The sequence below is a fragment of the Balearica regulorum genome, chromosome 3 (assembly GCF_011004875.1).
Source record: "Balearica regulorum gibbericeps isolate bBalReg1 chromosome 3, bBalReg1.pri, whole genome shotgun sequence".
Lineage (NCBI taxonomy): Eukaryota > Metazoa > Chordata > Aves > Gruiformes > Gruidae > Balearica > Balearica regulorum.
The window spans coordinates 104,670,804-104,814,982 of NC_046186.1; the positions used below are offsets into that span (position 1 = coordinate 104,670,804).

The following is a 144,179-nucleotide window of genomic DNA, read 5'->3' on the forward strand; positions in this document are numbered from 1 at the left end:
GTCACTCCCCATTGCCCTCTGCCAGCTTGGAAACCGGCCGCCGAGAAGCTGCATCTCATTAGTGCTGCTGGACAGGCTGAGCCGTGTTTGCGTACAGTGATTAATTCAATGAATTTGGCGTGCAGAAATGTCTCAAAATTGCATTATTCCAGTGAAAACACCTGGATACCCTTAGGAAACAAATATAACAACACTAGTATTGAGAAAAAGGAATCACTAGGAATTTTAAAAGGGGGAAATAATTTGAAGTCACAGCTTTTATGCATCAGAACCCACTTGGTAAAACAGATCCTTTTGTAGTGTTATCAAATGCTCTGGCACACGCATGACATACAAAGTGCAGGTTTCCCATTCTGCTAAAACACTGGGGCAGGTCTTCATTCACTGAAGGCTTTGCTTTAATATTAAAAACTTTGATAGGTGTTTTCTATGCGGCTACGAAACAAAACCATATCAAAAAGAGTTATATCTGTATGCCCCATAAACTAGATCAAAATCTACAATTTTGACTCACAGTCAGTAATGTGAGGATCTCCTTCCACCCCCAGCTTTTTTACAAGAGAAAGCACTGGAGAATTTGAGCATTACTAAGTTTCCTTGGTTCTCCCTTAATAAAATATAGTAAAATTGAAAGCTTTAGTAAACCCACACACCCCATCCTCACGTATCAAAAGGCTGAAAGGTACTAGTAAAACTCAGAAGTCAGGGTGTCTAATCCAGTAACTCTTCTACATCATTATCACAAAGGCTGTGATTAAACAACTTCAGCTGATTCAAAAGTGTCATAGTGGCCTGGATTTTTGAAGCCTTTCTAAAACTGAAGTTCAGAATTACAAACGGTCATACAATGCAAGAATCAGCAAAAAAACTTTGCCTAACAAACAGTCCCATTTAGTATTTCAAATAGTTACTACACAGAATGGCAGTGACCAGGACAAAGAGTAGAAGAGAAGTGCACTTCAAAATCTATTCAATAAGATTTGTTGTTTTAATTAAAAAGAATAAAACTCCACATTCCTAAGCATTGGCACCAGATACATAACAATTGCATGTACTCTGAGATTTCTACTGTATATCTCTCAGTTACCGATTTGAGGACAATACAACCTAATTTCCGTTCTCTGAGCTAATCAAACTGGGGTGAGAGGGGCAAATGTTTCCAGTATTTTTCTATGGAAATCTCTTGTGGCCCATTCTATTTAAAAAAAATAAATAAGTGAAATTCCTTTTAAATCTATACTTTTTGTATTCAGTTAGAACTAAGTTCATATATGACCCCATGGAACAAAAGAAAGGGAATGTGATGATGTGACAAAGGTATTTATTTTCCATGTTCCATTGCTATGAAGTGCTATCTTCTCAAGCTCTCTGCCTATAACATCAATTTAAATGAGATATAACAGGACAATTAATTCCCATTCTGCAGCTGTCACCTGGTTTGCAAAATCCTTTCAGTAGTTACAATCCCTTATTTACTTTTCTGACTATTTTTTCAATTCACTGGTGTGAAGAGAAGAGCATCTTCTTCACACCAATCGTCTCTAGACAACTTCTCCACAATCATAAATTAATTACGACCAACCATCTTCAATAAAAATACAAGGGTTCAAAATGACAGTGTTTCTTTAACTGAAGGACAAGAACAATTTGTGCTTACAGTCACTGTGACAGCATACCCAAAGCTGTTATGTGTGCATATACAATACACCAGAACCTGAGTTGCACCAGTCTTGCCTACACAATTGTACCTACGTGTATAGATGATAAATGCTTGCACGATGTTACGGACCTCTGGACTTTTTCATTCTCTGTATCAGAATTGCAAAACATATGAGATAAAAGTCATATCATGACCAGCAATCGAAGCTAAGCTCAAATCCTTGCACACTCAAACTGCTGTTTGAGCACTTGTAAATTAGTATTTGCTTGTTCAAGATCTTACTGCAATATTTTGGATGAGACTCTTCAGTATAAAATACGGATTTTGTTCGTTATCAAAAAAAAAAAAAGACAGAAATCTCTTGCCTGATCCTCCATGGAACTTTTGCTTAACTTAAACAAAACTTAGACAGCAGCCACTTTTGCTTCCACAGTATCTCTAATAAATAAATATACTCATTCGAAAAAACTTCACCCCAAGTTCGTCTTGGTCCTCTTCTTAAAAAAAAGGCGTATTTTTTCTTCCTGACCTCTCTCCTAGCAAAGACAGATAGATTGTGTGCAGAGTTTATTACGAGATCGATCAAGATAATTGAGGTATAATTTTCCCAGCTATTTCTGTCATCATTTTTAAAGGCAGAGATGATTATGCTTCCCTTTCACCCATCTGGGAAAACACACTGTGTTCTCATGTAATTTGAATGTTTCAGCAAGGATGTGAGACCATCTTTTTGGATGTAGCTAATAGCTCTGCCATTAGGACATCCTCTCTTGAGACTTCATTTTTCTTATTAATAATTGTCAACACTATCTCTTTTTCAGAAACAACCAACCACACCTAAGTCTTCTCTTCCTTTCTGGCACAACACCAGCCAATATTAAGTCCAAAATGTGGCTATGGTTCTGAAGATCCTTAAAGATTCACTTGCTCCTTATGAAAATCTTCCTTGACAATACCTTTTCTATAGCACACTTTTTCTTTTTAAGAATGATTATTGAACATTTATGTGAAAATACGCTTTTTTTTTTTTTTTTTTTGAAGTCACCTCAAAATTAAACTCTAAGTCTCATATTTTTGCTGGAGTAACCGTATGCAAAACTCTCTTCTCATTTATGCCAATCTTCCAGTGCCGTAATTTAAGTGAATTATTCTTAATTGCATCTAACCTTTCAGAGAACAAGATCCTGACCGTCTGCTTTGTTATTTTTCACTCAATTCTTTTTTTCCCTCTGTGCTATTCTGTTTCTGATAACTGTGATATCAGTTACCACAAGAAGCATTCCTGTTCTGAAATACATGCGGTTTGATCCAATACTAGATAATTTTCGGATCTGCCATGATATCTGAATAATGCTCTGTTTTACAATGATCACTTACATTTCAATCTATTTTAACCACCAGTTTTCTACCCAGGAATTTTCTATGTCACCTCCAGCCCTTAATGCGTGAAAAGTTTAAGACTTCAAGTCAAAGTTTTTGCCTCTGCTTACTGTTAAGGTAAAACTGAGACATCAAATAGGTCAACAACACATGCATGAGTGGATATTATTGTATATATAGTTTGTATTAGTAGTTTGAACCCTGACTTTGTTATTTTTCTAGAACTGGCAGCGATAAAACGTTCCTACTGGTTTTAAAACCAGTGATTTCCAAGAGTGTTCGTGACATCAGCATATCTAAGCTTCAGTGTCCACACCATATCTAAGCATCTGTATCCACATTAAACATTCTCGTTTATATATATATATACACACATGCATAATCTTTGATGTACCTTGTGCACCAAATCCAGTCATTCTAGAAACACAAATACAGCTGCTTGCTCTGCATTTGACTTAGAGTAAGAATATTAATAAATTTATACTGTTCCGGCTTACTCTTCAACAAGTTTTTTTCTCTACTACCAAAAATAAGGCATTTGAACTAAATTGTTTTCTGAAAATAATTACAACACTGAAAAATAAAATCAAATTAAATAGTAAGCTTTGAAAATTCAGATCATAATGGTGACTTTTAGTTAAATAGGACTGTTTTCAGAACTGTCAAAATCTCTTTTAAAATGAACCACAAATTATTCACTATCTATCTGGAAAGTTCAAAGCACTTCAACATTTTACCCAAGAGTTTGCCTGTTCTGACTGGCAGCAAAATAAATATGATGGGTGGTCTGTTTAAGGCACCTGTCCAAGCCCAATCACATTACATTTTTATAGTGTCAACATTTGAAAACACCATAGCTGTTGCATCAAAAAAAGTGCATGGGAATATCTCCAAAGCAGATGGCAACTAGCACATCACAAAAACATGCAGATTCCTGAGCCAATTTATATAGCAAAACAGCATCTACTGCAGAGCAAAGGGAAGAATAATTAGCATATTCAAACATTCAGAACTTCCCAACGTCACATGGTTTATGCTAAGGACCATGAAGAGTAATTGCTTGCACGTAATATTGGCGTTCATTTGGACAGGACCAAATTAGAGCAAGGTTTATTCAACTGAGTAATTCTCTTTGAATCTGAAAGAATATACAATTCATTTGAAAATATTGGCTAAATTTTGCATAACAGAAACCACAGAAATCCAGACAAGGATCTTTTTAATTCAAACACTTAAGTATTTTGGTGTCAGGTCTTTCAAAGCAGTATCATTCTAATGTCATTAATATATCAACTTTTATTATAATTCACAGGTATCTAATAGAGGCCTCATTTCAAGACAACAGTGGGCAATCCGCATCTATATAATACATAACACGTCACGCTGGATCTGTTCGCATACTGCATGCCGAGGTCTCTTTGCAATTGCTTCTGAAAACACTGATTAAGTTACACAAATGGAACTTACATGTTTCACATTGTCTGAAAATCTAATTATTTAATTTTCTACATAATTCTCTCTCTGTTAATTGACACAGAACAGAGTTATCCACAGGTGGCCCAGTTTTGCAGTCTTCACGTGCATGAGAATACAATGAGTAATGGAAAAACTGGTTTACAGCAGATCCAACAACCCGGCGGGTAACCTTTCTACAGTGACCTGTTCCTATTTTTCATACTCTAATTCCATAGTTCCTCTGCTGCAGGAAACAAAACAAATCCTTGTTATTGCTAGCTTGATGGTGCTGATGATTGTAAAAATGTAGGTAGATTTCAGATATGAGAGAACTGGGTCATAACTATTTTGTTGTCACTCAGCCACCACACTCCAGCTACGAGAGTTTACAGATCCAAACTGCGACTCGATTAAACTTCTGAGAGAAATAATTTTCAGTGGCCTGCTAGTAATGGTATGGCCATGACCTAGAATCTAACAACACAAAACCAAAGTAGAATCTTAGGATGTGCTTAATCTCATCTAACTTGAGCTGTTCAGACTTCAGATGGATACAGCTGAGCTCATGGCCATAAGCACCCTTTACAGACCATAGAGAAGATCCCCTGCCTCTAATGACTACAGAAAAGGGCCAATGTTACAGACCCAGAAAAAGATACCTGCACATGTAAAGTCCAACTAAACAAAATAGTAAGGACCAACCATAGATTTTATCCTTAGCACACAGAAAAAAATAGTACATCCAGAACATACTATCAGAGATTATAGAACTCCTCTTTTGGGACATAATTCATTTTAGAAAAACAAAGAAAACATAACAAATGTATATATGAGAGTCACTCTGCACATTGGTTTTACATTCAATCATAAATTTATATGTATGAAAAATGTATTGATGTATACTGTATGTCCTTATACCATATCTGGTCTATGATGAAAAAGATACACCACAGTTTTTTATCTTAAGGCATCGCAAATGTTACCTTAAAAGCTTGGAGTACAGTATTGCACCGTTCAGCTTACCTCAATATTAATATTATATATATGTACAGATATACATGTTGGATGCTCTGTTTTGGAAGAATTTGATGCAGTGACACTGAAATAATTTAAAACATAGCACATTCAATTTAAAGAAATGGGGTTTCCATTAATCCACTGTCTGAAAGTGGAACTATTTATCTTTAGAAGACTCTCTGATTTCCAGTCCTCCAAAGGTCCTGGTGGTTGATCTCGTCAAATAGTCATAACATTGTACTGGAAATGTGAACAAGATGCTCATTTTCCCAAATGCAATGCTATAAATTTAAGCCAATATAAACCTGTCAGAATTACCCCTCTATAAGTTTCACACCAGGGTGTGGTGCTGCACAGCTGAGTTGAGCTAATAAGCACTGAAAAACGAAAAACGCTGCTTTATGGCATCATGTAAATTGGCACCAAAAAAAACAAAAATGCTTGCACCTACGCCCCAGTTTTGCCAACTAAATGCCAAAATGTGGAAGCCATACAAACGAAGTCCCACTGGTACGAAAGCAGGAGGAAAGCAACAAATAGTTCCGTCAGGGAGTTCTGCATTATACATTTCAAGTGTTGATACAAATTCCTGCATTTTACCTGCTCAGGCTCGGAACGGGTACATTAACCAAAACCAATGTGAACACAGATACTTTCTACTTGCAGATCAAAAAAGTGATTTCTGGCATTTCCATGTTCTAATATCATTACAGGATTGTGAGTCCAAAAGACTCTTTTGTTGGGTTCAACTTATCTTTGGGTCAATCAGAGGGAGTTTCTCCAGACTGATGGTAATGTAACCAAAACCAGATTTTAGCATTAAGAAAGCAAATCTAGATTTTGTTGTGACTGTATAAAGTCATGCCAATATGTTTAGATGAGCAAAGCTCTCTTTCAGACTTCCAATTTCTACTGGCAAAAGTACTCCACATAGACATGAGATACTTCGGTTGGATAGATTGCATTTCTGTGGAGAAAACGAGAGAGCTTGCTAGCACAGCTATGTTATTTCAGAGTGTGGTAACATGCCTGATTAACATACACATGAATGCAGAATGGGGCAGCACAGATCTGGGCACACTCATTTCTGACTCCAGTGCAGTAATTTCGCTAGACCTCTCCTGTTAATTGCAATAATTCCTAATTCATAAATCAGAACTTAAAAAAAAATGACTCAAAATTATGAGAGTTTTAAAATAAGAATCTTGAGGTTTTTTTCTTGTATGTGAAGATTTTAAGGTTCATGTTTTCACAGCTTTTTCCTCAATTCAGAGTGCTTATGTCCTTTTAATGCAACAAGAACGTGAGATTCCTATTCAGTAACATGTAAGAACGCTGGTCCTCAAGAGAAATATTGAAAAACACAATGAAATCACAAGGCGTAAATCAAGAAATAAACAAAGGATCCTTCATTGTAAGTCCAGAAATTTTACTGAAAACTGTAATAATATTGTGGTACCACTACCAACATCTTCCCACAGGCAAAGCTCCAATGGAGCCAAACCCTCCCACGGCACTTCAAACTTCCCCCAAAAGTCCTGAACTCAATCTCCCACGGCCAAAGTGAGCTCACTACCCAGGGTGAGCATCTTTGAAATACTGTCTGATATATAAAGCAGCTCTGCCAGCAACTGTCAAGTCAATGTAAAACCAGTCATACCAGTTAGCAGCCATAGTCTAATCACCAACGTATTAAATAAAAGGCAGACACCACCAGTCCACATATTAATAGAAAGCAGCTTTGCTATTTGCTGAGAATACTGTTAATGTGTTTTTGGTAAGCCCCGAGCATGTCTGCGAGATTCCTTAGGGAATTCGGGTTGAGGAACATCCCTCCAGGCTCCAGCAGGCTATAAGCTGAAGAAGATGGGCCAAGGAGCTTGCCTGGGAGATGCCTGCAGATGCGGCAGCTGAGTGGACATCCAAGTGACTCAGAAGCAGCAAACCCGCTGCAAAGAACAAGCAGAAGAAACACACAGGGACCAGTAATGTAGCCAAGACTGGATTTGTTTTGGCAGGATGTTGGCTAGCTGCAGGCTCAGATTTCTGAAGAAGGGAACTGCCTCCTGTTGTCCCTGGGACTGTGCCCTCGTTTGTTTTTAAACAAATTGGATGGCATGCAGTAAATATCTGGCTCCTTCAAGTAAAATTATCTCACAAGACCCTAAATACCAATTACCTCTTGGGCCAAAAAGAACATGATTCGTTTATTTATTACTTGTTTACCTTGCTGTGGTAACTAGAAACATTGGGTCAAGATCCCATTGTGCCAGACAGTGTTCAGATGCAGAACGCAACTTGCGTTTTCTCTTTGCGGACTGGTTTCTTCCCCTAAACTGCATGGTAAATCATCTCTGTGATGCACAATATTAAAGATGTAGCCTAGTCAGGGAACTTTTTTCTCGTAGGAACAGGAGAGCTCGGCATCAAAATATCACTGGACAGGAAAATAACTTTTCAAAATCTACCTATTTTGAATGTTGATCATTTGCTAAAAAACTCAATTTTTTTATTAAAAATAGGAATGGAAATAAATTTTTCATTTGGCTCAGTGAGGGTATGAACAGTTTAGTACAACAAGTGGACCACTAGGCTGTGTGCCTGAATAGCAACTCCTATGGCACTTCCTACCTCTACTGCAGCAGTTGTGCAGACAACTGCTTACAAGAACTTTTTAGAATAAGCTATGCCAAGATGTACACTGAAAGATGAGACCTAAAAAAACCCCCATACCATATAAATTCTATGTTAAAACACTGCCATTGATTTCCAAAGAACGAAACCACCTGCAAACGTGAGGACAGTTGTTTATTTTTATCAGATGATAGTAACTGGCATGATGGTCTTAAAAACAGTGGACAGACCCTTCAGCCTGTAAAAAACTGGGAGAAGGATAGGACAGGGAAGGAATGCACAAAGGACTCAAAGAAATTCAACACTTAATTTTAATGCTTTAATAAGGAAGAAAGCAAGTATATGATAGCTATCACTCAAGCAATAAAACTAGATATTAATGGCATGATCTGATATGGTGATGATAATGTCATGATACTGAGAAAGAAATAAAGTGGGTATGTGGAAAGATCCAAATACTTGCTATTTTTATTTCCATACCAAAATCCTTTCTTCGTCAAAATCATCTAAATCTAAATATACTCAACTAGAAATCAGATAATACTTCTTTGTAATAATCGATGAAGCATCTGTGGACTAACTCACCTACTAAAAAACCAATGGTAACTGTACATTACCTACAAACTATTTTTCAATGTGGAGTGCAAAAGCCTTAGTTCTTCATATACAGTTATAACAGTGCTCCTGGATGTTATATATGTACACATGCTGGACATAAAAATTACTCTGCAAAATACTGTTTTCAGCTAAAGTTAATTTTAAAGTGCAAAGCCATTTTAAATGAGAAAAATATCAAAATGGTTGCAAGTAAATTAAACTCTTCTGGTTTCTTCTGAATGGAGTCAGTGTGAGAGAACAGACTTGGAACAGAGTGTGCTGTGAGCAAGAGCCTATCCTAAGGAACAAAACGTGGCTCACACTTAACATTTACTTTCTTTAGAAAACTTAAATAAGGCCACATATTTACATTTCGATGTTTATTTAGCATTTAAGTCAAAATGTAATCAATTTATTTCATTAAGCCCAGAAAAAAAAAAAATTAAAAAGAGAAGCAATTGCAACAGAGTATGTTTTTAAGGGTGTGGGAGGACATTTTATGGACGCTGTGAAATGTAATAAATTCCTTTTGGTGATGTTGTATGTCAGCAGTGCAAGACTTGTAAAAAACCATAAGCATCACAACTTAAGCACATGTTAGTTTAACAAAATTTGTAAGCTATTTTCATATTGACTATAATTTTCTACAGTTATTAACATACTGTTAATTCATTCAGGATAGTCCGTTCAGTTAGCAGGGCTAGGTTTTAGCAGCAGCCATGACTTTCATGGATTTCATGGGTTACATCTGTCTGCTTCATAGGTTTGGCCCAGGGAAATAGTTATAAGCCTTTTCTAGTTCTTATTCCAAACACGTTCCCTCCTTTCCCTCCTTTTTCGGGCAGGAGGCAAAACTGGCAGGGGAGGGGACTTTATCTAACAAAAGAAAACTCCCAGAGATGAAAGAATCATCTCCTGGCCATTTCTGAGCACTTGATTCAGATCTATCACTGTTAAAAGGGGTTCCTTTCTGCCTCCCCTTTTTTTTTAAATATCATTAAAATACATTTTTAATATGATTAATATTCAATATCATTAATACACTTTAAAACATCCCAAGATGTTTTCCTCTGGTATAAATAACAAGTTCTCACAGTAAATCTGTTGTAATCAGAATTATAACTCAGCTCTTTTCCATTTATGGTTGTTCAGAGCTCCTATTATCTCACAAGTTTCTATGCGGTTGGCTATTTTGTCTTTTTTTGAAAAATACTGGTAGGGAGTCCTCTCCCTTCAGGGAAAGATAAAGATAGTCCTTTGCTTGTTTTCTAATAGAAAAGAAAGAATAAATCTTATGCCTTGACTATTTCTCTTCAAGAAACCCAACAACACCACACAAAATCCTCCAAATCTACAGTACTATTTTTGCATGGTCTGCTATTTCATCCTTTGTTTTGTTCCTGGCATCAAGCTTTATTTGTTGGCACAAAGAAATCTTGTACCTCCAAGCTTGTAACTCAGAGGGAGGGAATGATAAACCATAAGCGTTAAAAAGGCTTGATCATGGTTCATTGTCATAACTGTGCAGAGGAGTTTGTCCAAAGCCACACATCACCTTTGTTCAGAGATCCTTCATATATTGCTAATTAAAGATGGCAAGATAAATTAAAATATTAGAAATAAGTAAATGAGTGAATATATCCTACAGTCATGATTAAATTTTCCTGCTAAGTTAATTTTAAAAAAAAAAAAAGCATTGATGTCTCAAATACCAGAATTATTTTTGTATACTGCAAGTCAAATGAAAAGTAAGGCGTGTCTCAGGTATTAGCCACTGGCAATACTGACTTGTTCATGGTGGCATTACTTTGCTGAGATTTTGTACTCTTCAACTGGGCAACTGAGACTATAAAAAATTTTAGATATCTCTTTCATGCTTCCCTCACCATGCAATTTTCTCATTTTCCCAACTATCGGGGTTTTTTTTTCCTTCTATTTACTTCTTGGACCCGCTGCAGAATGCTTCTGGATATTTTAAAAAGACAGCTGCTTATGTTTTGAAGGGGCATCATAAGATGCCATTTGTCAGTCTACATTTAACTGGTGCCCTAACTAAATATATAGGAAAATAGTAGTCAGGACAGTAATTTGAACAGAAATACGAGCACAGCACGCTCTTCATATTACACGCACACCGATGTTTCATCTACTTATCCCACAGGCCATTCTGAAGGTAATAACATGCTACCTCAAGAGGCTAAGGTTTCATTACTTTTTTAAGGACTAACAGGTGTGCCCCTATGGCTTGCCAAAATACTTCATGATGAACTGCAAAACTAATCTGTAAACTTGCAGTTCACCCCCTGGCTCGCACTGCACCTGGCTAGTGAAATGGCAATAGCAGAGTTTATGCCCGGCCATCCTTGTTCCACTGCCGCAGACCTCAAAGCACCAAGGCAGGTGGTTAATTGACACATCACTAGGAAAAAAAAAAAAAAAAAAAAAAAGTCTTACAACATTGAATGTGTATAGGTTACCTAAAAGTGCAAAAGCAAGCCTTACTCCTTATCCCCCTACAGCAGTTCAGCAAAACTACCGAGAGCATCAGAGTAGTTGTGCTCAGACACGGATTAAGGTCAGACAGGCTTTCAAACATCTACTGGACCTTTGTAAGGTTGGTCCTTGCAGGCCCTTTGCTTTCTGCAGCACCTGGAAGGGGCCAGCAGAGCCCACTGCTACCTGCCTCGCCTCAGGTCGCTTGTCAGCCGGGCCTTTACCGTCGGCAGCATAAACTGGTGAGGCTGAAGCCTAATCAGTCTTCCAAACCCATACTACAGCATGAAAGGTACGACCCTCCCTTTACTATTTGATCCCCGGGTTGCCCGCCATATGGCATTTCTAAATATGGGGTTTGTAGAGATGCAGTGTTTTCTATAAATAGATAAAACTTTTCTGGTTTGGGGTTAGGAGAGCTGCTCCTGAGGAGAGCCGGAGGCGGGACACGGGCCCTGGCCGTGCAAAGCGCTGCAAGAAGCCCGTGACTCCCTCCCGGCCCGGCGACGGGGCCCTAGGGTCGCCTCTGCGCCGGCGCGGTGGGCCGCGCTACCGGCCGGGAGGAGGAGGCGGAGAGCGGCGGGCATGGCGGCGCCCGCAGCGCTGCAGAGGAGCGTGGTGTTCCCCGCGGGCAGGCATACCGCTTCCCTCATCTTCCTGCATGGCTCAGGTGGCTGCTTTCACCCCCTTCTCTCCCTTGCTACCCCGGGGCGCGGGGCAGGGTTCGGTAGGCGCCTCTTCCCGCTGGGGAAGGGCGCAGGCGTGCCGCCCGAGGGAGGCCACCCTCCGACCGCGGGGCCGGGGGGGTTGCCGCCGCCTCCTGCGCGGCTCGGCCCTCTGCCCTGCCGGGAGCGCGGCGGTGCGGGGGGGCGGGCCGCGGTGGTCTGGTACTGCGTGAGGGAACCGTCGGGACGGACCCGCGGCGGCTGGAAAGCGAGGAGAAGGGGTGTCAGGTGCCCCTGTCCCTGCGGCTCTGGCATCCCATGCGGGCAGTGCGGCGCTGCCCGGCAAGGAGGAGGCTCCATGGGCAAAGCGGTGTGCCTCTGCGTGGGCTGGGCCGAGCGTTTGGGCCTGCGGTGGGTCCGTGGAGTGTGCTTTAGGGACGGTGCTGTTATACACCCGCCTGGCTTGCCTCACCATGAGAACAAACGTGTTTCAGAAGATATCTTCGTAATTTGTCCTGTCTAAAAGTAGCCATATGCAAAGGATGATTTTCATAATTGAAATGGCTCTTGGCATTTTTAGGATCAGGCTGAGAGTATTGTTGTCACCTTATAGAAACCAGTGTTACTGGACTGACCTCTGCCCGTTCAGAAGGGTCCTAGCCGTGCCCAGACCGGCTTCATGGCCCCCACCTCTGCAGACGGTAGTTTCCTGCATCAGTGACCCGTCAGAGGGCAGGAGGGGAGTCTTTGTTTTGTTGGGGCTTTTTCTTCAAGGTTATTTCTAATCTGCTAAGTAACAACAACAAAGTTCACAGGACTTAAATGACAAAAAAACCCAACCCCGTAATCACAGGCCTTTATTAGATCAGGGCCTTGGGAGGCAATGCTATTGAGCTGTCCATGTGCATATGGCAACGTGCTCAACTCTTTCAGTGTCTTTCTCTTAGTTTTGCTTTTAGCTGATGCTTCTATTTAGCTTAACAAATACATATGTGCTCATTACATTAGTTTCATTTTTATAATCTAGTTTAATTTTGCTTTTCTTAAATTCTGTGAGTTAAAGAATGAAAGTGAAAGAGAGTTCATAAGATGTTCAGCCCTCTTGTTAATGCTAATGCTTTAATGCTTGAGGAAATAATTTTCTGTCATGTTGGAGGAGTAAGGGAAGATTATGGTTAGAGGTTGATTCCACATGTGGTTAAAGTACTCTACAATTTTTCATTTTTGATATGATTTCATTCATAATGTTTGCAGTGGGGAAGTACAAGGGTACTTTTATTTGGTTTTGTTTAGCAGTTCTGCAGAATAGAATTTAAAACAGAAGTAGCCACAGTGCCATTGCTGTGGGCTGGCCTGTAAACCTGAATTGGTGCCTTCTGTACAATGCTTGTGATGGAAAGTGGCAGTCAAATGGCATGAATCCATTTTGTTCGTAATGCTTGCTCCAGACAAACTATAACAAGTGGAGAATGTAAGTGCTAAATGGTATAGAAAAAATATTAGAAACATCCTGGTATTGTACATAAAATTTAGGTGGAGGATCCATTTGGTAGCTCAGCAGGGAAGGCACATGAACATGACAAATATATAATAATTTTTTAGACTTAGGTTTGCAACTTTGCATGTTGTAACATGCATATTACATGTTGTTAAGTTTAAACTTTGCACAGAAAGCAAATTTGGAAATTCAAGCTATATTTGAAAGGAAAATAATTCATATTTTACTTATGGGGGTGAAGGGGAAACAATATTGCTGCCATCTATTTCAGGTTTGGAAACAGACTCAGCAGAATTGTCTGTGCATTGTTTGCTGTTTTTTAGTAGTAGTGTTCAGAAGAACATGTAATGCTAAAATATAAGAACAGCCTGAAAGACAAACCTTTCAGAAAGTTGTTGGGTTTTGTTTGGTGTCAGTCTCCTTTTTCTCCCTCCCCTCCAAATTCTATTCTTACCAAATCAAAATACATTACCTCTGCGTGCACATGCTCACAGCGGTTGCAGAGCATTTGGACCATGGGGACTCTTGACACGCGGAAGGTAATAATTAAACTTTCTCTTACTGAGTTTTCTATGAACTTTTCATGGACAAACTAGCTTCATTAACTCTATAGGCTTCTGTTCATCTTGGCAAAGCTTAAGAAACACAAATAATAAAAGATGTCTCCTTAGGGCGTTTCTAAAGACCTAAGTAAGTCCCAAATCTGTCAGCATTCAGAGAGTTGCTTAGGTTGACCTACCTGAGCATTGTTTCTGTTCAAGTATTTGCAAACCGTAGACTTTTGCTTTCTAATTGAAAAAGAAGAGTGTGTAGAAAAACCAATGTTTATTCAAGTCTCCTTAAAATATATTGTTCATAAATTGGGGGACAGCAACCACGAGGATACCCTTGCGTGTCAAGAGTGTCTACTTAGAATCAGAGGAGTGTTTGGACTTCAGACCATACTGCTCACATAAGATTTGTGTCAGTTTTGCGATCCGATTTCTTATTTGTTACTTGGAGTACTTAGGTCAGAGAACTTCACGGTTATGCCATTTGTGCTCAACAGAAAAATAAATGCTGAGTTTGGATCCTTCTTGCCTTCGGTTTTAATTCTGAAGATGCATTAATTGTATGTGTAAATAAAGATCACTGAATTCTGTTTGAGTGCTAAAGCAAGAGCCGATCTTCATTGGGGAATTGTAATCATTGTAACAATAAATCAGTATATTCATGTGGCCTTGTTCAGATGAAGCCATGTAATGTGTCAGTAAGCCTGGCTTAGGGCAGTGATTTATTTTTTTTCTTGTGGCTTGGCCATTTTCTTGCAAAGAATAGAGTAAGTTCTAAAGTCAAACTCACCAATTTGAGATAAAGTAATTGCCAATACTGTTACCTCAGATTAGCAGTTTGAGTTGATAATATGTGGGAGCCTCAACTTCAAACAAGACTAAAGTCCTATGGCATGAGTGGCAGTAGTAAAATTCCAGTTGGCTGAATCCCCACTAAATTTTTAGGTTGAACGTTACTACATGTTGTGTTACTGCTGACTAGAAACTATATTCCTTGATGGGCCAGTTTCTTCAAGCTTGAAGCACTGTTTAATTCTTACTGGAGACTTGTTCATGCGTGCTCTTCAGAGGGGTGGCAGTGAAGTTACAGTTGAAGATACCAGTGATGCAAAGACACACTCTAGGAAGTGTGTGGTGTACATATGCGTGTGTGTTTGAAAGGAACACATGCTATGTGCATAAGAATTCAGCTGTATATCTGTTCATAGCACTTCAATCTGCAGGGGTTTTGGCTATAGGCTGAGTTGATAAGGCTAGGAAAAAGTATGTTGAGAGTCAGATATCGACTAGCTTTCAAACAGAACTGTGGGATTAAGGGTTTTTGAGGAGCCTGCCAGATATTTTAACCCAAACTCACCTCTTGAGCGCTTTTACAAAACATTGGGAGTGTTTGACTGATACTTCCCTTAAAACCTATGTGTAATATTAGCAAAATTAAATGTGAAGATCCTTTTTATTGCTCTTGACTAGATTTTGAAGTGGGTCAACATAAGATTCTGTAGTAAAAGTAATTATCCTTTCTAAGGAGAGCAGCAGTTATTTTATCTCACCTTTTTAAGGTGTTCATCGGTATTTTTTGTTTATCGCTGTTATCAACAAATAAGGTGAGTTGCAAGTAAGATGTAAGGCCTTGTGCGTGATTAGGAGGTACTTAAACCATTGGATGTAGTAAAGTAGTTATTAAGAGGCCTTGCAGCATAAGCTTAAGTAGTCTGTTTCTAGGAGGTTTTGAGTCCATCTTCCTTGGAAAGGGAATTGAGGTTATTCCAGAAGGTTCTTTTTTAGTATTTTGGAGGATTAACTTTGCGATTTAGAAATCAGGGCAATCTGGTATAAATATATTTGACATTGTATAGTTTTCCTTTTAAACGCACAAAATAATTATTGTTGTACTCTTCTGTATGATACAGGTGATACTGGCCAAGGAGCAAGAACGTGGATAAAACAAATTTTGAATCAAGACATGACTTTCCAACATATAAAAGTAATTTACCCAACAGCTCCTGCCAGGTATTGTTTAGTATATATTAACTGTAGGATTAAATTACTCTATTCCAGTACTGTAAAATATGCTTGTGAATATTGGTACAGACTGTCATAAGACTTCCTTCTTATTTCTCATGTATATGCTTTTTGGCAAAACTGGAACTCAGCAGTGTGTTGCTACCCAGGGACTGTGATTTTAAGTGGTTAAGACTTCATAGAAGTTGCAGTCTTTAATTCAATTATTATCCTCATAGCATCTTTCCATCTCCTTGATATAAATAGAAAATACTCCAGTGTGTGTTGTAATGGCATTATAGAGCCATGTTCTGGATCACAATCCTGCCTGTATTAACTCCCAGAAATTGGCCACTAAAATATTCTATTGTATTTAATACCAGGTTTCAGTTCTGTAGGTGGTCAGTCTGTTTGGGAAGTAGGATGTGAAAGATCTTCAGCTGCTGGAGAAAAGACTGGGAATTTAAAATTAAACATTTCTTATAGTTTAAAAGCTGACCTGACTTGTTTCAAAGAGAATTGAGTACAACATTCATTGTAGGCACAAATATCATTAAATGACACAGTGTTCAGTGGTAGACTGGAAATACAGATAAAATATTTACCCCTGGGAATTTGAAAGTCAGTGAGGTCAAACCTAAATGCTACAAGTTGGGCATCTCCTTTCAGATTTAGCTATGTAAAGACACGACCTTATATTTCAGAGATGTTTAATTTTTCATAACATAAATTCATTTTTAAGGTGTCTGTGACTAAGTTAGGAAAATGTTTCCTTGAAAGGTAACAGGGCTTAAGTTTCTTTCTGAATTTGTGTTTAAGCGTGGATGAATGCAGAAAGGAAAAGGAAATTGTGACATTCTACACAGACTTTTGAGGTACAGAGGTTTGAAAGTCTGAAAAAAAATTCTTGGAGGGTATAAACAAGTATAATAGCAGATTTTGTCTGGCACTCACTAATACGTGAAAAAAAACTCTCCTTGACCATGTATTTTTATGATCTACTTAGGCAGGAAAAGCAATTGAGAGATTGCAGTGTGAATGTACTCACTGTGTTACAGAAAAATCGAGCCCGTGAGTGAAAGTCTTTGAAGCAGTGTGTTTTGGGTTAGTAGGTAGTGAATATGATTTTCTGTAAACAACATGCTCATTACTTCATTGATGACAGGCTAAAGTGATGGCTAGAGTTATCAGTGGCACATCACACGTACTGACAGGCTCCATTTCTTTCCTGTTGACACAGCGGGTACTGGAGAAATGCAGGACGTTTTACTTCCCTCTGAAACAATCTTTCTTCACGTGTTATATGCAACCAGAGCTCCTCAGACCATGTCTGTTAGGGCAGTACTTCACTTTCCCATCCCAGTGCACTTCTGGGGTCCAATCCTTTTCTCATTTGTTTTGGTTTCTTTGGATAACTACAGATGTATGCTATGTATAAATGATTAACCAGCAAGATCATCTGACTCAAACGAGCGGTGTTTATGGGGAATTTGTTTTTATCTTAAGACTTTGGATTTCGGTAATTTGGTAAACAGATCAGAAGAAAGATACAGTGGTAATTAAAAGATGTGAATAAACAGTTAATTCCTCTTTCTTTTTCTTTGAGGTTACTCTTATTCTTCTCTACAGCAGATAGAGGTCATGCTTGATTCAGAAGTGGGTTTTAGCAAAACTGAAAAGTTGTATATTCAAAGAATAAAAAATCCCCATGCTGTTTCTTTGACTGGCAATATGAAGTATGCTTGGGAATATTAGTGTACAGCCCTCTGATAAGCACCGTTAGCTTACATAGTGAAATAAACCAGATGCCCTTAAGTACAATAATATTCGCCACTGTTTGCAGCAGTGCTAAAGTGAAGTTTGTGAAGATGTGTTATTGGCTGAAACCAAAATAATGGAAGCCATTACAGACCCATTTCATGTTGGTTTTGTGTTCAAGTCCAAAACACACTATGGTTTTTGAAACATTTGTAATAGTTGCTCTCCTTTCTTCCACAGAAAGGAAAAACAAGGCCTAGAATGTCCAGACTTGAATGGCAGACACGAAAATAACTGTATCTCCATTAGGAACTTAAATATATGGCCTGATTTTATGTGTGTGCATGTTTTTATAAGAATTCCAAATGCTTTTGGCACCAACAGGGCAATTCAGCATCCTTCTTAATAAGACCTGTAGCTAGATGGTTATGGTTGCGCAAATGTGCTGAAGAACGTTCTGATCCAATTTTTGATTGTGTAGAGACAGAGCAATATGCTGGTGAAAAGCTGTGCTGATGTGAGTGAGAGTCTCTGTGGGTGGCACAACCTGTTATTGCATTGTCAATTACAGGAGCAGAGTGCAAAGCTTGCCAGCAGGTTTTTACACTGATGATGAAATCAAAGAAAAGCTTGAAGTTAGGCAAGACCGTACTAGGATTGCTTGGCTAATACGCTCTTCTGGCAAAATACTGTTAATGTGGATGTAGTTCATACTCTATAAACTCCTGTCTTTTCCAGCATAACTTACCACATACACATTGAACACTCTCCGTCAAAGTAGTTATGCCAGTAAAAGCAGGTTTGATGCTATAACTGCAATGCTAGAGGCTTTGGCAGGATAAACTGCAGGTCAGGATTACCTCTTCACATTTTTGATGGATATAATTTTGCTGATAGGTAGATCTATAGATTGGTTTTACACATTCTCCACCTCTGTTAAATAGAGTTCTGAAAAGCAGTGGAATTCACATTTTTAAACAAAACATTGAATTTTTTTTTTCTTTGTGGAGGATGGACGGGGTTTATGTTTACATTTTGTTTAGATTTTTCTCCCAGGCACTGAAAACATACATATATTTCATTCACTACAACATCAGGTTTAGACATATTTTGATTCAAGAGTCAATATGTTTGAAAATTATTTTGGAAAATGAGCCCTGCATATACTCTAGAAGAATTCTAAAACATGTTCTCTGGCTTCATTAGCATTGATTTCAACATACACTAGAGAGGACACTCATTTTACAGGTAAAAGCAATAGAACGTTACTAAACTACATTTTATACTGTTTTCTAGTATTCTCTATAGGTATCTGTAAAAAGTTACACTTTTAAAAAAATATTTACTTTTCTTCAATCATTTTTATAATGTACAGGGTCTGTATAGAGAATGATCACCAGACGTCCCCTGGACAGGTAAAATGTTTGTAGCATGTTGTCACACTCATTCCTCATCACTTTGGAAAGCCCTATGAGTCTCATATTTGTTTGTTTCCTGAGTGAAAATAACAGAATGTAGATAGTGCCATTTACTATTAAAAAAGAAAAACTTCCAAAATTTCTGAGTAAAATGCTTACAGTAAAAAGCATGCTTAGATAAAAAAGGGAAAAATGTGTGGATTTGAAGTCTGTGTGAGAGTGGTGACACCTGGATTTGGAATATGTTTGGAAACTAAATGCATGTACCTGGGGCATGCAAATTTTGATTTACAAATGGAAATTTGTAGACATTTCTGAAGAGGTTTTATTTTTTCTCTGTAACATAAGCAACTGGGATACTTAAAAATGAGTAGAGAACTTGTTTTAATAGGTTGTTCTTTTAACTTTAGCTTTCTTTCAAGATGAGTGCTTCTGTACATAGATTAAACTTGTTAAACACAACAGTTAAATTTCCTTTCCCTTGTAATGCTAATGTATATATTTAATTAAAAAAAAAAAGCTCAAATTGTAGCCCTAGCAGCTGATGCAATTCTTGAAGCCACGTCTACAGTAATAGTTTTAAAGGAAAGGGTTTCCTTTCTCCTTTTTTTTTTTTTATTTGGGTCAGGATGGTTACAGCTTTAAATACTGTTTCAGCTGCTACAACTGTGACTTAAACATTAGGTTTCTATTGAGTTTCTAAATCAGAACTGAATACCACCCAATTTAACCTTACTTTTTTTTTTAATAGAAAGTGATAGTTTAAATTGGCATTGCAGGAGCTAACGTGGTGAAGTTAAAACCATTTAGGGTCCACTTGTTTTAATAAGTATACCTTACCTTCTATAATTCCCTTAAAAATTCCCTTAAAAAATCTAGGTCAAAGATTCTTTGCGTTGTCTAGCATTCCATTCTGACAGTCCTTCTCTTTTGCAAGTCAGAAAGTAAACTATAAATACTTTTTGGGCTATTTTGTGGATCTCTTTGACATTCACTCAACATACCTTTCTGTGGCCAATACGTCTCTGTGCAGAGTTTGTTTTCTGTTTGTTCTGTTTGGGTCTTTTTCCTCCCAATTTATTCTATTTTCCCTTGTCTCTTAGTACATGGCTGGTAAGGACTGCTCAGCATTATGTGGCCTGGTACTCCATCCTTTCACCCAAGTTCACATCTTTGCTGGGCTCATGGGTGGAAATGAGTTTCATCTCATCGTAGTCCCCATTTGGCTATATCGCAAAACCACCAGACAGTTTGGCACCGTTGAGCTACATTGGCAGTCTCCACTCGCGAGAGGCCTGGGATTGGAAAAGCAGCAGGGGTACTGCAGGTCAGACTTGAGATGGATTGGCGGAGCTGCGTAGGGGAGCGTGGATGGTGCCTATCATACTATTTTTGGCTCGAGCAAATGTTACTAATCCTTCATTTTTGTAAGCCCTAACCTCATTCATAAATTTAACACAAAGAAGTCTTTTTAGAGGTGGAAGTTTGAGGGACAAATGGAAAGGGTTTTGGTTGGTATCATGGGGTGGTTCTTTCATCTCCTTCTGTAAGTAGAAATTTAACATATTCTGCATAATAATGATGAAAGCATGCTTGGTAAACTTCATGTTTTCCTTTTATTTCTTCTCTTGCATTAGGTGAGGAAAGCATGGATATGCATACATGTAATGCTTACATCATGTGCTAAATACCATGTGGAATGCAGTAGACACTTGTTGGAGATAATTTAGTCATGCTTGGGGAAAACAAAGTAGAACATGATGGTAATAATCTTGGATTTCTAATTCCTTTAACTATGTTGTGCTCTTAGACATGCTTCCTCTTGTTTTTCTTCTCTAAACTGTTTTCCAGTACAGCACTTGTGGGGTTCTAAGTTATGTGTTGTTCTGTGCTTTTGCTTTGCAGTCTTTTCAGGGATTTTTGTGTTTATCTCACTCATCCATACTCAGCGTTGTTTGCCACCAGCTTGTGAAAGATGCCGCTTTGAATCCCAGAGTGTTTCCAGCCCCGTAATGGAGAACTGATTAAGATTGGACCTGGGTTTGCCTCTTGCAAATTTCTTTTGGTGAATTCATAAAGCAGCCACTATTAGCTGGTTGCTGAGGAACTGGCAGTGTGTAGAAAAGGTCTCTAATGGTCTTCTCAACCATAACATTATTACTATCTCTCTGATTAGTGCAAATCCTCACAATTTACAGCACCCTACCCCCCAAAAAAAACCCACCCCAAAACCAACCCAACAAAACCAAACAGAAACAAACTCAGAATTTGTCCTGCTGAGTTTTATGTCAGTTTCTATTGTGGCTTCCTTTGTATGAATGAGTAAGATTTGTCCCAAGTAACAAAAGCTCTCGGCATACTATTTCTTCAGGTAACCATTCTGTACTGCCTCAGTTAGCTCTCATTTCAGGCAATACACGTACAGAACAACTCTATCAAAAGCATTTGCATGTGGCTGAGTGAAGAGGCACAGCCTTTTCTGAGGAACAGATCAGATTACTCCTCATGGAGATGACTCTTGCCTTTTTTTTAATGTTTTTTTTAAAGTATTTCCAAGTTGAAGATGTTTGAATTTCTGACACATCTTATGCTTTGTTATCATACTGCAAAGCTTCATTCTTAAGATATGTTGAACCTCAGTTTTAACATAAAATACACCTTGGACTAGAGCAATGAATTATACTTCTGTTTTAGATAGGTGGATTCTCTGCCTTCCTCCCATTTTGTTTTAAAATTCACTTTCTGCTTCAGGCAGACAGTGGGAAATAAACAGCAGAATTATGAACTAGATAGTCTATTGTGGTCTATTAGTATCAGCAGTGAGATTATGCTAGGAGAGAATTTGGGACTGGGGAGTAACTTTGATTTCATTGGAAAAACCTGCCAGCAGCTTTAAGACAGTCAAGACTTGCTTCTAGAATCATAGAACAGTTTGGGTTGGAAGGGACCTTTAGAGGTCATCTAGTCCACCCCTCTGCAGTGAACAGGGATGTCTTCAACTAGATCAGGTTGCCCAAAGCCCCATCCAACTTGACCTTGAATGTTTCCAGGGATGAGGCATCTACAGTCTCTCTGGAAAACCTGCTCCAGTGCCTTCACCCTCATAGTGAAGAATTTCTTCCTAATAATTAAATCTACCCTCCTTCAGCTTAAGGCCATTACCCCTCATCCTGTCACTACCTGCCCTTGTAAACGGCCCCTCTCCAGCTTTCTTGTAGGCCCTCTTTGGGTACAGGAAGGCTGCTGTAAGATTTCCCTGGAGCCTTCTCTTCTCCAGGCTGAACAACCCCAGCGCTCTCAGCCTGTCTTCACAGGAGAGGTGCTCCAGCTCTCTGATCATCTTTGTGGTCCTCTTCTGGACTCGCTCCAACAGCTCTATCTCCCACTTATGTTGGGGGCCCAGACCTGGATGCAGTACTCAAGTGGGGTCTCATCAGAGTGAAGGAGGACTTAAGCAATCTGACATTGTGCCCTGTAGATTTTATCGGAGAGATGCACAGTCTTCTGAAAGACAACATTACATCTCATGTAGCTTTCTGCCTCCTAACTAAGAGGAGATGGGATTGGGAAGGAAGCAAAAGTGAGTATTTCAAAAATTTTGTTCTTTCTTTATTTGAATCTTAAAGCCTAACTTCACTATAAATTCCCAGTTCTGTCTGACATCTCAGGAAGTTCTGTCTGGAACTTCAAGAAAGCTGTAAGCCAGCACCAGTGGTCTGGGTTTTATGTGACTGCATTAGCAGGGTGATCATAGTGCTGAGTGTGAAGGCAGTGATACAATTGTGCATCAAGAGAAAGAGTTGGGGGAAGAATATTTGCTATTTATTTATCAACATGTTGTCTGCTACTCTTATGTTTGTTATTTAAAACAGCTAGCAGTGCTGTCTTGTCTTTTAACTTAAAACATGGGACAGTGATTTATTGAATAATGAACAAAACCACCTGTAGTTTTATGTGAATTGCTATGCTAATAGCATCATTTTGGAGATAGAATTTGTCATGTTTTTAGATCTGAATTTTGAACCTTGTGTAGCAAGCAATTTGGTTGCTCTCCACTTCTGTTAACCTAATTTCAAACTATTTAGCACAATTGTACACGTGATTAAAAAGGTCTACAGTAGATACTCTATGTCCCAAGAAGGTGGAACAAAGATTGTGTTATTGCTTCCTGCTTTCATTATATTTTCATCATTAGTACATAACTCACATTAGCAGAAGCTAACCTGTCTTCAGTGTGTGAAAACTTGGATGATCTGTATTACTTTGAAACTTTGCAGTGAAATCAACAGTGAAAATTACTTCTATTTGAATGCATGTTTAAAAGATTGAAAGGGTGATAAATACTTACAGAGATATTACAGGATATATTTTCCTTTTAAGACATTCAAATATTGGGTGTGTAGGATCTTGAAACCGCAGTCTCACACAGGAAGGGTATGTGGGAGAAAACAATTGTGGATCAATGCACACCCTTAAAAAATAAGACCTATAAAGTAGTCAGGATCATGGTCTACAGTGATTTGAGGATGCTGGGAAGCATTTTAAATGTTCTTTTCCTCAGAGTACCTGCAATTTCTTAAATGCTGTTTGATATTAGCCATGCCTCTTTGATAGCTTCTTTTCTCTTTATTTTTAAAATGTTAAGAGTTCAATTTTTAGGAAATTGTGTTTCAGATGTCTCTTAAATGGATACAAGTTTGGAAGTTGGATATACCCAGAGAGAGGGTTCTTGATTCTTGTTTTCTTACATGGATTTGAATCTTGTGTGCTCCAGAACAAGTAAAACAAACCCACACATCCCCTTTAAAACTAAACAAACAACAATTAAAAAAACCCCAAAAATCCCACACAACTTGGGAGGCTATATATATTAATTTCAGGCTTCAACAGCACACATTTTAGAGACACGGAGCTTTATTTTTAGTATCATTTTTAAAAGGGAATAAAGAAAGTGAGGCACAGAGGAAAAAAATCATGGGGACTAATGTTACAGGTTCTGATTAAACTTAGGAAAGCAAAAAATCCAAACTTAAAGCTGACCATTTGGTCTGACACTGCCCTTCACTGACCACGCTGATCTTACCAGATGGAGTTTTCACTCCACTCTGTATTTCTTTACTTTGGTGTATTTCAGTCCAGCCTCTTGTGTCACTGTAACATAGGAATTTTTTATTTTTTTCTTTTGTGGTTTAATTGTATGAAAAAATTTTGTGCTGTATTCTTGGAGCTGTACAGATGGTTCCATGCCAAACATATTTGTTTACCGTGGTAATGTCTGAGTTTTAGTGTGCCAGCTAATAAAGGGATTTATTTAAGGAACAAGGTGAATGACTAAAACAGATGTACCAGTTGGGTGAACCATTAAAAGAATCTTAATTCTCAGCTTTATGTAAAGGTTATTTTTAATGCATTTCTGAGAAATCAAGAGTGGTTGCAAGGATGGTTTTGAGACAGCTGAAAGCATCTTGTCCATTTGCTTGGGGGTCTTTTCCTGTGGGCTTAAGACACATTAGTCTTTCATCTATCTTACTGAAGAATTTGCAAAGACAGTAGGTAAAAGTCCTGAATTTTGACATCTGATTAAGTGTTATAATATCATCATGGATTTTGTCCTGTTTATAAATTGTATGATTCTATCTTTCAGTTGTGGGGAAACCTCTTTTAATATTTCTGTAATGTAAATGTAAATTTCTGTAATATAATACAAATATGTATCTTAATTCCATGGAAATCCTGGGTCAACCTGCTATAATAATACTAAAACCTTACACATCTTTTCTCACACAAACATAAGGTACTCTGGTTTTACTAGAAAATGAAGCACTCTGGCTACTAAGCATTTTAATCAGGATTGATGTAAAAGTGTTTAAAAGAGGAGCTAAACCTGTAAATTGAATGCCGTTTGTCCAAGCACTTAGTCTGTTGTACATCATATAGTCCAGGTGACTTTCAGAAACTCCACTGATTCTGCTGTTGTTTATATCTTTGACTGGAATGTCTCCTCTTAGAAATTGACTTTTGTGAATTAGAGATTTGTAATCTTGTTTCTTAGATGTTGATCAACTCATTTGTGAAGAATCCTGGAGACAGTGGTAATACTAAAGAGAGGTTAAACAAAAAAGCAAAAACATTTTAATAATGTTTTTTAAACTTAGCTTTAACTTGTTGGGTACACAAAATATTTCCATTGAATTTCCTTTAATTTAGGAGTTACCTTTATTAATAGACAAAGGCTAACTTGGAAAAAGAAAATGATTTGTTAATTCTGGTGCTTAAGTATATGGTTTGTTTTGAATTAAGCAAATAGGCAGCTAATTAAGGCACATACTGTACTAAACTTGACCACATACTTGTATGCCATTTTGCATAACAGTAGATTTTAGGTACTTGTTTCTGAAGCTGTTCTCAAAAAGATGAAACAGTGTAGTCTGTACCTGTCTGTTGCTGTTTGATGCATCTTTCTTTGTATTTGGCTTACAAGCTTTTATGTCACGGACTTTATTTCATGTTCACGGCACTGGGCAGAAGAAAACCTGTGCTCTCTCATTTTCAACTTGTGTGACTGAGGAGTGCAAATGCCACTTGTACAAGTGTACAAGTAGTAGTATTTCTGGTTTAGAACTGGCCATTTACATATGTGAAGCCTCTCTGGTATTAATAAAGGTAGAATTTGTTCCTTCGTTGAGAATAAGAGAAATAGCGACTCTCTCATTTTAGGTTAGTTGTGGTTTTGTTTAATCCTAGTACTGAAAAAAATCCAGAGAGAGCACAGAATTCAATGTTAGCATTTTCAGTGGCTTCCCATCCAGACAAATCTATCAAAGGCTGTCTGTTTGTAGGCGGTGATTGTAATCTGATCTGAGTTTAAGTAAAAATGAAAAATGTGCCCCCTGATTAAACATTGCAATTAAGGATTTTAGGGGGCTTGTTTTTGAGATGAAGCATCAATCTCATAGCAGTATGTTTGGTATTAAATTGTAGACCCACTTCGAGGCAATTAGATAGCCTTTCTTGGGATGTCAGGGCTCTATTCGTCATCTTTATTTAAAAACAAAGAAAAAGCTGCTTTGAATTATAACTTCCTTGATTATCTGAGGTTTGGGCAGAGTGTTAAAGCACTTAAAATACTGACCTGACAACACAGTATTGGGAGGGTGGGGTTATCATGTCTCTAATTTGTGTCTGTGCACCAATCCAGTTAGCACATGACAGTTCTTTAAGTTATTTTTTTGAGATACCTGCCCCATTAAGGTGAGGATGGCTATATTTATTTAAGAAAAAGAAAAATTGACATAAGGAGGAAGTTTTTGTGAATACCTAGAGGTTCATAATACCTTTCTCCTGTCAATTTTGACAAGAGTAAGACAACTGAATCCCATAAAGTTAGCTCCTGCAAAGCTGTCCTGTTTAGCAGTTACTTCAGTTTGTCCTATTTCAAGGTGGATTTCAACCCTAACTCTGTTTAGGATTAAGAACCTCTTGGCAAGGTTCAGATTTAAAATGTTTAGCTGACATGATCAACCTTGACATTGAACTGACTGAAACTTGGTTTTACATGGCTTCCAAATGCTGCATTCATTCTTGAAGGACCATGTTTAGAATGCCAGGAAATGCAGTGTGACTGCATGTAAATGGAGTTAGACCCAGAAGAGATTCCTTCTCTCCTTTGCTGGAGAGATGCTGAATTGTTTTTATTTATCATGTATGGTAAAGGCTTTTGATCTTATGCTTCATTAATCACTTGTTTTCTTTCCTTACACCACTCCAGGCCATATACACCTATGAAAGGAGCTGCTTCTACTGTGTGGTTTGACAGGTATAAGATCTCTAATGACTGTCCAGAACACATTGAAAGTATTGATGCTATGTGCCGGGGACTTACAGACTTGATCAATGATGAAATTAAAAATGGCATTGCAAAGAATAGGATACTAATAGGTAAGAGAAATTTATTTTTGATGTGTTTATTTTAATGATTTGTAATTGTTAAGAGATATCTACTTCAAATTCACTCCATCCAGAAAACTCATGAGCATGCCTTGCAACTGATGAACAGCCTCTTCAGCAGCCAGTCCTCAAGAATATTGAATCATTATTTAAACCTGTGTCAGGTGGGAAATGTGGCTAACTGTAAGCAGTGTCCTCAAAAATGTAACTTTAAAAAGAGTTTTTAATGTAAATAGTCATTTGTAATTGTTATTTAAAATACAGAGTGGGCCATAATTTACTTTGAAAATTAGATATTTTTACTGTTTTCTTTTAGCCCTTTTCAAGGATGGAAAAGTATACTTTACCAAAATGACTTGTATTTTGGAGAGTGGGGCTGTAGCATATGAATAATCATGAGCTTTTCCTTACTGATCTAATCATTTTGTGCCAATTCATGGGGAAAAAATATTGCATGTTACACATCACTAAAGATTAACACTTGATAACAAATGAAGTATTAACTGTCATAGTTCGTATGTGTGTATCTTCCTGTTCTTCTTAATTTCCACAAATTTCCAGTAACTTTCACAGTACTTCTGTGAAATATAGTGGGATACTGAGGCACAGGAGTTGAGGGAAATGGAGTAGCCTGTATCGGTGAGGGAATGAGAATTCGTGAGTCCTTGGCTCCCTGTCCCATCCCTAGACCACAAACTATTTAAGGTTAGGGGGAAAAAGTCTTAATGTGGGAACTTATAAATCTATGGTCATCTGAGTCATACCATCAAAATCCTGCATGATGGAGCCACTGCCATTCAGCCTACATGTTTTCTTGGTCCAGCCCCATGTTGCTCTTTTGAAGGCCTCTGTTCACTTTCCAGTTCTGGCTCATTACCCTGGCTGCAGAATGCATTGTTTTGGATGGCTGTCAACACAGTGTCTTTGATCTGTCTTTCCTGTGTTATACCTGCTGGCTTGGAAACAGCTGAAGAAGTGCAGGTACTTTTCTGTGGAGTGAGCTGGGAGATGATCTGCATACAGATCCAACTTGCTACTAGGCTTTTCTCCTTTCTTTGCAGCCTTCAAAATTAGAACTAGTGAGACTGTGGAGTATGACAGTTGTTTTGCAAGTCATAAGCAGAGTAAGGAAGTTGGTATGCACTGATTGTTTCAGCCCGTAGATTTTTTTTTGGAAGTCCCCATCTCTGTGTGTTTGCATTCCTCATCTGTAAATCAGAAACACTGGAGTGAGTCCAGAGGAGGACTTTGAAGATGATCAGAGGGCTGAAGCACTTCTCCTATGAGGACAGGCTGAGAGAGTTGGGGTTGTTCAGCCTGGAGAAGAGAAGGCTCTAGGGAGACCTTACAGCAGCCTTCCAGTACCTAAAGGGGGCCTGTAAGAAAGCTGGAGAGGAGCTGTTTACAAGGGCATGTAGTGACAGGACAAGGGGTAATGGCCTTAAGCTGAAGAAGGGTAGACTTAGATTAGATATAAGGAAGAAACTCTTTACTGTGAGGGTGAGGAGGCACTGGAACAGGTGCTAGAGAGATTGTAGATTCTTCATCCCTGGAAGTGTTCAAGGCCAGGTTGGCTGAGGCTTTGGGCAACCTGGTCTAGTGGAGGGTGTCCCTGTCCATTGCAGGGGGGTTAGAACTAGATGATCTTTAAGGTCCCTTCCAACCCAAACCATTCTCTGATTCTATGAAATAATTATTCTTATTTTCTCACTCTTGAGAGCTTTGATTTAAGGCTTCTAGAGTTAGACACTGTTTCCTTGCCTCTGTGACAGAGACTGCTTGCATACATCCTCACAGCTGAATCTAATATTTGTGCAACAAGCAAAATTAGGCAGTGCTGAATTAGCTCCATCCAAAGTACAGAAGAGGACCCATGTGGATACATAAGAAATTTGCTAGTGGAAAGTGAATTATGTCTCTTGTGTCTGCATGAGATGAAGCGTTCTTCCACGAGAACTTTGTGGCTTCCCTCTACTGGTTTTGATGATAAACTGATGTGTGGTGCAGTGGAGAACGAAGCTTAGAGATCCTGTAAGGTTTCTGTGCATAAAGGTTGGGTTTAGTATCAGTCTGAGTCAGCCTAATGTGACATTCTTAGTTGTTTTAGATGGGACTTTGTGCAAATAATTGTCCATCTTCTGGCATTGTTTCTTCCTGGGAATTAGGAATTCTGAAAATTAGGATTTCTGGCAGCTTTATAACATTTTTGATCAGAAGAGAATGAGGCCAAGTTTTGGTTGTGAAGATACAGACAGTGTGTCTGCATCAAACTAGTGTCAACTGGAAAAGGAGAAATGGATTGCGTGAAATCTTTCCAAGTTTGGGAAAGATTGGTGTACAGGAGATAATGGAAGATATGGTCACTTGTTTAGAATGTCAAAGAACAAAGTCCTGTGAGATCTTTTTAGATTTCTCTTTGGAAAAAGTCAGGAATATTCATCTAGTACAAGAAGAGGAGGCTTGAGGTCACGGGTGGGGAGCAGACAGTGGATTTCTGACCATACTACAGAGTTGGAGGAGGCAACCTGCTTGAGGTGAAGGGAAAAATAAGACAATTATAGCAGAGGAGACCATGGCGAAATTTTGCTATGAATATTTCTTCAGTGCATCCAGTGATGTTGAGTCATGTTGGAGATCCATAATGGGAATACTGGTATGTATCTTGTTATGGAAAGTAGAGACAAAAATAGTTGAGAGAAGAGACTGGAGGACTTAGGAGGCTGTGAAGAGCAGTGGGGGCCTTTTCAGGTAGGTCACAGAAGCCAAGAGAGCAGAGCAGTTGCATGAAGAGGTGGTTACAGGGAATGAAATGGTTGTTAAAGCGTTAAGGAGAACTGCGTTGTGGGACTGTCCATTTTATAACGAGTGGGAGTTTTAATGAGTGGAAAGAAAACAAAATGAGCATGAGGAGGGTAACAAGATTGAAGGTTATGGTTTTATATGGAATAGCAGACTAGAAATTACAGGCTGAGGATGAGTGTCAGATATTGTTAGATGAGGGCAAGTGAGGTGTTAGGCAAGCAGGAAGGTGGGTAGCTGCTGACAGCTCCTAGGTGTGGGATAAGAAGGCAAAGATCTGAGGGAGCACTGTGCAAAGGAGAGTGAGTGGGAAGAGAGGGGAAGCGGGAGCAGGCTCTCAAGCAGTGGAAAATGAGAAGCCCAACACCTGGTGTTCTGGGGGATGATTCTCCCGGAGCCCTTCAGACTTTCCACAAGGCTCAAGATTGTGGGTACAGTAAGATCATTTGTTCTGAAAGAAATTATAGCCTGCGCTGTTTGTTTCGGCAGTTCGGTTAGCTCTGAAATCCATGAGCGGCTGCTTGTAGGGCAGAGCTCTAAAGCTGAGGATGGAGTCCAGGTTGTGCGATGCCACTCCTCTTTTTCTATATCAAGAAGAATAATGGTGCAGCCTTGTTTTTAACAGCTGCTCTATGAATCTACTTCTAAAGAATTGAATTATTTAATTTACTGGAGGTAAATAAAGTCTTACAATTAAAACCTCCATATCAATTTAGTGTAACAACCAGCACAAAGTAGGACACGGCTCATCTACCTATTGCTATTTCCTGACAGTTTCATGAGTTGCTTTCCTGTTCACACTGAAGCCTTTTGAAGGAGGTAGACTTCTGGTTTATTAAGGTTTATTTCCACTGACCTTGGAGGAGGAAGGAAGGGAGACTGACTGCAATATGTAATTATTCAAAAATAAATATATCATCCCCAGAATTTGATAATGGAAGTCACTTTTTAGCCAAACATTCTTGTTGAGTTACTCTTACTGGTCTTCCTGGCTAAAGCACTTCTTGCAAATAATCCTGTAAGTAGGTTTATATTGACTTTGGAGATAAAAGAGGATGATAAAATTAGTCAAATTCTGACACTTGGAGCTTTAATAGTATCCTTTCTTAAAAACTGGATGTATTCCTTCTTTATAAATGCCTGAATTCATTGCTAAATTAGATAAGTAAGCAAATAACCACAGTTTGAAATGTGGGACAATAATTTCTTGTTCTATTTAAGGCTGAGTTGGTTTTTCAGGTGGTGGTGGTTTTGCTTTGTCTTGTTTTCTTGTGTTTGGTTTTGTTTTGTTGGGTTTTTTAAACTGCTTCCATAGTGATAGTGCACTATAAAATAACTCCTCTTCGGTCGAAATTGCCAGAGATTTCAACAGTCTTACTCAAGAATATGTTAGAAGCTCTTGAAAGAAATGGCCACTTCACATTGGGAGCATTTTGAGAATGCTCACTTTAGTCAACTACACTTCAGTGAAAGGCAGTCTCTTTGTTCCCTCTTTTGTTCTTAATTTAGTGCTACTTTCCTACTTTTACAGGTCACTTTTTGTGTAGGGCAGAAATGCTGATCCAAGCGTGTTGGTCTCTGCCACCTGTAGTCACTTGTGTAAGCAGCCAGTGAAAATAAACTTTCCATAACAGTCCTGTAGATTTGACTGTATGCCAAAAAACACATGCATGATTCCTGACCCCTTGTACTGTAACAATAACACAAGACACACAACCACTTTTTGTTTATTGCTAAACTTCTTACATAGCTACTGAACCATGGTGGAAGTAACATGAAAGCTCTGTGCTTCTTGTAAATATTAACATTTCCATCTCTCTCAGTGTGTGTGAGAATGGGATGGGGAGGAAGTATCTTGGCTTTGACATCGCAGAGAAAGAGGATTCTGTAAATACGGGAAGATTAAAAAAATCCACAATAAATCATTAAAATGTTGGGCAAACTGCTTAACCTACAGTCTTGGTATTTTGTCTTTGGCTTCTAAGCCTCTTGCTGTCACTCATCCTATCTTGTATCTTCTGTCTTTATTAGGAAAAACACTGTCTTTCATTGAGAGGCACTTGCTACCTTGCTTTCACAGAGTAAATTCATGGTTTTATTTGTCACTGCAAATTAAATGAGATTTTTCTTTCTGAACCACCTATTTATGTGGCTTTGTGGTTTATCTAAATTATGCCTATGAGATGCTGGGCTGAAAGCCAGTAATGTCAGTCCATCTCCCCTGTAATACCAGCAAACATTTCATTAATTTTCAGTGTATCAGTGTAAATTTGCGTTATATTTGTACTTTGGGGAAGATGGTTGCTCCTCTTGTTTGTTTGCACCTGAACTGGCCGTTTATTTTTCTTTCGGATCTCTATGACACTTTTTACTCCCTGATGCGCAAGCAACAGACATTAACAAGTGAATGTTTGTCTCCTTCATAAATCATTCAATAGGAGGTACAAATGCTAATAATTTCAACCAGAGAGTAGGATCCACCACTTGTCACACTGTTTTCCAGCTCTTGATGGTGTCTGTATGAACGTATCTACGAACGAGGGTCTTTGAAGGCTGGTATGTTCTCAGTTTTGATCTGCATGGTGAATGACAGGTGTAGCAAATGATAGTGAAGATTAGGAGTAAATAAGGCTCACAGCACTAAAAAAATAATTCAGTCATGATATTGTCATCACATATTATCATCAGATAATGGCTTTGGGAAGAAAAGAATTATAAAGTGAATTGAATTCTGATCTGTTCAGCTTTAGTAGAAACAGTTGAAAACATGTGCTTACTCATCTTTAATAAATGCCTGAATTCAGTGCAAAATAAAATGGATGGATGGGCTTTTAGAATGCTTGAGTCAGGGTGCACATTAACCTGTACTTTCTTCACAGTCATGCCTACAGGATCGGAGAAGTGAGGCATAACAACATTTGCTAATCCACCTTCATGTATCAGTGCAGGTTCAGCTCTAGGCAAATCTTTACCATTGCTTTTGTGACTTATTCTAAAAGATCTCCATCAGTAGAAGGTTCACAGCTTTCCAAGGCAACCTGTTCCTGTGCTTCACTGTTCTTTGCTTTCGAGAGCCTACTTTCTAGTTTTTCTGTGATTCAGTTTAAAATCACGAATACTATAAACATAAAGAATAGGTATTTCACTTCCTTTTTCCACATTGTGCAGTTATGCTGACTGTAAAAATGACAGGTAAGTGTTGCAGCAAGGGTGTGCTGTCATCCTCAGAAGCAACCAAGAAAACACACTAGGTAAATAAAGCAAGCAATTTGATGAGTAACACCTTAGTAAAAATTGATTTGAGACTTTTCATGGATTTCATTTTCCTTCTAGTGCTAAAATTTATGATTCCTTAGGTACATGTGGTAGGTTCCCCTCTACTACCCATATCAGTTGAAAATAAAACACTAACTGGCTCTGGTTTTACTGCGAGTTGATACGTTAGAAACTGTTGTATACTTTTTACAAGAAAATTACAATTTTACAAGAAAATTTACCCCGTAAATATGCATTTCAAAATGCATTTTGGCTGGTGGAAAAGTTGGATAGTAAATTGATTCATATTCCTAACAAGAGGAAGTGGCTGAGCCAGTCAAGGGAAGTTGCCTTTATTCTCGTAGAGACACTCAGTTACTGAGTAACAAACACAATAAAAAGGGTATCAAAGGTAGAAACCATTCATTGCAGTTCTCCTGGTGTGTAAGATAAGTGTTTAATGAAGTTTCATGAATAGATTGTAAGGAGAAAATTGCTGCTGTGAGGATATTCCCTTTTGACAAAGTACATGTTTGAGCACTTACACAGGAGCAGTGTTCAGGGAGTTCTGTGGAGAAGAGAATTTGCTGTTCCACTGGTGTTTGTACTCTTCGTTGATATTCATATATGAATGCTGTTAAATGTATATAATACTTCCATTCATGGATGAAAAAGGAAGGTCAAACCAGAAAGTCAGCTTCTTTGCAGATGATGTGTAGAACAAGGTTTTGTTGTTACCATTAATAGAAGGTAAATCACAGGAAGTCTCCAGGGAGACCAGAAAGTAAACTGAAATGTAGCTTTAGGGGAAAATTCCTGATAATTGATTGAAGTAACTCTAAGTTGAAATATCTAAAGAAAGGAGAAATTGAGAATAAAAAATGCTGGGAGAATGGGAAGAAGGTGAGGCAAGAGTATGGAACGTGTTGTGGTGATAAAAGAATGGGCAAACCCCATTTCTATCTGTGACAATGTAGCCTCATACAACAGAAGAGTATTTGTCTCTCCTCACCCTATGGTGGCACAGGCATTGTATGCTGTAGTGTTCATCTCTTGCCACTTTGTTACTATAGCTGTACTGACAAATTTGAAGAAATACAGGGAAGGTGAAGAACAATACTTGAGAGAAACTAGTGAAGAAATATTCCTTAAAATAAATACCCCAAAACCCACCCCTAAACCCAAGTCCAATTCCTTATCTCAAAGTGCTTACTTTCCCCTCTTCCTCTTTTGATTCTGTACTGTAATGAAGTAGTTTCTACCTTTGTCACTCAAATCCACGCGAGAAGAGCTCGAGGTCTGTCTCTGCAAGGAGCAGATGATCTGTACTCAATGCAGATGGCAGAATTCATGTGCTAAATGTGATTAATAGCTGTGATTTCCAGTGTGGAAAACAGCTTTGATGCTGTTTTAAAACTATACTGGAAAGATCAAAACAGTGATCTAGTTTGTTTCCTAAGTCCATAATCATTACCTATAACAAATTGACTGAGGCATTTTACAGTCAGATTTATATGACTCAGGAAGCGATCGACAATGTCAAACCTATGTTTATTAGAGAACTGTTTTTATGTAAAGAGTGAAAACCTAAAGAGGAGGTTTCTGAACTGAGGAATAGGTCGTTGCAGTCACTGAATTGGAGCGTGGGGGAGAAGGCAGTGGTTTTAGCATTCTCTCTTGCATACAGGACACAAGAGAGAAAGAAGGACCAAATAAAGAAACCTTTGTGATAGATAATAAAGTTAGTCATTTTCTAAGATACAAACCCAAACGTTATTTGACCAAATACAAAGAAATGAATAAAGCTGAAATTTGACAGTAAGTAAATATTTGGTTTCCTGAACTCCATATGATGTTGAAGTGTCATCATGGACCAGATTATTTGTTCAGACAGATACAAATGAGGAGCAAATTAATATAAACCAAGATCTTTAGCAGAAGTAAGCTCAAGGTTTTATACAAACACTTTGATGTTTAAAAGGCTCCTAAGGCCATTTACTAGCTCTGGAAAGAAGGTTTTATCACTGAAAAATGGCAGCTGTGATGAGGGTTTCTATTTTATTCAAGCAAGAAGAAATTACATGTGAGAAATTCAGTCTCTATTCACTCAGGGTTACATCATCGTATGGCTGGGATTACCTTAACATAGTTACAGATGATATTCCAGCAAAGAATGTTTTGGTTTTAGTAAATTATTGCATGGGAGTTTCATTCTGATTCAAACTCTTTAATTTGGAAGTGTGACGATCCTGTGACTTCAGCAGATCTTTCTAAACTAGCAAAGCAAGTTACAAGCAGCTTTCTTCTCACCGCAAAGGGATATTGCCTAGAAACCAGCACTACACAGAAGCAGATTTGAGGTTATAAATGCACACCTGAGTGAAGTTTCTTTGCAACTGAAAAAAAAGTGCTTTACTTAATTGAGTCTGTTTTGTATGCTCTTACATTTTAGCCTGTGCATAAACCTCCTCTGTAATGCAGGAAAGTGACATGCAGATAGACGCTTTCCTGAACTGTTATCCCGAGCATTGTAGAGGCAATACTTTTTAACTGTTTTGAAGCATTAATCACATATCTCCTTGAAAATAGACATAAGGGAAAAAAATGAACGTACCTTTTATGTGAAACCTGTTGGCAAATTCTGAACTTTTGTGCACACCCTTTGTACTTCTTGCAAGTAGATTGGCCTCAAGCAAAGGCCTTGCTATGTTCTGCCCATTGAAGGCTGAAATGTTGCAGTGTCATTTTTGATCTTGATTAACACTCATGACGCAATCTGCTTAGCAATGCTGTGCTGTATTCTTTATGCTGAGATCATTGGTTTACACAAGTGTACTTGTACTTCTGTGTTTTGCTTACATTCTGACTGTCACTCCATACATTTGTTTTGCCTAATATCTGTACATGCATCTTATTTTTTCCTTAATCCAAAATTTGAGTTCTTACAAGTAAGTTCTTGACCGAGCATGTCTTTTATGTGTTATGTCAAATTTATGCTTATACTGAAATACATCTTGTAATTGAAAAAAATTTGTCTCCAATTACAAACGCTTATTCAAACTGTTGTTTCTGAAGCATTTACTACATAGCATTTACTCAGATTGTTGTGGTATCAAGTGATGAACTTCAGGTTTTCCCCTGAAAAACCAAATTCAAAGAACTAGTCCTTTGTATTACATTTTCTCATAGTAGTGTGAGCCACATAAAAGAACCATTACCTAATATTCTTCTAAACAGAAGGTGACTGCATTGTCAAAGACTGCTGGTGAGTAATTGCAGATGGTGTTGCCAGATTGTGACTAACAGGGTACAAAATTCTAGATTAAATCATTTACAAACTAGTAATGAGTTTTCAATGCAGCTTTTTTTTCCCCCTGTATTCTAAAATACTTAAAATGGAGTTCATTTTGTATGTGAACAAAGTATATCTGTATTTATTTGTAAGCAACTGCAAAATGGTCTCTTAGAGTGTAAGTGCTTCTTTTTGTGTTTGGGGATGACAGCATCATTGAGAATGATCAAAAGGAAATGAAGATGTAAATGATCATATTCCACAGAAGAGAATAAAGGAAACTTCAGTGCAAGATGTTGCTGTTTACATATAACTTTGTGTAGCGGTTGTATTTTACATACTTTCTCAGAAGGCTGTATTTTTCTCTCTCTGAGAATGTGGGGTCAATGGTGTTGAATTTTTGTGATTACTGTGACACTTTTGTACAATATATTGTTTTTATTTCTTTATTGTGGAATTCTTTTAAATGTGACAAGAGAACATATCTGGTAGGAAATAGTGATGCAGATGAAAGGCTTGCAGTAGTATTTTCAATATTTTTTATGTTTGTGAAGACAAGTTTATTCAAAATTTCAAGTATATGGGCTGTGTAAATTTTTAAGGTGTGCTCAACTTGTTTACCCACGTTCTTTCCTACTTTTCCTCAACTGCCTTTGTTTCTTAACTGCCGCTGGGCACTTAAACATACTACATTTAACTTTGAACTAGTTAAAGATTGATTTGCAGGGTAACTAGCAGGTCCTGGCTTTATTTACCAAAGATAAATATCAGGGTATTATCAGCCCCTGGGTATACAGCTAAAGGATCCCAGGTATATCTCCTAAGTTGAGGATACAATTCTCCTAATTCAATTAAGGATTGTGTTTGAAAAAGGAGAGCAAGACTCCAGTCTCCCACATTGGGTCACCTTGTTCTTTCTCCCTGAGATCCAAGTTCTATCGATCAGGAACCTGCAGTTACCACTTTTGGCCATTATAGTCTCTTAAAGACTACAAGGTGACAGTAAGTACAAAGAAGAACTAGAAATTCAGTAGAAATTCTGATCAAAAATTCTTCAGAAATCAAAAAAATAACATGGGGGAAAAAGAAAACACCTCATGTCTGGATTAGTCTAGTGTTTTCAGGAAAATTTCCTACACAAATCCGGCCAAATCTTCCAGCCATAACATGGGATGGAGTGTGAGCTAGAAGGGCTTCAGACCTTCTGGGACTTGCAGATAAATGTGCTGGAAGAGAATTCTCCATTAGGAGAATGACGCAATTAATATTTACGAAGCACAGCGTTTTCTGCCTCTGAGCTTGCGTGCACCAGAGGTTTCCCGTGTGGTCCCAGGATTCAGTGAAGTACCAAAGTTGCAGGGTGTCATTGGGCTCAGTTTTGGTGCTGCAGGGCTGCTGCTTCCTGCCTGGGTTTTGTTTAGCACCCGTGTCAAATTTCTGCATAGGACAGAAGTCAACCCCAGAGGGCTTATGTAGCCCTAGCAAAAGAGCTGTTCCCATTCTGGAGTCTCATTTAATCGCTTCAGAAAGGTAACAAGCTGAAATGGTTTGATATTTTGTCTACTATTTTTGCATTTCCTCTTCCATCCCTAATTTCATTTCTCTTCTGTGAAAAGGTCTGGGCTCAGAATTTTGTAACTAATTAACACCAGTTAACTACCTGGCATAAACCAATCGTATCACGAGTACCCTGGGTGCTGCTAATGCTGCCTCTAAGTAGAGCTGCAGTCATAACCTTTCTGCTGGTTGCCATCTCTGTGCCAGAAGGGATTTCAGCAGCCAGTCATTCTTCACCCTAGTCATTATCTGGATATAGTCAGTATAATAGCCTATGTACGATGTCCTTGTGAAGTAATGCAGTAGTCTGGATTTCTTTCATAATGAATAAGCATTTGTCATGTAAAAATCATCCCTGAGGAATTATCTTGTGTAAGGAATTAGCACAGCTGAAGAGACATATGGAACACAGAAGGCCATTAATTCAGAGATCCTGTTAGAGCTCAGGATTTTCCCCCATTTATTATATATCCTAAGGTGTAACAACAAAAAAGCCCTCACTGTTGTGTATGAGTCTAATGTGGTTAATGTTCATTAGTTACGTACGATAGTGATACAGATCTTTCATGTGTGAATGCTACTAGCCCAGGGGAAAAATAAGTTGAATTAAAAAAGCAGTGAGAATTATCTGTTCATAGAGTTTTGCTTTATTAATGCCAGAGAATGTATGGCCATGGTGTTCAACTATCTGGTAGGGACCATACATGGATGCCTTCTAAAATAATGGCATTTCAGCTGACTTTATTTATTTTTCTCTCTCAGTAATGAATCTTCAGCAGTACTTTAGCTACTGACTTCTTAATTGAATCATGCTTCGATTTAAGATCATTGTAACCTTTATGTTACTCAAGATGTTTTTTGATTGCATTGTATATAAAAGAAGTCTAAAGATAAAAATAAATTGGATAATGGGTTACAAAGACATACAGCAAAATCCAATCTTTGTTTCTTTTGTTGCATCCTAGGAGGCTTTTCAATGGGAGGTGGAATGGCAATGCATTTAGCATATAGGTTTCATCAAGATCTGGCGGGAGTCTTTGCTTTGTCTAGTTTTCTCAATAAAGACTCTGCTGTTTACCAGGTGAGTGGTAGACTTTACAGAAAAACTGCTTAGCTAAAAGATAAATGTGATAATTAAAATTGAGTACATCATGTTTGTTTATCTGAGACAATTGATTAATATTCTAAACTTATGACATTTCTTGGAAATAGATAAGCAGAGTATTAGGGAAGTGAGGCTTTAAAGCTGTCCTTATGTGATGTTTTGTTGCTTTTTTGCACAGGCAGTGCAATTATTTTATTTGAAGTCAGTCATTGTAGAAGGCAGATTAATAAATGAAACGCTTTGCAAGTTGTCCTTAGTTTTTAGAGTCCATGTAAGTGTAACTATTCTTTGAAAATTTGTGATGAATTGTAATACTCATGGGCTCCATCTGCTGTCATGAATTTTTTCTATTTCTCTTATTTGGAGAGGGATATAGGGATATAGACCTTAAACCCTATCATTTGTCAAGAGTTAGGACATTGGAATTTGAACTGCAGTTTTTCCAATGTTTCCTTGTTTGCTTTTGTAGAGATAGTACAATATAACCACTAAAATGCAGGTTAATAAATGAAATGCTATGTAACTTGTCACCATGTAATTGTAAATATTCTTTCAAAAATCTTAGTGATATGTCTGACAGTGTTTCTTTTTCATCTAGGCTTTGAAAAGAAATGAAAGTGTTCTTCCTGAATTATTTCAGTGTCATGGAACTGCTGATGAACTAGTTCTCTACTCATGGGGTGAAGAGACCAACAGGATGTTAAAGTCACTGGGAGTATCAACGTCACTTCATACTTTTCCAAACCTTAATCATGAGTTAAACAGAACTGAAATAGAAAATCTAAAAGCCTGGATTGTAAAGAAATTACCTGTTGAAGCAGCAAAGGCAAACGAATAAAGGAAGATGCAACTTTCTTAGACTTTCTGATTTTTTTAGGTTTTAAGATCATGCGTGGCATGTATGTGGGTGTCCCATGTACATTAATTAAGCACAGCTTCAGGTAGACACTTATATTCCATAAAGTTCACTTAAGTGGTGAAATGCTGGTGCTATGAACACTCATTTTATCATACGGGTTCCATGTTCAGTTTTCTTGTCCAGTTTTTAAGTACACATCCACATCAGTCTGGAAAATAATGACTGATAATATTAAAACCATTCCTAAATAATCAAAGTAGTATTCAGGAAGCATTGCTCTGAATTTCCCAAATACTTTTTTTCTTTTTCAGTGTGTGTTCTAAAACGGAAAAATATACAATGGTATGGTTGTCTTTCTAACAGCATTACAGCAGAAAAAGGCCAATTACTGAAATAATGGACTTTCACTTGTAGAAGTACATGCATATATTCAAGTTAGTTCACTGAAAGGAACCATATTGGCTTCGGTTTGATTCTCAGCACGTGGGAATGAACCTGCATAACCATTGTAGGTCACCTCAAAAAAATAACTGAGGTTCGTATTATATTTTTAAAAGTCCTAAGTAGCTGTGTCTAGCTATACCACTTTGTTACTGTTTTGTTACTCAGAGATCTAGCTTCATGTGAGTTGCTTGAGCCCTGTGTGGTTTCTCGTGTAGGCTTAAAAAAAAAAAAGTGCCATGATTGTTAAGATCTATCCCGGTTTTGAAGAAATCATTCTTTGGGCACTGTTCCTGTAGAAACTTATTTTTGCCAACAGTTTTATTTTGGCCTGCAAGATCACATTTTAAATTAAAAGATGAGGATACTTGACTCCTCCGTGAATATTTAAGAGTAGTAAATAATGATTGTGATATAAAGAAAGCTTGTATCCCATTATTTTAATGGTGGATGATTCATCTCTGTGTCAGTTTGATAAATTAACTCAGAGTATAAATATCTATTCTTATGTAATTTTAATGCTTTTTTTTAATTCCCCCATTCTGCCCCATTTTCTCCTCTCCAAATTCAGTAATTTTATTAGCATGACAAGGTATTCAGCCTCTATCCAAGGTCAATAGATCCAAGTCTCTTGCTTAATCTTCTCCTTCCCCCCTTTTCTGCAGAGTGGATCTAGGACACTGTTGTTTGCTCTGTCACAGCAGATTGCTGCCAGTATTGGCTATGACTCCAGAATTGTTGGCCAGCTCCAGGGGACTAAGAGTTTTGTTCGAATCCTCATGCACCGAGGCCTGAGCCAGCTTTTACCTATCTTGAAGAATAAGCAAAGGGGAAAAAATGTCACTGTTCAAGTACAAGGCATGTAATTGGCAGTAGCAAGTAACAACTTCCTGCTGCTAAAAATATTTTGCTTTATTTCATTTTGCTAGCATTAGCAAGTCAGCAGTCTGTTCTGAAAAACAGGATTTTAAATGGCACATGAAAACTCAGCTATTTGAAACAGTAACTGAACCGAGTTTTTTCCTGGTGCCCTAGGCTTCCTAATTACTACAAATTAAATTGAAACAGGTGTGTTCAGAGGCAGCTGAGCTAACATTGCCTTGGCCCAACTCTAATTACAATCCTTGACAAGTGAAGTTGTAGGATTTTAGCAATAATACATCATTTTGAGTTTTGCACCATTTTCCGCTCTTCCTGCAGTTCCTATCGGGAGGCTATTTGAACCGCTAATGCAAGGTGGTAATTCATTTCGGTGACAAGTGCATTCAGATGGGAAACTGGTGGGCCCCTGGCAAGGTGGCTTTTAACAAGGTCAGAGAATAGCACAAAACAATTGAAATAAGATCATGGAGGGAATAGAAATTACTACCAAGCCAAACCCAGTTTTCAATTGTTTTTGCAGTCTTAATAATTGCAAATACAGTGGATACAGAGTAGTTTGGGTTTGTTCCCTTGATACAGGCTGAGAAGCAATTCCAAAGGTCTGCATTTCATGACGTTCTTAGAAAACAATGAAATCCCCAGTTTGCATCTGTTTTCTTCCATCTTCCTCGGCCTGTGAGTGAAATGCCAACTAATCAGGAGATGCATTGTGACATAAGATTGGAAATCTTTTAGGTATATGCTGTAAAGGGGGTCCCAAATCTCAGAGTTTTGAGGTCACTTTTGGCATGTTAGACACCCTATCAATGGAGGTTTTCCTTCAGTCTGCAGGTAGCTTCAGTGAGGACAGTGTGACTTGCCTAGCCCATTTGCTGAGGATGGTGTGGCTCTCCGTCCCAGATGGTGCCCAGCTCAAGTTGGACAAATAGATTGAAGTTTAGCCCAGAAAAAGTTGGGCTGCTGGTTGGTATTGAGAAGCAGCCAGAGGCAATATTAGTCCTTGAAGACAGTGGGCCTGCTGTTAAGATCTCTAGTCAAATGAAAACTTTAATAGTCAAAATTAGCCCAGCTGCTCAACAGCACGTTTCAGAAGTAATCCAGATAGGTTTTTGACTGACTGGTCCTTTTTTTTGACCTAGCCCCTTTTTACTTAAAAATTTTTTTCAAATTGATGCTGATCACAGGGCAGGGGAGGGGTTCGTTTTCCAAAAGGGCATCTCAATGCTTACAGCACTGCTGCTCCAGGATCTACCCGTTGATTTCTGGGTGGAGTTTGAAGTACTTTGATCTTTAAGGATCAAAAAGAGTTCCCTTTTGACTAACTGGTTGCATGTTGTTGGGACAGAGTTACAGTAGCAGGTGCCAGGGCATACAGAGCCCTGAACTGGGATATCTTAGCGGTTGTATCTAGATTTAGATGAAGAAAATGCAAAAGAATGCAACATTCATCCCTAATCTTTCACTCCTGGTATATTTAGGGGTGTTTGCATGTCATATGAAGATGTTAAGGAGATAGATGCCATGTACTCTTAGGAGGAGCAAACTCTGAGCTCTGTCTCATTTTCTTGTACGTGGACTTTTTTCCACTTCTCTCTTACAGATTGAAGGAGAAAACATGTTTAAAGATACTGTCGTCCCATACATAATTTTGACAAATATATTGCAAAATTCCAGTGCCAAATGTGGATCTGTATCACTTGAGCTACTGAAGATATGAAAATATAAACTAGAAAGAAGGGAACTCTGTGCTGTGATAATCCAGAGGAGGCAGGAGCAATTACTTGGCATGCGGTTTATGTTCCTACTCACGCTTTCAAGGTTTTGGGGTTTTCTTTGTTTGCTTCCCCCCCCCCCCCCCCCAAACTTAGAAAAGAGTTTGGTATTAAAAGTTTGTACTTAAATGCCATTTAAAAATATAACTGAAATAACTGAGTGAGTAAATCCATTCAGATTGATGTTACTTTGTTGGAGCTTGGTACTGTTTGGGTGAAAAACATAATTCAGTAAGCAAAAGAAAACTAGCTTAATTTAAACATTAACTCTCTTGGGCTTAGTGTGTTCCATATTGCTTCAGAAACAAAGCAGTAGTGTTTGGACGCTTTTTTTTTTTGTTTGTTTCCTTTCTTTCTAATTGTCGTGGTTTAACCCAGCCAGCAGCTAAAACAACCACAGTGCTGTTTGCTCACTCCCTCCCTTCCCACTGGGAAGATTTGGAGTAAAAAAAAAACAAAAACCAAAAAACAAAAAAACCCCCACAAAAAAACACTCGTGGTCTGAGATGAAGACAGTTTAGTAGGACAGAAAAGAAAGATAATGATAAAAGAATATACAAAAAAAATATATATATATAAAGTGATGAATAGCACTATTTCTCACCACCCAAAGCTGATGCTCTGCAAGTTCATGAGCTGCGCCACTTCCTGGCCAACCCCCCAGTTACGTACAGAGCACAATGACATATGGTATGGAATATCCCTTTGGCCAATTTAGGTCGGCTGTCCTGGCTGTGTCCCCTCTTCTTGGTTGCCCCCCGCCTTCTCATTGGCAGGGCAGCATGAGAAGCTGAAAAGTCCTTGACTGGCAACAGCTAAAAACATCAGTGAGTTACCAGCATTATTCTCATCCTAAATGCAAAACACAGCACTATACTGACTGGTAGGAAGAGCATTAACTCTATCCCAGCCAAAACCAGGACATTAATTTGCTGACATTACACATTCGTATTGCAGATGTTTGAAATTTGTGACTAGATCATTGCTGTGAACTTGGGTGCCTTCTGAGTAACTAATGTGCTAGTACAGACATGTAGAGCCAGAGAACAAATGTGAATAAGGCAGAAATCGGCTGATTGATGTGGGAAGCCAGAAGTCATTGGTAACATAATTTTGACATTAAAGTAAGAAGTTCTCTACTTAATTTCTTCTCATGTTAAATTTTTAACTCTAAAGATGATTTACTAAAAAAGCTAAAGCCATTTAACAAGTCTCTACAGATGAAGTGAGCCAAGTGGGTGAATGTAACTTGTAATCATAAAGATGAGATCCAGATGGCAAAACATGGAGATGGGAACCTAGAGGACAATGTTAGAATGAAATTTGTTAAGACATAGATCTCCATCTAGTTTACTTTCCAGTTGACAGACATTCTAGAACAGCTGAAAAGTTGTTTGGGAGATCTTAGAAGAAAAACTTACTCCATGAGTTTTCCAGCTTGAGTCGACCAGTTGGTTAAAGGTGCTGTAGAGAAAGGAAATAACACAATTACCAATTCATTGTAGTTTCCTACTTTTGTTTGTTTGTTTTCCAAACCTCCTTCCATTGTGGGAGCCTGGTATCGTTACTCAGAAGATACAGCAGCTGGCAGTTCTATTTTCAATACCAGATCTGTCTGCTCAAATGTTTCCCTGTAAGGGGACTTAACAGCACCCTGTTTGTGTCTTGGTTGAAAGCACGGATCAGTAGCACTCGCCCAGCACGGGGGAGACAAATGCTTTTCCTGTGCAGACCTGTGAGGGAGAGTATTTGTCTTTACAAATGAGAGCCAGAAGGAAAGGCGGGGGGATTTCCCCATCCCTGTTCTCTACTTCAGTGGCTAGTGTTAGCTAAAGATATGAGACACCTGGATTTAATTCCTCTGCCCATCTGAGCATGTTCACTTGAGTGCCAGGCCTTAAAATGTTAGCTGTATAGTCAATTTATCTAATATCTTTTTAGTATAGACTGTATCATCATTCACTAGAACAGAGAAGGTATTCCAGATTTTCCTTTGCTCAGGTGAGTACCTGCAAGAGAGTTATGCTTGTTCTCCATCTCTCTCTCAAGGAGTGTTTAACTGTGGCAGCTGCAGTAGAGATGACAGAGCATCCTGCATCAGTCTACTGAGTAGTTTCCTGCGAGTGTGGGATACTCACCTGCACCTTCTCAGGCAAAGGTGGGAAATGAGCTTGTTCCCTGTGTCTTGGGTGAGAACTGTGTTTACTGAACAGTTAGATTAAAAAAAAAAATTAATTAGAAGAGCCAGTGGTGTGAATCTAGTAAGCCCCCTTATTCCCCGGGGCACAGCACTCAGCCTGACTACCTCAGCTAACCTGCCGTCATCGAGACAAGTTTTGAGAGTTTGATTTGAAGTAAAGAAATTCCACTTTCTTGTTAAGCACGTGAGGGCTGTAGACACTCTGGTGAGGAGGCACCTGAAATCTTTTGTGGGTTCATTGTATAAATCTATAGGCTCCTTTGAAAATGCAAGCAGAAGTTGGTTGCTCCTTATTAAGTTCTCAAAAGAGTTGTGTACTGAGTGTTAAGCATTATTCTTGGATCATTAATTGCTAGTGACAAGGAAGACAGATTCCTGAGAACAAAGCCAATGAGACTTTGTAACCTGGGTCTTAAAACATAATGAAGACAGTCAAAATAGACCAGAGAGTATACTTACAACTTTTCCACTACTTCACAGGGCCAGTATTTTGTGGTTGGAGGATGTGTTGCTCAAGGTTCCTGAAAGTGCTTATTGTTTTAAATTAAATGCAACACAAAGGAGTAATAATCTAATACTCTTGAAGCTCAGAATAAAACCATAGAAAAATTAATTGGTTGCTTGTGCTCTCTTGGTGTAATTAAAGTTGTTTGTCAGAAGGTATACAGGTAGACATCAAGCACATCAGATTGCAGTTTGAATTAAAGCCACCAAGAGATGCTACTGTCATATATACAGTAGAGAATTTGTAAAAATATGACTTCTGCTGCTGCTTGGCCTTTAAAGCATACAGAACTAAATCAGACCGCAAGGCTTACCTGCTGTCATGCTGTCACACTGTCATAGTTGATCTTTGTGTAAAAAATTCTTTCTGGAGTGAAGTTTAGCCAAATAGTGATACTCAAGCATGTGAACAACCTCTTCTGCCTTAGAGCCTATGGTTCCCACTGATGGATCTATGTAGACAGTCTGGCTTCAAAGATGGAGTTTGTTTTGTTTGAGTTTGGAGGGTTTGGGGTGAAGTTCCTAATGCAGCCAAGGTCTTGTGTGGGGCAGCCAAAATAATTATGAACCTTAGTCACAGTAGTATGCCAAAAATGCAAAGGCAGTGATTTAATACTTCCAGAGTACTAAGAATGGTTGAATGCTCAACCGTCCTTCCCTTCAATGGTTGTGATTTTTTAATTGCTAATCTCTAGCCCCATTAAGGTATGCTTATATCTGAAGAAGGTCTCCCTTTTGGGTTTACTTTTTTTTATGAAGTGTAAGTTGGCATAATTTGCAGGTTAATGTGATACATCATTCTGGCACCAAACTTCATTTATATGTCAAAAAAAAATGGAGCTTCCCTTCATTCTCTTTGCACTGCAGAAATAGTAATGGCTGATTTGATGACCTTCTGGGCAAGAACTATTGCATTACCATCAATAGAATTTTTCCAAATATGCAATAATTTAAATCAGGTTTATCCATAGACCCATCTTGACTTAACCCTTCATCCTGCACCTTTCAGAGAAATGAATAGTTTTCAGTGTTTCCACTGAACAGATTGCAGTCTAAATCTGTTAAATGTATGCCCAATGAGGAGCTCAGAGTTTGGAAATGGGACAGACACTTTCTTTGGTATGCATCAGAGTATTTTCCAGTTAGGACTTACAGGTGTCTGTCTGACTGCCACCTCTTTGTCCCCACTGGTTTGGGAAGGGAGAGGAAGCTTGTTTAGAAGTACGTTGCCTCTCCTGTTGGGCAGTCAGCCTGTGGAGAATTGTTTGATCCCATGACACATCACATCAGATTTACATTTAAAGACATGCAGATTTTTCTTTAAAGAGATTTTTGTACTACAGACAACCCGCAGCACGTACAAAGGTGATGTGGAGTGCCGTGTGCTAATTTAAAATAATTTTCTCAGTAATGAACTGGATTGAAATTGAAGGATGGTGCTGCCAGTATTTTTAATAATATGTTGACATATTTTTTGGAAACAATGTGGCCCGTGCTTCCGTTTGTATTTATAATTTAGCATGACTCATAACCAGAAGTCAGAACTGTCCTGGTGAAAAGAAAAGAATGGATATTAAGATTACAAGTGCCAAGGCAGATTTTGTATATCGAAAGCTGACAAAAAAGACAATTTGCAGAGGTTTCAGTAAGTGCATCATTAAATCATCCTTGGCTCCTTCTCAATTGTTTTTCTTTTTTTTTTTTTTTTTTAAACGATGCTTCTCTAAGCAAAAATATAAACATGTGAAACACTGAAGGTAACTTTCTTGGAAGAATTGTTTTTTTCCCCACTAAGGAAATGTATTTTTTTCTGAAGATGTCCAATTGATTAATGCCAGACCGAGTGGAATTACTAAGTGAAATCCTCAAGATGTTCTATTGTTTTTATAGCACAACTCAGTCGCCAGTGTTTTTCTGTATGTAAAAATATTTGGCAGCTTTGTTGACCAGATAGGCAATGGTATGTGAATTTTGCATTTTATATAAAGGCCCTTGGTTTCACATCTAAAATGTAGAGGTTTGACATTCAGCTGAAGCAACGGGTAAGTGATTGCCTTCAGAATTTCTGTAGGGTGTCATGAGAAAGGAGAATGTCGTGTCGTGTTCCACACCACCAGAACTGGACATAAGTGTTTTGATTTTCCTGAAGGCATTTTCTGACACAGCAAGGATTGCTTGTAGCCCTGCTGGCCTCAGCAGCTCTCCCCATGGCCCGCGTGGAGACGCAGGTCTGCTCTCCCGGTGTTAGAAGCAAGTTCCATCTTCGTAGCGGAACCCCCTTACTATGTTTGGCGTGAGCAGCATTGAGAAACGTATTGTATAAATTCCCTTCTTGAAGCACTACCAGTACTTTGGTTAAGCCACTGTAAAACTACTGGTATGCATTTGTTCATAGTTTGGAAAATACTGTTTTCATTACAGTAAACCAATATAAACATCAGCAATATTCCTATCAAACAAATTAGTTCTCATGTGAAATGTATGGTAAGTAAATTTGTTGTGTAGCTGAATACAGCGTTATTTAATGGAACTTGATTTGGTGCCAACCAAACATATGGATCTTTAAACGCATTCCCCTTGTGGCTATGTTGAAATCATCCACCAGTAACACGTGCTGAATTCCCTTCCAGACTTGCAGGCTGGCTGCCCTTATTGTATGAGGTTTTGAAATGCAACAAATAGTATTGGGGGGGGGCAGGCAGAATACACTGCAACAATTTCTGTTGTGTTAGTTATTTAAAAAAGAAATAATTGCTCGACTAAAGCTTTTCTGGTTCGTCGTCCCCCCCTCCTTCAGCCCTTCAGCCTGGAAAAAAGTTTTGTCTTCAAAAGCCATAAAGGTTCTTCATTCCTTTGAGGATTTTTGTCTCCATTTCTCTTCTATTTCTTCTCTTTTTACCAGGGGAAATTGTTAAAAGGGGAAAAGGGGAGATAAATGGAAGACAACGAAATACAGGTCAATATTTTTGTCCTTGCCTTTTTAAAATATTAAAATTATTACTATAGCAATATATATTTCTGAAAAAATAATTTCTCAGAGAACACTGCCTTTTTTTTTTCTTACTTGTGACGGTCTATGTTCTTTGACAGGAAGCAATATTGGGAAAGCTACTTCAGCCATCACATTTTTAACCACAGAACTTTAATGGGCTAACACAGTAGGTTACATTACGCTTGCAGAAGAAGAAGTAGCATAGATCCCTGTCTACCGAACGCTTCGGTGCGTACTTACATTGATCGCTGTGTGTAGGAGTATTTGAAATCAGTGTCGTTCCCTTCTTGTAGTGAAACATACACAAGTGTTAGTTTACTACAGTGTTCCTCCATACCAGTCAGTGCCTTAAGGTGGGCTTTAAAAAGTACTGTGCTGTAATTACCTCAAGTCATTTAAATTTAACTCACTGTGATTTCTTTAAAACCTTCCCTTTGTACTTAATCAAACGCTGAAGTGGTGCTAAGACGGATGGGCCTCATTTTACTTTGTCAAATTCCCTCCAGTGCTATAACCACAAGTGAGGGTGTTAGAATGATCTACACATAAAACATCTGCGTGTGCTGATGTCTCTTCTAGTCAAAATAGTGCTTTGGCTTATGGAGGTGATTAAATGGCACAAATTGTGTTCCCAGGTTTGTGCCCAGCGTCATATTCAGAGCTTCGTACACGTTTAGGTTCTGGCTGGCTGGCCAGACCTGGTAGGGTTACCTGACAGTGGCACGCAAAACTTGCAGGCATTCAAAAATAGCTTAACATCCAGCTCCAGGCACTGGATTGAGACCACCTTGGAGGGACTTGGCTTTAGAGACCAGCAAGAAAATAAAACCTTCTTTCAATAAATAATTAGGAGGACCTGTTAATGCTATACAGAGTAGAGCAGAGTTGTCTGTGCCAGTTCCTTCTGTAAATTGGTGTAGCTCCTTTGGGACCAGTTGAACTGTGCCAATATACATCAGCCGAGGATCCGACATGAGCGGAGTTACTGGGGGTTTGAGCCTGTGCCAGCTGAGGAGCTGCTTCTCCTGGATAGCGCATCAAGCAGAAGAGGATGTCGAAGGGGCAATTCAGCAATGCAATTTTTTATTTTATTTTATTTTATTTTTGTTAAGCTTTGAGGAAAATGTAGGTGAAATGGTGGCACGATGCTGACAGCTGGAGAGGGGGCACTTGTGTGGCAATGAATGCAGCAACCAGTGGCAAGCTGAAAGATGTTCTTATTCCATCAAAAACAAAGTTAGGGGCTAATTATAGATCTGCTGATGTAATGGAAACATTCTGCCCCACCATTATTGTCATAATCATAGTTGTAAGTCTGGTAAATTAAAAGGTCTGTTTTCCTTGCTTTCTGCGTACAAATTCCATTTCATAACATTTGGGGCTATTTCAGGGAGGTTACAGGGCTCTGAAGGTGATTAAACTTACTCAGTCATCAGCGGCTTGACTTGTAACCCACCCAAGGACTGCTTATAATAGTATTGCTTCATTTTGTAATTTCTCTTGAAAAAACCTCAAGTGCCAGACTGAAAAATGAGAGTTCTGTGCAGCTAGTACGATCTGCCGTCTATTTTGTTAAAACCTTGGCAGGAGGGGAAAAATGAGGAGGGGAAACAGCCTGGGAGAACGGAGTCTTGTGCTTTGTCCTGCTACCGTGCAGCGTGGAGCAGCGCGCGTACGGCAGCCGTATGCTCGGTGGGCACCATCCAGAGCGGGACCAAGAACAGGGGAATCTCTGCGGTTAAATCCAAGCTCAGTCATCACACATTTGCTGACACGCACACTTTGTATATGTTTTCACCATGCGAGTGCACCAAGTCTGTCTGTGACCTTATACTTAGGCCTGTGTTTCTGCGAGAAAATGGTGGCTTGTGACTCGGGCTGTCTCTAGTGGCAATTGACTCCTGAAGTGTTTCAAGGCAAAACCAAACTTTCCGCGTAGTCTATACCATCACAGATCACTTAAGCTGATTCGGTCAACTTTGCCCTGAAATAGTTCTGAGGTGCTCACCCTGTGTTCTGTTTGGTCTTATCTGGGAAGAGATATCTAGTCTCTTTCCAAGGTGTTTTCAGGTTGGAGCCCAGCTCTCTCCATGTCCGCTTGATGCAAGTGGTGGTTTGAGCTCAGAGTAGACCTGTAGGAGGGGTGGGAGCCAAATGCTGAAGAAGTTTCTTCTGCTTGCAGGGGCAGGTTTGGTGAATGGGTGACGAGGGTATATCAGCAGCGGAGGAACGCGAGCGTGTCAATGTGCTGTTAGCTTTGTTGGCTGTCAGTAGGTGTCGTGGTTTAGGCCCAGCCGGCAGCTGAGCGCCACGCGGCCGCTCACTCACTCCTTCCCCAGAATGGTGGGGAGGAGAAGTTAACAAAAGGCTCGGGTCGAGATAAGGACAGGGAGAGCTAATTATCATCACGAGCAAAACAAACTGAACTTAGAAAGAGGGATTCATCTAATTTATTACTAAACAGAATAGAGCAATGAAAAAAAACAAGTAACATCAAGCCTTAAAACACCTCCCCCACCCCTCCCCCCTTCCCGGGCTCAACTTCATTCCCGGCTTCACCCTCCTCCCCCCCCTCAGTGGGGGGGGGGGGGGGGGGGGGGGGATAGGGGGAGGGGGATGGGGGTTGCGGTCAGTGCAGCGCACGTTGTTTCTGCCGCTTCGTTGTCCTCGGGGGGAGGACTCCTCTCATCCTTCCCCTGCTCCAAAATGGAGTCTCTCCCACGGGCTACAGTCCTTCCCGAACTGCTCCGGCGTGGTCTCTTCCATGGGGTGCAGACCTTTAGGAGAAAACTGTTCCAGCATGGGTCTCCCACGGGGTCACAAGTCCTGCCACCAAAACCTGCCCTGGCGTGGGCTCCCCTCTTCACGGGTCTACCGGTCCGGCCAGGGACTTGCTTCAGCCCGGGCTTCCCACAGGCCACAGCCTCCCTCGGGTACCTCCACCTGCTCCAGCGTAGGGTCCTCCACGGGCTGCAGGTGGAATCTCTACACCCCCTCATCGGTCCTCCATGGGCTGCAGGGGAACAGCCTGCTTCCCCATGGTTTTCACCACGGGCTGCAGGGGGATCTCTGCTCCGGTGTCTGGAGCACCTCCACCTCCCCCCTCCTCCTGCACTGACCTTGATGTTACATCTCCGCACTTCCCCCTCCGGAAGTAAAAAAAACTTCCCACCTTCTTAAATATGTTATCACAGAGGCGCTGATTGGCTTGGCCTTGGCCAGGGGCGGGCCCATCTTGGGGCTGGCTGGCATTGGCTCTACCAGACACTGTGGAAGCTTCTAGAAGCTCCTCACAGGAGCCACCCCTATAACCCATGCCCCCACCCACTACCAAAACCTTGCCACACAAACCCAACACAGTAGGTTATCATCTTGCCCGTTCAGTCAGCAGTAAGCTGAGCTTTACTTGCACAAGCTGGATGCAGAGACAAAACATCTAGGTCTTGAGTGCGTTTGGATCTGCTGTTGAAACCTGAGGTGTACTGAATGAGATGCTGTCATAGCAGTATGCATGGATGAGAAACACGGTCCCTGAGGGTTTGACCTTCTAGGAAGAAATATGACAGGCACTATGGGTTTTTGTTGGTTGGGGTTTTTTTTAATTTATTTTTTTTTTTATTTAGGATCAAAAACAATGGACAGTATGGTGAGACAGGATAGTGTTTGAAGGTGACACTCAATACTTGGGAAGCAGGTATCAGAGGTACAAGCATGATGCAATTTGGTGAGATGTGGTTGGAGAGGGTGAGGGAGGACAGCAGAGATGGTGAATAACATTCAGAGGAAAGACTCTGGGGGCCATAACCTCAGTTCAGAGAAGACGTAATACTTACAGGGGCCAAAGGGGGAGTAGAAAATGTCAGAAGTCTTTGAGAGGGGCAGAAGGTTATGATCTGTTCCCCAGCCACCACTTGGAGATAAGCTTCTCTTTAGGAAAGAATCAGCAATATTTAAAATTTATGTGATGTGCATAAAATAAAATGCTTTGTCAGCTGATCCCTCAGCCAAATGTAAAACAGAGTCAGAAGCTTTTCAAAGCTTCATAATCTTTTAAATGATAAATCAATGTTTTTACACTGTATTGAAATTACCATAAACTCCCAGCCTTTGTGATAAGCTACCACAGAAAGGAATAGAAGCCAGCAAATACTTCTTGCTAATAATCTCAGAAGACACTCCTAATTCTTTCCCAAAAGACAGGAAAAACATGATTCCTAAATTCTGTTCAAACTGGTGTAGATTCTGTGGCGCTTTGGTTATATAGGGAATAACTATTTAGGTAAAGGTTAGAAGACTGCTAGTTAAAAGACACTTGAAATTATGTTAGCTTAGCAAAGGGAAACAAAAGTCACATTGTAAAAAAAGAGAAACTGCTCAGTCTAGTTTCTGTCCCAAACAAAATGTGGAAAGAAAACCAACTGCATAATATAATAAATGTAGGGCTAAAAACTCTTGTCATTTTGTTGCAAATTTCTTGATTTTTGTAATGTATTTCATAAAGTTGTAGCTCATATAGAATCATGACTATGTGAGAATTTTTGCTTATAAGCATATCAAGTTTTTAGTCTGAATTGCAAGGAAACTGAAAATATGCTCTAAAAACTCTAGAAATACAAAATAAAGGGAAAAAAGCCATCCAAATGATCTTTAGTAAAAAAGATAATATCAGGAGTTCTTAAGCTGGTCATACAACTTCAGGGTATATATGTGAGTGTTACATTTGAGTAAACTGTATTTGAGTGCAATGTTGCACCACCAACTTCAAAATGATTATCCAGCCTCAAGAGAAATATTTGCTAAGTAATATGACCAGGTCAAGATGAGGGTGATTCCACTGCATGACTTCACTGCCATGTGAACTTACAGACATGTAACTTAAAACTTCATTCTTGCAGATAAACTTTTTTCTCTTGATGAAGTGAACCTGGAAAGCATCTGATCACCATCCTACTTACAAATTTTTTTTCATATTGGGAAATTGTTGCCACTTATCCCTTGATATGCTGTTCCTAGATGAAATCTAAGTTCTTCAGTCTTTCCTTATGTCATGTTTTGTAGGTCTCTATAATTTTTATTGTTCTTCTATGGTTTACTCCTGTTTAACACAGGATGCTCAAATTGGGTAGAGTCCTCAGGATGAGACCTTGCCGTTGCAAAGTTGCACAGAGTAACTACTGCCAGTCTCTTAGGAATGATGTTCACATTTTTAATGCAAACCAAAAAAGACCTTTGCCCTCTTGCAGCACAATAATATTGACGTGTATTTGGTTTGTCAACCCCTATAACCCCAGATTCTTCTAAGTTCATCTATATTTTGTAATAGTAAAAAAAGTGACAATAATTATCTTTTTCTTTTTTTCACTGAGCTGGCTTAAAAATAAGTAAATTTAATTTAACTTTGTCCTTCAAAAAAAAAGGGGGGGGGGGGGAAGAATTAGTTTTTGGGTGGAGAGCTTTTATTTCTAGTTTCATCCCAAAGCAAATTTTTATGGCTGAGTTATAAACCCCTGAAAATTGCAGTTCATAATGGAAACATTGGCAGACCCTGAACGGCGCCGCTGTAAAGTAGTATGAAGCTTTAAGTTTTTCCACTTTTAGACCTGGAATAAAACTAAATTACAACACTTTCCATACAGGCATTTGATTCCCACCCCCCCCTGTGTAATTTCTGCTGGATCTGTCCAGTGTTCCCTGACTTCCTATGTTGCCATTGGACTTTTTTCCTATTGACTAGGCAGTTCGTTTCATTCAGTCGGTAGATTTACCAATGGCGATACTCAAAGTGGTGTTTACTGGGGCAGATGGTGCTAGGATATGTAATGCTGGCTTGAGGAAAGTTATAGTGCATATTTATGGAAGAAATTTACAGCAAATAGGACGGGAATGAGTGTTATGGGACTCAACAAAACACGTGAAATGATAAGGGTCCCTACAACGTTGTTCTGCAGAAATGTTCTTCCAGGCACCATACAAACCCATTGACAAGGTGGATGCAAAGGCACTCTAAGAATATCAAAATATCAAGATCATTGTTTTCCTTTCCCAAGGCAGGAGAAATAGAGTGGCAATGTGATTTTTCATAGCATTGCAATATGCTAGGGTATTCCAACAGGAGCAGTTTTATCTGAAAGTGGATGTGAACGCAAAAAGCAGAATAGAAGTCAGCAAGTGTACAGGGCTTTTTTCTGGAATTATTCCTGGAGTCATTTCTCATAACTGGTGCAGGCTGCAGGAAGCCAGAGATCAACATGTGAGTTATTTATAGCCATTTTCTAAATTACTTCAATGCAAATGATCTGTTTAGCTACTTCAGTCCTTAGGGCAAGAGTTGCAATGCCGCTCATTTGGCCCCCATGGTATTCCTCTTCCAAATTATGGAGCCAGGGCATAAGCAAATAACGTACCCTTGGGTTTCTGTTTTGGGTCCTTCCGTGAGGATGAAATTTTTTGTTTATTATTGTTGTTGTTGTTGTTGTTGTTGCATCCCAATGGACCTGTGATGGCTCCTGGCATGAACAGCTGAGGGCTGTGATATATTCCTAGCTGGTTTGTATTTAGCTGCCTTGTCCAGGCAGCTCCCCAGATTGTCAAGGCGGCTGGGACTTTGGTGTGTGGATGTGCTCGCTGTTTCTGGAGTTCTCCATGGACAGCAGGTAAATTTCTTTGGGCCATAATGGAAATTATTCTGACACAAGACATGGGAAACAGGTTAGCCTGAAAAATAGCCTTAAGGCCATAGATAAAAGCGATGTCTACATCCCCCGGGTGACTGAGAATCATTTGTGAATAGTGAATTAGCTCAGGTTGGATTAGCATTCCCACTGAAGGCTTTATCTATGTCCGTACTATTTCTGCACTTGCCTTTTCCTGGATATAGGAGCAGAGCATGCAGTCTGCTGTAGTGAAAACCCCAATTGTTCTTTCCCAGTCAACTGGAAAAGTTTGTGCCTTTAGGGGAAGTTATAGCAGCGACACTGAGCAACTAACAAACTGGGCAACTCTGCTTTTCCTTATTTTCCTCCTTTCTCTACTGCAAAATAAGTGGATTTCAGCATAAAACATTTCCAAAACACAGGCCCTTCTAAAAGGATTTTAGATCCAGACAAGTCACAAATACCCTCACCCAGATGTGGCTGAAGATTGTACCTCTCATTTGCCAGAAGTTACTGTATCTGTAGCTCTTTACTGGATGGAAGCGTAGGTGAGATCCACAATCTGCTGCAGGAAAAATTAGCTCTTTAGCTTTCACTGAGGAGCTGAGCTATTCCAGTTGGCTTTGTAGGTGAATTCCAGTATCCACTATCCCAGTATATGAAAAACTCTGTGTAGTGTTGAACTCCCAGTGAAGATAGTGATAAACTGGAGCAAGACCAGAAGAGAGCCACCACGATGATTAGGAAGCTAGAGCATGAGAGTTGCTAGGAGTTGCTGAGGGAATGGGGTTTGCTTAGTCTGGAGAAGACTATGGGTGGTTGGGATCCAGTTGGTGTCTTCCACCATCCAAAGGGAGCTTTTGGAGGAGATGGGATCAGACTCTCTAAAGGACACCATGGCAAAGGGACAAGAGGTGACGGTCACAAGTTGTAATGAGGGAAACTGGATGTGACGAATGTATTCTTTATCATGAGAGTGACTAAACACCAGGAAAAGTCCCTCCTTGGAGGTTTTTGACTGGATGTGACGAATGTATTCTTTATCATGAGAGTGACTAAACACCAGGAAAAGTCCCTCCTTGGAGGTTTTTGAACCTCGGCTAGACCTGATGTCACTTTGAATGCTTTGAAACTGGCATTGCTCTGAGGAGGTTGGAGTAGGTGACCTCCTGAGGACTCTTCCAACCTATTTTTTTCTATGACTCTCAATTCATTTTACCAGAGGTAGCATCAATATGGAAGGGAAAAAAAAAGTAGTAGAATTGAGGATTTGAGAAACAGGTATATATCTATATGACCAACTGAGAGAAATAGATTTCCAGATATTTACTTTTAGTGGTTTAGTTCTCCTTTGGAAAGTAAAATCAGGAATCGTCTAGATGCTGGGAGTAAGAAATCCACTTACAATCAGAAGAGCCTAATATTTTTAGATCCTGTTTTTCAAAAGTAAAACATCATTAAAAAGAATATATTTCCATTGCAAAGCAGAGAACAACTGTAATGTTTCTTAATGTGCATTGAAAAGTATCAAAGTCATGTTCTCCAAGTGTGTTTGTGTGTGTATATTGAATAAATATAACCTTTGCTGTATACATTTTCAGTCACTTAGCGTACATCATTTTGCATTTTAAAAAGCGTCAGCATTGGGTTCTTATATAAAATGTTTGGAAAACGGCACGCTCAAAAAATTATGTAGCGTTATGAAAAGCTAAGGTGATTTACACTTAACTACTGTCCTTTTTTGTTTCCTTCAGCTGAAGCACTATTGTGGAAGGCAAGAAATGTGCAGAACTGGCCTTTTGCTAATTTATCACCTGTACAGTAATCAAAGTCTTGTCACTTTGCATTAGCTTTACTTTAAAGCTAACCAAAACGATCGCCTGGCCTGTAAAACAGTCTAACTTGACCAGATGAATAAACAACCAGAGACACAGTAATTGGTGCTCCGCAGTGCTCGGTGTGCAGGCAGCCAGGAGGCAGATTTGGGATCCGAAACCAGGTTTTCTGTGCTCTGGGCTAGCCCAGCTCACTTTTCTCTGTCCTGCTCAGTGCCTTCGTTGTTAATACAAGAACCAAAATCAACCAAAAGCAGATAACCTTGCATTATAGGATCCTGATTGTTTTTAAACACTGATAAGGGCACTTTGTAAGATCAGCTTTTGATTTGTAGCTGTTTACATTTGGAAGAGACTGAGAGATGCTAATGTCCCTTCTGGCATTTGCAGCTATTTTGCTTTCTGAAGATTTGTGGGTTTTACATGGCATAAGATCAAGCAATAACAAAGCTGTGACAGACAGGATTGCTGTCGAGGTACAGAATGAGTCTTTCGGCTCCAAACATGTTGCTTACTTAGCAAGTCAGTGTCTGCACACTCCAGTGATTCCTTTTGCATAAGGGTCATCACTTGGGATGTAAGATTCTGAAAAAAAAATACACAGTTGGGTTGCATCTGTGAGTGGATGAAAGAAGGCTCTGAGCTGGGATTTCTCTTCTGCTCAGGTAGGCTTTTTCCTGCGCCATAGATGTCCTCACAAGACAAGCAAACATAGTCTCTGTTATTAAGCCAAAAGGAGCAGATAAATCTGACAAATTTTGCTTTTCTGCTGTTTTTCTCTTTTTGGTTTATAAAAGGTCACAGTGTGAACCACTTCAATGCCTTCCACTGTTTTCTTTTACATTTTATAGTGCTTGCATGATCTCAGTGAGGGAGCATATTTATTGTGCATGCCATTCAGTTTAGATTCAACTGCAGCACATGATTACAGCAACTTAGAGGGAAAAAACTGGAAAATAAGTCCCTGATGTAAAACTGGTAACTGAGCCAAAACAGTAGTGCCAGTTATTTCAATGCCTCACACAGTGATTTACAAATTCACTGCAAACACATTTAACGATTTATTGGGACAACTGTGCATATTAACCAGCTCTCTCAAAACCTTGGATGCAGACTTCTTTCGATGATATTTTTTCCTTTTAATATTTTACAGAGAGACATTAGAAGGTGACAGTAGAAAAAGCTTGTGTTTGCATCATACTTTTCAGTGCCACCCATGAGTTTATCCCTTCAGTCTCCACTGTATTACTTTATTGGGGAAAATATATGCAATGTCTCGTAAAAGAATGAATACCTACAGGACTGATCTGAATCCTACAGATTATATATATAAAGATGATGCATAACTTTTTTTTTTTTTTTTTTTTTTTACACACAGGTATTGCACACGCACGTGCTTCCATGTCTCTTAGGCTCCTGAAGAGCACGAGAAGCAGTTTGTAGCTGGCATCACTGGTTGTCTTCCAGCCTTTGCTTACTCTTTCCTAATTTGCACAGATTAAATCTGTGGGATTTACAAGAGGGTAAATAAGGACAAAAACACACAGATACATTCCTTTTATTTTAGGCAGGCATTTACTATCACAAGCCTCTTGTCCAAGAGAGATATTTCCAAATTGCGCTTGTGTTAATGGTAAATGCAGAAGGTGTGGTCAAACCCTTCAAACCATGTATGAAACACCAAAATAATACCTTTTCATTAGAGAATATTACAGCTGTTGTCTTCCTACTAAACCTGCAGCGAGGCATGACTAAATGCTGCCTGCAAAAAGTTTTAAAGGTAAATGGAATTCTTGAAAGCCCCAGGTTATTTCTTTATGTTCAGTTTAAAGGTTGAGAGATGCGACAGCTCAGATTTTTTTGATCCAGTAAGGTCCCATCCCACAACCTTATCTATATGATGCAAGGTAACACAGCGCTAAGTGCCAGCACAGACTAGACAGTAAGAGCTGTCTCAGGATTGTGAGAGGAGACTGGAAGTAAAGATTTAGTTTCTCACATAGAGTAAAAGCTTGATCTTTGTCATCCCATTTGGCTGGTTACCTGCAAATAAGGTAGATACTATTATAAACACTATGGAAGATATTCTTATTTTTGTAAGTGTTCGGTGGGGCTTGGGTGGTAACAACAGTAGAAAAGATCCCTTTACTCTCACTGCACACATACTGTATGTGTCTAGGGCTCCAGTATATCAATCCTGTTGCATATCTATTTTTAAAAGCTATATTTTTTTTATAGCTTACATACTGAGTCTCCAATGCACATTTATGTGCTACAATGAGGTCATTTTTCTGGATAATTGGGAAAGTTAAGTAATTGCTTGAAAAAGTAAACATTTCTGCTAACATCCATGAAGCAAGTCTTAGAGCTGTTTGATACCTATACTCCTGAAATTAAACAGTGGTTTACATCAACATGAAATCCATCTTGAGCTATCCTATGATGTCATGTGGCACTGCCAGGGCACATGCAGGCTACTTCAATACGCTTCATTCATCATGGGGAGCCTCATTGTGATTTCACTTTTCCCTTAGACAGCAAAAGGCAATATATAAAATGTGGTATCCATATGATTTGTGTGTATTTGTAGCATACCTGTTGACAGCTTAAGACACCAGTGGGACAGACTGGCAGAGTTTTCTATCTTTTATTGCCTTTATGCTCTCCAAAGCATGACCTTGTGGTTTTAAAGTAATTTACCTGTAGGCATATTCATGTGGTAGCAAGATACTTTGAAACAACCCTCCTTTTTTTGTGATTGTTGTATTTATTCAGGACCAAACAGAATGATCTCAGTCTGTGTCTAGGCTTCCTTCTTTTATGTGGTTTAAGGTCATAATTTCCCATTTTAGCCCTGATTCTGGGATTACCGCTTCTAACGTAGCATCACAATCTGAAATACTTCTTTACTTCCACCTACTCTCTGTAGTTTTTACTCCTTTATGTCATTTGCCAAACTCTTAGACTCACGCTCCATAAGATAAGACTCATCTTTTTGTCATCTCAGTTTGAGCCAAACTCAGATTGGGATGTCAGTTAATTGTTTCTGCTGTGATTATTCCCAGTGAACAGTAGTATTCAAGTCAGAGACAGGAACGAATTTGGGTAGCAAAAAGCCAAATGCCAGTTTGATAAGAGAAGGGCAAAGTTTAGGATCGAAGGATGGAAAGAAAGGAACAGATTTTAAATTTTATTGCAATAAAGATGGGTGCAGTGCATAGGAAAAAGGGAAATAATCTGGTCTGAGAGGCTGAGATTCTGCATAAAAGAATAGACAGTGGAACCCTCAGTTACAGTATGACAGCTGAGAATAAATAAAGAGTTGGGGGGGGTTTGACAGCCTGGAAAATTAAGAGATTAATGATGATTTACCACAAAGGCCAGTGAAGGGGAACCATGGCAGCTGAGCTCGAGGAGTCATTCTTGACAACAGAAAGCAAAAAGCAAGAGAAGAAACAGAAAACAAGTGCTGGAAGCGGATCCTCAGCTGAAGTCACAAATAACCACCCATCAGAGGGCTGAGTTTAGATATCCTGTCATACTTCAGAGGATGCTGACACATCCATCAGCTCTTTAATCCCTTTGATTAGTTCTGAATACTTCTTAGTTAATATTTGGAAGCTTTTACTTCATTTGAATTCTTCTTGAAAAGCCTGAACGTAATAGTTGTTGATTTGTATGCTTGATGCAGCTTCAATTACTTTCTCCAAGGGAAGCAGAACCTCCCAGAATTTCAACAAGTCTGGGTGGATCTCTTTGCTGGCAATAGAAATCAGTCACCTTCATTTTGTTTTTTTGAAATATCAGAAATATCTGCTATAGACTAAATAAGCTTGTGTTGCCCTTGGAACTAGCCGATTGCACACATCACTTCCCAACCCCTGAACATGTTTATTTTTCAAACCCACACATTCCCTCAAAAACATTTATTCGATTTGCCACCGTACCTTACCATACTTCTATAAATGTTCAGTATGATGCAGAAAAAAGTTGTTTCTAGCTCATTGCATCTGGAAATGAGTGCATAAGCTCACAGCTGTAAAACTACAGTCAGCTTCTTTTGACACTTAGTGGTGCCATCAACATTATTATGAATTGGAGTGGGCCAGTACAGAAAACAAAATTATGTGATTGCTAAGGGCTCTGGTTTTGAAACAGATTTACACATAAGGAGTGCAAGTTACCAAATAGCATCTTAAGGATAAGTTAACCAAAAGTTAGAAAACATCACCATAGACACATTACAATTTTTTGGAGAACTGTAGAAAAGCAGAAAGTATAAATGCCCCAGTTTTCCAAAAGGGAGCTATATAGTCTGAGACCTATGGGCTGAATCAACAAAGAACAACAATCAAAATTGATTCTACATTCAGTTGGAGTTCAAGCTGTGCAACATGTGTGAATACAGCACCCTTCTGCTTCCAGGTGACAGCTAGACTTCTCAGTTTGCAAAAGTAAGGGGAAAAAAAAAGAGTATCATATATTTAGCAGCCTATTGTCAGATAACGAGTGGAGCCTTCAGAGTGCTGCCAGCCCCTGAGCACTAACTGTTAGCCCAGTTGTGTGAAACTGCTGCCTTTGGTGCCCATCAGTAAATGGGGCAATGAGGTTGTACATAGAAATGGATTCATTAGTTTGGGGGAGGTTATTTGTGTACTAATACAAAGGAAAAAACAAACTCATTTTGCACAGTAAAATGTGTAATGAGAAAGCATTTAAGATAATGTGGTATTTAGGGGGGGTTGCACTGACAGCCTTAGAAAAGTCCTCCAGTTTATTCACAAAATAGTCACTATAAATGTACGTGTGCTCTCTAGCTGCATCATTTGCTTACTGCTGGAATCTAAATTTTTTATAGCTTTGGGTCAGCATGAAGCAATTGTTTGTTCTTTTTGTCATCAGTCTTACAAACATAAGCCAAAGACATGGTTTAAGTATAGGACTTCTCTAGCAAAGAAAGAAATTAGAATTAATTCTAATTAATTGCAGCAGCCATGTTACCAACATATCTACAGGGGTGAAATCTCACCAGCAGTTAGCACCAGTGGGGTAACTGTCAGAGTTGGATGTTTTCTTCATTGCTTGACCAAAAGCAATTTTAATTTTGACCTATTGAATTATTTTAGTGGGGAAAAATATTTTAAAACTAAGGCACAGTCATCCACTTATAATTAACCTTCAAAGCAGTAAGGTCTGTGGAACAGGATCTTTTTCCTCTAGGTTACCTAGTCACACTCCCTTCTATCATTAAGTTATGGTGTAACATATATATTTAAAAGAAAGCATTGACAACCACAGGAGCATCACCATGGACCAATATTGTGGTGGTAGTGATCTTCATTATACTGAATGTACATCTCATTAGTTTCCCCTCATTCCAGAGGTGATTAGGGCTGGCATTTTAAAAATGGCCAGACAAGGCTTATTTGGTATGTGTCCTTTTATTTCCTTATTTCAAGGGGCAGTTTCAGACATGGGCTTAGCCATGTTTAATTTTGACTTTCATTTCTCTTCCATTTCAGTCTGTGATAGTCTGGTTTGTGTTAAAGTTTGTGATAGGAAGTCTGTGCTTTGTGCTTTCCTTGAGGACAAATGGAAGTCACAAAGGAATGTTTAGCAAGCATTTCAATATCTTGGTTGGAGATGGGAAGTTTTGAAACTCATGAAAAACTTCCTGTGTTGAAATGCCTCTAAGAAAACAATGGAGGTCTAAAAGCAGAGTACAAATCCATGGCTCCTGAGGCTTCGATGCAGTAAATTATGAGTGAGGGAACAAAGGGCAAGAGACTTTAAAAAGAAAAAAGTTACAAATGATCAAGAAATATAATTTGATCTATTTCAAGCCTCCTCTGAGATGGATGGCTCCATGATTATAAAGTTGAAGATAAACTAAAACAAAGTTGTTTAGAACCTCTTTTGCATAGTAATAACTGTAACTACAAGTCATGCCTGTGTGTATTTTCTATTTCTACACATGTAAAAGTACATTCATAATCCATTTGTTCAGACACCAATCAAACCTGACTTACATACTGAATAAGTGGTTTTCATAAAACCTGTGTTCATGAGCACCAGAGAGCCAAATAGAAAACTTAGGGGGGGTTTTAACAGGTTAGGTGTTGCGGTTTTTTATCCTACAGCCATTGGAAGACTGTTAACAAAGCATTTATTACAGGGCTTGAAGGTATATATTTAACTTAGGGACAACATGTAATTTTTTTCCAAAAGAAATCCCAGAACAAATTGTCTTCCAGATGATGTTCTGGCTAATTTCTAATCAGATCCCTCCAAATATTTTTATAGATAATTTAGAGAACCAGAATTAACCAAATCTTGAGAGAAACTGTGCTAGCGCTCTCAGCACAGAATAGATTTTGCTCATTAACAGTGAGAGTCTTTGAAGAACAGCCATCTCCTGACTCAGAGCAGTCAGTTCACTGATCAAAATGAATGTTTTTTTCCCATGCTGTCTGGGTAACCCCCCAGCTGTGCAGGCTGCCTGCAGAAGCTGCTGCCTCAGGTGCTTTGTAACTACATTTGCAAACTTCTCCAACTGCAGAGATCTTGGTAAAGGGGGAAGTAAGTGCCTGAAGTCAGGTGCAGAATTCCATTACCTTGAAGTCTGGTTATTTTGCCCACTCTGCCCTCAAAGGTGAGCAATTTGAATTATTTTTTTTTGTATACACACTTTTGATCCCAAAGAGATCAACATCCAAATACTTCACTATCAAAATTTTTAAATGCAGCATTTCCTTTCAGAAGTGCTTTTATGTTACTTTCACTGTTTGAAGTACACATTATTTTTACATTCCATTTTAAGTTGCTAGCCACTTTTCATTATTAACTCATTATCAAGGCTCATTTAATTTACCTCAGCTCTTAGAGGAAAATAATGTCTTAAATACTTAGCCAAAGAATGAAGCAACACACCTTGTTTTTTGTGTGAAAAAAAACGTTCTCAGTTCAACTTGCATTATTTTATGAATCTTATTTTTTGTTTAAATAAATTTAAGATATTAATGTTTGCTTGGAATTTGTTTGCCTTTGACTCTTTTTCCCCCCCAAAGTTCAGCTGCTGACCTAAGAAAGCTGGATGCAGAATGGATTTAAACTATTATTGTGCAAGTACCTTAACTCAGATGAATCCCTGAACTTGTTCCAAACAATGCTGCTGTTGGAGCACTGCAGAATCAGTAAGCAAAACCGGCCTTCCAACTCCTGGCCCCAGCTAGATGATGGGTAAAACTGAAAATAAGTATTAAATTGATTAGGATGGAAGTAGTTAATCAGTTAAATATAGGTCTAATTAGGACTATGCTTGTTTCATCTTATACAAATAATTTTCAATGAAGTAGGGATTCACATTTCTGAAGTTGCCTAGAATGTAAGGAACTGGTTGATATCCTTGTTGATAAACTTTTCTGGGAAGCTTTCAACTTCTTATTGAAATCTAGTGAAGCAAGTAAGAAAACACCACCGTTGTGAAGGGTGCTGGTGAGATAGCGTCAAAACTGCGCTACACAGCTCTGATTATCTGTGCTCTGGAAAGATTAACTAAATTAAAGCATGCGTCCCCTGTGAAGGGAGGGTAAACCCTTGGTTGTCCAGAGGAAAATGAGAAAGATGACTGATCTGTGTGAGCCATTCTTGGGGATTAAGAGGAAAGGAAAGAATTACTTAAACTAAAGGATACTCTTGGCACATGAACAAATGAGCTTGAACGATTTGTGGATAAATGAAGCTTTCAGAAGAAGCTTAAGTACAGGGTCTGTAATAGCCTTGTAGTCAGGAGAAATGGGTGAAGCACTGACCTACTTTCAGCTGGAGCATGGTTAGTTATGAAAGGAGCTCCCATAATGCAGTTATTGAGTGGCACAAGGAGCCCAGGAGGTCCCTCCCCAGCCTGTGGTCCTGTATTACAGGGAGCACAGTAACAATAGCGGCATCCTAAGAGCCATGTCGACGACTTACCACTTTCCTCAATGTTCTCATTCCTTTTCATATGTATCTTTATTCTTGATTAAACAAAAATCAAATTAACAACATCCCTGCACTTCAAAGATTTTGACTGTAGAATATTTGAATAAGGGAGAAAGAAGCAAAACTGTTTGTTGAAAGAAAAAATACAGTAGATTTGTCTCTTTTCCCTCTTATGTTTGTTCCTTGTGCATGTTTGTTATCTCACCAAAAGCCTGTGTTGTTGGCCAAGTGTTCTCAGTTTTTAGTAAGGTGAAATAAAAGAAAAATAAGGAGTCAAAGATATTTGCACAATCTGTCTTTTTTAGAAATCCAAATTTTTTTGAGAATGTGAAATTAAAACTTTCTACTCTGATTATGACTAAAATTAAATTTGCAATCTGGATGACAGTCATTTCCATCCAGTATTGCAGGTGCATTCTGTCTAACAATCCTAATCCACTTTCTCATTGGATAAATGGCAGGATTCCAAATTCAGTTATCTGCAAAATGCTAATTAACACCCTTCAAAGTAATTCTAGCTGAAGCCAAGCATTATTTGGGCACAGGCAAGGATTAATAGGCACAGCTTTTTGTCTATAGCAATAAGGTCATTCAGGGGAGATCAGAAGTACAGTAGATTAGCGTCTCCTTTATGTGCCTGCCTCCTTTCTCAAAAAACTCTGGTCAAGGCAATAAAGCAGGCTTCAATCCTCATCGCTGTTCAGCTGAAGGCCACGTCAGGGTGCATATATCAGCTTTCCAAACCAGTAACAACACATTAGCTCATTAGTAGCTTCATACAAAACAGATCTGGAGTCCCTCAGTGAATAGTATATAGCTGCCTTTGTGTAGCCAGGATTTTGACAAAGCACTACAAAGTGTTTCTTAAGCTATAAGGAGCAGTGAGGCAATGACAAAGAAGAGACAATAAAACATGTGGTATATCCAAGTAGGTCATTGCCATAAATCTTCTTCCCTGATTAAATCTCTAAAAAACCCATAATGTCTTAAGACAAGCACCCATATGTTTAATTCAATGATTTAAAGTAAAAAATATAAAAGCAGCACATCTCACTTTTCTAATTCCCTTAGGCCCTAGGGGCTGAAATCACATTAGATTGCTATGAGGCTGAGGTTTAAGTGTCACTGCCTTTTTTTTTTTTAGTAAAATGGGATTTTAACAGTCAATTTAAAATAACGGTGAAAATAATTTTCAGCTCAAAATTTCACCCTCCTCTCCATAGAAGGTAGGCAATTTTGGTTGAGGCAGAGGTATTTTGTTTATTGCAAAATATTTTGAGATCTTTTGTGTGGAGCACCAGTTGATCCAGATTTCATGGATTAACTTTTATGTTTAATCACCAAGAGAGACAAATAGTGGGATCCTAATGAAACTTTCTCTCACAAAAATAATTCATATATGGATAGGCACTTTTGAAAAACCCACTCAGACATGTCTGCATCTTTAGAAAAGCATCTAAAAACCTTTGAAATTTAACTCTAATGTATTCAAAACCTAGTTCCCTTCAGACACTGTATTGTTCTATGAAAATAGAATTTTCTGTATGACCAGAAAGCCAGATGCTTGCCACCTTCCTCAGAAGACACACCTCCCTTTGGCACAAAACCTATTTTCTGCAAGCATGTATTTAATGCTGCAAACAAGTGTTGTATCTGTCAGTCTGCTAAAAAAATGCAACATCACTTTCATGCAAATCTGACACCCTTAGCCAGAGTTTAATACTAAAATGCTGCTGGTAAAGAAAAATCCATTTAGGGGATACATATAAAACATCCACCTCACGGAGTCCTCTCAAAATGCAAAGGCTGAAACTGATCAGGATAATACAGCATGATGAATTCTCTTACAATGAAAAAAGGTTTAAAAATAGCATTTATTTTCTTTGGTTTGCCCTGTCTTCTCAGCTACACTTTTTAAAGTTAGTGACTGAAAGGGATTAGTTTACCATGAACAGGTACAGCCTTGACAAGAGATGGATTAATGAAAAACAAAACAATGCATTCTTTATACAGAAAGTGGAATTTCATGTTCTTTCTGCAGACATTACAGAAACACAGGATGACATTTTAAGATATTCAGCCCTCAATTATGTGAATGAATTCCTACCATCATGGGACTGGATTAAGGGTTGGAATGCATTGTAAAGGCTCTGAACCTAAATTTTTATTTATTTATTGCTTGCCACACGGTATTTTGAAAGTAAGTGGTGAGTGCAATGGAAAACAACTTGAAGCGACCACAGCCAGTCATCCAAAACCCAGAAGGTTTGCCCACTGACTTCTCTCCCCGTTGCCACTTTCTGTGAGCATGAACATCCGACTTGAGTCATTTCCTGAGCATTTGTCTAGTCTGCAAGGCATGCTGCATGTCTCCGTTCAGGACTGCAGACCTTTCCGTATGGTTAAAGAGGATACCTAAGCTGTATTTAATAAGACTTGATCAGTTTGAACTCTTCATAGAGTCCTCAGCTGTGAGGGGACTATACATATAACTTTAATACTGGTCATAAAGCAGTAATGATAAAACATGAACAACACCTGCAGCCTCATATATGGTAGCTTTCATCTGACCTTTGCTCAAAATTGCTTTGCTCCTTTTTATATCTCCATTAATCTGTTGAGTTTCACAACATTTGTACAAGGTAGATATTATTGATACTTTGAAGACAAGGAAAATATGATACAGATGCTGCATCTCCTCTTGGGAAAATACCAGTAACTTGGCTACCAGTCCTGCTATTATCAAGGGAAGTTGTGCAAAACTTCCCTGAGAATAAAAACACTAAATGACTTGTCCATGAGTTGCTGGAAGAATTAAGAATTTAAACATTATTACAGCTCCACATACTAACCTTATGCAGTGCCTACCACCATATTTATTTGATAAATTTCTCAACTCAAATGATGATTCTTTTCCAAAATAAATAATATTTAAGTACATTTTTAGTTACATAGAAAATATGAATTGATGAAGATATTGTAGATCTCAGAATTAGTAATAAGTAGTTCTCAGGAATTTTGTTCTAGGTAAATGTACAAGACTTTTTAATCTGAAATGTTCTCATTTTTAATCTCTTACCCCTAACCTGAAATGTCCATCACAGAAACCATCCAGCCACTATGTCTGTCATCCCTATAAAACTCCTTTTACATCAGGTCTTCCAGAAGGCACTTCTGGAAAGGGTCTCTGAGAACGGGGCAATTTCTATAATTAGCTGAGGCTATACATATAATTGATCTAGAAATAGTATATCACAATTTCTTTTGTAGCTTCACTTGCCTAAAATACCATGAAATTAATTTTTAAATGCTGTAATGGCATTTTTGGTCTTGAACCTAGACAGAAGTCAATGGTGAAAACAATCTCAGGTTTCAGAAATTGTTAAAACAGCATCTACTTCCCCTTAAGCATCACCAGTACTCAGAAAGAAACTGGAACATAATCATCACCTTATTATCATTTCAATGCCATAACTTTCCAGATGTGTTCAGGTTTGTTTTTTTTTTTTACAGAAAAATTTCATCAGTTGATTCAGAGTGATGTTGGACTATATGGGACAGTATAACCACCACAATTACAAAGAAAGTCTGATTCACTTTCTGGTGCACCCAGAGACAGTTCAGGAGGAGGCAGAATGAGGAATGAAAAGAACAGGCTGGTGGGAACTGATTAAGGACAGGAAAAAATGGAATTGAACTGCAGTGACTTCTCTTCATCCTCCTGCCCTCTTCAAAAAAATTTTAATATAAGAGAAAAAAGTCCTATCTTCCTCTCCCATTCCTCAACAAGGAATGTTCCCACTTTCAGGAAAGTACAAATCAAGGCCTAAAAGCTCTGGCCTGAAAGCAGAAGTTGGAATACGTGTTGGGAGCTGTAATTTGCTCATCACAGCCCAGTTCTCCTCCATAAATCAGGATCTGCAACTGGATTATATCACCCATAAAAACCTTGGCCAGAGGTTCCAGGGTGAACATCTCTCCCCCTCATCCTGAGTGGAGACCATGCTGAGAGGACTTTGGTAGTAAATAAATACAGAATACAGGTTGTTCAGCTGACTCTCCGGCTTTCTGCTGAAAGGCAGGTACAAATATCAAAGTTGCTCTGGAGAGCGGGAAGCCAGCACAAGAAGGGAGAGGTAAGAGTTCTGTGTATTTTTCCAGTAGTCAGGGCAGAGAATGAAGAAAGGATGTAGAAAGAAAAAAGCATCATGTCTTCTCTGAAACCACAGATACAGAATTAAAACAAGCTTTTGAAAGTTCACCAATATCCTGTCTGTACTGTTTGTTAGCCATACCAAACTTCATAAATCCCCTATATCACCATTCAAAACTTGGGGCAATGAGAATCTGTTTCAAACAAGTCCCAAAAGTGCATTTCTATTTGCCCACCTGAGGAACCGCTTTGCCTCTGCCCGCTCCCGCTGGAGTACGGATCAGACACACACTGGCAGCATGGGCAACGAGAGCTCGGGCTGAAGCCCAGATCCCAAGCTCACAGTCACAGAGTCTATGAAGAACCTCCAAAGATCACTAGTCATGGCTGGACTCTTCATTTAACCTCTTAGAATGGTAACTGGTGCTAAACCCACACAATTACCATGTACTGGGAAATTCAAAGTCTTTCCTCAGTTCTGTTATGAAAGTTTTTGCTCCTGTGATCAGAATGATTCAAAGGAAAGTGACTGCAATTTAAACTGAGAGATTAAAAAGAGTCAAGGCCAACAGTAATGGGGAGAACCATGGTGTCAAGTACCCCCCGAGGAATAAAAGGCAAAGGACAAGGTGACAAGTGGTTCAGGAACGAGCAGACTACCACAACACCAGTGGCACATCTCTCCTTCCCAGCAGTGAAGGCAAAGACAAGCCTTTCTCCTTCCAGCAGGTCAGGGTGTCTCTACCAGGAGAGGCACAAGCCAAGAAATTACTTACAAAGCCATCCCTTGCAGGAAGAGTGTCTGGATGATCTCAGCAGATCCCCTGTAATACCTCTGAGGTTATGACTGTGTCTCAGCTCCAATGGAGTAGGCAGACATACCTTCTTCTCAGACAAGTTTTGTTCCCAGCAGCTTTGCCTTACCTAATAAATTTAATGCCTATGCATCTTTAGGGTTTACTACTTCCCTTTAGCTGTGTTTTGTTAAATAATCTTCATCACTGCAATTATTCTTATAAAGAGAATGAGACTGTTGTTACAAAGGCCTAGATACTGATAGTAGGTATAGTTAGAGATCTGGGAATGAAGAAATCACTATGTGAGGAAGGTGTTTGGGTTTGGGGTTTTTTTTAAGATAGTTATAGGTTATTTGATTAGCAGGAGTTAAATAATCTGTTTATTTGACAGCATATTTTAAAAGACCTTTGAGAACAGATCACTGAATGAGTTGGATGAAGGCCACCCCTTGTTTCTAAGTCAGATGGATGGATGGAAGGAAATACATTTAAGACAAGTTTCCTGTGCCTCCATTTGGGAGGGAGGAAGGAGGCCCCCAGTGGACACAGCATTCAACCCCATAAGCATATTTTTGCCTAAGCAGGACAAATCTGACCATGAGTCAGGGGAGTAACATGAGATTAAAGTCTCAAGCATATGAATAACTTTTCTTATTCATTGGCCTTTTCTTTTTCCATTGTTTCAAATTCACATTTTTTCATTTTAATAAATGTAGGTGATATTTTAAATGAAAAGCAACTTTGCTTATCAAATACTAAAATGTTTCCATTCAAAAATTGCAGAAAAGGAATAGATCAGCTTGGAAAAAAATATAAGCAAGAGTAATTTCATAAAGCCATGAAAAATTAGTGAAACACTGTCACATTGAACCACTGCTTTTTTTCTGCAAATAGCTCTCCTAAAATTTGGCATCCAGCTCTAAAGAAAAATTACAGACTGCCTATTTCCCAACAGCACAGTGTCCTAACTTTCAAACACCTAAATACGCAAGTGAAAATCCTTTCACTCAATTAATAGGTCTGTCAATTCCTTCCCATCCTCTGTCCCTTCAGAGAAAGGGCCATCACTCTACTGCAGTCACTACATGCTTGTTCTGGGGGTGAATCCTGATTCCTACCTAACTCCCCTTATCAGGGATGGGTTTGGCTGGCCATTACAGATGAGTCCATCTATTTTCTGCATGGAAATCCTCCAGTGAGAACATCTGACCTCATCCAACCATTTGTTCTGCTTCTCCATAAACCAAATACTTCACTTTGTGCCAGAGGGGTATTCTCCTGCTGTTTCCAATTGTCAGCTATCTGCCTTAACAGAGGCAACCTGTGCCTTACCAGTCACTGTTCTGGATTTCCAAAAGGAAATAGATATCCCTTTGAATTAAAGTCAGGTCATTGGAAAATAGCCTATATTTTGTCTGGGATTTCCTTTGCCACAGAAATCCCTCAGTCTGGTAAGGAGTCCCACCAGGAAGTCCTCACGTGGTACTACACAACATGGTACCCCTCACACGTGTAACCTCCATAAGCAAGTGATTTTTCTTGCTTTATTTAAAGGCAACCAACTTGGAGTTTTCATTAATCACTTTTATGCAGCCTACCTGAAACTGTATCTTTTTTGCTTAATTGGAGAAGTATTCCAAGAATTTACAGGTGCTAGTCTACAGAGTTATCAGCTAGCCAATAGTTGCTGCAAAACTCTAGGTTAAAGTCAAACTGCCTGGCACTCTCACTCAGGTTTGTCTTGCTGACTAAGTCAAGGTCTTTGTCGTATAACACATAACTAGTTTTGTGTCCAACCCCTCTGTTTCCCCCCTCCAAGTAGCTTCAACTGTGAGCCTGTGAGGGATCTGGTTATGTATTTCTTTTAAATCCTCCTCTTCAAAATGTATCACAGAGTCAGTACATTGTCACAGCACTTTCTGGAAATGCACGCTAATGACCTGAGAAACCAAAATAGCCCTCAGAACAGTTAAGGAGAATTTGCAGGAATTCCTTCATGCAAAGCTGGGCACCCTAGAAGAAAAATGCTTTCGAGTTCAAACTGTTGTTTATTTTGGAACATGTTTCTCTCTCTGCTTTCAATGGTGACCTAGGAATGAGCTCACCATTGGAAGCAAATCTGTCTTCTGTTTCCACTCCTAAAGGATTACCTACTCTCTGAAGCACATGGGGTTATTGATGGCCTTACACCAAAATTATGATTTGGAATTCTGTGGAAAAAATAAATACACACACACACGTGTGTGTGACACTGACAGATTTAAGTTAGAAAACTTGTTGAAACATTACAATGAAAAGAGATTGACTTTGTAATAAATAGAAGGCTTCCTATATTCGCAAATGTTCTGCTTTGTGCTTGAACAGGAAAATATCTAATCTAGCATGGCTATATAGGAGAACAGCAAAAACACGTTGTTTTGTAATATGCATATGGGCTGTGTAGCATTTGGCAGCATCTCACACAGATCCAATTAACCAACAGCCTTGGTCTGCCTTTGCATGGGGTTGTTTAACATGGTTTTCTACAAGCAGACCGTGTGAACTGGTGCTGCTGGCAGTTGAACAGTGCTCCAGTTACAAGGCTGCCGACAAACTGAGCAGAGACTGCTCTGCCCATCACTCCATGCTGCACTCCCTGCAGAAGATGGTTAACATCAAACACCAGATCTCAGTAACACCACTTTTGATAGAGGTTAGTCCATGGCACTTGGAAGGCAAACAAATGAGAAAGGCACATGAGGTACATGACAGCCACCTAAGGTGCTGTTGTCAAAGATGCCCTCACCTTGATTTCATACCACCTCCTGCTCTTCTGACCTTGCAAGTGCACACTCCTTTGAATCCCTTTGCCACACAGGGGCAGACAGGTCCAGGATCCACTCTGTAAATGCATTAGGAGCTTTGCCTTCTCAACCTCTGCCTGGGGGCGTGGGGAAGGGTTTGAGAGCCAGTGAGTGACAACTGGCCCACCAGAATGCAGATGGAAACTCTTTTTGAGTTAAAGAGATGGCTTTATTTTTCCTCTTGCAGCAGCTAACCTATTAAACTGAATATTGACAGAAAGCCAGATACGGTAGTGACAGATATGGTATAACACCACAAGCAGAACAAAAAGAAATAACAGGCTCTAGCATCCCTATTTGGTGAAGTGTCATCCTGCTTTGAAGTTACTTATTCTGAAATTCCTGGGAAATTACCTGGCAGCTGATTTCTTAGGTTTGCTTTGGTCCCTCCTCATACATACCTCTCCTTCTCCTTTCCTGCCATTTTGTCTGTCCTCACACATTTCAGAAGGAAGGATTATAAAAAACCCACCATAAAACCCAAACCTACAGATGCAGGAGAGACTTCTCTTAAGTCACTCCTTCTCTTTTTTCACTGATGTATTCTCTCAAGAGTGATAATCATCTTTTTTGAAATGCAGGTCTAAGACGGAAGGAATTTTTATCTGGAAGAGTAATATAAATTAGCTTTGACTGCCAGTTTCCACTGATTATTACTTTCCAGGCGGAATTCCTACAAATTCTTGAGGCATGACCTCTGATGAAAAAATAAACCCCTTTAAAACTTGTTTGAGAAATTCCAGATAACTTTCACAAGAGATTTAATTTTAGAGCATTAACACAATCTTGGTTGGAAAGATAAAACTACAATGCAGTTATTTGGTAGGAGTCATTACTGAACAGTGAAGTCATTTGAGCTTATTTTACTGTGCTTATCTTTTTGCTCTCTTTTTTTCCCCCCCTCAAACTAATTTTATTATGCATTACTCAGTGCACTCTGGATTCACCCTCATAAAAGGATAAAGTATCTCAGCAGATATCCAGGCTTAGGCAGTCATTTTGAGAGTAAACTCACAAGTCTTAGTTATCTACCCCAAACAGCCAGTGCACAGGGTATCGTCTACATATTGTCAGTTAGTGTTCATTAGCTTGTAAATCTTGGGTTTGTGAGGCTTAAGCAAAGGTAAAAGCTGCCACAGATAGAAGAGCTGTTTTAAATACAAGTGCCAAACACTTACTAATGGCAAATGCATCTTTGAATCAGATTTCACCTCTCCTAAGGAAATAAATTTAAAAAATTTGCACCAGCAAATCAAGAAAGCCACTCTCCTGCACCTCTATTTGATCTGCAAATGCATGAAAAGGTGAAAAACACACACTGGAAGATATTAGCTTATATTGCAATCTTTTTCATACTTTTTGAGTGTTTAGGGCCAGAGTCCCTGGTTCTTTATTTGCAAAGCGTGCACACACTGCGATGATGAGGTGCGCTGACTCTGGAGGCATGCAAGCTCTCGCTCAAGGAGCTGCGGCCAGTGTCAGCACGGTCCTGCAAAAGCACCTGCCCACTCACACCCTGGTGCTTGAGCAGAGCCATACAGAGCGGGTTCCCATCTTTAATTAGAAGCGTACCACAGTGGAGCAGTGACACAGACCAGCAAAGCCTTCACGATTACAGCTACTGCCAGGTCAGCACACCTGCCTCAGGGTTAAGGTATGAGAATTGCAGTGCCGTAAAGGCAATGAGATCCAAATATGTGGGGGCTTTGGGGGAAATTATTTCTGTGTCCTTACACGTGACTTCAACCCTGTCAACTGCGTTATAGCTGGCTGAGACTTTCCAAAGCAGAGCAGAGGGATCAGGCGCTGGTTTCTACTCTGAAAAGGGATTAGCAGCTGGCTCCAGTCCCATGGAGAAGTCCCATTCTACTCTCACCTGTACCTAAGACAATGCATTATTTATTTTTTCAGCTCAACTTCTGTCTCCTAAAGTGCTTCTCTTCCCACACAAGCATTAACAGCTAGTACTCCCCAAGGCCTGCTGAGAGATGAAACTAGCTGTTTCAGACCAGCATACTGGTCTGTCTTATGTCTCTGTGGGAGTAGGCACCAACTGAGGATAGGAAGCTGCGTAGGTCATTAGGAGCTTCTTTTATGTGTTAGGACCAACTTAAAATAAAGCCAAACCTTTCCTTCCTGACAGCTGCTTACAACACTACTTCAGAAATTCACTGCCCTCCATGAAAGAAGCATGATCACTTTTTGGCTAGAAAAATAGCTTTTTGGGGAACATGTTTCCATTTGGGAAAAGTCCCTGTTTTCCTGCAGAAACATCAAGTTTAGTCCTCCCTCATCCCATTTGTTTTGTCATTTTCTAATCCCTTCTTTTCCATTAGCCCACACTGCTCATCTCACTGGCAAAATGGAAGAGCAGAGCAGGGAAAGAAGGAGGAAGGCAACCCAGAATTTCATAACCAAAATATCCTCTCTATATTTCTATTTTTTTTTTTTTTTTTTTTTTTTTTTTGGTAGACATCAATCTTTCAGCTATATTTCTCTGCTTCTGGCTATGCCAGCTCAGAAGCATATTACACCTCGATCTCCTCCTCTGGTCAGTGCTCCCCTATCAGCAGTCACTGCAGTATTTCTTTCCAAAACTCCATCCATATAAAGCTCCTCTCTCCTTTTGAGCTCATCCCCAGCAGAAGCATTTCAGCTAGCTGAACTGGTAGCAGTGTAATTCTAGCTGAACAAGAAAAAGTAGATTGAAACTCAATGGTTACATGGAGCAATATCTGCATCCAGCAATATCTTGACATGCACATAAGCGTGTGCGGGTGTTTATATATACACTTTTTTCCCCTCCAAGGAGCGCCCAGCTGCCTTAGCCAAATTAGCTGGTTTCTCCACTAACTTAGCTTTATGGACCAGCTTATTTACAATGTGCAGAGTACAAGTGCATGATTGATAGCACAGCTAAGCAGGACTCATTCATTTACCTGAAATAAATGCACTTAAAGAGCATAAATTTCAGGGAGAAAAACAGTATCTGAAAGCCAAAACTTTCTCTGTTTTATGAGTATCTCCATATAGTACCCATTGGAACAGGTCCATTCCTTGCTTGACCAAACTCATTAACCAGAGTTGGAATAGAGCTTACTCCTCTGAGAAATGTAGGCCTTTGTTTTTAATAAAACATGTGGGCCAAATTAGCATGTAAATAAATGAATGACTTTCAAGAATCCCAGATAACACTTGCTGAGCAATGGGTCAGGCCAGATTTAATCTAAAAATCTTTCTGCTGCGTGTAAATGATTATGTCATAGCATTTGTCTTTAATTACTAAACTGTTTCCAAAGGCTTGACTCATGGCATGTTTCTCGGTTAACCACAAAAACTTGTACTACAAGATTTGCCATATAGATTTTTTTTTTCCTACAGCATTGTTAAGCCCTGGCTCCTGAAAAAGGAATGTAACAATCTCCCAGAGATAGATACTTGATCTTTACAGTAGTGAGAGGGGTTTTTTTTAAATAAAGTTTCCATATAAAGGAAAAAAAGGCACTTTTGACTCATAATGAATACTGCAACATCCTTAATATTGACAGCAAGCCACAGAAGCTAAAGCATTTCAAACACATCTATTTCAATATCTCTGTATGAATCCAAGTATGAAGGAGCACTTTTGTAAACCTATGTACAATGATTTCTGTAACAAGATGTACCTTTTTCTATATGCCATAATGACCACCCCTTTGCCAATGGCAGATATTTCAAGAAAGGCTCAGCCTGCCCTTGTTCCTAGCTGTGTAACACCTCTTGGCATCCATGAGCCCTTTCCTATGCATGACCTGAGGATGAGGTGAGGAGAATGAAGTGTACCAGCTACTCTGAATTAACAGACCAATCTGGGAACCTAAAAAGTATTTGAAGAAGGACAAAAAGTAGGAATTTTTTTTTCTTGTTATAAAGAAAATGTTGGCCTGACCTCCCAGCTCTAAGAAGGACACTGTAAGACTGAGCTAGTGGTTTTGTAGTTCACAGTAAAAGTCAGAAGAGAAACATGTAATAAGCAGAACTGGTTTGTGTGGGCAAACTGGAAATTTAAAATACCTTTTACCTGCATCTTTATAACTTGTGTCTGATATAGGGAAAACATGGGCACCAAGTGATGCAAGCTGGTGGTATTTAGAGCAGAGTAGAAACAGGCTCCTGCTGTCTTTCAAAGGGAAATACAGCAGTTGGAGACTGTCAGGGAAGAAGTACATTCCTCCAGTAAATTTACACAGTGCTACAAGGTGCCTCTACAGGAACTGTTCAACTCCCTACACTTTAGATTTCATCAAAGCTGCTGGTAGAAGTGTACCACCTGCTAAATAACCTTCAGAGCACCTTCATTCTTCAGCTCCTCTGACTGCTGGCCATACCCTCCCCAGTCACGGGGCAGGAGCGCCCACACAGCACACATAGCCCATCACAACCAGCTCACCTGCCAGAACACATAACAGGAGACTTACACTAAACTTCTCCAGCTCAAACCACTGAGCAGAAAAAACCCCACATTGAACAGTCACCAAAACAAGTAACATCCAAGGAAAAAAAAGCCACTGACCTTTTGATATGCCTAGAGCAAGGTAAAAGCCACCCGCAATCTCTACAGCACTTGCCACAACTCACTTGCTAAGTCAGACTGTTCATTCAAAAAGGGAGGCATAGGGATGTCCATCTGACCTTTATAAAAAGCAGTGATTGCCACTGATTAGGACAGCCTGATTCAGCTGTTGGCTGGCTCGGGCAACATCAGGAAGGAAGCATTGGGGTTTTCAGGTTATAAAAGGGAAGAGAATGACCCAAGGAAGCTATTTTGTTGTAAGTTTAATATGGCTGAAGAGAGCAGGGTTTTTTAGAAGGTAGTATCAAAAGGGCTAGAAATTTTCATTCATCATAGTAAGTCAGCTCTGAAAGCGGAGTAGGACATTCCCTCTTGTAGGTTAAACTTTCCCCCAAAGCATTCCCTAACTTCAATTATAGTAGCTTGCTTTGCAACTGCATGTTTTAATTCTCTTTTTAAGATGATCCACATAACAATTAGTCTGCAGAGCAGACTAATTAATAGCTTCTGTAAAGAGGAAGATTAACTGATTTGTTTGTTTAAAAAGTGTTACAGAAGCACATGTGTGATCTTTCCCTTCCTTGAACAGCCTAAATAATGAAAAGTCCTCTGAGGAGAGTTTAAATATTTAACTCATTTTTTTGTCCTCTCTAAATTTTTTCTATTCCAACAACTATTTTAGTGAAACCAGCAAGCGCACAATTTCATGTTTCCATGACACTTTCTGGAGTCTTGCACCAATGTAATCTAAGGATGACACTTCATAAACAATATTTATGCATCCATTACAGTAAAGCAGTTTCTACCTCTTGGCAGGGATAAACCTAAGATAGTCATGTAATTATCTTAGGGAAGAGCCACTGTCCATACTGGAGATGTCTCCCCAGGAAAGGAGGCAGCCTTTAGCTGCCCCTCTAGCAGCAGAATATTGCTGTAGTTCAGAATTGGAGGAGCTGGTTATAAGAGAGGTTTCGCTGGTATCAGATGTTGCCTTGGTCTTAATTAAATGCTTTAAGTTGTGCTTCCTTAGCCTCCATTTGCTGCCAGGTGATTGCGCAATAGAAGGGAAATATCATGGCCTTAGTCTGAGGTATAAATTAAATATCTCTAAGTTGCTGAGCATCTACTGTACTTTGTGGAGTGCATTTTCTCATTCATTGTATATGTGAGCTGAACAAACCTGGCTTGGACTCAAGCGAAATTTGGCATGGGGCAGTGGCCTACTGGCCTCTAGGACTTTCACAAGAATGTGATTCCACATTTTATGTGGCTATGTACTGGTGAATGGAATGTTTAAATAAATAGCAAATTGAGTCACTTAGCCCTGAATCAACAAATACAGTGTCCCAAAAGGGATTCCCCACAACTTACAGCCGTATATTGCTGAAGATTCATATTCAACTGATTTCAAGACGCTCAGGGTGGAAGACTGGTAAGATGGCAGGCAGACTCTTAGTAAATTCATAAAGCAGAGCATATCACTCCTGCTGCATGAAACCTTTAGGAGAGCTTTGATCCAGGGCAGCTCCACTTGAACATATATATATATATATATGCATGCTTATAACAAGAGCCTGTACTTGTGGCTGCAGTGTTTAGAAATTCTCTTGCCTCTCTCCCTCTTTTACTTTTCTCCAGTAAGAGAATGCATCTTTAATAATCAAAAATAACCTATTTTGTGTGCAGCAGATTGGTTCATTAGTAATGGATTAGTCAGAGGTTAAAAAAAGGTTCTATTGAAACATTCGTTCTATTTAAAAAAAAAAAAAAAAAAAAAGAGGCAGGGAAACCCAGAAAGCAAGTTTAGGGAAGAAGGATATATCACAATAAATTTCTGCTATAATGTAACAATTTAAAATATTGTTCAGTCTTTGTTCTTTGTATCATAATGGATCAATCTGTACTTTGTGGACAAGGTCTTTTATCAGTTTCTTCAGCTGCCCACCTATTTTTGAAACAAAAGGACAAGCTGTTTCTGACTGAGGAATATGAACCTTATGCCACTGGAAATTTTACAAAGGTCATCTGCTTTTCTTTGAGTCTTAAAAAAAAAAAAAGTTCTAAAAGGTACTTTCCTTTTTGTGATTTAAGTTCATGACCATTTATCATCATGCCAAGTCAGTTTGTCTTTTAAAATAATCTTTCCAGAAAAAAAAAAAAAAAAAAAGAAAAAAAGTAAAAGAAAAAAAAAGGACGATTTATGAGTTAGGACACAAAGAACTTTTCCTGCTGCCAAAGTTAGCCACAAGGCAGTTCAAATGCCATCTCCTCCATGGTGTGTCTCTGCCCAGCTCTAAGTCTAAGTACACAGATATAATTGGAATCCATCAGGAAAACACAATTTCTGGAAAAATTGAGAATTTTCATAGGAGCAAACAAATTCAAATATTTAAATTCGGTGTACTGGAACTGAAACATTCTGGTTTCCATTATTAGTTTGAACCTCAGATCCCATGAAATGCTGTTTCTCACTCCCAGTGAAAACAAAGATGGGAGCAAACTTTTGAGTGCTGAGCTTTCTAATCAAAACTGAGAGTTTATGTTGCAAAGCAAATATTTCTATTGATTTGAAATAAAAGTTGGTTAAATGTTCATCAGATGTTAACCTAGCTGGATCTGGTAAGGTGGCAGTGGCTGCTTCATAGCTGTGAGAGGAATTAAAAGGCTTTGGCCTATAGTGTCGTAACCCAAAGCAGTGATTACAGGGCAAGACCTGTGTAAGCATCCGAGGCAAATCTCTTACACTGTACTTCAGGCAGAAAGGAGAACATATACACATGCAAAATCCACTTTTCCATCACTTAAGAAGACCTTTTTGCTCCTGAGCATTGCAAACATTTCACAGCTCCCCAGGAAAATGTGTGCTACATTTGTGACCAATCTTACCACCACAATATCATCCGCACGTTTAAGAAACGTCGATGTCATGGGTGTTACCTTTTCACAAGGTACCTTACCCTATCACTGTCACTGCTCTTTCCCTTTCTCTGTTAAAAACCTCTTATTTATTCTTGGGCTTAATATTCTCATATAGCCTTCTATCTTGCCCTTCAATTTTTCTCTCTTAATCTTGTGAAACAATCCCCCACAGTTTAAACTGAACTTGTTACCTCTTTCTGGTTGAAAGGATTTATTAACAATTACTCTAGATTATGTCAACCAACTTTAACAAAAATGGCTTTTGATTTCATATCGGTTCAGATGCTGACTAGTGCTTGTGGTTTTTTTCCCTTTATTGGGTTTGACATAAATATCCACACTGCGATCCTTGCCAGCGTTTGTTTTCCCTTTTGTGCAAAATGAAGAATACAGTAATTTTGCCAGTAGATTTTGTGATCAGCAAAGTATTTGCACAGCCTAGTTTATTTTTCTAAACAAAAGAGGTGGGGTTTGAATGATTCAGGGAACCCATTACACCCTCCTAGCTCTCCTGCAGTCTCAGATGCAGTCAGCTAAATGGCCTCGCTCTTACCCAGAGGACACATCACCGGACGGGCAGGTTGCATAGGTACGCAGAGCATTCAGTATTTATTTCATACAGGACTTCGGGGCTTCCCACCAGCGCTCAATAAAAAAAATCACCAGGCCTACGACTTCCCTCCTAGTACACAGACATGAAAAATGTGCTTTGGCAGAGACAGCACTCTCTTTTCCCACAGAAAAGGGGGAAGAAAGATTTTTTTATTGCACTTCTGGGGCACATGCTGCTCTCCAGGGAAGCGCTCTGGAGCAAGGAGGGGGGGTGTGATGCAATGTTTACCCCAACGTTAATAAATGACAATCAGCAAGCGCTGCGATGGAGTGAAATATGGCAATTAGGCCAGAGAGCATGCGAAGGGCCATGACGTGCCTCCGGCCCCCATCAGAGCTGGGGCGAGCAGCTGCTGTGGCTGAGCAGGAGCAGAGTGAGCTCTGTGTCGCTGTAATGCAAGCCCGAGTGTCGCAAATTCGGGGGGCTGCTGGAGGTGGCGCAGTCCCCGGTGCTCGCTACGCCTCCTTTAAAGGTGCATCTGGGCCCACACCTGCTGGTGGTAGGTGTGAGAAGCCATGGGGCTGGGTGGGACGCCGGGCCTCTTCAACCTTCCCCTGTTCTGTGCCAGCTGAGCGGATGGCGGGACCTGACCCAGCAGTTCCCCGGTTCGTGTTTGCAGGACTTTGAGTGGGCCAAGGCAGCAGTGGAGGGAAAGGAAACTCTGCCTGCCTGTCTCTTATCTCTCCAGAAAAGCGTTAATCCTCACATGAAAGCCAGATCATCCTCCTTGCTACTTATTTGTGCTGCATTTGGCTTTCAGGGCACCTGCAGCTTGAAGAGTAGCCAAAAGGAGAAACTCCTCCGGTAAGGGAAGGCAAAGGCTTCTAGCTCCCCTCCCCAAACATCACGCAGCTGGCCAAGTTTGGGGCACGGGTGAAATGCAGATTATTAACCTTCTTGAGGAGGAAGGAAATCTTGAGAAACAAATTGGCCACTAGCCCTAAGATGGCTCAATTTTGCTGCCCTTTTTCCAGGACATGTGGCAAAACCACAGTCTTGGCTCTACTAGTCTAACCTAGAATGGAGTCCAAAGGCAGCCTTCTATTTTGAGGGCATTTGTTCAGGCTTTTGCAGTGGGATGTTTTGCAGACAAGTGCAGTGAGAAGATGGAGATCTGTCCTGCAGAGTAGATTGCATGCAGTTATCACAGTCATCCTCATCTAACTAATAAATAGCTTCTAAAACAATAGCATTTTGCAGCTAGAAGAGTTGCATTTGAAAAAGTGTATTCTTAATAATTGTAATAATCTACTACGGTACTTGCCAGATGCCTGCATTTGGTACTAGAAAGATTTTTCTGTCCCAACCTTTGAACGCAAGATGCTGGTACATGGTAACCCAGCAGGAACTACAGTGGATCATCACCAGACTGTTGAACCTGAAAGGGACCCTTTTCCATCCACCCGTGAAAACACATTGAATTTATCTGGACTTTTTGGATGAAAAGTGCTCTGCTGAGCATCTTGTTTCTCCCCTGTTGATGGTTCTTACAACAGAAAATAGTAATTTATTTGTTAGCCAGTGGTGCAGGCAGATATTTTTGTAGGCCTGTTTGTTTGGATGTCCTCCAACATGAGGTCAAAACATATCCCAATAGCAATTGGGCCCCTTTGGGGATTATCCCAAGGAAGGACTCCCTTCATTCTATTATATAATACCAGTCAGCAGTTCAGTGCAGAAAAAATAACTTTAAAAAGCCAAGCCACATATTTTTTTCCTTTCTTTTATAGAAAACAAAAACCATAAATGATTTTTTTTTTTGTGAGAGCATAATAATGTTTTTAAGGATTAAACTCTCTAAAACAAAGATAATCATGTTCCTGTCTTGCAGTTCTCTTTAGTACTTAGCAGCATGATTCCTCAATTCTATCACAATATAGTTAGTGATCTGATGTGAAGAACTGTCTTCCTGACATGTACTCAACAGAAACTACAAAGAAAATATACCCTGACTTCTCTAAACTTCAATCTCTGAAGTCTGGGGGGAAATGTTCTTTACCGATGATCTTAAAAAGGTCTTTTTCCCAGCCTGCGTAAAAAAAATGTAGTGTAGTGTTACTATTCATTATATTTAAAGGACTTTAATATACCATCTCAAGCCTTTTCCTTGGACTGGATTATTCCCACAGGCCAAGTCTCTGGACTCTCCAGCACACCTTCTAGACCTCGTTTCTTTGGAAAATCAGCCCTTTCTGCAGCTCACACAACTAGCCACCCTCCCTGATGAGCCAAAGTTCTCTTGGGGATCTAGCACCACTTCCCAGGCTTTAGAAGAGTCACCGCAACCCTTTTTGTGTTTGACATCTTCATTTGTCACCTTGCAAACTTAGACTCAAGTAAGACATGGAGGGAAGTGTCACTGTGGTAGGCCACCGCCAGCTGCTGCGGAGCAGTGCATGGGAAGCAAGCAGTTGCACATGTTTTCCTTCTGGCTTTCTCTAACAAATTTCAGAGGCACTTAAAAGTATATCCAGTGGGATGAGTCAACAGACCTGACTGTGAGCAGTGCTGTCAGCGTGCACTGACAGCAGCATCGGACGGGACGCTGCCCGCACGCAGCGCGGGCAGAAGCGTGGCAGAGAGGGGTTACTCCTGAGCACCACGGCCACGGAAGTTGCACACTGAGAACTTTGTTTATAAAGTGAATTCCGTAGGTACAAGTCATCAGGAGGAGAAAAAGCCCCACGGACAATATTATATAATCCAGATAAATTTACTAATAGGGGATTTTCCAGTGGAAGAAACCTTGCATCATGCTTAGGCAAGTAAAAATAAACCTGGCACTTGCATTTGTTCTAAACACAAGAAGAGTCTTGATGAACTACTAGTTACATTTTTTGGCTAATTATTAGTCATGCTGAGCATTGTGATGTTGCTTGCAAATTTATTCCATAACTACATCCTAACCTCATTGTTAAGGTAGAATAGGCTTTCAAAATCAGTTTCTTTGTAAGGCTCACTGTTTCCAGAGAACAATACATTTTCCTTTCCTAATTATTGCTGATGGTTTAGCCATTTATTGAACCCGTTATGATCTTCTTCAGAGAAAAAACCAAAAAAGTTACTTGTGAAGTAAAACGAATCAAAAAGTAAGGTTTGTGTAGCAACCCCTCCCCTATATGCCAGATACATTCTAAAAGTTTTCTTGTTGTTGGAAAAACAATTACTTTCACTGTATTTTGCATCTGAGGATCACTAGTGAAAGAAGATGTGGTTTAGTGTTAATGGCCTGCTTTATTTAAATAGTGCAGAAAAAGCAAAAATTATGCACTGTGACAGATTTTTGACAGATTAAAAAATTTATGACAGATTAAAAAAAAAAAAAGCAGATGCAGAAAAGGATCCAAAGTATGACTGAGGAGGCATACCATGGTCTTAAAAACAAAGCAAACAAATAAGATGCAAAACCAGGTCCGTTGTCTGGAAACAAAACTTTTATTTTCAGAGAAAGAAATAAAAGATCTATATCACAAGTCTACGTTACATTTGATAAAAATGGAATATTCAAGCAGACCAGGTGATTCTAGAGGTTCGCAACATGCCACTGTTCATCCACGAGATGCATGATGAGGTGTTCACGACTTTCCGTTGCTGAACAGTACGATTATCCAGAGAGGAAAGTGTGTTTAGGTTTGGCAAAGCCTTGCTGGCTACTTTTTTATGAAAGCTTACAGTTAGGTCCATCTAAACTAAATCCATCTGAGCAAACCCAGGTTTGTGGCAGAGAGGGGTTATTTCAATGAAAACAGAAGTCTTCTGAACTTCTGCTCCACAGAGAGCCAAAACCAAGGTAGGTGTACTTGGGTGTCAGTTACAGCTTGTACGCGCTGGTCTTACACCCAAGATAAGTTACAACAGCTTTAGACCAACTGGCTACAAGTCCCGAAGGGCAAGATAAGAATGAGGGAAGCACAGATGTTCCTTCTCCTTCACACATCTTGCTGGGGGTGGACAGTGGATCGTATAGAAATTGGCCGGTACTCATTGCAGCTGTCTAAGTTTGGCCATTCCCTTTCCCTCCACCCCCACTTTCTCCTCTTTCCAAGTAGCAAATGGAGCATCTCAGGGAAACAGCTGACCTGCAAAGTCCACATCAGGTACAGAGGTTTCCTACTGGGGCTGGTCATTCCTCTACCTCCATCACCTTTGCCAAAGGCATCTGCCAAAGGAAATAATTCCTGTCACATGTGAATTCCCCTTCCTATGCTGAGTCTTGGCATTGCTAGCCTCTTAACCACTTCTTTCAGCTGGGAGAGAATCAGCCCAGCTTCTGTAATTCTCAGAAGTGCTCCAGGTTTCTCAAAAAAACCATGCTTCTGTTGGAACCACTATTTCCAGCAAATAGAGGGAGAAAAGCCTGTCTGCTGAGTTCATCCTAGATACTGTATTAGCTTAGAAATGGAAATAGAAAATTTGGTCACGTCATGCTCCTGTCAGGTCCCAGCTGGCAGCAAGAAGGACTGAACACAGCTGTAGGGCTCTCCTCTAGCACACCATCTCAGCGCCCCTAAGCAGAAACCTGGGAAAGCCACATCAGCTGGCAGATGTCCCCAGAGGAGGACACATTCCACACACTGAGAATGAGCCAAACAAACAGCTTTAAGAAAACAAGCCTTCTCTGAAAGGAGCTAAATGTAGATGCGACTGCCAGAAAGCCACCAATGCCCCTCTGTGGTTTCCTAGGCCATGTGAGTTAGAGCTGATGCTCTTTCCTTGGCTACACTGTGCCAGCGGACTCCGCTCCCGGGTGAACTGTTCTGCCATAGGTAAAAAGCTGGAGGTCTCTATACAGATTACCTAATTTAGGCTGCTGGTAAGAGAGGTCTCATCACAGCTGGACTTCCTCCCAAGTAAAATTTGAGTGTGATTGTTCTTTCCTCTTCTCTCAAAGATGGTTACATTGCTATAGGTGGAGGTAGTGTGGATGCACTGATCTAAAGAGTGAACAGTTTGGTCTGTAGCCTCTGTCAATTGATGTTAGGCATAAGAAGACAAGAAGCTTTCAATTTTTTTTTTTTAAACCTAGCCTGTGTTTGTTGAGCTACTCCTTAGAAAAAACACATTAACATGTAAGCTCTTCAAATATCAAGTGGAAACACTGACACAATAAATACTGTGCCACTCACAATAGGTTTTTTCCAGGGCAGAACTGGCCCTTAATATCACCTTGCTTTGGCAGATTTTCAAAGCAAGCAGAAGAGACAGTTAAGGGCCTCCACTGGGACTCCTCTGACATCAAATCATAGACAGGTCCATTCCAAGTTGAAGGACATCCCACCATGGGTCATAATGCAAGAGTCAAATTAAAAACATAGCCACTCAAAAGTAAGTGGCTCGATGGGGACATTTGGTTTTGGAACCATGAACTGCATAATTTAAAAAATAACCTTGCACTTTGGAGCCCGGCGCTGACAACCAGTGTATAATATCCCACCAGCAGAATATGAAAGGAAAAATTCTGTCTTGGATGGAATGTGTGGGAAGTTTATGCCTCCGAATTTGCCTCTGAATCTTGAATATTCATTCCCCCTGACCTTTCTACATCTTGCATGTTCCAGAATCTGGAATCTGATTCCACATCAATCTAACTTTGAATAAAAAAATAGTTTTGATAGTTTTGTAAAGTAGGAATATTAACTTGGAGCTTGGATTTTCTTCATAAAAGTCTTCACACGTTCTTTTTTCATCCTGACCTTTGGCTCTGGGCAATGATGCCAATAACCTTTCTGCCAACATACTGATGTAAAAGGGGAAAAATTGGGGGGTGGGGGGGAGAGTGTAATACTACTGTCCTAGCAATTGGATCCAGCTGGCCTCCTCAAATACATTCAGCCACAGGGGGGAAAAAAGACCAAAAACAACTTAAACATAAAAGACATGATTTGCAAAGGTTTTGTGCACTAACAGCTTTTATGCATTTGAACTAAGCGTTCTGCATGCTTGGAAATCGGTCCCAGGAGTGGAATTATTCTGTGCCAATAATGTTACAGGACAGTTATTCCTGATTCCCTGGTTCATCCCCCTCACATTTTTCATGTTATGTTAAAGGTTTTTTTAGGTTGGAATATAAAGATTATTTCTTTATACCTTTCTTTCATAAGCCTTTCTTCCCTAGTATCCAGCTTCTCTCTTCCCTTCTTGTTTTCCCCATGTGTGTTTCAGCCACTGGTCTGATACTCGTGAGGAAACTAAAATCCTGAAGTCATGTGGTCCTGGATTTCACAATACATACATGAAATGACTCTGTACCTTCAGCTCATTGTTTTGATACCTGGTGCGGTTCTTGTGGTGGCAAAGCCCTGTATTAGCTTAGCTGAGAGCACCAAGCTCATTTCATATGTTTTACACATTAGGACAGCCATCACTGGGAAAGGATTATGAGGTTCTCTGGAGTTGAGCTGGTCATCTAGACATGAAAACTTTCCTTACCTGTCATCACTTACCAGAACTTCTCTCTGAAGCGTCCAGCAGCAGCATTTCTGTCTTGGCATCAGGTGGCAGGCACTGTCTAAGAGCTTAATCTGGGCAGAGAAAACAAGACACCAAATGAGGCATGTTTCTGCTGACTCAGATCGTAGCAGCAGGCAGCCTGGGAGCTTCTAGCCCTGCTGCGTGTCCTACAGTTCTGTTAGAGGTGGGTTTGTTTGTAAGAAGGAGCTAGGAACATGTCCAAAGTTGGATGGTATCAGAGGGACTCTGGGATCGCGGAAGGGCGAAGCACACACAGACCCATTGTCTTTCTCAGCGCAGCTGCAAGACTGCCACCCTAAGGCCAGAGGGATGTGCAATAGCATCGTTGTCCTTCCTCTAAGGGCTCACGTAATTACCAAGCATGCCTTGGTCTTAGCAGGGTCGCGGGTCTGTCCAGCTTCTGCATTCATCCGCGCAGCAGCCTGCCTTGCTTTTGTGTTTTATTTCCTGAAACATGTTAAAAGGCTGTGCACGCACCTGTATGAAACAGAGTGAGACAGAGCCCAGGCTCAAAAGCAGCATGACCCCAAAGCGTTTGGAGGGAGTTCCAGGGCCGTGGGGCTGCACCTCCTGCCCATGCACTGCTCAGCTGCTCTGTCTTGCGCTGTGAGGTTCGTCTGCACCCCAGGAAGGGCTGTGGTGGGGGCAGCGATGGGGGAGAAGGTGGCACTGGCATTCGGAGAGGATCCAAGGGGTGCAGGAGAACACTCTCCACCTGGGAAGATGCTGTTAAGGCTTTACTGACTGCCCAAAATTGGAGTTCAGCAATATTGCAAACCTCAAGCTTTAAAAAATACTTGGGTAAATATTGGAAAGGCAATGAGATTCAATTAAAGTCATCAAATGGAAAGATAATACATTAATTTTTTTCATTTTATTTGCCTTCTGATGTTGCCTCAGGCACAGCTCATTTCACAGGTTTTCCTTTACAGCTGGAAGGGTTTTCTCGTCAGTTTTCTAGGACCTTTAAGGAAAAAAAAAAAAAGGCATAAAAATATTGAGCAACAGAAAAAAAAAATCCCGAGTCATTTCTTCAAAGGACATGAGTCACATTGACCCCGATGACTTTAAAAAAGACATAAGCCAGAACGCTCAGCTCTTCCCTCTTCCACATGCTCAGGTCTTGGCTGAAAACGAAGGATTTGCTGTGTAAAAAGCTGCAGCGATGCTACTGAGACCTGTGGGTGAGGAGTGCCTTCTGAGCCTCGTGCTCAGCTCGTCACGTCCATGTGCCGCTGTTCATCGCCTCGGCGCAGCTAAGGATGAACGCGGTGCCTGGTGGGACACGCAGCTGGGGCAAGGCGGGGGGGAAGCACGGACATGTCACCTTAACTCAGAGCTGGGCGATCATAGAGTGTGTTTGGTTGGATTGCTGGGGATGCTTTATGTCAAATTTCTGTTGAAGGAGAAAAAGTTTCTTTACAAGCTCTGATTTTTAGGTCTCATTTGACATTCACTGAAGACAAAGGATATTCTCCCATGGACTTTGGCCCTAAATTTTATTTGCTTCATAGCATGCTATCCACCCTCTTTTATCAGTTTGTTCCAAGTAGGCACAAAGGGGCCACGCTCTTTGCCAGACCTCATCTTAGTCCTTTCTGTACATGCTATTTAGCTCTGCACAGGTTTCACCAAAACTGAAATCTGAATTTTTAGTATTATGTAAAGCTTTTCTTAACTGAACTCCAGTTCAGGGTCCTGCTTCCTAAAATGGTCCAGAAAGAATGAAGGTAAAATTATTATTTCAGGAGTGAGAGGAGAGGAGAGGAGGGATTTTCTTTTTCAAGTTTGGTTTCCTGGTGTTTTGTAAGAACGTACTCTCACATGTTCAATTTTTATTTAGCATAAATTATTTTCACTGCTGGGGTCTCATCAAACCATTATTTTGGATGACTGAAGTCTTTATTTTACTTCTCAGACCAGAGATATAATTTTCTTTCTCTTTTCACTTTCTCTTATGTCAGTCCTTTAACTGAAAAGCTGAGCAGTTGGAATCTAACTTCAATTTAATGTAACACTTATCTGTGCTGCTGTTCACACTGTACGAGGTAATTTCGAAAGGGCAGAGCAGCTGGATTCCATTACAGAAATGCAGCGAACTCAAAATAGACTTTGTAAATATATTTTTTGAGGAATTCAGGCAGCTGCCTTTGACACCCCTGGGCCTTGTTGTTTCAGAGAGCTTTAGTATCAGCTGAGGTCAGAAATTACTAAATTGCTCCCCCTCCTCCTCCAGAAAAGAAATTTCCCTTGGACGAACATTAAGAGTCAAAAGCAGAGATATTTCTGCCTTTGCATTTTTAATAATAAGTTTTATTGCAATAAGTACTAAATCAAGAAAACTCTCTTCCATATGTGTTCAAGAACCATTTCCACTCTTTTTTTTTCCTACACATATGACATTTGTTTTACAATGCTGCAGTTTACAAATCAAATAGTTTCTCACAGAGATAGTATGTTTTTATTCCATTTGTCCTTTTTCAAATAGTCCAAACTTCTGTGGTTTTGTCATTAAAAGTCCAATTGGCAGATCTATACGGAAACTTTATGTTTTCCAGCTGGGCAACTACCAGTTACACATACTCATTATTATTCACATTATCATTACAGTAACTCTGGAGGATAATTTCATGTGGCTTACAACGTCCATATTCAGTGATCTACAGCAGATACTGTCCTGAAATCGTTGGAATTGAACTCTCCTTAAGGTGTGAGGACATTTAGATATAGATCTGAGCCTCCTGCCTTGACTTTTCCTTTAGGATAAAACTAATGACAGCCTTGATCCTGATTTCTGGAGGCTGCTAGTGTCTTTAGAGACTTTCCTTCAGGAGGAATATCCTCAGTTTGGAATATCTTCTTGTTGAGAAGGGATGGCTTAGGTTTGTTTCTCCCATAGTAGTTTTACCTACCTGCAATTTCATTTACTGCATTGAAATTATTTTTGACCTACTCCATTGGCAGAGCAGGGGTAGGATCTTGACTCTAGTGTGAATGTTTTAAATCATGGTGTTATTTCAGTGGGGTTTTCAATTGCTGTGAAAAAATTCTAAATCCCCAAAGGTTTCTTTTCCCCTTTTGCTGTAATTGTAAATGACCACACAAAGAGTACTCACTCTTGGACAGAAATTCTGTATGCCATACTATAAATCACCAACCAAACGAGTATGTCAGAGAGGATGAGCAGACTCTAAACTGTAACCATCCTAGTGGGTGGTACCATTATACTAGGCTAATTTATTGTAAAGCTTCCGCTGACATGAGCATATTTCTGTTGCCTGACATAGAGTAGTTTATGAAGGATGCCAGAACTCTTCCATTAAGTCACTTCCGTAGTATTCATATCATGACCCTATGCTATATGAAAAACATGATTGTGCAATTTGTGAGGCATAAAAACCTTAAGACTCCTAGATTTGTAGCTATTTTTTACTTTTTTATTTATTGTTGTAGAAAGAAAGGAGATTGATGAATGGACACTTAGAGAAGTTTTTATTATTGAGATAGTAAAAGCAACACCAAGTGCCATGAGACATCACGAAAGCAAGCTCTTCCCTCCCCTGTGTATATAGGCCCTATTTCCATAGGCTTTTGTGCAGTTAAATACTTGGCTGGAATGAGATCCTATGCAGGAGCAAATTGGGTGGATGCAGATGGATTTTTCCCTTGATTTGCAATCAGGGAGGCAAGCAGATACATCCAGCTGTTCTCATTTCCCCCAGGAAATACAGTCATCCAAGCTGAGAATATTGCCTTTCTAGATATTTCAGGGCAAAAATAGACCCTGCAGAAACAGTGAGGAGCGGACAGAGCCCATCTTCAGCCAGCTCCCATGGCCAGCTGCAGGGTGGTTCAAGGAGCTTTGCTTGGTCGCTTCTGCACCCAGCCTGCAGCACACCTGGACGTTAAAGGATAACATTTTGAAGAATTCATGGGGGTAACAATGAGGCTTGCATCACTTTAAACATTTTGCTTCCAGTTCAATATGTTACCCTCCGTTAGGTCAATCTACTGCGGATGGTGTTCTCAACTAAGAAAAATGTAAAAGGCACGTTTTTGATGGAGTTCTTGGCAAATTATTTGATTACATTCCCTGATACTCAACAGATGTCTGCAACCCACATGGCAAACAGATCCATAGAGGCAGTAGCTCGCTATAGCACATGATATGAAGAAGTGATATATAGCATTTAATAGAAATAATCTATTATGTATGCAACACTCCCACAGCTTAACACTGCACTAGAAGTGTTTTTCAGGCTAGCCAATGACTGACCGACTTAATATACATTTTATTTTAAATCTTATCTAAATGCTTGAAACTTCTATATCAGGGACTTTGGACTTTGAGGAGCCATAAAATGAACCAGACATCACTTCTGTTTAAAGATAAATTTGAAAATTAAACCATTGTTCATTGCAGATGTACATTCCAGGCCATGAATGTAACTGGGGAAGCAGAAAGGAAAAATAATCAGAAGCATTTAAGTGTTTTCTGAAATTTGAATTCAAAACTGTGTTTGCGAGCATTTTTGTTTCTTTTTAATGAGCATTGCCGTAAGTCAAATTTCTGTATGGTACCCATGAAAAATTCCAGCTGCGATCATGATTGTCTGAGCTCCTCTAGACGTGTGTTCTAGTTGCTGTTGTGCCTCGCATGCAACCATAAGGTAGCTGGCTGCTGGAACCTCCTGGCTTTCTTATTGATGCCCTGTTAAAGTTCAAGCCATAATTCTGTCACACAACTGAGTACTAAAATTTGGCTCACTCTCCTAATGGAAAGCAATATCTTCAGTTCTTATGTGAGGTGCATTTACTAAGATAGGATTGACAAAAATATACTTTTAAACCTCATTTTTACAGTCTTTATATACAGGTATATATGTTTCTATTGACGTCTGATATTGAACAACAGCCTCAGGTATAGAGTTTTCAGCATCCATTATCAGAAATAAACTTTAGTATTATGCATTAAAGGCTTTGAAGCTCTACACTAATAATTATCTCTTCATCATTATGTATCAATGAGCAAAACTGTGGTAAAAGAAACACTGGAGCATGTAATCTTGCTGTTTAGTCAGTTTTTACTCTGTTCTGTTAAATAAGATCACAAACTGAGCTAATATTTATGAATGAATATTTGAAGATATTTTTGTTCTTTGCATTCTGAGGATGTAAAATATGGCGTGCCTAGCTAGAAAGGTACTCTTAGGACAGAGGTAGAGCCTGCCTGTATGTAAATTATGATAATTCTTTCTTCAACATTTTACGTATGCAGTATCATGACACTTTATTACTATTATTATTATTATTACTATTACTCAGCAGATATAATAAGATTGTCCTTTCTGTGTGAGAGTGGGTACCCTTAGTATGCAGTGCCTCTTGAATTTTCATTAGTGCTCACGTGAGGACTGCCCAAACACTGTGGAAAGCGTTAAAAAATATTCCATTGACTTTGGATAACATCCAAACTTTTGGGGTGCTTAATTTTTCATGTATTAAGTTTAGAAGCAAAATGTAAATTGTCTGCGCATACCTTTTTGTTTATTCCAGTTGAAATGTATTTATACAAAAGAACCAGTGTATTTGCATTCAGTACATCTAGACATTTCATGACCATATGTTATCAGAAGTCCCCGATATGTTGGTTCATCACACTAAGTAAAACTTGTAGGCACTGGGTGTGGTTTTTAGAGGTTTAACTGGGGTGAAGAGTGTTATCCTGTCCCATTTATAATGATCGTAGTTGTATATGAAGAACTGAGAGTCGGTAATAGAAAAATAACTGTTCCCTCTGAGGTCTCGTAGATAGTATTGCTAGTGCATTTGCTCTGCTGGTGAGACAGGCAGTGACATCCCTTCTTGATGTGCAAAAGAAATCAGCCAACTTCTCACAAGAGTTCATTGTTTTGTGGGTAACATCTTACTGCTGAGTAAATTTATTAAAAACAGGTACTTTGTGAAAAAAATTCATCACTGCCTGTCATAGTCTCATGGAAAAAAAAAAATCTGCTTTACACATATCTTGCTTCTTGACAATATTTTTTTTTTTTCTTGGGGCTTCAGAATATTGTGAAAGGACAAGACCAGATGTTTGAGGAGTTTGGTCACTACCAGCTGTTGTTCTTGATGAGCATTTGAAAAGCACGTAGGCATACTAATCAAATATCTTTGCTGGAAGTCCACAAGGAATTCTTTGTTAGTAACACTGTTTTCTTCAAAATATAACAGTTCCTCATGGAATAATATTTAGGCTTTTTGTTGTGTAATGTTTGTAGTATTTGTTTTCATTCCTGGTCTTAGAAAAACTCCAGCTTGACCTTTCATTGTAGAGTTACTTCTTATACAATATTCTACATCAGTTAAAAATACAGTGGTATAAATTAGGTTCAAGAGGGCGAGTAGTTTATATGTGTTATTTGGATATGTAGCATATGTTTACACCCTATTCATCATTAACAGCAGACTCTAAGTACGTGCTTGGTAGCACTGGCAAACCTTCATATAAGCATGTAAGTCGTATGTAAGAGACCACGATGTCCTTTTCATGTTCCACATTAAACAGTGGTAATGAAAACTTTCCAGAAGGTATTCCTCCATCTCCTAACAGCAGAGCTCTGCGCTGGTGGTATGGGAGTAGATATCTGTCCTGATCCTGCAATGCCAAATCAATGGCCAGTTTGATTTCAGAGGAGGCAGCGATGGACCCCATGTTTTCCCATGTTCCTTTGGTCTTAGTAAGGGCCAGATGAGATGGAGCCCTAGGAACAGATCTCTGAGCAGGATTCAGCCCTGACTCTGCCTCTTCAGAGACAAGCCTGCGCCAGAGCTGGAGCGCAAGTCTGAGGTGGCAGCTCTTACTCTCCATGTAGCAGAAACAATGAACAGGGATGCAGCCAGGCTCGTTAGGCTCTTTTGCATATTAATTCCTTCCAGGGAAGAAAATATATAAAGCCAGTCGCTACCAAGCACTTCCATTTCTACCTGCACTGCACTGCAGACTTTTTGCGCCAGATGCTGGTGCTAATGGCTGCCACGTTTTTGTTCAAAAGGGACTGGTAGGTTATATGAATTCTGGTGCAGCTAATTGATAAAGCTGGTAAAGAGCATTGGGACTACACAATATAGACCTGTTATAGAATCATGATTTTGCCAAAAACATTTTGGTGGCTTTTTTTCCCTGACCTCTCTTTGTGTCTTCCTTACCTTTTAGTCTGGAACAAGATCACAAGTAGATTCTTGCTTTCTAAGCTCCAGCTTTTCTCCTGGCACCTAATACTTTAGTAAATGTCTCAGACTGCTCACTTTCTTCTTTGATTTCTATCATCTGGAAGTTTTTTTAATGCTTTCTGTAAGCGTGTGACTCTGCAAGACTCCTTACAATCAAATTATTTGTCCATTTTGGAGAGGTACTCAATTAATCCATCTTTTTTCATAGCAATGAAAGCTTATCATTTTTCTGATAAAGAGAGAGAACCAAGGAGGCAGATTCAAGCATGTGTGACACTGCTGCCGTTTCTCTCTGTCCCTGTGGGTTACGCTGCATTTTGAAGCAGGATCAAAATAGGTATGAAAACACCTGTAGGCTGTTTCGTGTCCAATTAAATTCAGAGTCCAATTCAAAGGTCCCAGCAGCTTCAGGAACTGTCTCTTTGCTGAGGTCCAGTGTAACAGCTGTGGTCTGCAAGGCTGTTCAGTGAGCGTTTCCAGGTCTGTACTCACAAGGGATCCTGGGGATCCCTGGCTGTGGAGTTTATACATGCTGGGAACGGGGTTGACACTTCCTTAAGGTTCCAATATAAGAAACAGTGCTGTGGGACTTCCTACTGAGGATGAGCCCTCCAGGCAATGCTCTCCTTGAGGCAGACCAGCTGGATCAGCATCTGTTATCCCTCTCCTTCCTATGGTCCTCTCTAGGGGGAAAAGGTGAAGCCTAGTGATGAATGAGAAGGATTGGGAATCAGGTCTCCTGAGGACTCTTCCAACAGCAGGATGCATGTGGCATGTAAGCTGTTAACAGGTGCTCTCTGAACTGGAGATACAGATGGCTCCATCTGTGTTTATGAGGTCTCTTAGCTCCACTTGTCTCTGTCACATGTATTTAATTTCCTGTACAGTACTCACTTTAAGCCATAAAGGTTGTATCTGCCTTGTTTTGGAAAAACATACTTGACAGCACCTGGGAGACCACATTCCCTTGCTAACTGCGCTCTCGTGTTGTGGGAGCTCCCCACTCTGATGCTGCAGCCATGCCTTTTTGAAATGCCAGGGACAAACCACATCTTCAGCCTCCTCATGTGCAAGACTGTCTGTGCTGGCAGGGGAATGTCAAGGAGAAGGACTCCCATGCGCCTCCGAGCACGCAAGCCTGCTCTCACGAGCTGCTTCTCCAAAAGCACAGCTTGAGCGTGGAAGTTAAGGCAGTCAAAGAGCAGAAATTTCTCTAATGACCAGTCATGTGTGAATCTTGGATGATGCTGGTCAATCTCAGTGCATTTTCCCACACTGTGATTTTTGTCTTTCATTGTTTATTTGGATATGATATACTGACTTTCTGGCTCAAGAAGAGACATGAAGGAGCGAGGATCGCGATATTATAGAAGAGCTGTCCCTTTTACATACGTTATTCCCGTATCCACTCAGCTTGCCTCTGTCTTTTTGTTTCTGAACCAAAACAAAAAGTGAGTTGAAAGCAACTCCACAGAAGGAAGAAAACCCTGTTCTGGACCACTCATGGGCTAACATATTTCAGAAACACATTTCAAAACAGCCTGGAGCTTCATGATTTCACATGGCTGCTCCTCAGGGAGACCTGAATTCATGCCGGCCACTCTGCCACAGCGACTGCTATCAGCGCATAGGGACCAACATGCAGATACTCTGCCATCCCCATCACTGCTCAACCTGCGGATGCCACTGGCTGGCTCAGGATCTGCCTTTAACACCAGTTCTTCCCAGGACTAGACACGCCCCGCTTAGCCCTGCCACACAGTTTAACCCTGCAGACGATTTGCCCCTTTGATTTCTTTATTCAGAGCTATATGGCAAATAGAGGCTGTATCACTGTTTGCTGGGGGGGCAAAAGGGACACCGTGGTGTCTAGTCAGAGTAATGGGCCAGCAGCCTGAGCCAAAGAACCTAGATGATTGCTCCTCTTTAGCTACCCGTCTCTAATGCCTTGCCCCAGGAAGTCTCCTGAGGACTGTCATTTTCTGTCAGAGAAGGTTTACTACATGCTTTTTGCCTAATTAGTGATTTTTGCCGTATACTAGGAATTAATTGTGAGCTGCCTTGTCGATGTTGTACGTGGTTCAAAGCCTCCTCAGACACTTTTCATTCTGTGCATCTTTCTTAGTACTTTGGTGAACAACAGACACACTGCTCCTCACCATCTGTGAATTTAGCTATCATTTTTTCCAGCTCTTCCTTACTTCACCCTCATGACTACTGGAGTTGGAACTCATATTTAAGAGATTTCTGAAATTCTGTGATAGCCTAAAAGGATCTTGTGAAATAAGTGGAAACCGAGATCATTCTCTCCAGCAAAGAATGAGAATTCAACTCAGGAACCAGCTGCCCACCGGCCTTACAGGATTGTTACAGAGGCAGAGCGGCTACATCCCTAAATGCAGGGAGTGTGTCTCTGCCAGTGCATGCACATCTCCTGCAGATACAACAGTTCAGATCTGTTAGTTCCCCACCTGGAGAAAAAGGCATCTTTTGATTCTGAGCACAGTGATATGAAAAAGTACTTATAAACTGTTTTTCAATAATCATTTATTATTGTCAACTTCGCAGTTCAGAATTGGCACGGTTATCAAATAAACTGGGTTCAGTGACATGATTCAGTATGCAGAGACCATCACGTCTTCTGTCCAAGTATTTTCTGAATCATATCTCCATTATTTGTGGAAAGACTGGAAAATAGGTTAATTGCTTTGAAATGGAAATTTTTTTAAAAATGGATTTATTTTGTATATTTGAGCTTAACCTTTTTCTGTAATTTCCAACACTGTTAGGAAAATCTGAAATGCCAATCTTTTAAAAAACGATATCACTGCCATAAAAATCATTCAAACAGTCTTCAATTTCTTTTGTTAGCTTAGCTACACTTCCATTCAGATACTGAAATCTGAAGCCTAGAAAAAGAACACCGGTTAACAAACCACAGGCCTTTAAAATGATAATTGGCTTGAAATGACAATCTTTCTATGTACCTCTCTGTGTGGTGTACTAACTCAACCCTGTTGAGCTCTCCAAATCTAAGATCTTTTCCAAACTTTAATACGAAGTTACTGGGGGTGCTACATGTTATTTGTGTGATGAAAACATTACATTTTAAAGGGAAACAGAAAGAACATGACCAAGACAATAGTAGAGGGGATAGGGGATGGAAGAGAAGAATATATCTTCCCACATTGTTCAACATTTCTAAAAAAAAAAAAAAAAAAAAAAAAGACTGCAAGTTCAACATCTTGGGATTATTTTAGCCAGAGAAAGATCAAGTTCCAGAATCAAAGGATCCTCAAAAAAAAAAAAAAAAAAGTGCCACTGGGGCTCTAGCTCGTATGCTTTGGTGACCCCAGCAGCAGTAATATGACAGATGGAAAAAGGAGAACTCTTATAAAAAATACCTGGTCTATGCCCCTTGGGAAGCTAGCCCCTCCCTAGCTGAATGAATGCTACTATGGCAACAAATTAACTAATAAAAGTACATTTTTCATTCTAGAATTTCAAAGAAACAAGCTATAGTGTCAGATGTATTCATAGATGTTAAGGGCAGAAGTAGCGATTAGGTCATCCAGTCTGGCTTGCACATAACACATCCTATAATTTCATTGAGCTATGACTATATTGAGCCAGGAGTTTGCATCTGACTGCAGTATACCTTTGAGAGAGTATTCAGTGTTTAGGATGGAGACATCAAAATAGGGAGAAAGCAGCCTGTCCCTTCTTCTTTGTTCTATTGTTTAATCAGCTTTGCTATTAAAAATGTGTATCTGGTTTCTAATTTGAATTTATTTTTATTTTCCTCTACTAGATTAACAGATCTTGTAATGCTTTCTTCCTCTCTCTCTCTCTGAGAATACTCACATGCTGTAGTCAAATAATTTCTCATCAGCAGGAGCTTTTTTTCCTTAGCAAAAAAGCATATTTCTGTGACTCTCTTTGCACAAAATTTGATTCCATTGCATGTAAAAGGATTTTAATGTTCTTTCCACTAAAACATCCAGTTACAGGTCATCAAAGAGCTGTCTAATTAAAGAATATGAATTGCATAGCAGTTATGATATGATATGCTCAGAATAAATCTGCAGGGGGATCTAAAACTTCATCTTTGGGTTTTTGAAGGCAATTGCTCTGCCATTTGAGCTAATGGAATATTTTGCTGGGTCAGCCCAGAAGAGAGGCTTTATATCTTTACCTCCATCTCCTCAAACAGTGTTGCCTTTCACTCCTGTAAAAGGGGAATTCTCAGCGGGGCCTTCTTTGAAACACTAACATTCTCCAAGACCTTCTCAGCAACATGATATGACCATAACTTGACACCAAGCTAGAAGTTGCCCAATAAATGTTTGCAAGCCTGCAATAAACCCTGTTTCTAATAGCGCGCTTCATGCTGTGCTAGCAAAGTGGGGAGGAAATGGCAGAGGAGGAAGCTCTCTGCAGCCCTGGAGAAGGACCCCGGCGGCACTCCGTGTACCTGCAGCACCTCTGCGCAGACCAGACAGCCCTCGGCTCGCTTTGCTCTGCTTGCCCGGCATCAAAGTCCTCACAGAGCCGAGAGGAACGCCAAAATGCTCTTCAGGTAAAATGTGGAGGTGCTACATTTGTGGTTTGTTGTTTTTTTTTTTCTTGTTCATGACGAGCTTTAAGCAAACAGAATTTGTTTCAAAGGTAAACACTAAGGATCCTAAGAGCTCATAGGAATCTTTCTAGATTGCTTCCAGGGGCTCTTTTGGGAATATAGCATGCCTGTGATGAAGTCACCCTAAACACACTACTGGGCTGTGTGGTTTCACCTTCTGCCCGCATGCCGATGCAGCCCAAACTGAGCTGAAGTCAGCAGCTCAGTATAGGGGTCTTTCTTTCTCTGAAGAAGCCCCTTTGACCTAATGCTCCATGGGCATTAGGGTTTAGCTATGTATTTCCCTTTACAGAACTAGCCTTTCTGTGATAACTAAGGCTCTTGTAACCATGAGTTAAGATTTACTGTTTAGTTATTGGTGACATACTGATTTCAGAGCACAAAGCACCTCTTGCAAAAGTTCAGGATATGAATATGAAAAAGCCCACCAAAAAACCTCAAACCTAAACCCAATAGAAAAGTAGAAGCCCAGATTCCTCTCATCCCTCGCTTTCTTACTAGACCTTTGTGGCCACCACAGCTTAACTTTCTTTCCATACAAAAATCCCATCCTCAGCTGACTTGGCTGAACTCTGGCTTCCTCTCATATAGTGATATATAAAGTAGCTTTATGGCACAGCTATAAATAAGGCTGATTCATTTACAGTACTTAAAATCTTGAGCATTTCAAAGAAGAAGCCATTTAAAGAATCCTCTTGGGGTCCATTAAAGTATGAAAATATTATGTCTATTTTGTAAATGGGGAACTGAGGCACTATGAGGTTAAATGACAACACATAGAAAAGTGAAGAATTTAGTGTGGATTTTGTTAATCATAGTCTAGCACCTTAAGCAAGAGAGCATCATTCTTGCCTTGCTGCCTGATGCAGGGATCCAAGTTATTCTCTTTCATAAATATGTCTACATCTTAAAAAAAGAAAGAGGTAGCAATAAAAAAGTAGTTAAACAATATATATTCCTTGTGCTGAGGCCAGCACATTTGAACTGATTTTAATTTGTTAAAAAATTAAAAATACAGTCTACCTCCAATTCATAAAAATGAAGCTTTGAAACTAAGACAGAAATTTGATCTTTTGAGCATGGCTATAATGCTTAGAAAAACATACCATACATGACTCAGTACAGTTTATCTCTGTATCCAAAGGTATGCAACAGTCAAAGTCAAATGACTCTGCTTCACATTCATGCATGATAAGTTTCTGCTTCAGTAACTATGCTAAATAAGTTTAAGAAATGAGACTGCTGTTTTCTAGTTTGCAAAAATACCCCAGAAGTCATTGACTGTACTTCTAAAAAAATTCAAAAACTACTTAAAAATAACCAACCAGAAATGTTAACATTTATTACATAGAATTACTAGAAAATAATTTTATTTTAAAATCTAATGATTTTACTCTGGTTTAGTCAGTGAATTCTGATCATTATTAAAATGGTTGCTACAGTTCATATAAGTAGAATTATGTCTATTCTTAACTCCAGTCAAAACAAATGAAAAACAAGAACTAATCTGACTAGTCCTTTATAAAAGTTCTCCCAGGCACCTAGAGAGACCTTTAGGTACCTAAACCTTTCAGGAGCTTCACCTCACTATTTATAAGTGAAAAGATTTCCAGAATTATGAAGGCTGAAGATCAACATATATTCTCTTTAGAACTAGTAAAATTAATGGAAAGGTGTTTTTCAAGCAAACGTATTTTGTTCTGAGTCTTTGGCAAATTTCTCTTTCTAACTGTGATCGTGCATACTAATGGCTGAACTCCTTTTACATGTATCCTGACAACTAAATTCACAAAGTGGTTAAACTTCTGGCATGTCACCCAAAATTTACATCTGCCAGTTTTGATGGAGGTATTTTTCTCAGTAAATCTCTCATATGTCTAATAGGCTCCAAGTACATGTAGTTTCATATAAACCACCACCAGAAGAAGCTGGCAGCTGCACTGGTCCTCTGCCTTTTTCCAGTGGCTTGCTCGTTAAGTCCAGTCTCACCTCAAAGGATGAACCTCATCACCAATCCTAGATAGGAAGATAATACATTGGGTCATTTGGGAAGCAGAAGACAACCAGAGTCACCATCACCTTCCCTTTCTCCAGTAGCCATGTGCAGTGAGAGTCTGATACACCTAGCCCTCAAGCTTCAGGCATCCTGGGTTTAAATCTTAAGGGAAGAGAGACAGCTAAATCCCATTGAAAGACAGAACTTCATGCTATGATTTTGTGAACATTTATACACTGTTAAAAAGCAATACTGCTTGTTCCACCCTCCTTGTTGACTGCAGCTACTCCTTCCACACCACTTTTTCTATTATGCCAGTGCAAGCATTGGCATTAATGCACTGGCTTCCCAGGCCACCATCTTGGGAAAATTATATATATTAATATTACCCCAGCAAGGAAAAGGTAAATTTTCAGCCGGAAAAAGTCTTTAAAGTGCTTCATTAAGGAGTATCTTAATTGTTTTTGTCAACAGAGGGGTGGTGAAGGAGAGAAGGTGAGTAGTGCAGGGGGATTTTAGGGGTTTGGCCATGTATTTGGTAGCAAAGCTAACTTCAGGTGGCCAATGCATCCAGGGAAAGGTGGCCTCAGTGACACTTCACTTCTGAGTGTTTGCCATTAGATCGCACAGAGGTTTCCTGACTTTGTGCACTGGCTTTTGCAGAGCCTGTGCTTAGCTATCTTAAGGTCTATCTGCATGACTGAGTACAGACAACCATATGTTCACCTGGCCTGAGCTCCACATAAACTAGCTGCATCTTGGAAGCCACAGAGTCATTTAATGTGGTCTGAAGTCCAGAGTGACTGACCCTGCATCTCAAAAGGCTGGATTTGGTGGCAGAGAGGGTCTGTTTTCATTTGGCAATAAGCGATGAGGTGCTTGAAGAATGCAGTAGCTGGTTTAAAATATACCGGTGTTGCACAAACTTTCTTTCCCTTAGAGAAAATCTACCTCTCATTTACCATGACCACATAGCTAACACACAGGGGTTTGCACCCTCGTTTACCTTGTTGTAGGTTTCATGTGCATTCATATCCTGAGCCTCAGGGATGGAAATGTACCTACAACGCTTGTAATCCCTTCGCATCTTCCTCATAATGTCTTTGGTTGAAAGTTTCTTCAGTGCAGGAAGCCAGCGCAGGTCTACGCACAACTTAAATCCCACTTAAATTGCTATGGCTTAAAGTCCCACTAAAATAGCTCCTGGGCCTCACGCTGGCCTTCTATACAGGGATGAATTCCACTCTTATGGAATTCCTCAGCATTTCCTCCTTTTAATACTCTTTTTCTTGTTGGCAGGGTAAACTAGCCTCTTCTGAGCACAATAAGATGACATTTAGCCAGCACTGATACCCAAGCTTGTTTCACACTTTAACACTAAAAGCAATTATTATTAAAAATTGGCATGATTGAATGCAAACAACCTGCCATACTTTAGGGAGGATCAATGAAAATGTCATTATCAGCACTGTGATTCACTTCACTTACTGTAAGATGAATCACACATGACTATTGGAGAAGAACTTACTAGAAATGAAAGTAGAGGCTGTCACACTTTGGAAATAATCATTTGCAGAGATGATTTGAGCTTGACTGGACTCACTGGAGAGGCTAAAGCATATTATTGACAGAGTTCACCACATTTCAGTCTTGGCCCATCGCTACCCTTACACTGCATCATGTAGCGTATAGGAAAAATGTGTAACAAAAGCCTGAATGCACATGAATATTAGTGTGAATGAGGCAATTGAATGTCACTTACTCATTGTTTCTATGATATCCAGATGGTGAACGGTCATCTTCTGCTGTCCTTTCCTCATGAGATGATCTCTGCAATCAGTAGACCCATCAAACTAAAAAACAACAGTGAACAAATTGATTTTTCCCCCCCCCATGGTTAAATGATCCAGTACTGCATTCGTTAATTTTTAAGATTTGTGATTTCCTTTTTTTCTGTTTGCGTCGCAGTTCACAAAGGTAGTTTGGTTTTCTCATGTAGAGACACTCTTCTAAGTATCTGCATGCAGGTATTTTTATATACATTAGAACATTGATGTTAGAACCATCTACACAGATTTTTAGAAAATCCTCTTTTTTATAAAAGCTCAGTCATACACTGGTGCCACGAGACTAGGCTGACCAGTCTCAGTCTACAGTTAATGAAAGAAAAACAGTTGGAAAGTGTCACCTGAGCAGGTTCAGAAGTGTCAAACAAAACTGTGGAGATGGTGCCAGGGGGCTTTAGATGATACAGGAAACACGGGGTAGGAAAAGAAACTTCGGCATGGAGGGGAACGCATGAAAACCATTCAGCTTTGTTAGTCCTGTAAGTCCTGGCACTCCATCACTGGGAGCAACTGCAGTTCCAAAACACCGGTGAGCGCGGCACAAATGTGATAAAACAGAGGAATCCCAGCCCTCGCCGTGAAGTGATCACAGCACACCAGGCCTTTGACTCACTTGACCTTCCCCAGTGTTATTTTTAGTGCTTTTTTTTATTTTGCCTTTTTTTTTTTTTTTGGCCATTGAATATGTATTAACTGTTATACAACGCTTACCAAGTTTGTTATGTAAAATTCTAGAGATAAAACCTCAATCCAGGGCCCCCCTCTAAAGATTTTTGAACTTCCTGAGGTCTCTGGGAGCACATCCAAGGATTTTTATTGTTCCCAGAAGATATATGGAGATTATTTGTCATTTGGAGAATGTGTGTGCTAGAGTGTATTGGGGGACTTTGCTGAGCACACTATTGTGTTGCTTTCCTGGAGAGAAGGTGGGATTCAAAGGTGACCTAAACCAGATGTTGAAAAAGGAGGGAAAGAAGAAGGGAGGGGGGGGGGGGGGGAAGGACAAACCCCTTGAGATCTGCTAAAGATTACCAACTGCATTATGCATTTTATGAGGGTGCCTTCAATATTACTCATCCACAATAAGCTCCCATAGACCTTATAGGATTTCTTTTATTTTCATGTATTAACAAGACATCAGCGAGGAGCTGACACTTGTTTTCCATATCAAGCAAAGTTTTATAAGTAGTTTTTTTCTGGCTATCACCTCAGCTTACATTTTACATTGAACAGTAATTCATTTTTTATGGACACTGTCAAATGTTTTTTTTAAGGAGTTCCTCTTTTTCTAAAAAAAAAAAAAGTCTAATTTTTAAGGGGCTCTTAGTGACTGGTCTCATTTTGGATATTGAACCTATAGAGTTGCAGGTGCAGATAACTGCTGGAGCAATTAATTGCACTGAAGAGTCAAATCCTGGCCACGCTGAAATCAGTGGGAGTTTTGTTAGCGTGACCAGCATTTCACCCTATGCATTTCATATTTACCTCATCCTCAGCTGGACCCACAAATAGTCTGCGTTGACCCAAAAGGTCCACTGGCTTTCATAATCACCACTGTTTGATATGCCTAGAAGAGCTGGTAACTAAATAACGTTTTCCTTTCTGGTGATTCTGCCTTTTTTTCATCTGGCAAGCACTAAATTTATCTCATTGGTTGGCCTGGTTTGCAAGCAACTATGATCTGGATCCAAGGGGTATAAATCTGTAATATCAGCATATTATCACAACATCCCAGAGAACTCAGGCTTGCTAATTACCTCTTAGGGTAACGGAATGGCTATTTTGGGGACAGCACACTGAAATAATGCTGGAGTCAGTATAATAAAAGGCATTCCAAGGCTTTAATAACCACATTGGTGGCACAGTGGTAATTTGTGTTTGCTGTAATATATTTAGAATCTGGAAGAGTATTAAGAAATAGATTCCCATTTCAAGATTTTTGGACAGAGCAACCTGTTAACATCCTTTTAAATCTTAAGTGTACAGTGCCACTGTTTCCTGAACTTACTGTGATTTGTTGCTGCATTTTTAAACAAAAAGCATTCACTTTTACTGAAAGTGGAATCAGATCCTGGATGCTGGATGCTGGACCGAAGTCAGCCATCCCAGAGTGACTTTTGAGATGTTAGATAAGCAGATCTTTGGAAGGCAAACAGAAATGAGAAAATACCGGAGGTCAGAAAGCTATAAACAGTCATATGAGGATGTTTACATTAGCCATGTTCCATTTGTGTATCTGCAGGAGGGCTGCTGTGTCACATCAGGACGAACACGACAAAATCTCTATCAGTTCAGGTCATAGCCACATTTTGGGAGTTTGGATCTGTTCAAACTGAGGAATGGCCTGAACTCTTTAAAACTGGACACGTATGCAGTATTACTGCTCTCAGAACATGAATACATCCATAATTTCTGGTTCAAATTGTCTGTGGCCCACTCATTTGAGAAGTAGTGACCCTATTATCAAATGTAATGTGGGACTGCAGTGGGGGTCACTGCAGCACCCTTCCCTCCAAATTTTGAGTAAAGGAGATGGTCTGTACTACACTTACAGAAAACTCTTGTTCCAGAGACAGGATTTCAAGTTTTGATTTGCATTCTCAGAGCAGTAATAGTGTAACCTCACTCTTTAAAATGGCAAAAGGCAATCATGGCAATCATCTAAAGTTCAACCTTTGCCTCCTACCAACTTCTGATGCAGACAATGACAATTCTTTGCTTTTTACTTGAGAGATTTTGTTTTAGTTCACTAGCATATGATAACGTGTCCTTTCTTTTCTTGTACTGGAGGAACATTTCTCCAGTAGGAACCAGGAGCTCCTGTTGGAGATGCTATCAAATCAAAATGCTGGTTCCTGCTATGAAGACTCCACAGTGTATGTACCAGGTGAGACAATCAATAAGGTGTAGAAGGAAACAAGACAATACTAGCTGTTGTATTTAAAAACTATCTGTACAGGAGGTAACTAAGTGCAACATCATCAGAGATTTGAAAGAGGAATATAAGGAGGTTTGGGGAGGTTTCTCTAGAAAATTACTTTCATGTTGGAAACATGAAAGAGAGAATTAAGATGCTTGTTTGAATTATCAACAATTCTTTAACAAAGAATGGCACAGTGGTATGCCACAGGCAGCACATAATGTCTTTGAGAGTATCCAAAGAAACAAAAAACATTTGGGAAGAGGTGAGAAAAAAAAAAATAAACCTGAATTTTACATCCTGTCCAAGAAAGCCAGCAAAGCGATCCACAAAATTCACAAATACAATTTCTAACGGTAGCTTGACATAGTCAGGACCAGTATATCTAGCCTGCTTTCCTGATGCTGCATTGTAGCCAAATACCCCCACACCAAGTCTGCTGTCCCTTGCAGTAAGTGAAACTCTACAGATTAAACTAAACTAGTGTATGTTAGAAAGAACAGGAGATATCAGAATTCCACTTATGCCCAGGAATGCTATAGCTGTGGATGATCTGTTAGTGACCTCTGCACAAAAAGCAATCCACAGACCATGTGGCAGTGGAAGGTGAATACCAGCAAAGTCCCAGCTAATCTGAACTGAAAGAAGAGGTGTCCCTCAGCCCAAATCTGGCAGTTGAACCCATTTGCCCATTCCAGCACTAATCCTCTCCTTTTGTATTTTAAATATTTCCCATGTGACACTGTATGAAATGTTCCAGAGACTCCTACTAGAATATTCACTTTTCCTGTATTTAACAGCACGCTCTCATCAGAGAACTGTATTTTTATCTTTCTTCATTAGTTTTTTACCTATTACCCACTTTTGTCATCTCTTTGGTGCACAACTTTCTATTCTATTTATTTCCTTCAGTTGAAGTTACACATGCTATGATCCCATCACAAGGAAACTTTTTATGCAACATGCTGGGGTAGCAAAACCACTTGCTACTGGAGCTGATGTTTCACATGCCAGTTCTTGCAGTGCTCTGGGGAGGAGATTAGTCATCTCTCCTGATCCGAACACATTAAGCTTTTTGGGTTGTTTTTCCTCTACCTCAGCATGATTCTCTTCTATCCCCTTGTTTCTGTTAGCCATCTGGCAGTGCTCTACCCCACCTCCAGACCTCTTCTCTGCAAGTTTCCATTTCCTGAGGTCGCAAGCTCCAGAAATTTCTGAGTTGCAGTGTGCCGAGCCTCCTCCTCCATGCTGATATGTGGGAATTCTGAGGTTCAGTTGACTTCACACACTGGGTGAGTTAAGGTCCCGAAGCTCTTCTTTCTGAAATTAAGAAATCTTGGTTATGAGTTTGTTTCACTTTCCATGTAATTTAAACTGACACAACTTGTGATCAGTGTGATCCAGGGTTATTTTCTATGACCAGTGCTTTCATAATGTCCTCACTGCTTACAAAAACAAAGTAGCTTTTGTGACTCTATCTTTTGACTTAGTTGTATTTCCATTAATCCCCTTGGCTCAAGAATTAGGGATGAAAACTATGAGTCTGTCTTTTGCTGTGGTCCTTTGTAATCTATAGCTCGGTTTCAGGCAACGCACACTGCACTCCAGAATACGGGAGGTTTAGCTAGCACAGCGGGCATCTGTCTGCTGCCTGGCAGGCACAGCCATAGGAAGAATACTACTTCAGTTCTTCTCTGAAAGAGATAGCTTTTAAGTGGCAGCTAGATGCTTGTCTTGGCTACCTGATATCTAGGCTTTCACCCAACGGCTGACATCAGCTAGAGCATGGAAACTGCAGATTGAAATATCAATGTGTTCTTCCGAAAAGCTTCTTAGATCTGTCACTCAATTTTTCTCACTGGCCTGACAGAGCCTATTTGTTGACTCTGAAAGTCATAAAGAAAGGCCCACTTATTTTCTCAAACCATTATACACTGAATGCTTAATGTTGTTCAGTCATATTCGTGCAATTTAAAAAAAAAAAAAAATCACATTTGAGTGGTCCTTCATCATGCCCAATAGAGTACATTATCACAGCAGGAGTCACCAACTGGTGCAGTAACGTAAATGTCTTGCAAATTGCCATTTTTTAGTAAGCGGGAAAGTTTTCCAATTTTGAAGAAAATCTGCACATAGTTTTGCTGTCCTCTGAATAAATCATCATATACAAAATTTGTGGTTTGCTATCATTTGACAAATAACAAGTTCCTTTCTCTGATTTGACCTTTGTGATTACATCTATTGCTAGCGATTTAAGCAACACGGGGAAAGGTTTCTGGATGCTGCATTTGATTAGATGAGTTTACTGTACTGCTGAGTTGTTAGACTAGTCCATAGCGCAATAGAGTCACCCCTGACATGTTTTTGGCCAAAGTCAATGAGCCATCCCCTCAGCTGAGTTTTCGGGGGGGGGGGGGGGGAGGGGTGGAGGTGGTGATTTTCTCCCTCGTATTTGTCCATCTGGACTAAAAATTTATTTTAATTTGGAATACACCAGCTCTGTACGATTTTGGTGAGCTGTATTTCTTTCAGCAGCCAATTTGACAAGGATATGCAGTTAGGATGCTGGGAGCAGTGCTGGGACAGAAGCAGGAGTGTGATCCTGAAAGACAAGATATAGGTATTCATTAAAGCCTGCAAATATTATTGAAAATGTATAGTTTGTAATAATTAATGTGCTTAATATTATGTATATGAGAAATTCCAGTGCTTGAATCACTCATAATATGAACTTAAAGATGGACATGAAGAAAGGCTAGACCTAGACATGTTTTGTATATGAAAGATGTATTTTTAATTATTTTTTAATGAGTTTTCAGTATATAAATGATCTATTTGATTTTCAGAGCACTGTAAACTGCTTTATAACTTTTGGCTCTTATAAAATCATTTGCAAACACTGGGTAACAATGGTGATTTCTGATTGGCTGGCAGTGATGTCATGCATGTGTCAATATTTCTCATTAAAAGCACAGGTATGACCTTTTTACCTTGGATTTTCCATACCATAATAGCTATAAGGCACTCACAGTTAATAGATTTCTGAGGGATTATTGCACTCTTTGAGTAGCTGAAGTCAGTTGGCTTTTGGCTGGTGCCTCATACTGCACCTGAGGTGTGTGATAATCCCGCAGAAATGCGCTGCTTGTTGAATCTCGTGGCTTAATTATAAACATTAACTGAAGTCAGCTACACATTAACTAGCTTGCCCAGATGTTTCTGTACCTGATGGATGGATGTGATGACTGATGAAAAGAAATCATGCAAAAAGGTCCGCTTCTGGTGAGTACGTTTGCCATGGAAAAAGAGAAGGAGACCAAAGTGGTTGCACTACCCACTAACAAGAGAATTGAGACCTTTTGACTGCAGGAGGACACACAACAAATTTAATTCTAATTTCTCCATCTAGGGGAGGAGCAGCTCAGTTTAAAACCCTGAGTGTCACCACCACTCCTGCCTGCACATCACCCTCCACCTGCAGTTCCCCTTAATGAGGTCCATGGCCATGTAGCTCACTTTTGTGCAGTCTTAGATCTAGGATGCTTTGGAGGCAACTCCTCCTCAAATCATTCTTTAATGCAAACAGTCATGAGAAACAATGTGAATAACCCTCCTTTTAGGTTGTTTTACAATATTTTCCTTTATAATATTTACCTAGTGTATAAGATTCTGGCTAATTTTCATTTCAGTGAAAGACCCATTTCTTAGAAAAGCTACTTGCAAGTGGGAATGTCTTCAACAGGGAAAAATTCTCTGTCAGCCCTTCAAATCTAGGCCAAACACTCAGCTGAAATTATTTGTAAACCCACTCTAAAACCCACACTAACTAATTGATAGCTGTCCTAATTTAATGATACCTGGAGCAATGTGATAGGATTCATGCCCGCAAAGCACATGCAAGCATTAACCTAACATCTGCATCTTTTACTAATAACTTGCAGGAATTAGGACTAAAGGTTGTGCAGATTGCCAGGGATCCCTTGACATTAAGGAAAGCCTCAGTGGCCCTGCTAGGGCAGTTTTCCAGATGTTTTGCTTGGGAAGCACAACATATCTGTAGGAGGAACTGAAGTGTAGTAATTTGGTTTCAATCAGTATTTGTTTTCATGCCTAATTGAACATTGATTATAGAGTTGCTATCAGTACTTCCATAATACTAATAAAGTCATGGTTAAATGGGCTGCACTTAAACATTTGTAAAGAGTAAGTCTTTGTGCTTCCAAGTAAAAGCTTGATTCATTTTCTGAAGTTGAAAACAACTATTCCCCTATAAGCAGTTCAATGTATAATTGCCCTTAGACATATCACAAACCCTCACAAAAGTTTTGGAAGAAGATTTTGAATTCAATGAACAATTAGTTGATTTTTATTAAATTTTATTTCTACAGGTAATCCTTCAAGGTGACTGATAAATGATGGTCTTGGTGTGCCTTGCTGTGTACTTTGTCATTCCAGCAAAAGCAGCACGCAAGGACAATGCAAAGCTGCGTGCTTTAGTGGAGTTGTCCTGCCAATGCACTATGCTCCTTTGCTTCTCAGTAAAAGGAGAGGTGCCATATGATATTAAGAGATAACACAGTGTGCATAGTAGAAGCTGCAGAGCTGGTTGCATTTCACAGATGGAGAAAAGACTGCATATAAAGATAGTCATGCTAGTTTTCTTCATCTTTGGCATTTGCTGCAAAGGAGAGAATCAATAAATGATAATACTAATAAATTAAAAACAGGCATCTTCATGTTTCTGTCTCATTCTGCAAGCAAACGTGATTCCTAGTATCACCAAATGGAGGGATATTACATGAAATATGTCATTACCATAACCACAAGACAGCACTCTTTTTTTGCATATTCTTAGGTCCTTTTAAACTACGCATGGGTATTGACCCCATGGGCATGCATGCACTCTTTCTGGTGTTTGTCTTTGAACTTGAGCAGTGATACATATTTGTAGAAATTGTTGTGCAGCAAGTTGTGCTCCCTGAGGCCATTCATCTCCCATGAAAATATTCAGCAGGATGACCACAATACCTATTCTTCTGGTCTTCTAGGTTTTGATTTTTTTCTGTTCACTGTTCCACCGTGGTCTTCCCCTGGGGATCTGGCAAAAGGGGAACATTTAAAGGAAGAATCTGGTGACTGATTTGCTGTTGAGGAAGAATCTGTGACTCAGAATGTCATTCTGATCCCAGTCTCTACAGGTCCCAGGTAGGGCAAGAGATTGCATTAATTCCCAAGGATGTGCTGGGTCTCTGAAGCCCTGGTTCTCCTTGATTTCAAGCAGCACCACCCCATGTGGACTGCATTAGCAAGCATCCTACAACATATACTTCTAGCAGGAAATCCCACTGAAGCACTCAAACCCTTTCTAATTGTTATAGAACATATTAATCATAACTCTAAAGAAAAAATTGCAGCCTGTTTTGTTTGCCACTCTGTCCCCTTTCCTCCTGCCCATGGGGTACACTGCCAACATTATGCTCAGCCAGCAAAATAAGAGATGCTTTAGTTATCTCAGAGTCTGCACTAAGAGCACTTAATTGTAGCTGAATCCTGACAGGGCTTATGTGCTGCTGGTGAGAAAAAGCACCCACTTTAAGATGTTTCCTGAGTATCAGTTCCTCCTTCCCTAAGAGCCCTCGACTTTTTCCAGGTTCTTCTAAACCTATTGGTCTTCTGGTAAACCAAGGTACCAACAGTAATGAAAATAGCTTCTTTCTTCTGTATGCAGTAGAACACCTCCCTTTTCACTCCCAGACGAGCACATTGACTAAGGCAAACTACTCTCCCACTTCATTTTTTTTTTTTTTTAATCTGTCAAGAACATAAGAAATGATGTGCCAGGCCAGCCCACAGGTCCAGCCAGCTCACTGTACTGTCTCCAAGAGTGATGGATAATGGGATGTACAAGAAAAAGTCAGAGAACAGGCAGGCATGCCATCATTCATAGTGCCTCAGGATACTCTCTCAGAAATTTGTGGCTCAGGGAGTCCTGAGCCTTTTCCAACTTTACTGCATCTTTTTCATGATGAGGAGACAAGAACCACACATAGTAATTGTGAGGCAGATGAAGCACAGATTTATACAGTGACATAATGATGACTAATGGTTTCTATTCTTTACTTTTCCTAATTATTCCTGGCGTTCTATTTGGTTTTCTTTTTGATCTGTTTTCTTTTTAACATCATCTGTTGAGGTGGAATTGTTTTATGGAATTATTTATTGTAAAGGATTACTTTTCCTATGTGCACTGCTCTGTATATGTCTCTAACCTGAATTTCATCTGCAACTTTATCTGCTGGTCACTTTTATTAAAGCACTTTTGAAAGTGCATCTTCCATGCATTTTATAAACACTATTGACTTAATCCTTGTAATGCTCATGCCAATTTAATGTATAATAAGTGTGTGAAGAACTAGACTCTGTTTTACCAAAATTCTCCTTGAAGCCATGTTTTACAAGGACAAGGTTGCACAAAGACTTTTGGCAGACATCTTTGAGAAAGCTCAAATATTTTTAGAAGTCACGTGGTTATCTCACTTTTATAATTGGGAATCAGACACAGAGCACCAGGCAGAATGTAGCCAATCGAATATTATCGTAGGAATTCATTCCATTACTTTGATGTTTGGAAAAGCTCTTTTATGAGCCCATTAGCAAAGTGTGATATTCTTACAGCAAGGTGCAGAAGAAATCACTTTAAGGCTTTTCAATATTAGTGAACGCTTCAGCACACCACCTCTTTACAGTCTTCAGCACCTGTTCATTATTTTGAAAGAACAAGTAAATAAATGAGTAAATAAATAAACCAACCAACACATCCACAAAATCCTAGCCATAGAATTTTTTTCAGATGAAGTCCTCTATTTTATATAAACCCAAGTTTTTTATATAAACCCAAGTTTTGGCCTTCATTCATTTCCCAACCAGCTGCAGCATTTCATCTTCTGAAGAGCACAAATGACATCTGAGAGCTGAGTGCCATTGTGCTAACGACTCCATAAACAACCCCACCAAATCCTGTATGATAAATTTCCCCCTGATTAGTTAAACAGATATTGTATCATGCCAGCGGAAGGAGTTTTTGTTGATACAGCATCTCTGGAGACGGTGGTGTGTTTTCTTTTAGTATTTGAATGCTCAGCAACTGGAGTAGTGAGAATGAAAGAAAATCAGTCAATATTATTCAGTTCTGATGATCTTTCTTACCTTCATTTTTTCACTTTCTTCTTTCTTTTTTTTTTTTTTTTTTATTTTTAAAGAGACCTTTTATTACACTGCCAGATTCTGTCTTGTAAAAATGAAACTGAGTTGAGTCTTTGAAGGGCAGAATGTGAAAATACTGTCAGGTCCAATCACAATATGCTTTTTTTTTCAGTCTAGGATCCATTAGAACTACTTCTGTGTTTCAAAAAGGAAAGAAAAAAATTGTACTTATTTTATATTTTGAGGTTATTTTATTTTTAGTCCTTGGGTTTTACAGTAAATGCATCAGTGGGTCACTTTTATGCATTATTTTTATACCTTTGTAGTACTATTTCCATGAGTATGTTGATTTTATAGTGGAGTTTCCACTTAAGGCTGTTAGCAAATCTTTCCATAGAAGGCAGGTCTTTATAAATGACTATTGTTAAAGAACTGTTACTGGCTACGATGGGTGTGACAATAAATGCGGGAAAGACCTGGCTTTCGGTTATTACTCTTATATCAGCTTTCCCCTCCTGACTGGAGGAAAGGGGTAATTGTGTCCTCCCTTCCCCCCAGCCTCTGCACTTTCCTTCGGGCAGCGGTTAGACGCACAGTTTTCAGAGAGAAACAAATGACGCACAGAGGAGTGTAATCACCGTGGCCTGCTCAGACATAAAATATGGACCCTTGGATAGACTTTCAGAATAGTATGACGTGTTCCAGATAAACAGTAATTTACTGTAACGGGAATGCGAATTCAGTATGCAATGTCTTGGGCTCCTAAAGTAGTAATGCTTTTTCCATGACATGTAAGGAACGTTTCTGGTGTTAGCTAACCGCTGCAAGGGAAGCCCATGTACGTGAACATCTGATCAACTGGATTTTACAGTTCTGTGTCATACAGGGCTCTAATTACCGTGCTTTCAATATTAGAGAACTCAACACGCTTTTAATCAATCCCATGGGCTCTGCTATTTCCATTACTTAGTCTCAATCCCTGTTTAAAAACTGGTACTGAGAATTTCTTTTACGTACTTAGTGAATCTGTAAGTGCACTACTCCTGAAAGCAGACACTCGCACTAAATCTGGATAGTTTATATTCATTCTAAATGAAAACAGCAGAACAGTGGGATGACTGTGAGAAATTATGACATAAAGCTGATTCAAGACCTACTCAGACTCTTTGACTTCATCTGAGGGCTAAAGTGCTTTTATCTACGTGTGTTATTTACGAAGGAGCAGACAGAATCCATACATAACCCTCAACATGGGGAAGTCCAGGCTGTTTGAACGTCTTCAGTCCAGCTCCCTTTCTGATCCGTGGCCCTCTATTATCATAGCAAGCCATTTTGTTCAAATATGTGCATGCAGATCTTAAATAATAGTAACCATTGTCCACTAAGCAAAAGAAAAGCTTTGGTAACTGATACTTAATGAAGGAATTGGAGATTAAAACAGAGGTAGAAGCAGAACTGGCAGAACAGCGGCCATGACTTGAGAGGAGAAAAGAGCAGGGAGGGATGCAAGTAGATCTGATACCAGTGTGAACAATCCTGACTGTTTCTGAAGTGTATACAGTGAAATACAGTGAGTTTTTGTTCCCCAACTGTACCCAGGGCTTTAGCCCTTCTGGGAAACTGCAATATGCCTGGAACAAGGGGCAGCAGGTTAGGGGTGGATTCAGCTGAGACACGTAACCTTATGGCATATTCTTCCTTTAATGTGAAGCATGATTTGAATCTTGGAATAATCAATTTTTGGGGGTGTGCTGGCCATGTAACATTTTGGTGTGGCTTTCTCCTTATTCCTGCAGGAATGGGAAAGTTTTATTTCATATTTTTATATTGTGACAGTTCTTGAAGTAGGTACTCTTTAGAAACTGGGGGTAATTCATTAATTCATATCAGACTAGATACTGACACATATAGAAAGTTCTAAGAGCATCAATCAGTAATCTAAACCACTTCCAAAATTCAAGATATGTTAGGAGAAAAATTATACAGGCATGTTCACTGCCTGTGAGACTGAACCCAGATCTCAGATACTTAGAAGAGGGCTGTAAGAAGCTTACATGAGAGAAAAGACATCTTAAGGAATCATCACTAAAGGAGAAAAGAAAAGGACATTGCATTTAAGTTGGCCTCTCTGTTAAGGCCAACAGTTTTTGTTAATAGCTTTTTATATATTAATACCCGTTAGTACCCAGGCAGTGGTCACCTAACCTGTTCAGAGCAATAATTAGAAAACAATCAGATGGACATGAATTCAACTTTTCTTAGATTTGAACCAAGACAACTGAAAAAAGCACTGGGATGAGTGTGTGGGAAAACTTTGGCAGAACACAAACATGTTTCTCCTTGAATTTCAATGGGAGATGAGTTGATGCATTGGCATTGATCTAGCATGCCAGATTTGGTGCTCTCCATCTTATAGGACCAGATTTGAAGAGAAGAGGACCAGAAACATTCCTTTCAGTGATATTATTCTGATTCTCATTTCCTAGAAATGTCTAATTTGGTGAAACCTTAGAAATTGTTGTCCCATTTACAAGTAACAGATAAGGGGGTTTTTTAGTAGGCTTGGATTAAAGTACAAGGACAGCAGTAAACATAACTGCTACTGTCAGAACACATTTTGTTCTTCTTCAGAAGATTTTGTGCAGGAGATCCAATTCATTGGTGCTGTTTTATTAACCCTGAAGTGTCTTCTCTTTAAAATATTTTCACATATGACTTGCAAAAATGGTAACATATACTGAAATGCTCTCTTCCATTATAGAGCTTTCTATCTCATTTCTCACTTTCTGTGTAAAATCTTGTGCTAGAAGCCCTAATTGACAGACAGTAATTTGAGAAGGATCCTATCTGAAAGCAGTGGGGTTTTGGATAGATTATTTATAGGAAGTATATTATTTTGACTATCTGGGCCTATTTCCTTCTGAAAGATGAATCCAGTACTGGTGTATCTTTATTTCTGCCATTCTTGGCTGTGAAACACTGTCCTTATTAATTTTCATTAAGACAAGTACACTCTATCATAGTCTAGCCTTTTGCTAGCTAACATTTGTGATTCCATGTAGATCTTTTTGCTAAAACGATGCATAAAGAACAGTGACAAGAGTAAAAGTGTCAGTAATTTGCAGAATATATTCAAGTCCAGAAATTTTTCATTAAAAAAGTCTTTGTTCATCTTTGTCCTCAATTTAAGGTCTAATCCATAGGTCTTTAAAAGCAAAAGAAAGGATTTCACCAAGTTTTGTGCTTGGTATTTATTGATCTTTAAGTGGGAAACAAAGGTACTCAGGAAGCAAGTGGTGACTCCAGAGAAAATATCTTTGTTTGTTTGTATTCATCAGCTGATCATTTTCACTTTTGTGTTGCAGTGCAGCTGATGTTCTTCCTGCAAATATCAAGAAGTTTGATTTGAAAAAGCAAATGTTGGAATAAATTCTATAAACATCATGTAAGTTCTCATATAAAGTTACATTTTATAGGAAATTTTACTGGTCTTGTATCCATTAGCCAAAAATCTCAGGTGCTTAAATCTGTGGAAAAATAAGCTACTGTCTGTTGAAGTTTCAATAAAACAGTCAAAAAAGTTGATGTTAAAGAAAAACTGACATGCAAAACTAATATTATTTTAAAGACTCAAAGGATTTTTTTTTCTTTTTTGGTTTATATTAGGCACATTAGAATTCTTCAAGATTTTATTACTTTCAAAGATCCTAGGTATTTTAAATAGTAATTCTCACTTTGAAGTTGAAGTGGAACAACAACTTGCATTCAGAAATTTATCCTTTCCATATTTGTTTTAAAGATAGGATTTTTTTGTTTCTTTCTTTCTTTTTTCCCCCTAAGCTTTTCTGTGTATATGTCTGTAAATGTTCCTGATTTAGAGGGTGGCACACACAAAAATCTACTGAGACATTAATAGTGGCAAAAAAGAATTAATGATATGACAAGCAGCATGAATATAACTCACTCATTAATGTGACATAGATAAGATCAAGATAAAATCATGTACTTTCAGGGACTAAATAGTGAATGTATTGCAAATCATTGGTGTTTCTTTCTATGAAGCAAAAATTATAATAATACCAGCAATTTCGGCATCATTCATGGGCTGTGGAGTCAGTTTTCAGGACATTATAAATAACCACTGCTTGCAAAAGCTAGTCTATCAAAAAAATGCGTAAAATGGCAGGTACTTAAGCATTCTGTACTATCATTCGGCTCCCTTACACTGAATGTAGTAGAAAAAATAAGAAGTTTGGCAAACTCCTCTCTCTTGTCCAAGCAGCAGGAAAGCCTTGGTTTCTGCCAGTGCCCTTGGCAGAAAACAGAAATCAAACAATAACGCGGGTTTCCTTCCCAAGAAGCACATTCCTGCTGTGGCAGCTCTAAGGGAGAGAGAGGGACAAAACGCAATAAAAAAATCCATTTCTATGTCATTCCCTTTCCATGACTTCATATAAGGTTGTCAGCGCTTAAGGTGCAGTAGCCCCCGTTGCCATTTTACAATCAAGATCTCCACCCTTGCCATGTACGAAGGACACGTATTGGCCTTTGCGTATTGTACTGCTGGTTGTCTCAAGCTATTAGACCATAGCAGAAAAACCCTTTTTCTGTGTTCCACAAAAATACTACCCACAAGGCTGATCATCCTTCCTCTTGCATGACAGCAGGCATCTTTTGCACAAGGGTTTTGGACACGTCTAACAATGCCATGAGCTAAGGCATGTTGGGAGTCTTTGGTTTATTCAAGTAAAAACACTTCAGGCACCTTTAACCTACTTTCCCCAGTGGACCTTGCTGATCCACTTTTTTGCTAAATCATATTTATAAGATGTATCTAAAAGGTTATGATCACATTTGTGCTGTTGAAAAGAGTTTAAGAGCTAACATACGCATTTATCTTTTGTTATTGCAGAAAATGTGGGGTTTTTTAAAGCTGATAGAACAATATTTATTTGCACAAGCAAATGTTTTTCTCCCAGTTCCTGTATCACTAGAACTCCCCTATCTTTATGTAATTTACAATAAAATATTTTCATAGGGAATTATAAAATATAAAATCATTTAAATTACACATGTAAAATAAAGGAAATGTATTTTAATGAGTTCCCTCTTTGGGACTCATAAATGTGTTTCTTCATGTAAGGCCTGATCAAAAGACCACTCAAATTAATATAAAGGGTCTCAGAGATTTCTACAGATTTCAGATTGGTCCCTTGTTAAGATTTAATTCCACACAGTGTAACTCAAATAATCACATGTGGAGCTGGTTGGGAGCGGGTTTTATTTCTTGTGAAAAATTTCATGGAAAAAATAATACTTTAAGAAATGTTTTTCCATTTGCATTGAAAACACCTACTGACTCCAAGCTTAATGTTTTGGCTGTGTCTTTGGCAACAAGGAAAATAGTTCTGGCATTTCTAGATATGCTATCTAGCACATAATGTTAGATAATAAAGCCTAAAATGTTCATGATCAGCTTGTTAACATACACAGATGAAAATAGTTAAATAAACCATTTGTTCTTAAAATAATGATCTCAATTTGAGCACTCCTAGATATTTACTTGAATTCTAAATAGGGTTTTTTCCTGCTTTCCTTTTGTGCTTGAATGGTGTCCATACGGACTAGTTCTGTCTTAATTCCCTCATTTTCTCAGTTCACTAGGTATGGTCCCTTAGGCCTTCACATGGCCCACAATGATGAGAATCCATTTCAAATCTCACTTCTGTACTTCATGTTTTGTTACAAAATCAGAACAAAACCTGTCAATCCCTCCCTTCAAAACTTCTTGTCTTTCTGCAGACATCAAAGATTTATGACTTTGTTCACAAGACCAAACGCTCTGTACAAATACCGGGAATTGTTGTAGGTGGGCAGTGCAGACAAGCTAGGACGTTTTTGAGGCTTTCTGTTTCTAGAACTAAATAGTGAAAAGTCCTGTCAGCAACAGGACAGAGTTCAAGAGCAGCTTGCCTTTATAAAGTATTTATGTAAAAGATATGATTAAGTTACTTCTCCACACAGTATGCCTCATTTACAAACACATTGGTGTTTCTTGCTCAGTGATAACTGTTTCAACTCAGCCAGGTCTGGATATTAAGCTGGGTTCTTTCCTTGTTATCTTTCAGGACATGGCAACTCTGTGGACCAAAGAAGTCCTTCAGCTGTGCCTGTGCTAACCCATATTGTCAAGTGATGCCACCAATGACAGATACTCAGTGGCCATGATGTAGATATACCTCCTACGTACAATGGTAGAGTAGACAGGGGAAAAGGACCTGGAATGTAAAAAGCAATAATATTGCTGCCAAACAGCCTAAGATAATCTACCTCACTGCTTCAGCTCTGAAAAGAAAAATAAGGAACATGCAGAAAGTACTTCTTTGTCAATGCTTAATCTCAGGGACTGATAAGGTTATTACTAATGATAATGGAAGCAAGGGAGCCATTTTCAGGTAAGCAATGGTCAACAGCTGAGAGCTATTAAAAGAGGAGAAATATCTGAGCTCCTGGTCATTTACTGACATCTGAGACCACAAAAATAAGATGTAAAATGAAATGCTGACTTTTAATGTAGCAGCCAGTGTTATCTAAGAGGAAATGCCGGTGCAGTAACTGTCCTGGTTTCGGCTGGGATAGAGTTAATTTTCTTCCTAGTAGCTGGTATAGTGCTGTGGTTTGGATTAGGATGAGAGTAATGCTGATAACACACTGATGTTTTGGTTGTTGCTAGGCAACGTTTACACCAAGTCAGGGACTTTTTGGCTTCTCATACAGCTTTGTCAGCAAGGAGGCTGGGGGTGCACAAAAAGTTGAGAGGGGACACGGCCAGGACAGCTGACCCAAACAGTCTAAAGGGGTATTCTATACCTTATGATGTCATGCTTGGTATATAACTTGGGGGAAGCTGGCTGGGTGTTTAGGTCACGGTTTGGGAACTACCTGGGCATCGGTGGTCTGCTGGTGGTGAGCAATTGTGCTGCACATCACTTGTTTTGTGCATTCTTTTGTCACTATCACTATTATCATTATTGTTATTATCATTATCATCATCATCTTCCTTTTCTGTCATATCAAACTGTCTTTATCTCAACCCACGAGTTTTACTTTTTTTTTCCAATTCTCTCCTCCATCCCACTGAGGCGAGGAGTGAGCAAACAGCTGTGTGGTTGTTTTAGCTGCCGGCCGGGTTAAACCATGACAGTAACTAGGTGTGATGCTGTGTATTTTGGTACTTTCCATCTGGCTTATGTGCCCGCTATTGCACTCAAATAAACAGGACTTCTGGTGGCTGCAGGAATGGGCTCCATAATCTTAATGACAAGATTTCAAATGCTGAGAGACATTTATGACTAAGTTTATGCTTAGCTTCTACTCTACTTTTATGTTACCACAAAACCATCTGCTCTGAACTCACTGGGGAGGGAAGGCTCAGAGAGCACAATATGAGTGTCTTAGCAGTCTGGAAGGTTGAGAGGCTCGTCCAATTAGTTGAGCCATTTCAAGACTGACCAATTTGTACCAAAACTAGGCTGTTCAAAGTTTTGCTTGCGTTTGCAAAGGGATGTGTATGTTTCCACTGACTCACGAAGAAGTCTGACTTTGGAAAGCTATTTTAAATTAAAAAGAAGCATTCCAAACTACCAAGAACATTCAAAATCAAACTTGACTACCTTCTGTAATAGCCATATTTTCCAGCTCTAGAGAAGACTTGCTTCAGCTTTAAAGAAGGAAAAATAATGACATCCAGTGGCCTCTTACCTCCCTAAACAGTGCCCATGTTTGTTACGCTCCTTAGCTTACCTGCCCAGGCACCAAAGTGGAAAATACTCAGAGAACAGACCATATACCACCACTCAGTATGGTCCAAACTGCAGGTGTGGTCCAATTACAAATGGTCGAATTTGCATAAAAACCACCCATTTGTATACTCTGCTCACTAGGCTTCCTAACAGAAAGATAGATTCCAATTTTCTATTAAGAAGAATTAAGAAATTATTTGGGAGTTTCAGAAAAATACTGATTAGAACATTTAATCAGAATATCAATAAGAAACCACCCTTACTTTCCAAACAGTAGAAGTAAATACAATATATTTATACAGCATATTTGGTTGGTGGTTGTTTGTTTTTCTTTCAAATGGGGCCAGAAATTCTTCAAGTCCTATACACTGTCTATAAATGCTTACCTATATGATGTAAATAGGTATGTATACCTGTATTGTGACTTACTAGTCAAATCCTCTTGACTTATTCACCTTATTTAGAAACACGAAACACTTTTTGTTCTTGGCAGAATAGATTTAATCACAAATAGGTTCTGATGCATATGTTAATAGGGTGAGTCTTTTAGATCAGACCTCAAAATCTACAATGTCTCCTTAGTTTGGATTCTGGTTGCTCTCTGTAACTCCTAAATTAAGGTTTGCCTCATTCATTCTTTGTCCAATATTTTCTGACCCAGAAATGTCAGTATTTCCATTCTACTGTTGTTATTACTAGTGGTATTGCTATTGTAGCAACACATGGGAACTTGACTCAGGGACTGACTCCCATTGTGCCAGGTGCCGTCCACACACAGAACAAAAGCTGGTTCCTGCTCCAGGTCCTTAAGCTTGTTAAGTGCTTTGGGCTGAAAAGCTTTGAGTGGATATAAAATATTACAGCTCATTTACAAAATTTGTTTAAAAAGATAATCGGGTTCTAAAGGGAGCTGATTTAACAAATGTGTGTAGTAATACATCAAATTTCACTGTGGTCCCCTGTGATTTCATAACGATATGTGTAATGCTTAATTCTCACTTATACTAAAGCCAGTTTGCATTGCTTTTACAATGAAAAGCTTAAAGTAAATGCAAAAATAGACCCAGGGGATGCATTCTTTTCCTGCTGCTGTGGCCAACGATAGGGTTGAAAAGGGATGTATACTTGGAGCAATTAGTTCTCCCTGGGCATGGGAAAGGACCCGAAGAGACAAAGAACCCATTTCTTGCTGATGGTCCCTGCAAGTGTTGCCCCTCTCTCTCTTCTCCTCACCATCTTTTCCCAACTGCTGTGATACTCTCTAGCTGTACTTCTGTGACTATTTTAGTTTCCATGCTGAAATCAGACATCTTCATCTGTCAGAACGATATAGAACTATCCAATTTTAAGGACATCTGGAAACTCCAGGAGATTTTCTGGAATTCTTTACTTCAACAATGGTTTAATAGTTGTGCATGAAGTCATAGCCATACAAAGACTTTCAGATTGGGTTGTGCCCAGCTCAGTTGATAATACCTAGAAGACAGCAATGTAATAATGGATCAGCCCAGTGGTCCATCTGCTCTGCTCTCTCGTTTACTGCAGAAGCTTGTGGTTACATAGAAAAGATACCATGGTGCTTCTCCGGTATGTCCTGCTAGTTACCATCAGCCTGGAGTTTATGAATTTTTGAGCCTGAGGCTGTATGCTGGTGTTTTTCATTGTCCTCAATGACTCTTTCCTTCAATACTTTGTCCAGTGATTTTTGAACTTATGTAAAATTTTGGTAGCTACAGTATTCTACTGCAAGGAGTTTATGACAGACAGCAAACTCCTCGTCCCGTCTCACTGTCTCACTGCCACTTTGGAGATGTCCCCCATACACCCGCTCCCCATCAAACACCCACTACTGCAGCCCAGCTCTCTGGCTGACGGTGCAGTCACTGAGACCAAAGCCGTGCATGGAGACATGTCACATCATGTTAGGACTGCTTCACTGAGGCAGGAACAAGATACATAAATGAGACTATCTTTGGTAATAAAGTTATAACTTTTCATATATTTTAGCGTGAGAGAAAACTTTGTGTTCCAAAGCTGTCAATTACATTAACTTAAATAGGTAACTGGCATTAAAAAAAAACCACCCCACCACCTACCTAAGCATTAGATTATCAATGTTTTAAAGAGCAATTACAGCATGAGCAAGGTTTTAAGATCGCTCCTCAGTTTGAACCTCTGTTGCTGTTCCGAAGCAGTGAAGCAGCCATGGGTATTGCCATGGCTCTCACAAGGAGGATCACAAGGCACAGGAGGAACCTGGATGCATAACCACCCAAAATATTATCTATTTGGGACTCCCCACCCCTAAGTGTAGAATAGCTTGAGCATTAGGTATTTTAATTTGTTATAACTTGCAAGCAACTGGCTACGTTGGCAACTGCAAAGAGGCTGGGACCGTATCACAGTCTAATAAAAGCCCCAATAAAAGTTTTAAACTAGTTCACACATCTGCAGTCTGATGGGGGGCATTACATAATGTGTGCCGATCCTGCCATGCTCCCCACTATCCCCTCGGTTGTCACAGAGGGAAAAAAGTGTTACTATGATGTCCCCCAGGCATTTTTATGGCCTTCTCTGAACCACCACCATCTTCAGACAAACCTCCTGAGAATTTATTAGAGGGATATAGGTAATTCTCTGAAGTGCCTATAATTCTCACTTCTCAAGATTCTTTGAAAGTATTATAACTTACCCTCCGGTCCACAGATTCCTTCAAAGGCAGATAAAAATACATGTCTGGTATTTTTATACCTTGGATAAAAATAATCAAGCTGGTCCTCTGGGTCCAACCAGTGTTTTAAAGCATTTGTTCCTCCAAGTGCTATGATTTCACCCCACAGTCCACAAAAATAGAGTCCATAATTAATTTCCAAGATTTGAAAATGAATGGAGACATTTAAGTCTGTCCACATCCAGGAGGGTGGGGGAGCTCTTAGTAGCTCTGAATAACATTAGAAGATGAAGTAGATTCAGCTAACAGTGCTGGGCATCCTTCCTTCTTGTAAGTACAGGTGTCCTGTGTCCAGTGGGATTTATAGTGGGACTGCACAGCATTTTATTAAGTGATAAGGTGGGTCTTCAGACTTTGCCCAGCTGAGGCAGATTTCCAATGGTCAGAGACTATAATAGACAATACAAAGGACAATCTTTGCTTTAAATATAAAGATAAAGCTCCATTACGCAACTCTCAGGCTCACACCTTACCACGCTGCAGGTTCTGCCCAGGCACCATGCTTCCAGCATGGCAAAAAAGCCTTAAAAGCTGTGCTATAAAACCATCCGAACACCCTTCATTTGCAGAGCTTACAATATTTCAAGACACATTTTAAAGATGTGCAAGCTGCCTTCCTTTCTATATTCTTTCCATTCAAAGGAAGTCATTACAGTTAAATGCTGAGGGGCCAGGGGGAAGTAGCATCTGGCAGGGGCTGGTAGAAATTTACTTTGAACTCTGATGAAGAACATTTCCACTCTGTTTATTACTAAATCCACTGGCCATAGATGATCCAAGGCTCATAAACTCAGGTATGATGGAACTCCCTAGGGAACTATCAGACAGAGAAAGGGAGAGAGGCTCGCGCACGCGCACGCGCGTGTGTGTGTGTGTTATTTCTCTTTCATTCCAGCTGTAAGAAAAATAGTGATAGAATGACAAAAATTGTTCTGTGCTCTCAGAAAAGTAATGGTACATGGCAGCTATTCTCACAATGAAGAGAAAAATGCTCATTAAAATATCAACATCACCTCTTTTTTTTTTTTTTTCAGGTTTTTCTTAGCTCTCTGGAAGTACCTCCTTTATACTTTAGAACTGTTTTGTGGATTATGACAGACTTTTCAGCAAATTTATTTCAGAAAGGAAAATCTGTCTTACATCACCAAGTAAGCCCAACCTGCCAAAATCAGGATGAGGGAGATGTACTAATGCTTTTTCTTTTTTCTTTTTTCTTCTTTTTTTTTTTTTCTTCAGCTACTTTAATTCATTACCTCACATTATGAAGTCTGTGTGTTATCTTCTCATGACATTCCTGGGCCATATAAGTTTCAATCCTAAATGAGAATGATTATCTTTAGTTCATCTTTATCTTAATTTGAGCTGAAAGATCCAATTGAGCAGGACCAAAAGAAAAGTGGCTAAAGCGTGCATTAGATGGGAATCCAGAACTCTGATCTTGAAAACCCCTGCTCAGTTTCTGCTTCTCTGTAGAGATATTTAAGCTTCATTAGCACATATTTTTTTTTTAATTCTGCAGACATCAGTCCAAAGAGGCAAACCAGTAATGCCGCTCCCTGGGGTAGGAGAGAAACCACAGTTCCCAAGGGGTTTTTGAGGATATTTTATCCACTGGCTGCTAAATGTAGAACAAGCTACAAGGCAGGCATTGGCACCTAGGTCTCTCTTTCCCGCTGAGCACCGCAGGGAGGCGGCTACAGGAGCGGGTCCCTCTCCCTGCTCTAGCAGGAGGAGAATCCAGGTGGCCCCAAGGCGGTGATAGATGCCGACTGCAGCAGCTTCAGACAAAAGCCCAGGTCTCCTGCATTTTCAGGAATACCATAGCCCCTGGCTGTTATTTTAAAAGCAAAGCCTGACTCCGCTTTGGCTCTGAAAGGACAGACAACGGCGCTCCGCTCAGGCAAGGATGCAGCAAATTCCCCTTTGGCACCAAAGCTTCAGAGAAAAGCTGAGTTGAGACAAAGTCCTGTCCTCAGAGTTTGTTGTTGGTATGAATAGGCTAGGAAATTCCCTGGTCAATTTGGAGGTTATTTCGGAGGGCTGCTCTGGAGCAGGTCACCGAAGAGCAAGACACAGGCACAGCCTCCTAGAAGGTACTCACTGATGTGGGTTTGAAGCTGATGAGAGCTCCTAGACAGGTTAGATGATAGATAGATCTGCTTCGGTAAAGACATGTAAGAAAAAGGTTAGTTTTAAAGGAACTTAAATACATGCCCTTTCTTAAAATCCAGCAAAGGACTGCTGAATAAAAATCCAAACTCCTTTGTCATCTGAAGTTCGTACTTGGTGTGACCGAAAAATAAGAATGCCTGTCAAATTGCTCATTTTTAAGTCTGAGCCACAGCACAGGGGAAAAAGCAGTAAACATTAAGAAAAGTTTTACAAGCTCTTTCATGAGCTAGTACCTGAAAAATAAAAGACAAACTCTTATCTTTCTTGTCAAGTGTTTATAATCTCCTGTTTGTGCTTGGATGGTTTCATGAAAACAGAAGAACCATTCAGAAACATGGTTTACTCAAACAGCTCTTTCCAGGGGTAAAGAAATATAGTGAAGTAACACAAACCAGATAATTTTAGCATTTGCAGTTACTCTCAATAGCAAAACAGATTACAATAAAATAGGGAGAGTACATTGCCACCAGTGCTTTTGCTTAGATATGTGACTCCATATAATGAGCATGTTAGCTCCTCTTCTTCATTGATTGTGGAATAAAATAGTGTATAATATGGCTGAACACAGTATTTTATTACTACTGTAATTATGTCATCTATTACCATCATCTTAGTGTTCAGTTAGGATGGGGACGTGCTTGGCATGGTTCAAACATAAACTAATGAACAAGTCTCTCATTTAAACAACATATGTCGTCCACATAGTGGTAAGATACAGGAGATGGGGTTGGAACTCAGCTGAGATGACAGAGAGGGAAAGAGTGACGGCTGAAGGAATAGCCAAATATAATAAATACCTATTAAAATCAATAACAGCTTTTCCATCGGCTTAAGTAACTTTTGGACCAAATCCTAAATGTACCATTTGGAGGATTTATATGTTTCTTTTAATAGACGTGAACAAAAGTCTTTTTTATTAAATTATGCATTTGCTGCTGTGGCTTATGGAAACGGCATGCGTATCTACTACTAGTGTGACGGACCTCAGTTCTGACAACAGTTATGCATTTGTTCAGCTTTACGTGGTGAATAGCCTTAGTGTATAAAATTAAGCATGTGTACAGGACTGAGGCTTTTCTTAATTTTATAATAATTTTATCTGGAGATGTACCAAATCCAGACCTACTTTTCTCTGACATTTGTTTTTGTTTTTAATCTCGACTCTCTCTTTCTGGTTCCTTGAACCTGCATTTCTGTGCACAGAGCACCGCAGGGAGCTGTACCCGTGCAGAACAGCCTGACGGACCCTCGTAGAGAGGCAGCGCGGAGCCTGGACCTCTCGCTCTCAGGCATCGTGACTGTACAGATGACACCGTACCACCAAAAAAAGAAAGCCAAGCTTGCAAAGTGCTTTGAAACAATGGCTATTCTTGAATCTCAAGTAAACAAAGATACATCCCTTGAAAGGGTTAAACTTGGGAGAAAGATCATATTTTAAAACCAGTATGCTTAGCTTCTCCTGTTGGGCAGGTTTAGGTCACTACACTCATCACGTAGGTTTTCCAACTTTCCTTTTCAGGGGTTGAACATACACAATAGACTGAAGAGACAGCCTGTGTGCAGGGTCATGCACATAAAGTGTAGGTGTTAAAGCACCTCATAGTACAGTTTCATGATACAGTCCATTTCGTCTGTCACTGCTGGCTCAAAGGGATGGTGGTCCCCCAGCACCACCTCCTGCTCCAGCCTTTGGGCTCCTGCTGTCTTGTTGGGCCAGCTCCTGAACTGGTTCTACTCACTAAGAACTGGCAAAGTAACTGAAAAAAAATACAAACACCCCAACTACCCAAAAAAAAGTGTAGTATCAGCTGAACTGACTCAGAGAAGAGACCTGGCAGCTCGTGAGCCTCCACACAGTCTGGCAGCAGGGGTGCCAGGAGGATGAGTGAGAGAGGACAGGGTGTCCCAGGGGGTGATCTTAATCCATAGCCAGAGAGATAGCAGCACTGAGAGCCCAGCTGCTGGGAAGGAGAAGAAAGCCACTTCCTTCCAAAACAAGCTTCTGACAATGGTGGTTTCAACCATGAAGGTGGTTATGAAATAATGCATTCATTGTTCACCATGAGCCCCTATATAATAACATTTTTCTGAGGTGAAAAGGCGGCAGGATATCTAACGTAACTATAAAGAAATACATCATGTATCACTCAGTCTTGTTTAGGCAGCTCCGCAAAGGATTTAGTCCCATGTTTAATCACATGTTTGTAGCATTACTGATGCTAAGAAAGTGTTTACGCTGCTGGCAGCATGAAGATGGATAGATATGTGCTTAAAAATGAAGAGTAGATTCAACTGCTTTTTAGAATTCTAACCTTAAAATTGTGCTGTTGATACATGGAGACCTTTGGAAAATATTAGTTGTAGAAATCTACACTTCTATAGAAAAGAAAATGCTTACTTTGGAGATTTTGTTCATTTTTTAAAAGAATTTACTTTAAAAAGGAATCTATTCTATTCTATTAAGAATAGTTGTAGAAAAATGATCCTTTTATATTACAATGTTTGTTCTTCTAACTCCAAGCACTTCATTCTTAAAAACTGAAACTGTAATTCAGCACAAAATGTTCCTGAAACTGCTGAGGGAAAGACCCAGTTCTTCTATCATGTTCATTACAATGCTTGAATCACCAGATCCTACTGCTGCTTTATTTCAGTTTTTCACTTTAGTGCCAGGAATATCTGCAAGCTTCATGAAGTAATGCTTCTTCCACGTTAAGCTAAAAGATATACCCAGCAGATATTTCAGACTCACTCAAGAGTTTTTAATTCATCCATGCTATGCTGTCCTTTGCTTTCACATGACTTCTTCATTTAAATTATTCACATCTTTAAATTTAAGGACTGCCTGTGAAAAGAGACTGTTCGGATTAAGTTAAATTAATAGAAGGAAGGAGGATAACAGAATAAAGAAGGACAATGTGCTTTGTGGGGAAAAAAAACCCACAAAACAAAACAAACAAACAAACAAAAAGCAGAGAAAAAAGAAAACCAAGGGAACTGGTATGGAGTGTCCTTGTTAACATTTTCCAGAAAACTGAAGACGCTACCATTTAGAAGAAGACTAGAAAAGAAATCACTAGTGAAAAACTTTCAAGGTTCAGAAGCATGTAGTTATGTCCTTATTTTTTTCAAATTCCAGTATTGTACATTTCTAAAGTCCAGCCAGGGATAAAAGAAGATGTGCCAAAACGCTGTGAGAAAGATTCATTTCAAATGTTGCTGGACCTAACAGAAGCTGGACATGGAAAGAAAATTATGAGAAATCCATATTGCTTGAGATTTATCGACAATTTTGTAGATCCCAGATGTTTTAATGATTTATGTAAGCTACAAATATTTGAAGACTTATCCAGAACCAATTCCAAGATTTTCAAAATTTGTCTATCACTTGTCTTAATGGCCCACTGAACCTGAAATGATGAAGTAAGTCTGTTTTTCCTTAAAATGTGGAAGAGCTGATGAGGCCAATGGGAGAGCCAAGGGGGGGTGGGGGGGTGGGGGGTGTGTTGGATATTTGCTCAGATCTTCTCTTGAACCAGAGACCCAGGCAAAACATTGCTTATCTATAGAGACAAGCCCTGTACAACAGAAATACAAATCTGGGCATAGGTGGGATAGCTATGTCCCCAGCTTCCATTGATTTTATTCTTGAGGTGGAAAACTGCTGTAAAGTTGAGACCCAAAGCAGCAGTTGAATCTGTAACCTTCCTGCTCTCTTATCTTTTGTACATTATCAGCAGTCATGGTATGGATTCTGCAAATACAGTAGCGGTTCTCTGGGTGATTTTCTGAAAGGGGTAGCACAGCAGGGGAAAAACCCAAATATGCTGTAAAAGTTATTATCAAAGTTACTTTACCTCTTTAAAATGTGGAAATCCTTATTCTTCTGGCATTACTATGGAACAATTTAAAGAACAAAATGTATTCAATATTTTGCATGGAGTGACTTCCATCAGACTTTGAGGGAAGTTAATAAATCAACAGAAACCACTTAACTGCAGCATTTTCATGGGTCCAGTGGAATTCTAAGCAAATAACAGGTTTGTAAGAATGAAAAGTCACTTATATTATACACACAATCTAACGTTCAAAGGAGTCTAAAAGATGCTTAAGTGTTAATATTCTATGTAGCCTTCGCTCTCAGTAGTAATTGCAAGCCATTAAAAAGAATGTTAAACCATAGCTGTTAGCACTGGCACAGCCCCAAGTAAACACTGAACCCTCACGGAAGGGGGTTAATTGGTACAAGAAGAGGTAATTTATTAAGGAACACTGAAACTCTGTATACACCCAAAGATCAGACTGAACTGCAAAAGTCTTGTGTGAATATTACATCTGATAATCAGGGGTTTTTTCCTACACTGCACTTTAGAGTCTCAACCTATTCAGAAAAACTGAAAAACCATCAAGGTTTTTCTACGTGGCTCCAATAAACCTTTACCTGGTGCCCTTCAGTCTGCCACTTCCCCCGTCTCCCTTCCCTGGAAAGTCTGTTCTCACTAAAACACAAGCTTACTGGCAAGAAAAGCCAACAGGACAATCAGACCAAGTGTGTGGGACACGTCGCTTTCTTTCGCAAGGTTTGGCACACTGTGCTAGAGCCTTACTAGTCCTGCATAGGTCCAGTTACCTTTTTCTGGATTGATAAGCTTGTATTTTTATGAATTTTCTTAAAAGATCATCTTCTACAAGGTTTCGGGTCTCTTAAGGCATCATAAGGCAAATGAAAGTGGGTGGCTGTCAGTCCTCCTCACCCTACTGTCTCATGAACAGATTTTTTTTTTTTTAATGACAGCTCAGAAAAACACGGTTTAGCTGTTCAGACATCAGGAGTGGAGTTTTGCCTTCAAATCTCCACGCGCCACCGTAAGCCTGGGACGCACCCTCCTTCCAACAAGCCTTAGGAGCAGCGCACCGCTCAGAAGAGCTGCCCAGTAAGTCTGCAGACCCAAGGGCAGATCCAGCCTCCAGGCTGAAAGAAAGGGTATCAACTTTTCGCCTCTCTCTCTCTCTCTCTGGCATATTCTTTTTCTTGGTCTGCCATGCAGATGTCTCTTGCATATCTGGTAAGTTTTACGTGAAAGGTGCGCAGAGTACATGGCAGACGTGCGGTTTGGAAAGGCCAAATTTTATGATTTGGTTTTAAGAAAATTTGCACATAAAATCAAATTCAAAGCCCACTGAGGTCACTAGGAATTCTCCCACTGTGCTCGGCAGGATTTGGATCAGGACCATGAACTAGAATATCTTGAAATCAGTGTTTAAAAGCCTAGACAAACTAAAAACAGACTTGTGAAACCCTCCCGGCCCGCCCCCATTCTGTGTTTTACCTCCCATGGAAAGGTAGCACAAAAGCAGGGAATGAGGGATCTGATAGCTGTAAGGTGTTCTAGTTGTGATCCCCACATTTTCCTCTTGATCTCTAGAGGAAGCACGAGAGTTACATCTGTTCAAATTATTTTATTAATCTAAACTAAAAGGAAAGCCTAATGCATTAAAGTGATTTGCAATTTTATCTGATTTGACATAATTTATTTTGCATTACTAAATGCCATTATTCAGGGAGGGGCCATTATTTCTCATACAGGAAATTATTTACCTCTCAAATTAACTGCAGTGATAGTTACACCTCACGTTTTCAGAGGTTTGATTTAAAGAAGTATTTCATTTGTGCCAGTGTAGATCCCAATCCTTGTTTTACTGTTATCACGTACTTTTGATAACAAATGATCAAATGATATAGAATTGGTGTCAATGAAAGAAAAATAAAATCATAGTTTAGTGATTATAAGGACTTCAAATTTTCTGATTTTGGATTCTTATATAATAAGCCCAAACCAAGCCTTAATCTTGAGAAAATGGACTAAGAAAAAAAATATGTGAATTTATACATAGTACTTTTTTCACTTCTAGTTGCTGGTTCATAGGACTTAACAAGGATTTTGTGTGTAAAACTGAAGCAACTTAAAACCATGTTCAGATTAAAATATAGTTTTAAATAACAATCCTAATCATTTTTAGGTGTCTTTTGCTAGTTCAGCTATTCTCTTCAATTTATTTTCTAAGCTTTCTTGTTTATTCATCATTTTTACTGTTCAACTATAAGCCCTTGAGGCTTCCAAAGAAATGTTCAAGTATTTGTCACCCAACTGTATGAAAAATATTATTCCAATTCTTTATTTTCCATTAAAATGTCATCCAAGAATATATTACATAATTCCAGCCTTTATTTTTGCACTACTCTTATGAGCAGAGCTGCTTAATTCTGAACGAATTGGAAGTAAAAGCAAACAGTTTATTTGAAAAAAAGCTATTAGGTAGCTACTACACGATAGTATCTGGAGTATCCCTACACACACTGACTTGGTCAGTCAGAAAAGTTCTAAGAATAGTTGTAATAACACCACATATGTTAAAAATTTCATTCCTCCAAAGAAAAATCTATTCTACATGAATTCGAGGGCATTGATAGAAATTGTAGAACTTTCAAAGTTTCTCTGATTTTTTTTCCAAAATATTAAAAAAAAAAAAAAAAAAAAAGTCTTGAGTTTGGTGGTTTGGGTGGTTTTTTTGTTTGCTTGTTTCTGGGTGTTTTGAGTTTGGGTTGTGGTTTGGGGGTTTTTTTGGGGCGGGGGGTGGGCAGTGTGCAGCATAGTGCTTCTGTAATACAAGGCAGCACTAATAAGGATTATTCTTCCCTGTCTGGTCCCTGCTAGGTAGGTTTTCTGCTTGGGCATCTCTCATAACATGCTATTGTGTGCAATTCCCAGGATGCACTGTATAGTTTGCAAGGGTTGTACAAGGATGCACTTGTAGACCAAAGTGCATTGTGGATATGTAATCCATTCAAGGACGAACTCAACTACAAAATCTTTGCTTTTTTGGTGGCGATGCAACTCAACAGGCAGGTATAAGTTAACAAATAAGTTACACAGAAAGTTTCAGTTCAACACAACAAATTCTTAACATTCCCATTAAGTGCGAGCCAGTCTGGAAAGATTCTTTCACTAAATATTATGACATTTCTGCAAAATAATCATTTATTATGGCAGATTCTAATTTTATACAAAACCATTCTGGAGCTCAAACTTCCCTCGGTGTCAAGAGGTTCTCCTTTAAGTTGCCTGTCACTTCTTTCTACACAGGTGTTTACTCTAAGTTGCATGCATGACAGTATATATTAAAGCACTTAAAACAGTGATGAAATGGTGAACAAGTACCCCAGAAATTTCAAGGTACTGTCCTAAACATGTGGCTTTTCAGCAGTCCCATAGCTCATGCAGCTGGGGGTATGGTCCCTGGATGATTACGTTGCCATGACAAGTAAGCTACCTCAAAATCTACTACTACAATGCTCTATAGAGAATTCCCATGTCTTGTAATGGCTTTTAGTACCCAAATACAGCAAGGTGGTATAGAGCAGGTATATGCAACAAAGGTTAGTGTACGTTATTTGTATAGCACTGCAGGATACCAGATACCTTGCAGAAGAGTACAAAGACAAGGTGCAAAAATATAATATACTGTACATACAAGATCTAAGGAATGGGAAAGAAGCAGCAACTTTATGGATATTCATGGTTTCTACCATGAACGTGAATTTCTGTTGTTCAGAGCTGCAGTTTGATTTATGTCCACCTCTGATATGTTTGCAAAATGTGATGAACTTAAGGACTTCACGACAGCTCACTTTTGCCTTGTACTCCTGTTGCTAATATACATACATATATATATATATTGGTGTGGTTGTACCAACCTCACGTGAACCATGAGCACACAGTAAGATACTTTTTATTGATACATATTTTGAGGATAAAATGTATTCAATATACTTCTGCAGAAAATTTCCTAATGATATTAAGAGTTATTGCACCAACAGCTCACAAAAATATGTTTTCATCTGAACTATTCTTCACTACATTCCTTAGTTCTGTTTATATTTCAGCTCTTTTGTAGGCTGAAGTGAAGCAATATTTTAGCTAAGAACATTATATCATGATATACAATGTTATCAAGAGCAGCATATACCTTTCAAAGCAGATATAATGCTCCATTTGCATTCACCATATGAGTTCACTTTGGAAAATAAATCTTCAGATAACACACAAAACAGGGAGGCAAAACCAGGGAGACACCAGAGGCAGCGGAGTTAGTGGATAAATAAGTGGCTCTGGGGAAACTCCTTCTAATGTTACTTACACATGCATATATCATGCATTTCTGCTGAAACATGAGGATTTATCTTTTTTATACGCACATATGACATAAACCATATGAATGAAAGTTTGGTATTATTTTATACAGAAGAAAGAAATAAAAAGATTCCTAAATTTTGAAGTCTGATGTTCCAAAGGTAAGAGATGCTCCTAACAACCTAGCTTGCTCTGCTTTTGTTCTCTTCTCCTCTCCCTCCTGGAACTCCCTATACATCTGGGTCTTTAATCACATGATCGCATGCTATCCTACACAAGATCTTTGTTTTGGTCCACGTGCATTCAAGGGAGCAAAGATGCAAAAATGCTAGTGAACAACCCTTTGGGTTGTCTATTTTAGATAAACCTAGAATTTTCAAAAAATTAATCAAAATCAAATGCTGCTCAAAACTGTTCCAAAAAAAAGGATCTGCATTGACTTAAAAAAATTTACTTCAGTATGTTCACCCAGCTATGCAACATGAATGCATGATGAGAGACAGGGCAGAAAAGATTTATTGGCACTCATTTGGAATGGTGTATATTATTCTCTCATGTCTTCACCACTTATAATACCGTCATCCCAAAATGATGCCACTAAAACCTGAGTTTCAGATCATATCATCATGTGCTTAGACTGTATGATACACACAGTAATTTAAAGAAAATATAACTTAAGAACTCCATTATATAAAATATGTTCAGATTTTAAAAATTTCAGACCTTTTTCTTATGTATGCTCTATTCTTAAGAGACCAGGTGCTTTAGCTACTGGCTCCAGCTGACTGGGACTCAGCAAAAGCCATTAAAACTTCATATAGTGTTCTCAAATCGCTTTCCTATACATAAAAATGCCATGTTTTTAAGGCTTTCTCTCCCCTGACTATTCTGAACTAGGAGCAGGTCAGGCGGGAAACCTGGGAAAGATTGTTTTCCAAATCTTCCATTTTCAGTCTGACAAGTAGTGAGATAAGTATCTGAAACACATCATTTAGCTAAAATGAAATATTGTCCATTTGGGCCATAATACTGTGATGAGAAATTCCAGAATCGAAAAAGATGGGAAGCAGTGATATATAGGATTCTTCAGATTCCTTAATGACATCTGTTTGAAAAAGGGTACTACTGTAGGATATTAGGTATAATTTCAGTAGATACTAATTAGTAGGTATCTTTTATTGGAGAAAAGTGAATGTGATTTTATCCCATAACTAATTCCCATAGATGAAGTGGCAGATTTACACTGTTATAGCTCTGGACAGGAATTCAAGATCTCAGTTTTTGCCCTCATCACCATTTCATGTTTTTTCTTGTTACCTTGCTGAGGGAAGTGTCTTAGAGGTAAATCTTGTTCCTGCTTGGATTGATGAGAATTCTTCAGCTGGGACAGAATTTCCCCTTTAATCATTTTATGCCATCTCTAAAATGAGCACTTGAGGAAAATGTACTCAAAGCACTTGTGATGTGTTTTCTTTAAGTAACAAAGGTTCTGCTGGGATCATACTTGTAGTTTGGGGTGAAAGAAAAGAATTTTCAGCCACTAAGAAAACATAGTCACCCCACCTCCTTATGATCCCACTTATTGAGCTAGTTTGCATGGCCAGAATACCTCAAATGAATTTTCTAAAATTACAGACTCTATTAACTATATGAAAGATTAAAAGTACAACTTTTGCCAAAGCATCATAATTTTCACCCAGTAAAAAATGTGAACGGCATTTTCAGATTAGCAGAAATGTATTTTGCTTCTATTCTTTGTCTGTACCTACTTATATCTAGGTGTACATCTCTACATCCTGATCTCTATATCCATTATACTCCTTGGTAGTCACAGCAAGAGCAAGGACATATACTCTAACAGAAAGGAAGGACAACCCCGCTTCCTAAAAAGCTTTAATCTGGCTAATGCTGTAAGGAGTGGAAGCCTATGCTCTGTGACTACCCGGATTAGAATATAGCTGATGTTCTAAAAAAAAAAAAAAAAAAAAAAATGCACTGGGTTTGCATAAAACTGCTTTTTCTTTAACATGCTAAAATCTGACCTTCTTGTGTGGACGGTCTTTGATACCCATCATAAAGTCTTCTGGGAAGAGTTCAAGTCTATTTGGTTTTAAATAGCAGTTAAATTACAGAGCCTGCGCTAGACAGTAAAACCTATTTGCTTGAGTATCTTTAGGGTGTGTGTCAGCCCAGTGGCAAGACTGGTCTGGAAAGATTTTGCAGGAGCAGAGATCTTGAAGGTGCAGTATTATCTTAGTCAGACCTGATCCAGGCTGTTAGCTGAAAATGTATGAACACTACCAGGTTCATCTACCTTCAGTGAGAAGACATATGCCTGTCCCTCCTCTGTTGAACACCAAATCTTTAGACAGGAAACACACTGTGCTCACTGTAGAAACATTTTCTTACGACTATTTTTTTCCAGGTTCTATGAGAAATTATTGGACAGTCAGGATCAGGATGGGATTGATACCATGGAAAATTCCCTGTTTCAAGAACTGAGGTGCTGTGCTCTTTATTTCTGGTGACATTTTCTCAACTGAACCAGGAAAAATAAAATATTTGATTCTTCCTTCTTCACCAGATGTGCAAGAAAGACCCAGAATTTCTGGATATAAAGGTATCATATGAACTCCGGATCAGTGAAGCATGCCTGTGTATGAACTCAGAATTCCCAGCAGGCTTCAGGAAGAGCTATTTTTCTTTCAGGGATACCATTTGTTTTCCATTATAGCCACCTTCTGTTAACATTTTTCTGAGATGAGACCTTGTATCTAATTGTATTCATCCACAGCTCAGCCTATGACTGACTTTCCTGGCACCACACGTCGGTGTTTGTCCTGAATCCAAGATACTCCAGGAACTGTGTGACTATCTACGATCATTTCTTTCTCCCCCATCTAAAAAAAAAAAGACCTATCTGGGAAGAGATAATTGCATTTCCTGCTACCTGAAAACCAGTAATAATGTTATTGTGATCCCGCAGAAAGTTCAGGGGCGCTTGTAGAGTGAAATGTCTTCAAAATTAGGTGGCACATCTCTCAGCTGCCTGTGCAACCCTCCTTCTTAAAATGAATTGTTTCATGTGTCTAAATTTACCCTTTCTGAGGGAAGACTGCAGACAGAAAAGGATGGTCTAGTTTAGTCCTTTCAGCTTTATTCATTGCTGCCTCTCTTTTTCCATTTTGCAAAGGAATTGTATTTCTGTCTTTTGACTTCTCGCATCTTTTCTGTTGACTTTTAAATTTCTGTCTGAAAATCCTTTTCTGTCTCATCTTCTCTGTTCTGTTCCTAGTAGATCATCCTTTAATCTGAGCATAAATTATGTACCTTACTTTTGTTTCTGAGACTTTCAGACCATCAAAAAGTTTTCCCTAATAGATTCTTACTAACTTCCCCCTTTGCATCAGTATAGTTTGCAAGTGTCGTCTTAGAACGTCTTGAAGTAATTGCCATCTCTCCTGCAGTTTCTGTATCCCTTTTTTTGTTGGGTTTTTTTCTTGCTCACTCACCAGTCTTAGAATATGAAACTCAAACATTTAATAATCACTTTCATTCAAATCACATTTCTCTTTTAAGCACTCAGTCTATTCTTCCCTACCAGTCAGTATTATATGTAAAATAGCTACTGCTATAGTAGCTCTGTTCTGCTTTTGAGACAAAATGTTTCAGCTAACACTTCACCTAGTAGCTTTCAGTAGGGTTATAATATTTCTCTTGTTCTTCTTAAATCTGTTTACTCTTACAGGCATACAGAAAATGTATTTCTTACATTTTCCCAAAACCACAGCTTGGTTTGTGCAATCCAGTCCTAAAAGTCACAGGCAACCATGCAAAAGATGCACCTCTTCTAGCAGTCCACAAAACATACTGCATGCATCACAGTATACCAGAGGTAATGTGCGTGTGTGTATGTATATATGTGTGTATGTATATATATGTATGTATGTATGTTAGAACAAATACTTCTAGTAAAAGACAGAAAGGCTCAACTGTGTTTTGTAGAAAGTGAGTGGGAGAGTTAAAAGGCATCATGAATGACCTCTGCAATAGCAGCTCCTGGATAATCATAGCAAATATACACATCCTTGAACTGAAACACACAAAAAAATCTCATTTTTCTCCATCCTTCTAAAACAAACTAATCATTTCTGTAGATACTGTTCTCCTGTGATTTCTCTCTGAGTTTTGGTTATGTGATAAAACTCTTTCTCCTTTTTGTTTCCCTGCACATCTATATTTTTTTAAGATCATCTATATTTTTTTAAGATCATCTATATTTTTTTTAAGATGTTGTCCAGATATATTCTTTCCCTGTAAGATCACACCACAGTTATCTAATCTGTGACATTTCTGAAACATTGAAAATGGAATGATTTGAAGAAAAATATTAACTGGGAAGGTATATAGAGAGTTCAAACAGAGGCAACACTAGTTCCTGACAAACTCTGTGTCTAGAAATAAGATGAGCATCTGAAATGAACGGCAGTTTCTTTCCTGTGTTATCTTTCCATGTGGGGGTTGAATTAAGAAATTCATACTTGAAAAGCTTGAAAGTTCTCATTATGAACAAGATGTCAAAACTTTATCTGATCAAAGCAGTATGTGGGCCATTTTCCTGGGAACACAAAGAGATTGATGCAAATTGGAGATCCAACTCCAAATAGCTTTATCTGCAAGACCTGCAGATAGTACTGAGGAGAAAGAGCCAAGGTTCTCAATGGACTGAGAGCAACCCCAAGGAGAAGGACTTGGGGGTGTTGGTTGTTGAGAAGCTCAACACATGCTGGCAATGTGCCCTCGCAGCCCAGAAATCCAACCGTACTGTGGGCTGCATCAACAGAGGTGTGACCAGCAGGTCGAGGGAGGGGATTCTGCCCCTCTACTCCACTTTCGGGAGACCCCACCTGGAGTACTGCGTCCAGCTCTGGGGTCCCCAGTACAAGACAGACATGGACCTGCTAGAGTGAGTCCAGAGGAGGGCCACAGAGATGATCAGAGGGCTGGAGCACCTCTCCTATGAGGACAGGCTGAGAGAGTTGGGGTTGTTCAGCCTGGAGTAGAGAAGGCTCCAGGGAGACCTTACAGCAGCCTTCCAGTACCTAAAGGGGGCCTATAAGAAAGCTGGAGAGGAGCTGTTTACAAGGGCATGTAGTGATAGGACAAGGGGTAATGGCCTTAAGCTGAAGGAGGGTCGATTTAGATTAGACATAAGGAAAAAGACTCTTCACTGTGAGGGTGGTGAGGCACAGGAACAGGTTACTCTGAGAGGTTGTGGATGCCCCCTCCCCGAAAGTGTTCAAGGCCAGGTTGGATGGGACTTTGGGCAACCTGGTCTAGTGGAGGGTGTCCTTGCCTGTGGCAGGGAGGCTGGAACTAGATGATCTTTGAGGTCCCTTCCAACCCTAACCATTCTGTGATTCTATGATTCTGCAACTCTATGGTACAAGCCCTGCTCATTTTGAAAGGTTTTTCTCCTGGTGGACTTCAAAAATTGCTCCAGTTGACCCTGCAATGTCTATACCTTTTTTGATACCTACTATAAGCTAGGAGATGTTATATTTTTGGATAACTGTATAGCTTCAGCTTTCCACAGTTTTCCATTGTATCAGTAAGAGAGCAGGGAAACGACTTGCCTGAGAGGCAGATTTGAAGGCTCAGAGACCATCCAGCTGTATGAAGATCTCAGCCTCATTTTCCCTCTCATGGGACAGGGCCCTCAAACTCTACAGTGTTTGGGCTGAGCAGAACCACACCTGAGATACTGACCTTCTCTACCTGCACATGTGTGTCAGATGACAGCTCAATGTGTTTGCCTACTTCTGCAGTGAAAAGCACTTCCAGAAGTTTGGAGTTCCCACCTATCTAAAACCAAAGGATCCTGTGTCCATAAAATGCAAATAGCCTGGCATTCATTTTAATTTATCTGTGCACCTTGATAGCTTAAAGAGGAAATATTTTTCTTCCCAAGGAGTTTCCAGGATAATTCATCACTGTTTGCTTGGTGTTCAGATTTTGCAGTAATATGCACTACATAAATATGTAGACAGCTTAGTTTCATTACACAGATGCCACTACCCATATGTTATTAAAAAATAAATTGAAGGAGAGGCCATATTCTTTGAAATACACTGTAGCTTCATCTGTCAGTTCCTGAAGAAAGGTAAATTTACTTTCTATTGATCATTTCCTACTGACTTAGTAAAAATATTGAAAAAAGGGATGAGGCGTATAAGAAGAATTTACCAAATTTGACCCTGGTTTGCAAAATCAATGGAAATTTGCCATGCTTTAAAAGGTAAGGAAAAAAAAAAAAAGAAGAAGAAATAGAAAAGAAAAAATAAAGATGCTAAAAATAAACTGGTAAAGGAGAAAAGTTCCTGTAATTTTAGGTTTAAAATATGAGCCTGAGTAATCAAGGAAAGTATTTTTACTGCCCTGTCAATATTTTTCCTGGAAGCTCTGGTAAATAGACTTTCTTTAGATCTGTAGTGTGCGTGCCTAATGGTCTTAGGTGTCTCTTACCGCAGAAAACTTTATCCTTAAGAAATACAGTAAACAGGAACTCTGTGGTTACGTAGTTCCTGAAAGAAAAAAAAAAAAAAGAAACATGTTCACTGCCATGACACACAGACAATTTATACTGATTTAAGAAGAAGCTGTTCTCTTCTATTTTGAATCTTTCATGTCAACTTTTGTTTCCATTGCATTAAAAAACCTGTTTTTAAAACCTATCAGTGAACTGGATCATGTTTTCTCAGTCACTTGAATTAACATCCCCGTAGCCCCAGGAGCCCCGCAGAAGTGCTGGAAAGCAGAAGGGAGCTTTTTTTTGCCTTTCTAAAGCTCTATTTATTTACTCTGCGAGAGAAAGAGATCAGCCATCTTCTCTTCTGAATCAGCAGCTTGTAGAAGCTGTGATCCATCCAAGACTGAACTAAGCTAGAAAAATTATCTCAAGATCAATTAGACACATAATACTCCCTGGCTCAGTGTCACCTCAGTCACTTCTGTTTTTTAACCACACTCTCTGCTTCAAAAGCTGCCACTTGCACAAATGAAATAATGCAACATCGTGTTGGCTCTGCACATCTCCCCGTCAGCTGCAGCTCATCTCCATAACCTGGTTCCTTGAGTAACGTGCATTCTACATTCATAATGAAGTCCATCTTTCCGGTCTCCCAGATGGATGCACAGTTCAATTGTCCAACGCAGGGGAAGGCTGCCATTACAAACAGTGTGTTAGCCAGGGAATAAACCTCAGCACTCGGTGTTACTGCGCTGCCATGCAGACCAGGTGCTCTGTCATCATACTTCATCAATACGATCTTGATCCATTCTTGACCACAGCACTGATCAGAATTAATAGTTAGGAAGAGTGTCGTTTTCTCTTAAGTCCTGTTTAAAGCACCTGTAATGTTAGGTAGAACCATAAAAGATGTGACCTGCAGCATTGCACACAGATGCAGATTCATTACGGTAACACTACCTAAAAACCAAACAAGACCAAGACAACAAAAGAGCAACAGTACATTTAGATTCTAAATAGTTTATTTTCTTAAATGATAAATTCCCTTCACGTTAAACTCACTCGTTAAATTAAAAAAAAAAAATTGACTCCATTTATTTGATGACCAGTTATCGCTTTCCCCTCTCTCTGTACAAGGTCACTCCCAGAGAACAGGAAGCACGCTGAATGCACTGTAGGCTTGGCCTCAGCCCTTCCAGGCTGCAGTCCAGTGAGGAAGCTGAAATTTGGACAAACATCCCATTTTCTGTTACCCAGTTGTGGTGACAGCTGTGTTCATGGGATGGATAGGATAGATGGGTGGGAAGCACCAGTGTAAGGCGTCAGCATGCCCTGCTGCTCACCTCACCCCTCTGCCAGAGTTGCTTCTCCAGGGGAGAGAGGTGGCCACCATGTATTCAGATAAGGCTGATCTCATGCTCTTGCTGCTTCTGCTCTTACAGTAACATCAGTGCTGGCAGAGGCTGGGGCATGTGATTCAGGCTCATGTCAGTGAAGTCTTTGTTTTAAAGGAAAACCTGAGAAGTTGAAAAAAAAACCCCTTACTCTTGTGTACATTTTTTACTGCTGCAGCCTTGTGCCATCAGTACTACCAGCAATGCAAAGCGAGACGTGGCTGAGAAGAGCCAGTTAAATCAAACCAACTCTTTGCCATCACAATGAAAGTAGGGTAATAACAGGATGGAGTGTGCAGGTGTCCGGTGTTTTGGTCTGTTCTTTTATTCCAATGATCTTTGTACTCTTATCTATCCCAAGAGCCTGCTATTTTTTAGTTCATTTTCCATTTTGGCTCAAGTACTCCTTTTTTGTCACTGTAAATTCTGTCTGTATGTCTCATTCAGGTGATTTAGGTGTTGTGCACAGCAACAACTAAAGATGTTGAAGGATGTCTGTTGTTCTATTAGACCGATGTTTATGGCTTTGTAGCCTCTTCTTAGTTGGTTTTATTTATCCCAAGGACCACAGCTCACACTTTTCTCAATCTATTTCCTTAGACACTGCAGGAGAAACAATCTTTCCAGTATGTGTTGTCAGCAGTATTGTTTCTGAAACAAATCTTACTTTTTGCACCAGATATAATGTTAAAGGGGTTTTTTTCAGTAAAAATTGTCAGTTTGCCAAAATTGGAGTTGAAACACAGGGAAGAATTGGGTTTAATGAATTTCCCAATATGAAAAAAGTTGAGGTGAAAAAACTTTTCAACAATTTTTCAAAATGCCCTATCACTTTCAAAATAATTTTTTTTATTGTACTTTGAAACAATCTAATTCAAACACGAAGACCAAACACTGGGAAAATGGAGAGGAAAAATAAAAAGAAACAAAACACATAAGAATTGACAAACACTTTTCAGAAGAATTTAACCATATTTTTTATGAGTGGCAGATACACAATCTAAAAACCTCTTCTGAAACCGAAACAAAAGCACCTTCTACAGCTTCTAATCCAGTGTGATAGCTAAATTACTGATGTAAACCCCATGATTGCTTTCAGTGACCTAAGATAAATGATACTGTGCTTAATAAAGTTTTCTCTGGAAAAAAATCTTGACTCATTTGTTAGCCTGTCCAATGAAATAAGAGCAGAATTTTAGTGCAATTTGTTCCTCAGAGAGTGTCTTACAACATGCATTGTTTTTTTCTGAACTTCCTAGGGGTCCTGTAGACAATGAGTTCAGATCCCTTCAGAGCGAAGAAAAAATGAATCCACAACTCCAGCATCTTCAAGGGATAGCGTACCAGTAATTAATGGGCTTCCTATTTTCAGTGTAATTCTTTCTAAATAATTAATATCTCCCTTTCAGTTGAAATGTAATTAATTCTCATTCTGGACTGACAAGAACCCTGGGTCAGTGAATACAGTCATTTTTATTATAAATAAACAAGTTTTAGAGCAATTATGAATGAACAATAAAGTTGATTTCTCATAAATTATTTCTGGCACAATGTTATCTATTACATCACCATAGTGTCCTTCATGTGAATAATTGATACATATTGAACTTCACAGAGAACTGAAGCACAATGCTTTAAGTCTAGAATAACACCTTTGAGGTCAGCACTGGCTCTTGTTTAATTGGACTTAGAATCAGTGGCAACTTCAGCACCAGCACCTGAAGAGCACAGGTTTGGGGACACCTTTTTGGGAGTGGTAGGAGGTCAGTTCAGATCTCTCCAGAAACTGCACCTTGTCCTGAAAATTTTCAGGGAACCCTCTAAACCCTAGTTAAGATGTCAGGAGGGATATCACAGAATCTCTTTCCAGCTTTCCTTTAAAAGCTTCACAGATGACAAAAAGAGAGGAGTTTATGGAAGTGAAGCTGAGGTGAAGGGGTGAACGATGAAAATATTCCTCTGAGGTTCAAAAT

The 144,179-nt window shown here is 39.4% G+C and overlaps 1 protein-coding gene and 1 long non-coding RNA gene across 4 annotated transcripts; both read left to right on the forward strand.

Moving 5' to 3' along the window:
- Window positions 1–11,678: 11,678 nt before the first annotated feature.
- LYPLAL1 (lysophospholipase like 1) lies at window positions 11,679–39,936 on the forward strand. 3 transcript variants are annotated; one of them, XM_075749297.1, is made up of 5 exons: window positions 11,679–11,906; window positions 15,861–15,960; window positions 26,896–27,065; window positions 38,943–39,058; window positions 39,681–39,936. In XM_075749297.1, the coding sequence occupies exons 1-5, from the start codon at window positions 11,822–11,824 to the stop codon at window positions 39,918–39,920; spliced, it is 711 nt and encodes a 236-aa protein (XP_075605412.1). In that variant the 5' UTR covers window positions 11,679–11,821; the 3' UTR covers window positions 39,921–39,936. The 3 variants fall into 3 exon arrangements, with proteins under 3 accessions (XP_075605412.1, XP_075605414.1, XP_075605413.1); XM_075749299.1 differs by having other exon boundaries at window positions 11,808–13,938; XM_075749298.1 differs by lacking the exon at window positions 11,679–11,906 and adding an exon at window positions 12,118–12,312.
- An 8,709-nt stretch (window positions 39,937–48,645) lies between these two features.
- On the forward strand, window positions 48,646–107,466 carry LOC142601111 (uncharacterized). The gene is made up of 4 exons (XR_012834715.1): window positions 48,646–48,696; window positions 57,140–58,743; window positions 106,054–106,150; window positions 107,317–107,466. It is a non-coding gene; the product is annotated as an uncharacterized LOC142601111 (long non-coding RNA).
- Window positions 107,467–144,179: the final 36,713 nt, after the last annotated feature.

Bases quoted from the DNA above. Each gene is read 5' to 3' on its own strand.
- LYPLAL1 (XM_075749297.1), top strand. From the start codon at position 11,822: ATGGCGGCGCCCGCAGCGCTGCAGAGGAGCGTGGTGTTCCCCGCGGGC. The intron at 11,907-15,860 runs GTGGCTGCTTTC...TGTATGATACAG, and splicing joins CATCTTCCTGCATGGCTCAG to GTGATACTGGCCAAGGAGCA. The intron at 39,059-39,680 runs GTGAGTGGTAGA...TTTTTCATCTAG, and splicing joins AAGACTCTGCTGTTTACCAG to GCTTTGAAAAGAAATGAAAG.